The sequence below is a fragment of the Lycium barbarum genome, chromosome 10 (assembly GCF_019175385.1).
Source record: "Lycium barbarum isolate Lr01 chromosome 10, ASM1917538v2, whole genome shotgun sequence".
NCBI classification, from domain to species: domain Eukaryota; kingdom Viridiplantae; phylum Streptophyta; class Magnoliopsida; order Solanales; family Solanaceae; genus Lycium; species Lycium barbarum.
This window is the reverse complement of record NC_083346.1, coordinates 120,307,084-120,451,262: the sequence shown is the minus strand read 5'-3', so window position 1 is coordinate 120,451,262 and position 144,179 is coordinate 120,307,084. Positions and strand designations below refer to the sequence as shown.

Sequence of the window (144,179 nt, the reverse complement as noted above, 5' to 3'; positions counted from 1 at the left end):
TTTAATTCCTTTTAATCACTTTGTCGCAATTTTATAACTTGACTGACTTTTTATTTAAATAAAAATGATTTTACTTTTAATACATGATAATTTAAAGAATTTGTACATTGTCAACTTACTTAAATATTAACAGTAATTAATCATGAATAAAAAATTATTTATGATAAGAGTTCTATTATTGACCTATTAGTTCGCCAACAGCTCAGTGATATAACTAAGAATTAAATATGAGATTTTAAGCAAGAGCCTGATTTTTTATACAGGAATATTACCGTAGAGTATCCTGCTTGTTTGAATTAATTAGTAAAAAGAAATTGTAATTCACATTCATCGTTTGAGAAGGGAAGTGTTAGGATTTCTTCTGAATTTTCTATATTATTTTGATTCTATCATAATTGTGTTACACTTTGAAAAGATTTTTCTTGGTGGAAAAAGACTCCACCGTGTATATCTTCTTTTAAAAAAAAAAATTACATATGAGGTAGGGGAAAGGAAAATGGAGGAGTAGATACAATATGGGGATTCGAACCTTCACCAATAAAGTGAAAATTCAGGTAGCCAACCAATTGAACTACTAGGTCTCTACATTCTAAAATATTTATTTTTTTCCTGGAAGAGAAGTTTTGTACTTCTACAAAAAGATTATCCTTTCTTCTCATATCAATATATTATGCCTCTTTTAGTATAGTTTGATTTTCCCCACATAGTGGGATTATACTGGGCTTGTTGTTGTTGTAGTATAGTTTGATTTTGTTTCTAATTCATTGTCCAAAGTTTGAAATTATTAGCTTCTGCATAATATCTGAATATTTCGATGTCAACAAGTGGTATCAAAGTCAATGGTTTAGAGAGGTTCAAGACGGTTTCAAATCATGCTACAACCAGTTTCACGATATGAATATTTTATTCGGAGTACTACACATGGAGATGAATTTTCAGCCATATTTTCAATACTCCTGTTGCTACATCTTTAACCCATAAAAAAAATTAACCTCGTTTTTAACCAGGACAAGTAGCAATGATCAAGATTATGTTAAAAAGGAGGGTCAAAATTATTTTGCAAGAATTTTCAGGCGAAGGAGAAAGTTGTTAGGATTTGTCCTGAATTTAATGCATTATTTGAATTCTACCATAATTGTATTTTACTTCGAAAATATTTTCTTGGTGAAAAAGGACTCTACCATATCTTTCATTTTCTTGAAAGAGAAGTTTTGGACTCATACAAATAGAATATCTTTTCTTCTCATATAGAAATACAATAGATAGTGTATTCATTAAAAAGTGTCTTGTTTATGGAAAATTATTTTCTCAATAAAATCTTATGCTTTATATTAGGTTTTATATGTAGATCAATTGATCAAATCATATCAATATATTATGCTCTTTTAGTATAGTTCTTTTTTGTTTTTGATTTATCATCAAATGTTTGCAATTATTAAATTCCGCATAACACTTGATTATTTCGATTCCAACAGAAAGGAAGGAAAAATAAATAAAACCACGCTGTTTGACTGTTGATCAAAATCCATTCGTGTGAATAGATAGATGCCATTTAATTTCTTTTATCTAGAAATCTTCAAATACTCTAGAGATGATACATTTTTTAGGATGTCAAGCGGCCAAATATGTGTTTTTTCCTAAAATAAATTGGCATGTGTATGGGTTTTTACCCATATACATACATATTATCCATATACATACATACATACATACATACATATATATATATATATGGATAATGAATGTACTAAAAATTGTTTTTCTCTTGCTTTAAATGTTCAACTGTTATGTTGCCTACTAATATTTAACACACCGCTTTTTGTAACATATTCCAACATCACTTTGCTCACTGTTACGTTTGAGAGCTGTACTTAAAATTCTAGAGTTTGCTTCATGATTTAACCACAATCCGTGTTACCGATGTGAATGTAGCGAAAGTAATTATTCTCTATGTTTAAATTTATGCACAATACTTTCGTCGGACTTTTCGTTCGATTGGAGGAAACCTTCGCATGCCTCTATTATCTTTTGGGAGGAGGTCATACAATTGGACATTTTGAAGTAATTATAGATCTTAGAAGGCAATTCTGATTGGTCAATATAAATCGATTTCAACATTATTTTTTAATTATTTATTTATGAGATTAGCTTCTTCCTTTTGATCGAATCTATAACTTTCATGAGCAGATTCATTTTCTATGTTTTCCCTCATCAAACCAGAAGTTACCGCGGAAGTATACATAACACCTTGTTTTAACAAGGATGTTCCTTTATAAATTTAGTAACTCTTTAATGTCCACATTCTACATGGGATGTTTAAACCATAGTAGTATTTTGACAGTACATTATGCTCATTTAATTTTAGATAACAAAATTTAAAGAACTTTTTATTTTCTTAAACTTTGCGTCAAGACAAATTAATAAGACACATAAAATGAAATGGAGGGAATTCGAGTATGAATTTATCTGATTGACTATGTTGATATATTTGTAGACATCAAAATTTTGTGGGACAATCTATACCTCTTATCTCGTCTCTCCAAGACGGTTTTTAAAAAAACACCTATTATCCCATTCAATTAAAAAATTTCCCCAAATTTGTGCAAAAATTTCATTCATCTTTAGTAAATATCGAATGGTAAAAATCTATTTCGTAATGCTAATCTCGTTGTAATGATGTTTTGAATGTCAATTTCGTGGTTCGAAATTCAATTTATGAAAACGAGTTAAATAGCATTAGTGAATATTATAAAAAAAATAAAAAGTGTCTACTTTGTTTCTTTCACCAATTTGGATTAGTCGTTTAGTCTCTCTTTTCTACTTACTTCTTTTTTATGCCAACAACATGGGATCAAACCTTGGTGGGAGCATTGAATGAGATATATTATACCTTGGTTGAACCTCTCATATTGGATGAATTATTTTCGAATATAATATTTTTATTTGTACATTCGACTTGACTAAATAATAAAACAGTTCAATCAAAACTCTATAAAATATGTCACTTAGATCTAAAGATGACAAGTTTTTAAACAAATGAAACTTACTTCGAGCAATTTACAACCCCTAAAATGATGATTCAAACGTTTAGGTATGCTTGATGTATTGAGCCGACGCTATTACACGCAAAAAAGATATTAAGTTCTATATAAAATATTGATATTTTGAATTTTGAAACATGATTAATCTTTGCCTAAAGTATGAAAAAAATGTGATTTTGATAGCTTAAAAAAAAAAAAAAAAAAAAAAAGTAGCCTCTTTCACGCACTGTGCGTGAAACCTACTTTTGTAACTTTTTTTTTGTGTTATTTTGGTTCCTTTTTTTTTTTTTGTGTGTCACTTGAGTCGCGGGCTCAGCATCTTTGTCCTTTTGAACATTGTACAACATATATAATTACTACTACTTCAGACTTTTCTCCATATTTATTTTTCCACCAGCCCTATGTTCATGTGTCGGATTTTCTAGCTAAACTTTAATCACGTAATGAATGGACCCTCTTAAACACGCGTACCTACTCGACATAAATGACCAATGACTATGCAATATTCATGTTATGGGTAAATTTCATTAATGGTCACATAATTACAGATTTTTGTTTTTATTTAAGCAAAGTCACATGACTGTATTTTTTAGATTAAAAAATATAGAATAAAAAATTATCGTTAGGTTTTCTACCAATTGTGACTTTTGTGTTAACATGGATGAACATATTGTGAGTTTTCTGTTAGAAATTGTAGTAACATGGCTTTTGTGTTAGTAGGTGAAAGTTTTGTGTTTTTTCTATTAGAAAACATAACTATGTAACTTTGGTAGGAAAAAAAAAAGTTAAACTTATGTGACCATTTATGAAATTTACCCTTCATGATACCTTACTACAATCAAACCTCTTTATAATAACATTTTTAATAAAATTCAACTTCTTTTCGAATTAATTTTCATGTTATGTTTTATCTCTAGCTCTATAACTTTTTTTTTTTACCTATAACAATAAAATTCATCTTTATAACAACACATTCTTTTTAAAATTACTCCTCTCTAATATGGTATTTTTTATTTTTTCCAACCATAATTAATCTACACATTTTGATCAAATATTTTTAAAACTCGAATACATATGCATAGAATAAGAGCCGTTGTCCTCATTAACAATCATGTGGTACAATTTTCAGAAGCCACATGCTCATGTCACATTTTCAATCACATATATTTAAAGCTTGTATGTGAACACTGCCTACTTGTCCTTTCCAAACAGTATTTATGTTACCACAATATCTTACCAAAATCTACGACTCTGCAACCAAATTCACGATCAATGGCGTATCTCTTACTACGACTTTGATTTGGGAATTATGTAGTGCATTGCAAAATGTTTTTTTAGATAACGTTTTTCGTAAAAAATATTTTACTAGAAAATATTCTACAGTATTTAGTTTGTAAGTGAAAATTATTTTTTTGGAAAAATATATAAAAATTAATAATATTAGCAAATCAAAGCGTGTTTGAAGGAAATTCTGAGTGCCAAACATAAATGAAAGTGTCTAATTAGTGTTGGATGGAGTAACTAACATGGAGTTAAATAAAATAATTTCACGGAATTTCTATCCTTAATTTGTAGATTTTGTATTTTGAGAGTTTTGTTTCCTTTTAAGAAAACATAACATATTAAAACCAGATAACAAAATGACTAAATTCGGATAACAAACGAAAAAATTTGCCCACAACTTTTTGTTTGTGTATGTTGTCTGTTATAATTAAGTATAAGGCTAATAACAATTCATGATTAAATCGTGACATATAAGCCAAAGGCAGGAGATTGATGAAAAGGGACTTAACATGCCAAAACCATGACCATCACGATGATGCAGAAGTATGTGATTGTCTCGTCTAAAATTTTAAGCTGTTAGAGATAGCACACTGTATTTTACTAGATTATATTCTCAACACACTACTTGACGTGCAAATTTTATTCTTTTCACCGGTCAAATACGTGGATATTCTTTTTGATAATGGTGGCGGTGAGACTCGAATTCATGATTTCCGCCTACTCGTCTAAATCTAATTTTTTTAGAAAAAGTATTCTTTTTTTTTTACTTAATTATATTCTCAACAGACTACGCAAATGTCAATTGCAAAATGCTGATATCTTGATGGTCTTAACCATTAGCTTCTGCTCCGTCATCAACACCATCTTTATAGAATTTTTCTTTTCCTATATATAATTTCCCCCCGGTTAAGCAGGTCTAATGTGCCTTTCCCTGGCTTTCTTCTTTGTCATTGCCTATTAACTTAATAATGAACAAGAACAAAACACAAATATTTATTAATTTCAATTTTCCGCAGAGAGAGAAAATTTTACAACAACATCAATTGGTGTAGAAACTTGTAACAAATGTGATTGGCTAGAACAAGAAGAAACTTCTATTAAAAGAGAAAAAGAAAAAGAAAAAAAAGCCAAGATAGTATAATCTATAACTAGTAAGCAGGGCTGGGTTGGTTCGGCTAGTAATTTTTCACATGAAAGATTTGAGATCGATTTTCCTCGGCAACAACCTTCTCAGTCTGAACTCATCGCACGGACTTATCTAATGCAGTTTACATCTCTTGTGTGACTTGGGGGATTGCACTAGGAGCCAGGAGCGCACTCAAAAGTAGTGATTACGGGTCCCTAATTTATCCAAAAAAAAAAGAAGAAGATAGTATGATCTTTTTTTTTTTTTTTTTTTTTTGCGTAAACAATTACTTTTATTATCAGTTCGTAAAACTTGAATTCAATAAGAAGATGTGGACGAAATACCACGATGCCCGAACAAATTTATTAAGTGGACGATTGTACAACAATTATATAATTGTTACAGTATACTTTAGACTTTTCCCCACGTTTCTTTTTCCACAAGCCTATGTTCATGTGTCAGATTTGCAATGCTAAGCTTTCAATCACATAATAAATGGACTCTCTTAAATACGCGTATCTACTCAACTATAAATGACCAACGAGTATAACCAGTATTCATGTTGGCGTATATACTGTAGTCAGACCACTCTAACAGTATTTCATTATAAAAGCTAAGTTTTTTTATTTTTATTTTTTAGATTTACCTCTAGCCCTATAACATTTTTTTACCTATCACAATATAGTCTTTGTAAAATTATCCCTCGAGGGGTGGAGCTAATATCATGACTACGGGTTCCGCCGAACCCACTCACTTCGGCCAAAACTCTTTGTATTTGTACGAAAAATCTATTAAATATATACCCCCTCATATCAATTTATGTGAACCTATTTCCTTTTTAGTCTGCACCAAAATGAATGACTTCTTTCCTAATTTAAAAACAAATTCACTTTATGAAATGATTTACAGTCACACAAATATCCAAGACTTATTTTGAACCATAAGTTTCAAAAGTCTTCACTCTTTCTTAAATGTCGTGTTCAGTCAAATAGGTTCACATAAATTGAAACAGAGGGAGTATAAATTATTACTTCAGAATCCAGTAACTCAAGAATGTGTCAGAATTCGGAATTCATACCTTTAAATCCTAACTCCGCTTCTGTCCCTCTCTAACATATATTTTCTTCTTTTTTGGTAATATTGTAACAACCATTTTTATAGAAATATAATCTTTAAGATTACCATTAGTAAGTCTAGAGATTTTGATTAAATAATTTTTAAAACTTTAATATATCAGAGAATCAAAGACGTGGAGAGGTTTGAAAATATATGATTTTCGGTCTCTTCTTACAATCGAAGAGGTAACAAATCTCAATCCCCTAATGATTCTTTAATTGCTTTGACTTACTCTGTCGCAGATTTGTTTGTATTAGGTTTAATTTTTATATCATCACAATTCATTTTTTAGTTTGGTACAGAATGAAAGACGTGGAGATTGAAAGAGATCTGACTTGGTAGCAAAGAAGAAGAAGAAGAAGAACAACAACAACAACAACATACACAATTAATCTCACAACGTGGGGTCTGAGGAGGGTAAAGTGTACGCAGACCTTACCCCCACTTTAGGTAGGGAAGCTGTTTCCAGAAGACCCTCGGCTCAAGAGAAAGCATAAGAAAGGTCAGATACGGGCAAACACATCAAAGCAGTTATGAAAATGAAAACAGTAAAAGTAAATAAGTCATTATAAACCAACAGATACTCGCAGAAATCAAGAGACAAGAAACTATAGAGCAACATAGCTACTCGTAAGAAAGGATAAACACAACTACTTATTAGTCTTCTACTCTAATATGAGTCTTCCATACCCTTCTATCTAAAGTCATGTGAAACCACGTGCCCAGCATATGCAGCAAGAAGGTGTACACAGCTATAGCAACAATAAGGACAAAAATGTAAATAAATTAGTTTACATTTATTTTTAATATTAGTTTGTCAGGGAATTAATCATAGGATTTCATCTTCAGCATCTCAGAAGGATTCTTTCCTTGTGTGTAAATAGAGCGTAGGGTCTTGTACAAAAGTCAATCATTCATCAGTGAAATTGTTTTTGGGATTTTATGCAAAAATAATTTTGTGATGTTTTAATTAATTGTTCTACTTTATGTTATCTTACTTATCCACATTTAAGACAATGCTTTATGTAATATGTTAGTACTGCTTAATCTGATTATCTCCCCAGAGAACTAATTTGATTAACTTAAGGAAGGAAGACTTTTAAGACAACACTTTATGTAGCATTTAAGAAAGATTTTTTAAATTTGTAGTTTAAAATAAGTCAGTGATATTTGTGTGACTATAAATTATTTTATTAAGGGTAAAAGAGAAAGTTTCAAAATTATTTTTAAGTATGAAAATATATCATTCTTTTTAGACAGGCTAAAAGGAGATTTTATCACATAAATTGAGACAGAGGACATATTAATTAGACACAAGACTGTTTTATCCTACGAGTACTATTTATACTAAAATGATGGTTTAGCTATTAAGGCAGGATAACATATTCACTCTATCTCATCTCACGTGTTATACCTCATTTCAATCGGGTCAAAGCGAAATACAATATATTGGTGATTTTTAATTATTTAACTTAAGAAGTCGCCACCTAATTATTTTAACGGTGAATTAGGTCACCTATTTTATTGAAGTAAATGCCTAAAATAAATTTCAATTTTAAAGGTCTTACTAACCTAATAAATTTTAGGGAAGGGTTCGAAATATCCTAATGGGAAAGTCTTAGGCATCTATTAGAATCTGTTAATTACGATTACCAATCAAACTTAGTTTAATTAATAAAATAAATAGGAAAGTTGAATTTAGAAAACCTTTGTGTTAAAATCACCTCATAGTTAAACCAATCAACTTTTACTAATTAAAATTATTAAGTGATCAAAACAAAATAAGGAAGGCAATAAGTAAATTGGCTAAATAGCTATTGTTATATGAAAAGTATTTCTTTTCTTTTAAAAAAAAAATATTATCCTTTGTGGAAAATTGGTGAGACCTCGTTTGGGAAAATGCCAAGTAAAGATTTGAATTAAGAGAAGGAAGGATTTAGCTTAAACTATTACTAACAAATGGTCTTTTTTTTTAAAAAGCTTCAACTTTGAATTTTAAAGAATCGACTTTCATAATGTACTTCAAACAAAATAAGCAAAGCTTTGAAAACGTCGGGCTGTTAAAAAAGTATATGAATACCGTAAAATTTGTTTCTAAATGTTAAGGCTACCATGAGGTAGAAGTATCTTTTCTAAAGCTGATTTTAGGACTCCTCTAGATAAGTTTAGACTATTTAAAATCCAAGTGTTGACATAAATAACCAGTTTGAAGATCAACTAAAGGCAATCTTAAGTGGTCATAACAAACAAATAGTAAAAAACAAATCAAGAATATAAATTAAGTAAATGAAGACACCAACAATGAAGTGACAGAACAATAATCCATCCCCATCTCTTGGGAACGAAGTTAAACTGCAGCATTTCAGCACTGTTTTATACAGTGTAAAATTAAGCGGGTCTATGAAGGAGGTATGAGGTAGAAAGGAATGCAGATTTCGGGTCTAGCGGCGGTGTCGAATCTCAAGGTGAGACTGCTCAGGCATAGGCGGTGAGAGTTTTACAAAGACTCCATTTCGCTCATGAAGTGAACATGTACAGGAAAAAAAAAATTAGTGAGCGGCTAGCTGTGTCACGAATAATAAATGAAGGCAAGATAAGTATGATGAGTAGTAGAATAAGTGGTGCTCAGTAGTTAGCTCCGGGTACCCGTCATGGTTGTTGACACATAATTTTGTCCCGCCTCTCCTCCAAAATACCTATTTACGCTTCTAATATTTTTGGAAAATTAAAAAATATATATTTATATTTTACTATAATTATTAGCCTCTTATAAATACCGGCGTTTCATTATTCCATCACAGTTACTAGCCATCATCATCATTATTATTATTATTATTATTATTATTATTATTATTCACAATTTTTATCATTTCGGCATTTTACCAGCTTACGCACACGCATCGCATTTATCTTTGCATAATTAAATAATAGTGTTTATTTACTGTGGATTTTCGAAATATTATTGCACGGCTATTACGCCGCCATTTTTTATCTGAGCGCTAATAATTGCATATTTTATATTAAGTATTATTTTAACACAAATTTTTTAAATAGGTCTTCTATTTATATGTAGTAGCCCAATCAACTCATACTATTTTCGGACCAATTCACAAAACCAGTCCACATTTTAATTTACCAGCCCATTTTAATTCAGCCCAACCCATTTTAATGCCCAATCCACATTTCAAATACCAACCCAATATTTCAAAACGGACCAGCCCAACACAAATTATTACCCGACCCGACTAGCCCAAATTTTTTCCTAAAAACTAATCCTCCCCCCCCCCCCCCCTCCCCCCTATTCTCTTTCTCTTTCTCTTTGACCTGCGCCGCTTCCCCCTCCCGTTCCCTTCTCTCTCCTTCTATCCCTCTCTTCTCCTCCACGCCTACGCCTCTGCCACTCCACCATGCCATGTCCCCCCCCCCCCACGCTTCTGCCACCCCCACGCTCCTCTGTCATTCCACCTCCGTCTGCCCCTCCCCCCCCCCCCCCCCCGCTTCTCTCTCTCTCTTTCTTCAACACAAAAACCTAAAAAACCCTATAAATAGTTGTGGAGTGGAATCGAAAAAGGAGGACCTTTTGATTCAGAAAATTCCCCCAAGAACTGAGGTTTTCGAGTCGCAAGAAATCCCCCATAGACGACATTAATTCTTTTAGCCGTATTGTTCGATATCGAGTCAAAATCCACACCATTTTTGTTCTATTTTGCTCTTGGCATCTGTTTGGATTCGAAGGGTGTACAAAGTCGGTTCTTTTTAGTGTCTCGAAGCAGATTTGAAGTGTTCGAGGTTAGATCGAAACCTCCGCCTCACTTCGCTGCACCCGAAGAAGGTAATCCCCTGCCCTTTTTATTTCGCTTGCATTTTTCTTGTGTCTTAGTTTAAATTACATGTCCCTGTATGTTGATATTAATTTTGGCATCAGTTTAAGCGCGGTGTGTGTTATCATAGTTAACCTATGGGGTTAAGCATGTTCCTGTGTTAGAATTGGTTTAATTGGTTTAGAAGTGTGTTTAGTAGTTCCGTATAGTGAGACGGGTATATGTATCCGTCTTGTTTTAGTTTAATTTTAGTTAAATATGTCTGTTGAAATATATTCCAAGTATTAAATCTGTTCTGGGTTTTAGCTACTTAGTTTGTTTGCTTGGTATTGCAGTTGGTAAGAAACTTGTATTCAGTTATTCAGTTCGTTTTGCTTAGTGTGGCTGTTGGTAAGAAATTGTATTTAACCTGTTAGTCTGTTCGCTTAGTATTGTAGTTGGTATGAGATCATGTTTAGTCATTGAGTCTGTCCTGCTTAGTGTTGTGATTAGTATAAAAAAAATTACACTCAAAGTAGCCCAGTTTGTTTGCTCAACCTGAAACTATAATCATAGTTGAAGTAGAAGACCCTTCTGTTTTGCTTAGTATTTGAATTGCCATTCCTGCTTAAGGCAGTTCAATCCAATGAACCTTGATACGATGAGTCGTTTTACGGTTAAGCATGTTATATGTTAATTTAGCTAGTCTTTGCGTTCAAGCATGTTCCTATGTTAAATCGGTCTAAATAAGCAAGTTTAGTAGTTTAATGCAGTGAAATATGCTGGTGTATTAGCCTTAATCCAGTCAATGGTCAAATAGGGACTGGGTTTATTACCTAGACTCTCCATTGTGTTGGACTTCACTTAAATGGCATGAAAACTGTCTAGTTAGTTTTGGTCATGGTTTTCACTTATATTTGACAAAAGAAACTGCCAAGTAGCATTGTATTGAGTTAGTATGCCTCTATCGTGGTCTGTTAATTAACCTTCATGTCTGCCTTCAATAAATTTGAGCCTAATATGGTATGTGTCTGGTCTAGCTCCATAAAGGATGATATGTTAGTATTTGTGTCTGTCTGATGCCTCGGTGGAACTCGAGGCATGAATTAGTGTTAGGTTGTGCTTACTCATATTGGTCTGTATGTCCGTTAAGCTATTCTCACATGTTATAGGACTTTGTAATCATCCTCTAAGTTAAATGCTAGATCCTGTTTAATATGTGGGCTGGCCAAATCATTATATAGTGGTGCTCTCTCTTTTATCTGCTTAATGAAATCAGATCTTCGCTATATGGGACATGATAGTTAGAGCTTCCAAATCATGTGTAGTTAAGTGTTGGGTTGTTATGAATTGTATTTGATTTGAGCTGTGTTGCATATGCACAATTAGTAAGTATCCCTGCCAAACAATCATGTAGTTAATTTAAGAATCATACATGTTAGATTTGTCCATTTATTAACTTGTTCTATGTGTTAGAAGACAACCATGTTAATTGATAGCTTAGGATATATTTATGTGTGTTAATTACTATCTTTGTTTAGTTATGCTTAGTAGTAGTAGTTTTCAAGCATGTTCATATATGTTACTTACTAAGTTCAACCCTTGGCTATTTAAAATTGTGTTGGCATTCTGCTGAAGCTTGTGATCAATAGTTGAAACTTTCGTCGAGATCAGTTAGTGAATGTCTGAAGTTCTGTTATGTGATTGAAATCTGAAGTCCCCTCCTGAAACCTGCTATGGTCAACTTTTTCCCTATAAAGATTAATAGGAACTGAGTTTATTTGGTTGTTCATTTGATATGATTTGATAAATGGCTTCGCTGATATGTATTTTTGAAGAAGAGAAAACTGAGCAAAGTCCACTCTTAAAGGTTGAAGACTATCAGGAATATGTTTGATCACAACCATCCCTAACTCATTCTTTAAACCCATTGTGTTCTATTCCAGTTTAGTTTTGACAAGCATTTGGAAGAACTCAGTTTTAAAACAATGGAGTTAGATTCCTTAGTTGTGGATGCTTACTTAACGTCGCCTGTATGTTCTTCTGGAAAATTAAATCATGAACTTCTGCATGATAGCTTAAGAGATGTTTAGATAAGTTGGTTTTTTTTAGGGTCATTGTGAAACCCTTACCTCTCCCTAACCAACTGAAGAAGATATTCATTTGAAAGTATACCCACCTGAGTCCAAAGCTCCCAAAACCAACTGATATTTGTATGTCATGTTCAGAGTGGATAAGTATCATGAATTGGCAGCACACTTTTTTTACTATGCATGTGCAACATATACAAATTGCCTTATTTGAATTCTTCAAGTGGTCTGATATTACGAGTACGCTTAGTCTGGATCATATTCTGCTATAGCAATAGGATATGAGTTGCTATTTAGTTTTAACATTTCCTTGAAATCGTGAGAATGTCATGCCCGTTACAATCATTTTGGTGCGAGTTTCCAATCAGCTAGGAATGTGTATGTGTGAGATATACATAGATTATACACAGCGTATACACAATCTGTTCTGAATTTGTATTTTTTACATGTTTAATCTTATTCATTGATTAGATACTAATCCATTTCCTTTTATTTTATGCATGACCTTCGCATACGAGTCCGAGGGACTCGTCTTCCGCATTCGATGTTGGGCCAAGGCCCTACGGAGCATCATTTTCCCCCTTTCTATCCAGTTGTGTCCATAATAGAGGAAACAAAATATTGGGCTATTGGCCCAGGCAAATAGCAACAGATTGCAACAGCCCCCCTCAAAATGGGCTGAACTATCCCAGCAACACTATGGCTATCAGTCCGAAAATGGGCTGAGCCCATTTAAATCATCTCTCCCTCTATTTATTTTGTGCGTATTAATTTGTATTATTCAACTAGCTCTTTACTTGTTTTGTTTTATTAGTTTAGGTAAATCCTAATTAATTAGTAGGTTTAGTTTTAGTAATGGATAGTTAGTTTAAGGAAGATTAACAATTAATTCCATAAGCTTTATTCTCTTCTTTTCATATTTTATTTTTATTTATAGTCGATTTGCAAAATAGCATGACTATATATTTCGAGTTAAGAGAATCATATTTTATTATCCTAAGCGTTTCAAAACGTCACTAATACGCAAGTATAAATTCAAGTATATTTTATAGATCACTCTTCAAGTTTGAATCAATCATACATATTTTTAACTAAGCATAATTAATAAGATAATAAAAGGAGAAAGAAAACTCACTTTCTTTTGAATCCTATTTATAAGCCTAGATTTTCCGCATTGCTACATTCATATAACATAATTTATTCAAAGTTCAAAATTGCTAAATCTTTCTCAAAAGTTATTATTTATGGGCAAATTATCATATTTCCTATAAGTCTCATCTTTGAATAGCATTTATTATATTTAAAGTCTAAGTGACATTTATAGGTCATATTTTAAAGTCCTCTTTGTACAAGTTATTACATCTTTCTATAAATCTTCAATTAATGTTATTTTCCTTCAAAAACCTTAATAACATTTACAGCCTATCTTCTTAAGATTTAAGCATTATATTTAATCTAAATTAATTAACTTAAGTTTGGTCGGATAACCGTAGTTAGCGGATTCTAAAGGATGCCTAACCCCTTCCCGTTAGGATAATATAGAGCCCTTACCTAGAATCACATTGGTTAAGCAGATTATTAACGGAGGTTTAGTTTTAACTTTACCTTAGTTAACATCTAGGTGTCCTAATTCACCGTTAAATTAATTAGGTAGCGACTCCTTAAATAAAACAAAATAGGAATCACAAAAATTTTGTACTTCTACTTTAACCCGGTTAAAATGGGGTACGACAATGGTCCCTAGTAGGGTCGTGACATTATGTGATCGACACATTTTATGTACTAATTTATTTGTGTTTTCTTTAAAAATTGTGAATTGTTGAACTTTGTATGTATTATTAACTCTAAGAAGCTTCTATAAATTAATAATAGACTATAACAATCAAAGCAAATTAAAAACATAGTAGTATTAATTTTCTTCAAATTGACGACTTCATCATAAATTAAAAATACAAACTAAATCATGAGTCCAAAACTTAAATGACCCAAAAAACTAAGCAAATGAATCAAAATAACCCCTAATCATCATCAGAATAGAAGTCCTCAATATCGTCCTCAGAACAATATTTTGGGTTTCTTAAGACATATATTCTATCGGTAGATGTTAATTCTCTACCCATTGATGATGTTTGTTCTTCAGCGAACATTAGCATTTAAATCTATAAACTCTTGTTGGCATTCTGCTGTTTTCTTTTCTAATCCTTTGTACGGCAACCTCGCAAGAATGTGGATCAGTTCGAGGCATGTTCATTGAGAATCTTTTTGGGATTTGAGCATTGAGATTTTTCAAGTCACCAATAACACGTTCTGATTTGACATGCCGATATGCCCATTCTCAGCGTAACCCGCAATAATATTCTCGTGGATCTGAATATTTCACATTGCGAAAATCATCATTACGATCTCTATAAGAAGTTGGGGTTTCAAATCATCTATCTTGAATTCATTCATATCAAGATAACGCGATTCACCGAAATAACTACTATGATTTAAGCTTTCATCACCATTGTTATTCGAATCATTTGAAAGGAATACCGACCACTCTACATTTTTACTACTCGACATTGAATATGTTATAGTTTAATAATAAATGAAAAGCTACTTATATAGTTGCAAACTCCCAAGCCTTGGGGTCGTCATTATGACCCTACCTATCTACTTATTATAAAAAATATTAATAGGATCACGGGGAATCCCACTTGGATCTAAATTTTACGTAACCATGTTGACCAAATTCTACCCAGAAGGAACGTATTTTCATACGATTGTTCTCTTCGCGAAAAAGGTTAAGAGCAAAATTGAACTCTTGTGGTGTACCAGGAGGCATTGACGTAGCACAACTTTTTGGATGTTTGAGTCCAAGTGCCCTCAAGTTTTGTTTTAGCATTTCAGCCTCCTTAACACGCCAATTCCACTCAGCTCTCATTGTATTCTTGATTGTATCTGTGGTTCGGCTAATTTGAGTATTTAAAATCATCATGATCCGGTTCCCATGTCCTACTAATTGCTTTTATATGACACACTTATATTGTGCAACATTTAAATAAGAAAAATATGAGTTTTTAGAATGATGTCCTTGATTTGACAAAGCTATGGTCGCTTTTGACCACTTTATATGACACATTTATATTGCACAATATTTTGATGCGCAAAATATGAGTTTTCGGAATGACATCCTTCATTTGACAACAATATGCTCACTTTTGATCGCTTTATATGACACACTTATATTGCGCAACATTTAAATGCATAAAATCTGAGTTTTTAGAATGACATCCGTGATTTGACAACACTATGCTCGCTTTTTATCGCTTTATATGACACACTTATATTGCGCAACATTTTAACCGTAAAATATGGCACACATATATAACGGAACTTTTATATAACTATTTTGGTTCACAACTTTTATATAATTCATTCGGTTAAAAAAATTGACTTTTTAAAAATTCCTAATTCAAAATGCTTCATTTAACAAAAAAATGCATCATTCATTACAAGAAGCCTTCAACCAATCATATGCTTCCGGCTTTCACTGCCTCGATCATCTCCATCTGCGCAAGATTTTTTTTTTTCCTTATGCTCTATTGCAGCCATCCACATCAATTTGTTTAGTGTGCTGTTTTTAAAAGCCGTTTGTAAATTTGCCTTTATGTGCCTTAAAAAAAGTGATGGTAAGCAAAGGGAGGTTGCCACCCCGCCAAATTAAGCATATTGTTCAATATGTCGTGATGTCGATCAAATAGCACGCATATGGTCATAAGATCCTTAATAACATATCGCCTCAAATCCTTAATAACATAATGCCTCAAATGTTTCAGAAATATCCCCCATATCTCGTTGCTCTTGTTAGCGGCAATGGCGAAAGCAAAAGGGAATATCGATCCATTGGCATCCATTCCTACTGCAATCAGTAGCTTGACGTCGTATATCCACTACACATGCGTGCCATCTATGGATATGACAGGACGGCAATGAGCAAAACCATCAATGCATGGTTTGAATGTCCAAAACATAAAATTGAAAATTACTGGCCACACAAGGTTGGGTGTGTGTCGAGCTTCCACTCTACAAGAGTACCAGGATTGAATTTTTGTATAGCTGCGATATACACCGGCAACTGCTGGAAAGAGCCTTCCTATGTACCATAAATCATCTCAAAAGCGCGCATACGCCTGAGATATCTCTTTCTCTTGTTTATCGTTTACGATATACTCTATTAATGTTTCTAATGCAATCTTTGATGGGGATCCTGGACAAGTTTAAACAAACAACATCTAACAATAATAATTTAATTTATGTCAAAATTGTAATGAACTTTGTCAAATAGGTTACCTTGGGTTTTGGCAACGTCAACACGTAACACTTGACCTATCATATTTGTATCTAAATTAAAATGATTTGCTCGATTCTCTTCCTTATCACAAGCGTGACGTGGGTGGAATTTTGTGATTATCCACATACTATAATGAGTAACAATATCCCGGAGCATCCATTGACAACCTTGATACTATCGTCTGCAAACCAGTCTCCTATCTTTTGGGTTGAATCATCAACCCTAAACTCCCTCATTTCCTTGAAGCTATAAATTTTGACGGCCCTTTGCAATGCCTTTTTGGATTCGAACATCATGCCTTTTTCAAGGTGAACTTCGTCATTTACAAGATCGGCCTGTTTTTTCCGCAATTTTTGGCGAATTGGATCATCTTCTCTGGTGAAGATAAAGGCATCCACAGGACCTTAAAGATTGTCAAGATATGGAATCACGTTAGACCACCACTGAATTTGGCTTTCTGCCACCGGTATGTGCTGGAGAATTGGGCTTCATGCCAGCGGGTCTTGCTGGTGTGGCCGACTTTGCATCATTTCTACTAACTGTTTTTTCTACCTATGAGTATAAACATCAACCTTATTTTCTGATATGTCTATGTCATCATCATCGGATACATCTGCATTCGGTATATCATCGCTATCACTCGATGATGTTTCTATATGATTTGGATAGTCATCACCATCTAGTAAAGGCCTCTTCCTACACGAAAAATAGGTAACATATTTTAAATACCAATATCAAAAAATATATGGATTATTTAATATCAAGGTGATGAACCTATTGATAATGATCAATATTGTCAGGGTCTGAATAAAGATCAACTGCACCGAAATTAACGTTTGATACTACTGGCGAGTTTTGTGAATAATTTTTATTACAGAGGCAGTTCAAGTATTGTAAATACTAAACATCAAAACACTTATATTATTTAATTAATAAAAAATATATCTACCGATAATAATCAGCTATACCGAACTGAGAGGATTGCCCAATATTACTCATCTCAGGTGTATAACCCCTAAAATGATACAAAAAAAAAAAATACTATTACCATACATATAATAAAATAAACATGTGCTACTACACAACATAATAATTAAAAAATAGATATTTACCAATTTCACCATAATTTTGATTAAATTGTTGACTTAGAGTTTCCAGTTACACTTGACCACTCAAAATGTCTCTATAAGAACTTAAGTCCGTATAAGTATTACCATGAGTAGGCTGGATTTGAGGGACTTCCTGCGAGTCCTGGCCAAGACTTCACTATGATTGTGAGGTATCTTTTCACATACATTTCAAGAACATTGAGAGTGATTAAACCCCTATATTTTTTTGGCGCCCACGAATATTTCCTCAAAGACTCATTATCAATGATAGCCCACTCCCCATAAAGCACTAAACCTTGAGGTGCAATGGATATTGGATATCTGCCTATTATAGATAATCCATACTCACGATTACTTTTCATTCTTTTGTGCATGGCATAGAGTAATGTTTCGTGATACAAGGTAGTTGGAAACTTAACATGGTATTGTCGTTTAATAATATAACGAACAATATTATTATCATGAAGAATTTCTCCATCCCAAAATAAAGAAACCTTAACCGTTGAAGGAGGAAAGGTCATTTTCTTTTTATGAACTTTGGAGTTGGGTTTTTTTTTCCTTCAAGAACTTGAAAAAAAATGACTTAAACTTTGGAGTCTTTACCTTATCCAGAATTCATATTAAATAGAAAAAATGTGAGCTAAAAATGAACATCTAAAAAACGTGGGCTGCTAAATAATTAACTCCTATTGCGCAGAAATTTCCTGCACAAAAGGTAGTATTGTAACTTTTTTTTAAAGGTATTTTGGTTCACTTGCTTAGTTTTTGGGTCAATTAAGTTGCGGACTCACCTAAAAAGGAACTTTTTGGGATGAAGAGACAATAACCACAACATCATGTTTCACAAATAAAAATGAAATTGTATTAAGTCTAATAACTTATATAAGCTAATAATTGAAATTGTAATCTGAGAACTGAATTTGAAGCGGGGCTGAGGTGCTATTTTAGCATAATACTAATAACTTTTTTTTGTGTAAAAGTAAATTGTCACACAATGCCTATGTACGTAGGATTTGTTAAATAAGCATGAAGGGTTGTGGCCTATCTCCCCGACAAACAATTGGCATATGTGATGGCATAAAGACTTGAGTAAAGTGACATATAAGTCATGCAGAGCAATAAACAACACATTTAGTAACTCTCTCCGGATAAAAAAAAAAATCACTTAACCTTTTTTTTTTATCAAAAAGAGTGTCCACTTATCAAATCAAGAAAATTTACCCTTATTTTTTCAAAATTGCTCCTATTAAGTGTTATATGATCAAATCCCAATGCCGATTTAATTAGGAGTAGTTTAGTCAAATTACTTATTTTTGTTTAGGATTTACTCCCTCGGGATAAAAAAAAAAAGAGTTCACTTAGCCATTTGCACACCCCTTAAGAAAATACTAACTCCTAGATAAAAATAGGTAATTCGACTAAACTATCCCTAATTAAATAGGCATTGGGATCGGGTCATATAATACTTAATAGGGACAAATACGAAAAAATAAGGTTAATTCTTTCTTCATTTGCTAAGTGGACTCTTTTTTTTATCTAAGAAAAAAAGGCTAAGTGAACTCTTTTTTTAATTCGGAGAGAATAGTATTTTCTTAAAGGGTATGCAAATGGCTAAGGAGAAACTTTTTTTTATTTTTTATCCTGAGGAGAGTATTAAAGTAGTATTAAAGATTGTACGGAGTAAGACCACGGTTGACTGAGCACTAAATCACGGGAATTCTTGTTTAGGCACTGCATCGATCACAGAGTACATAGAATTTACGGAAAAGGGCTAAAATTGCTCCTGAACTTTGAAAAATAGTTCATTCATACCCTTCGTTATACTTTAGGGCCAATTATACCCTTACAGTTATACTATGGGGTCAATTATACCCTTATGTCTAACTGCTTCCACGTGACATCATCTCAGCCCTTCAAAATTATTTTACCCTCAAATATTTTTTTACCCACTAAAATAACTCAAAACGACCCGATTGTTTTTCCAGCAAAAATAATACGGATAATTTTTCCATAAAAAAAATATAAAAATAATTTCATATTATTTTTGCTGGAAAAAAAATTCGGGTCGTTTTGAGTTATTTTAGTGGGTAAAAAAATATTTGAGGGTAAAATAATTTTGAAGGGCTGAGATGATGTCACGTGGCAGCAGTTAGACATAAGGGTATAATTGACCCCATAGTATAACTGTAAGGGTATGATTGACCCTAAAGTATAACGAAGGGTATGAATGAACTATTTTTCAAAGTTCAGGGGTAATTTTGGCCCTTTTCCGTAGAATTTATTAGGTTTCACTTTGAGAAAATATGCACAAAATCCACTTCTTCTGAGTCAATTCCTCAAATGGTTATTGAACTTGTAGAGAAATCTCACAAAAGTAACTTTTGAATTTTCTTGGACAACAAGGTCATCAAACTATGCCATTATTTCCAATAAAGTAAACCATTCCATTTTTTAGAAATAAGACCCTTAACCTATTTTTTAAATTAACAAATTCATTTGAATATTTCTACTTTATTTTTATAATATGAAAAATATTAATTCGAACAAAAGTTTCAGAATATTGTAAAATTGTGTCTAAGTACCAAATAAATGGATACCGTTGTATGATAGTAGAATTGAGCACGGTACTTACCTATAGATTTTTTTAACTGACTGTAAATAATTTTCCTTGATATATAAAATTTAAATTATCAAAAATAATATTTATTATTTTTATATTCTTTGAGATGAACTTCTAATATTGTAAATTTATTTAAGTTTTATAAATAAGTGGATTACAATTAATACAAAATGCTTTATACGGCTAATTGTAATCTGAACAAAAAATGTTTTATTATTTTGATTGTAATATATTAAGCTTTAGAAAGCATATATAAATGTTTTTATTTTTACAAAGTAGTTATCCAACAAAAAAAAATACCTTGAGAAAATTTATCCAAATATTCTCCCAATAAAGCAAGTTTATACTAATTCTTACAAACTAATAATAATAACACGCATCATGCATCTACATAACGTCTCATGGATCTCAATTGTGTCCAAGCATTTCCATTCAGTAAAATGTTTAACTTTTGAATTTAAGCAATATAAAAAAAAATAGTTCTACATAAGTTGATATAACAAAGAAAGCCTTATAACATACTTAAATGGTTATATTGTTTTGTTCTTTATAGCTTGAAATATTACGTTGAACATTTCTATTTTATTATTAAAGTATGAAAAATGTTAATTTGAACAAGAATTTTAGAGTATTGAAAAACTGTGCCTAGGTAATAGATTTTATAATTTATATATGGGTTAAGGGGTCTTATGTCTAAAAATGGAATGGTTTACTTTATTGTAAACAATGACATAGTTTAATGACTTTATTGTCCAAAAAAATTTAAAAGTTACTTTTATGGGATTTCTCTACAAGTTCAATGACCATTTGAGGAATTGACTCCGCTTCTTCCTATACTTTTAACACAAAGGTCTGCAATTGGTAGAGAGTAGACAACCAAAACATGCTAAATCTAGGTCTGAAGTCTGATCAAGTCTAAATATAACCCCTGATCAAGTCTGAATATAACCCCACTTACCAATCACTAAATAAATAAATATTGATATTTAATCAAAGGAAGAAGATATATGATCTTTATTTATTTATTAATGTTAGGACTCTTTAATGTATTTATTGTTGGGAAATTTGGGAGAGCAAGAAAACCCAAACAACGCTCAAAACTCATTAGAAGAGAAATGGAGGAAAGATGATTTTCCATTTCAATTTGAGTTGAACAAAATGGCTAGCATACGTGGGTATTTATAGGTGAACTATACCATGTATCTAGCTAATGTGTACATGTGTTATACCTCTCGTTTCCATCGCAAGAAAGTCCTTGGCTTATGGGTGACTTATACCCTTAGTACAGAGATCGGTGCCCGAGTTTTCGTGATATTAAGTGTCCTACCTCGTGTGAACCAAAGTATAAATATATGTTCTTTGCAATACAATAGGATTAGAAGCTAAACGAATCGAATTGACGCGAGTTGGAGTGACTCAGGGAACTGGTAGGAAACCAGTACCCTTTGACAGACCGTCGAAGTGTAGACGGGGCGTCACTAAACCCCGTGAACATGCCATTATCTCTGAATCTCCAGGTGGCTGATTGACGGTGCAAGTCGACGGTTGTCGATGTGTCGACAGGTCGTCGACTCGCTCGTCAAACCGCACCACTGGAACCTTTTGTTTCCACTTTTACATAAATGCCCCTCACGTTTTATTTCTCATTTTATCATCCTCCAAACCAGAGAAAACCCTAATATACCTCCTCTCAGCATTTCCTATCAAATAGAGTAAGTTCGACCAAGATCCGAGCCCCGTGAACCCGAGCTAGTGAAGAAGAAAGTTGTTCCTAGGGTTTCATTGAAGTTATAGAGCTTGGAAGTTTAAGTGGAAGTTGATTCTTGTCTTTTCAAGGTATGTATATCATTCTTATCTTCATTATTGAGTTGATTACTGATAACGTCCAAATACACTCCTCAAAGAGAAAGTGTACACGGTCGTATGCAATATATTTACCCAACTATGAGTCGGGGTCGATCCCACAGGGAACAATATGCTAGGCGATTAAGAAAGTAAGGAACTTTCACCAACTAAGCTAAAGCCAAACGATGGATAATATTTTGGGTTTTTGAGAAAATTATGACTAATGCGGAAATGTAAAATTACCTAGAAAGCGAGTAAAATGATCAATGGCCACAAGCATGGATAATAGGAGATTACACTCAAGTAACGATCCAATGTATTTCACGATTTTACAACTAAGAACGGGTTTATGTCAATAGATAATGATTTCTAAAATCTCATTGAAAGTCTTCCAACCAAATCAATGAATTTCACTCTAAGCTTTTCCAAGCCTTAGAGTGTGATATTAGGCACAATCAATTTAACCTCAAGTAACTATCCTCTTCCGAGCTCAAGTTATTAGATGAGTTTAATGACCCAAATTCTTGTTAATTAATCTTTCCCAACCTAGATTTCCTTTCCCAAGCTCAATCTAAGTAAATGGATGAGTCCTAGGGTTAGCTAATCCCTTTGGAACATTCAAGAACGAGATTAATTAAATCAATAAAGACCCACTTCAATAGCAATAAGAATCATTCAATACATAAGCAAAACAAGAGTTTCAATCCAAACTTTAATCAAGAATATTTTCATAAACAAGATTCAAGTCTAGAAATGAAATACTACACACTAAAATATTCAATACAAAACAAGGAATTGAAGAAAGGTTTAAGAATTATCTCATTAAGGTGCTCCAATCTTCTCCTCCAATGGTGTAGGTGAAAACCCTAGCCTCCAAAACTTGCAAAATGACCAAAGATATCTGATGTTTTGCCCTAATTTTCTATTTATATGAACTGGAATGGAAGAAATCGTCAAATCTCAAGTTCTGGTCGAAAATTGCCGAAAATCCTTCAACGCGATCGCGCCATGTGTCTGCGCGATCGCGTGGATGACGTCAGCTCCACTTGGTTCCTTCAGCGCGATCGCGTGCAACTTCAGTGCGAACGCGTGGATTTAATATCGCGCGTGTGCGCGATCGCGTGGACTATCAGCGCGAACGCGTATAGTTAATAGCGCGCGTAGGCGCGATCGCGTGGGATACCTATCCCACGCGATCGCGCAGAGTATTTTTCCACGAATTTTTCCAGAACTTCCAGTTAATTCCAGTTTTGCAACTTTTTTGCTTGTTTTCCACACTTAGGCTCTAGGGACCTCGTATTACCTGAAACATGACAAAAACTACATAAAATGACATAGACTTGCTTAAAAACAAGTAAAACTTATAGTTAAAAAGCATCGATTGTAGTGTAAAATCACGCCACATCACCCGCATCTTGTCTTCCACTGAGGTTATTCCCACCTTGTCTCGGATGACTTCATTCCTAATCCTATCACTCCTAGTGTGCCCACACATCCACCGCAGCATTCTCATTTCCGTCACTTTCATCTTCTGAACATGAGATTTCTTGACTGGCCAACACTCCGCCCCATACAACATAGCTGGTCTAACCACCACTTTGTAGAACTTGCCTTTGAGTTTCGGTGGCACCTTCTTGTCACACAACACTCCGGAGGCAAGCCTCCATTTCATCCATCCCGCACCAATACGATGTGTGACGTCATCATCAATCTCCCCATTTCCTTGTATAATAGACCCAAGATACTTGAAACTATCTTTCTTCTGTATGACCTGGGTGCCAAGCTTCACTTCCACGTCAGCCTCATGTACTATATCACTGAACTTGCACTCCAAGTACTCTGTCTTGTTCCTACTCAACTTGAACCCTTTGGACTCCAGAGTTTGTCTCCAAACCTCCAACTTAGCGTTAACCCCGCTGCGAGACTCGTCAATCAGGACTATGTCATCCGCAAATAACATACACCATGGCACCTCACCTTGAATCTGCCGCGTCAATCCATCGATCACCAAGGAGAATAAAAATGGGCTAAGAGCTGATCCCTGATGCAGCCCCATCACCACTGGGAAGTACTCTGAGTCTCCTCCCAAAGTCCTTACCTTGGTTTTGGCCCCATCATACATGTCCTTAATCGCCCTAATGTACGCCACAGGTACACCTTTAGCCTCCAAGCATCTCCATAGCACCTCTCTCGGCACTTTGTCGTATGCCTTTTCTAGGTCGATGAATACCATGTGCAAGTCCCTCTTCCTCTCCCTATATTGTTCCACCAGTCTTCGTACAAGATGAATAGCTTCTATAGTAGAGCGCCCCGGCATGAATCCGAACTGGTTCTCTGAGATAGACACGCCTCTCCTCACCCTCATCTCCACCACCCTTTCCCACACTTTCATAGTGTGGCTTAGCAGCTTGATCCCTCTGTAATTGTTGCAACTTTGAATGTCGCCCTTGTTCTTGTACAATGGAATCATTGTACTGCATCGCCACTCTTCGGGCATCTTAGTCGTCTTAAAGATGACATTAAAGAGGTATTTTTAAGAATAAGTTGAACAAAAAATTAGGAGAAAAAGGCAAAAAAAAAAAAAAAACCACAAAAAAAAGATATATACAATTTTAGGCCATAGAGAGGTGCCACATCACATTGTTTATGCCTAACTTTATATTATATATAGATTTTTGATCAATTTCTTGACTCGATTTGATGACCGTGGCAGATCTAGAATTTCCTTGAGGGATTCGAAATATAAAAATATAGTTATGAGATTTGAACTTGAAACCTTAACGTGAATTTTCAACCCCCTAAACCACTAAAGCAACCTTTCCTCTTGTGTTCAAGATATTCTAAATCTGTATACATACATAAAAAATAAAAATACATTATATATACTACATAGTTTTTTGCCGAGGGTGTCGGGCCGAACATCTTCGGTGGGCCCTAGATTCGCCCCTGTTTGATGATCACAAAAATGCCAGATGTTACCAGATTGACGCGGAGCAACATGTGCGCTTGAGGACGAAAAAACATAGGTGAGGAGGATATATAAGAGATAAACCACCCTTACTGTTGGCTCGAAAAAGAGCTTGCCACGAGGTACAATCCTTCACAAAGATAGAAGATGAATCAAAGTTATATAACAGCACAATCTGTTATCTTTACATAACTTTTTTGAAAGAAATTAAATTATGACGAAAGCTGAGGAACATGAAATATATAGTTCAAGTGTAGCGGATCAAATGCAAAAGGTATTTGAGAATAATGATGTATGTTAGCAATGTTAAGTAATGTGTCGTCTCCTATCAAAGCATGATTAAAATCAAAGTAAGGAGTTCCTCATATAAAATAACATCCATATTGAGTCATATGAGCGAGGACGCAGGGAAATCAAAATACCAAGTAGCATCGCTTGGTTCGCCAACAAACAATGTATAAAAGATTTGGGAAGATCATTAGCAACAACAGAATGACTGAAACGATTGCGACATTGTAGAGCATTATGACCACGAGATGCACAAATTTGACAATTATCAACTCTCTTGTAACCATAGAGAGTAGGAGTCATATTCCTATCCTCCATGTATTTATCTTTTGCTTATTAATGTACAGGTTGAAGTCTGCATAACCCCATCAAAATGGTGGCCTTTAAGTTTAAGAAAACAGAAATTATCCCATTGGATTATAAAGATGTACTAATAGAGTGTGACTTATAGACCATAAAGGAAGCACCACTAATATGAAAGCCAAATATCATGCGAAGTAGGCAAAGGTGGACATCAACAAGCACTTCACGAGACAATGTAGCAAAAATCCAAGAACAGACACTGATCAATGTGATAAATGTTAGAAAACGTAAACCTGTTCACATTATTTAACTTGTTCACATGTTATTTAATTTGGTGCATGAACTCGTAGATTAATGTATTAGGAGATACTCCCTCCGTTCACTTCTACTTGTTCACTATATTAAAAATATTTTCACTTTTTACTTGTCCATTTTATAGCATACCAAGAAAAGACAATTTTTTTTGAGCTTAATGCATATGCAGCCCCCTAAACTTGTAGCCACCCCACCCCCTCTTTTTTTTTCTTTTTTCATTTTGATACCTCAACTAAGTGTTGTTCTTATTGAACCCCTGAACTCGTTCTTATGTGTCTATCAAATCCTCTAAATCTGATTTTTATTAGAAGCAAAAAATAAATTGTGGTCATGAAGGTAAACTAATATTTGAGACGTGTGGTAAGCTATTCTTTAGATCATGGATGTGTCGATTTCTGCTGGTTCTGCTCTTTCACTGCCAGCTTAGTTAAGAGCTTGCTCTTTTTTTCCCTCTCAATTTCTGCTAATCTTAGCTAAAAAATGGTATAATCAAATTAGTATATATATACATATATATATATATATATTAGCATGTTGCTACATTGAAGATAGAATACTATGTAAGTCAGATTGTGTTTGATAGACACACTTGAGGACGAGTTCAGGGGTTCAATAGAAACAGCATTTAGTTGAGGTGCCAAAATGGAAAAAAGAGACAAGTTTAGAGGGCTACATATGCATTAAGCCTTTTTTCTTCTTGGTTTACGCTTAGCATTAATTACTCAATTCTAAATCATTCTCCAAGTCCAATGAGACTATACATCAATTAATATGAGTATTATGGTAAAATATATAATTCATTTCTTAAAGCTTAAGGAGAGTGCAAATTCAAAAGTGAACAAGTAAAAGTGAACGGAGGGAGTACATGAATAGGTGGAAAATTCTAGATTAGTCTAGTGAGTTCATTCATGTACCTTAGAGATTAAGTCAATGCATGCACATTGGGAAATGAGAATTCTAGACTTAAATAAAAATGCATGCTGTCACGACCCAAATTGATGAGTTGGACGAGTGCCTGACCTCTAATGACCAAGCACCCCTATACTCGTACCTGGAGCTCACCGAAGGATAGGCTGGCCTATACACTAACCGAATTATACTGACTTATACAAAAACAACACCATGAGATATGCATCAAGAACCATCAACTATCAGTGTATGCATATATATATATATATATATATATATATATATATATATATTGAAAATAACAACACAAGCCGACTAGGCTGCCACATATGTTGTACAACAAAAGAATGAGAGCCAACAAGGCTACATCACGTGCCAGCTACATACAACTGTCTACAGACCTTTAATGGAATAGAAAACTATAGAAAGGACGGGACAGGTCCTCGCCATACCCATATATGCATATACATCTCAAAATGACATACCAAATTAGACTGCAGCTCCGGATCAAGTGGAGCGCACCGATTATTGCTAAGTGGAAGTCCTATTGAGCTGGAGAGCTTGTCTGTTTACCTGAACCTGCAGGCATGAACGTAGCCCCCCGAGCAATAGGGGAGTCAGTACGGATAATGTACCGAGTATGTAAGGCATAAGAGCAACACACATATACGATCATGAAAGACATCCGAAACTTGAAAGCGAATCTCAATAACTGAATGCATTTGTAGCTGAACATCTGTACAACTCTGTGTAACATGAAAGTGTCTCAAAGGGCGTATGCTATGCACAGGTCATAATATATCTATTAGTGCTGAGGAACGTACAACCCGATCCATATATATATGTTAGTGTTGAGGAACGACCCAATCCATTAATCATATCCCATCAGCCTCTCTGCGGCCATCATCATCATCATTGTGCACCAGCTGATCAGGTGGCAATGTATATATAACGCCTATCCCTTTTTTCATACCCCATATACATATAATATACGCGTATATGACGCCATCTGATCATGGGTAAATATATATATATAATGAATGCAATGCATAAGTAAAATGAGTAAATAGAACCGTCGGAGTGACATAAGGTCGTAATACCTCCAATAGACATCTTTGAACTAACATCATCACCCTACGAGATCTCAAGACCCAAGGCAGAAGAAACAATCATAAAAAGAGGTATAGGAATATCAAAGATTAAGGTACTCCTAATGCTTCTAAGAATAGAGTAATATGGAAGCTCGTTCATTCCTTCGTTCATATTATAAGGATCATGCCAAAATGAAAGAAGGGACAACCTTAACATACCTTGGAGCGTATTTAATCGTCCAACGTCTACTTCTCGAACTTGTAAGTCTACAATCAAGATAACATAGGCTACAATTAGCCCCTTACAACACTTACTATTCAATTCAAGTACGAAAGGAGTTAAACGAATTTCGGACATCTCCTTCGTAAACTTACTAATCCCTCAATTTCCAACTCAACTCAAACAACAACACCACCAACACCAACAATATCAATATCTACATATCAAAATATAACCAATTCCATCTCAAAACAGCCCCTAGATTCAACTTAACTCAATTAACTTATCGCTTCCATAACTATACTTTGTTCACTTTAAAAATTACTAAAACTCTTGGTAATTGATGAGTCGTGAAATTACGCGATATTCGATGCTAATTCCTTAAGTTTTTGTGACTCTTTAAGCACTTTTGTTGTTACATTTTATGTTTTATGTTATTTTGTAGGAAAAGATACCCGGAGAGCATAAAAGAGCAAAATGGATCAAAATGGAACAAAATAGAGCAAAACAAGCCAAGTAGCTGAAATGAGTGATCGGAAGAAACCAAGTGAAAAGAAAGTCAAAAAAGAGGCCAAACTGGACAGTTTTGCAAAAACGGGACAGATTTGCAAAACTGTCAAAAGTGGACAGTTTTGCAAAAACGGGCAGAATTGCAAAAACAGAAATATGGGGGCAGATTTTGACATTCTTTTAAACTTGGAAGAATTAGAGGAGCTACAAAAGAGAGGCTTAGGGAAAAACATATACATCTTTGGTCATTTTGCAAGTTTTGGAGGCTAGGGTTTTCACCTACACCATTGGAGGAGAAGATTGGAGCACTTTAATGAGATAATTCTTAAACCTTTCTTCAATTCCTTGTTTTGTATTGAATATTTTAGTGTGTAGTATTTCATTTCTAGACTTGAATCTTGTTTATGAAAATATTCTTGATTAAAGTTTGGATTGAAACTCTTGTTTTGCTTATGTATTGAATGATTCTTATTGCTATTGAAGTGGGTCTTTGTTGATTTAATTAATCTCGTTCTTGAATGTTCCAAAGGGATTAGCTAACCCTAGGACTCACCCATTTACTTAGATTGAGCTTGGGAAAGGAAATCTAAGTTGGGAAAGATTAATTAACAAGAATTTGGGTCATTAAACTCATCTAATAACTTGAGCTTGGAAGAGGATAGTTACTTGAGGTTAAATTGATTGTGCCTAATATCACACTCTAAGGCTTGGAAAAGCTTAGAGTGAAATTCATTGATTTGGTTGGAAGACTTTCAATGAGATTTTAGAAATCATTATCTATTGACATAAACCCGTTCTTAGTTGTAAAATCGTGAAATACATTGGATCGTTACTTGAGTGTAATCTCCTATTATCCATGCTTGTGGCCATTGATCATTTTACTCGCTTTCTAGGTAATTTTACATTTCCGCATTAGTCATAATTTTCTCAAAAACCCAAAATATTATCCATCGTTTGGCTTTAGCTTAGTTGGTGAAAGTTCCTTACTTTCTTAATCGCCTAGCATATTGTTCCCTGTGGGATCGACCCCGGCTCATAGTTGGGTAAATATATTGCATACGACCGTGTACACTTTCTCTTTGAGGAGTGTATTTGGACGTTATCAAAAATGGCGCCGTTGCCGGGGAACAATTGGTGTATTTTGGTTAATCTAGGAAATAAGCTAACTTGCTTTGAACCGAACCCGTAAATATTTGTGTAGTTGTTTTCTGTGTTTTATTTTTATTTAAAAAATAAAAATAAAAAAAAAAAATGGCATCTTGGAATGAAAATGGGTTTGATGGTTGTAATCCATATTTTGATGACCCATGTCCATATTGTGGAGGACCCCACTTTTGGCAAGATTGTGAATATGCTCCCGGGAGAGAGATGTGTGCACCATCTCAATCCTATGATGAGAGTGTTTGTAATATATGTGGTGGTCAAGGTGGACATTGGGGTGATTGTCCCAATTATTTTGCTTCCCCTTCCCCAAGTTGTTCTAACGAAAATGCTAGTTGTGCTTTTGAGTTTGACAGGGACAACAACATGACAAATGAAGGACAAAGTGCCGGATATGAAGGCATCATGGCAATGCTCCAAACATACTTAGATCGAGAAGCTAAAATGGAGAAAGAGCGAAAGCTCCTCCAACAATCCATTTTAGAAAATGGAGAAGCCATGAAAAGAATGAATGATTCATTTGAGGATGTCAGTTCCTCAATTGTCATGGAAATGTCGACTCCTCAAAATGAAATAGTTGAAGAAGAGATTTCAAGTTTACAAGATGAACCCGAAAATTCTTGTGACCACGACGAAAGTTGTGAAATTGAAGAAATGGTTCAACTTGAAGAAGAAGAAGAAGAGCATAATCTTGAAGAAGAAATCTCCAATTCTCAAAAAAAAGAAGTTGAGGAAATTTTGAAAAGCATAATGGGGAGGAATGAACAATATGGGCAAGTCTTGATCAAATTGTGGGAAGAAGTTCAACATGGAGATGATGAAACTGTCCAAAAGGTATATCTCACCATGGATGAATTTTTACAGGAGTTGGACGACTCTCACAATGAAGAAAATCTTGACAAAATGGAAATTTTGAGCCAAGATTGGCTAATGAACCAAGCTCAACAACTTGAAGCCTATGGAAATCACCGTGAAGGCATTTCATGGATGATGGAAGAATTTATAAAAATACATGTTGAGCAAAGTCAAGAAGTGGAGCTGCTTGAAATTACTATCCAAAAATTGGAGGCCGAATTGAATGCAAAGATTGAGGCATGTGATGCTCAATATCAAAGGGCCATGGATTGTAGTTTTGAGTTAGTTTCCAATGAAGAAGAGGTCAAGATTGATTTTCATGAGCTCATGGTAAATTGCCAACCGACCAATCCAAAAATAATGCAAGATGCCAATATTGAAGAAATGATACTAGAGTTGCATAAAAAAGTTCATGAAATGGTTTTTGAAGACTCTAGTTCATTTTTTGGTGAGGATGTCAAAACTCATGCAAATTTGAAATTTGAGCGCGCTGGATCACATTCTAACCATTTTTCAACATTGTGGTTGGTTGATGATATGGAAGTTGAACTAACCGAGCCAATGGAGAATTTTGGAGATGAAGAAGAAAGCGTTTTCATTTTAAAGTTTGCTATGCCAAGAAGACAAAATGGCATGCCTCACTTAAGGGCCAAGAAGTGCAAAATGCGATACCCGAAAGTTGGCCTCGTTTTTCTGCCACCGCCCCATGAGCGTCATCATGATCTTGATTCAAAGTTGGGGCGCAAATTCATATGCTCTAAATGTCGAGAAAAGCGGTAAAGTTGGTATCCGTCGTGCCGCGACGTTAACTTAAGCGCTTGGTGGGAGGCAACCCATCGTTTTTAAAAAATTTAATCATTTTTTTTTAATTTGATTTTTTTTTTTAGAATTGTTTAGTTTATGATTTGTGACTAATCTGCAAAATTTCACAATTTTTGGAATTGTTTTGAGCAGGTTGGGTTTTCAGAACAGCCACAAATCAGTAGCTGCTGGTTTCTGTAATTTGTTAGACTGGTTTCTGTGCTTATTTTCTGAATCTGGAAAAATAGGGGCAAATTTTACTCTTCGCGATCGTGACCAGAACCCACGCGATCGCGTAAAAAAAAAAGATAAAAAAAAGAGTAAATTACTCTGCGCGAACGCGCCACATGGCCACGCGATCGCGCAGAGGCGCGTTTTTAAGTTAATAAACAGACCTGGGGGTTAAAATCCCCCATTTTCCTCCCATATTCCTCCCATTTCCCTAATTCTCTCTCAAACACAATTTTAATTTTTTTTGGAAAAATTCTTCAACTTGCAACCACAAGGTATGTGATTCCTTCATTGTCTTGTTCATAGGGTTGTTTTTATCATCATTCCATGTTAGAAATTGTGAAAGATTTTTTTTTCTTTTACTTGTTTAACCATGAATATATGATGAAATTGTTGAATTTGTTGTTATATAAATTGTTGTTTGTTGTTGAGTGATGTGAGTTGAGTGTTGGGTGCTGATATAAGAAAAAAAAATGGGGCAAAATACGTGCTTAGAATCATTGAATTGAAGCCCCCAAAAAAAATGATGCCCATAACCTGTTTGTGAAAATGTTTCTGAGAATCTGAAATGACTCAGCGCGATCGCGCTTATAATAGACGCGATCGCGCTGAATAATGGCTAAAAATTACGCGATCGCGTAGTGTTGAACCGCGATCGCGGTTAAGAACATTCTCAAAATGACGCGATCGCGACTTTGTCACGCGATCGCGCTGAAGGGAAATTCCCCGTGCGCAAACAGAGTGCTCGCACAAGAGCTGCTCAAAACTTGGGTGGCTAATTTCCTTAACTCAACTCCTCATTATACATCATTGTAGGTATTCATATGCATTGTGTTTGTTTTGTAGGTACTTAACTCTAAAAAAAATGGCTTCATCATCCAGTGCTGCCCAAGTACCCTTGATTGAATATTATGACACCACCACCTTCCAGTCAGCAAAATGTTCGAAGCTATATGATAGACTGCTGGGAAAGAGCTTCATTGAAGAGAGGGGCTTTGTAACAGAAAGTTTGGAAGAAAAGATGCCCGAGTTCTATGGAAGGTTGGTAACAAGCGGCTGGATACGCTTTGCAGATGAACCAATCAGGGCAAATCATACCCTGGTGCGGGAATTCTACGCAAATGCTGCAGAGGCAGACATTACACATAGGGCAATTGTCAAAGTCAGAGGTGTGGATGTCCTGTGCAATGCCTCAAGAATCAATGCCTATTATAATCTGCAGGATGGTGACAACAGCGAGATGGCACAGATGTACGAAAACCTGCGGCAACAATGGTTTGTGACCCACCTTCACGGTGGGGAACAACCAAAGTGGCTAAACACAATGCAGAAAAGGATTGACTCTGCAGAGTTCACCGCTGAAGCCAAAACTTGGCTTGATATTGTCACATCCAGGGTGCTGCCTTCAAAACATGATTCAGAGGTGCCACTTGAGAGGGCTAAAGTAATTTGTGCTGTGATGGAAGGATTGCCTGTTGACGTGGGGAGGCTCATTATGCAGGAAATCCGGGAGGTGGTGCTTGAACGGACCAAGAGCTTATTCTTCCCATCATTGATCACTTACTTGTGCTCCACTGATGGAGTGCCCACAAGACCAGGCGACAGAGAAAAAGGGCCTGCTGGACCGATTTATCCGTTGAAAAAAAGAGGGCCTGGTAATGTACAGAAGAAAAGGAAGATTGATATAGCAACATCATCATTTCAGCAGTTCACATCTACTGCATCAGATTCGATTGGTGGGGCATCTGCACCCCCCCCCCCCCATGGCTATACCAATCTTGCCACCACTGCAAGAAGCCGCCAGGCCTTTCCAATATATCTCCACCCAGGTCCATGGGGTGGACAATAGGCTTCAGCAGCTAGTGGCTAGTCTCCCTTCGGGCCCACATGGAGAAGGCACATCTACGGCTCCCTCTGTTCCTATTGGTCTAACATTAGCAGGTGTGGTGGAGGACATGAAGCATATTAAAGAAAAGCAGGGAAAAATAGAGAGGAGGCAGAAAAAGGCAAGAGAGCACGCCAAGAAGCAAAGCAAATTTCTGAACAAAATGATGAGCATTCTGAGGAGTGTATGCGGAGCACAACATGAAGAGGAGGAAAATGAGGACGATTTTGTCCTGCCAGAGCCCAGCAGCTCCAGTTCAGAGGGTGAGCAGAGATGACCATTAGCACGCAGTGCTAGGAGGTATGAAAAAAAATAATAATAATAATAAAAAAAAATTAAAAAAAAAGTTTTTCTGTGTTGATGTACTGCAGTGAGGACACTACAAGTTTTTTAGTTAGGGGTAGGAACCTCCTCGGCTTTTCTTTGCCAGAGTTCTTTTCCTGAGGGGGGTTTTATTTTGTTGAAACTGGCATGTTTAGGATGTTACTTAGGTTGAATAGAGTAATTTTGTTTTATTTGGTACTACTTGGTAACTAATGGCATGTATTATGTTTTGTTGAAATTTTTAGACCCCTCGAAATTTTGAAAAATGCATACTTAGAACAGTTATTGTCTGACATGATTGATTCTTTATATGACATTATGATTGTTGGGGTGTTGTGTGTGATGAATTACTACTTAGGAGGTCACAAGTGTAAAAATTATTTTCCTTATGCCGATGTGTGTGTGAGTTGTTAGTTTGATTCTGTTTATGCATGTATAATCTAGAACTTGCCCGGTTGGTCTTGTATGAAATCCGAAAGTTAGTTTGGTTGTGAGATGATCTTAGGCTTTCTTTGTTGAAATAGTCACTTTGCCTAAATAAGCCTTACCAAAAGTGTTAAATACCCTTAGTTTCCCTTTTGAGCCTTTTTGACCTTTTTCTTGGCTAGCCAATTATGAAACCTTACCCTTTGTGAAATTAATCCATCTTCGCACCCGTTCCCTCCTTGAGGCTACTAGTTAGATGAGGCAAAATGCCTAAGTTGGGGGGTGAACTAAATGTGGAGTACATGTTAAAAACATAAGTTAGGGGTGGTGGAGTTTGCTAGTGGAGATTCGATGTGGTAGTTGCGTATATATATATTATATATATATATATATATATATATATATATATATATATATATAAAAAAAAAAAAACAGAAAATTGTTGTAAAAAAAAAAAAAATATTTGTAAGTTGGTTAGGAGTAAAACCACATCGAGGTTGAAAACTGAAAGAAAATAAAGGGGTGAAAAGAAAAGAGGCGAATTAAGGTGATAAGATGTTGTAGTGTTCAAGGAGGGTGAGTCACTAATATCCAAAAAGTATCCGACCCGTCCCTAAACCTACATTACAAGCCGAAACAAGTCCTAATGTGATCACAACCGAACGAGCCTAGGATGAGAACATAGAAAATAAGGGCAAGCCTATGGTATTTGCATGTGTAGATATGAATTTCTTTGTGAGTGTGAGTGTTTTTCTCTTCTCTTTCATCTTCGTCCCATTCTTGTCGTATATATGTGTGTTGGGACATTTTTTGGTCTATGTGAGGGCATAAGGATGAAAATTGAACAAAATAAAGTGACACCCTAAAGTAGCGTTTGTGTGCACCATAATATGTTCGATAATATGATGTCATTCATTGAAGCTTCATGGTTAGTCGTAGTGTTCTTGAGTTGTGTATGTTGCTTTAAAACAGAAATTGGAGTGGTCCTTGGAAGAAAAACATGCATGCCGGTAGTTCAAAGTCAAAACCAATGTAGACATTGTTATTCTATAATATCTAGGTGTTAGATTGAGTCATGATTTTGTATGGCTTGCTTGAGGACAAGCAAATACTTTAAGTTGGGGGTGTTGATGTGGCATGATTTTACACTACAATCGATGCTTTTTAACTATAAGTTTTACTTGTTTTTAAGCAAGTCTATGTCATTTTACGTAGTTTTTGTCATGTTTCAGGTAATACGAGGTCCCTAGAGCCTAAGTGTGGAAAACAAGCAAAAAAGTTGCAAAACTGGAATTAACTGGAAGTTCTGAAAAAATTCGTGGAAAAATACTCTGCGCGATCGCGCAGGTATCCCACGCGATCGCGCCTACGCGCGCTATTAACTATACGCGTTCGCGCTGCTAGTCCACGCGATCGTGCACACGCGCGATATTAAATCCACACGTTCGCGCTAAAGTTGCACGCGATCGCGCTGAAGGAACCAAGTGGAGCTGACGTCATCCACGCGATCGCGCAGACACATGGCGCGATCGCGTTGAAGGATTTTCGGCAATTTTCGACCAGAACTTGAGATTTGACGATTTCTTCCATTCCAGTTCATATAAATAGAAAATTAGGGCAAAACATCAGATATCTTTGGTCATTTTGCAAGTTTTGGAGGCTAGGGTTTTCACCTACACCATTGGAGGAGAAGATTGGAGCACTTTAATGAGATAATTCTTAAACCTTTCTTCAATTCCTTGTTTTGTATTGAATATTTTAGTGTGTAGTATTTCATTTCTAGACTTGAATCTTGTTTATGAAAATATTCTTGATTAAAGTTTGGATTGAAACTCTTGTTTTGCTTATGTATTGAATGATTCTTATTGCTATTGAAGTGGGTCTTTGTTGATTTAATTAATCTCGTTCTTGAATGTTCCAAAGGGATTAGCTAACCCTAGGACTCACCCATTTACTTAGATTGAGCTTGGGAAAGGAAATCTAGGTTGGGAAAGATTAATTAACAAGAATTTGGGTCATTAAACTCATCTAATAACTTGAGCTCGGAAGAGGATAGTTACTTGAGGTTAAATTGATTGTGCCTAATATCACACTCTAAGGCTTGGAAAAGCTTAGAGTGAAATTCATTGATTTGGTTGGAAGACTTTCAATAAGATTTTAGAAATCATTATCTATTGACATAAACCCGTTCTTAGTTGTAAAATCGTGAAATACATTGGATCGTTACTTGAGTGTAATCTCCTATTATCCATGCTTGTGGCCATTGATCATTTTACTCGCTTTCTAGGTAATTTTACATTTCCGCATTAGTCATAATTTTCTCAAAAACCCAAAATATTATCCATCGTTTGGCTTTAGCTTAGTTGGTGAAAGTTCCTTACTTTCTTAATCGCCTAGCATATTGTTCCCTGTGGGATCGACCCCGACTCATAGTTGGGTAAATATATTGCATACGACCGTGTACACTTTCTCTTTGAGGAGTGTATTTGGACGTTATCAGCGGGAAGCGAGGCTGAGATGGTTTGGGCATGTGATGCGGAGAGCTGAAAATGCCCCAGTGCGGAGGTGCGAGAGGTTGGCCAGCGACGGTTTCAGAAGAGGTAGAGGTACGCCGAAGAAGTATTGGGGGGAAGTGATTAGACAGGACATGGCGCATTTCCTGCTTACGGAGGACATGACCTTAGATAGAAGGGTATGGAGGAATCATATTAGGGTAGAATGATAATAGGTAGTCGCGTTTATCCTCCCTTAAGAGTAGTTATGTTGTTCTATAGTTTCTTGTATCTTGATTTCTGCGAGTATCTGTTGGTTTCGAATGATTTATTTACTTCCATTGTTTCATTTTCATAGTTATCTATAGCAGTTGATACTCCTTTTACCATGACTTTCTTGTTTTGTTATTTCTTGTTTTCATATTGTTTTCGATATGCTTGATCATATCTAACCTTTTGTCTTTTCCTCTCTTGAGCCAAGGGTCTTTCGGAAACAGCCGCCCTACCTTTCAAGGTGGGGGTTAGGTCTGCGTACACTCTACCCTCCCCAGACCCCACATAGTGGGATTATACAGGGTTTGTTGTTGTTGTTATTCTTAAAAATATATAAATGGCTAAATAAATATTTAATTAATGAGGAAGACCTTTTAAAGGTGACAAGTGACAGTATACTTCAGGAAGTAATTTGCAATAATGATCTCATTAATTACTTAAATAACTGAAGTGATGTTTAGAAAATGCAAGAAGAAAAGATTTTAGTCCTCTTCATTCTCGTCCCCCAAATTGTAATGGCAGAAAGCTATTATTTATATCATGATATACTTTTCAAAACATATCTCATACATCCAATGACTTGATGAAGCAATTGCTTTAGGGGGATAAGGCGTTATCAACCCAAGATCATGCTTATGGCAGTGGAAAAAGACAAGGTGAGATCTAACGAATTTCATTCAGCTTCCTATGCATTTGGGTTGTCTCTTTCATTTTCATGTGCTTGCCAATTGCCACTCATATCTATCGATTCTTTTAGCTAACTGATTTTGTTGTTTAAGCTTCATTATTTACATTGTTATTCTAGACTCTATTGAAAAGATTCGCTACAATTCAACTCACCAACGGGTAGCTCTCTATTGTAGACAAAAGAATACGTATTTCGTGAAGGTCGTAGACAATTGAGAGGCCGGAAGAATTAGGGATATAATAATAGCGCGCAAATATTTAATCGTTTTTTATGCCACTCAACCAAAAGCATGTTATGAACTGGCGAAAATCTATCTATAAAAAAAATTAGGCATTGAGAAAGCGATGTGGCACCTACCTTTGACTAAGGATCCTATTTATCTTTATTTTTTTTCATTGTTTTGGCTTTTTCCTTTTTTGTTTTATTAGTCTCTAAATATTTTTATTAATACTTTCTCCTTTCCCAATAATTAAGGTGATTTATTTGTATTGAATCTATATATAATATAAAATTAGGCATAGAATTTATAATTAATGCTTTTCAAGTTTTCATATTCCTAACCCCCAAAATTTAATTTAAAAGTTTAAGATACCTTATGGTATTTCTCCATCTACTCCTATATAAATTCATATTTTTTGTTTCATGAGACTCTACCCAAAATTATCCTCAATTTTCACTGCAGTATTATATTCATGTTTTTCTTACTTAAGAAGAAGAACGCTTTTGAATGGTGATAGGCTTGTGGGAGTGGATATCAACAAGAGCTTCCTAAATTATGTATTAATTCCATATTTTTCCCTTCTATCTTTTAATGATTAAGGTCTTAGTAATGATGTGTATATTGTCTTATTATTTTTTTCTCTATTTTCTTTCCCATGTACCTCTATGATGTCTCTTAAGTTTAGGTTTTATATGAATTTTCGTCTGATGATAAAAAAGGAGTAGAATTGCATAACATAGCCATTGATTATATTGTTTCAGCTGTGGCGCAGCGGTGTGCAATAAATCGAGTTGCATGTTCTTTTGTTTGATTGAATTTACAGTTAAGGGGTACATTGTTATTGTATTTGGATGGAGATGAGAGTTGTGGAAATCACATGCAATATATGCACATACATTATAGTTTTTAGTCTCTTTCTGTGTGTTTAATTTGTTTTAAAATCATTGTAAGTTGCAAGAATAAATATTGTGTTCTTCTTCTAAAGAAGATGATCACATGTGAATTCCTAACGGATTTTTTTCTCCGTGGAGTCAATTGTAAGTCTGAGTATTTATGAAAAAAACCGAGTAAGTAATCTTTTGTATCTTTTATTTTATATTCTTTTTTATGAAACTCTCAAAAAATAATTAAAAACGCTGACTTAGATACACATTTATTAAATATATATTAGATAAAAAGAATATTATATATATATATATATATATATATATATATATATATATATATATATATATATATATATATATATATATATATTTAAGGACACAAATGCACTTCAAACTTCAGCATTTTAAGAAAGAAAAAGATAATTAATTAGGAATACATATCAACTTTATAAACATGTTCCATTTATAAAAGTCTGGCCATCCGTAATATTTCGTAGACAACATATGACATGTAATATTTTGTAAATTATTTGTGTGTTTTATACGACCGTGCAAAGCGCGAACAATTTCTCTAGTATAAAATAAAGCTAGAAATTTAAAAGGTATTTATAGTATAGTACCACAAAGATGTCCATATCTGTGGTCACGCCAAGGCCTAAAGATTTTTGAGGAAATTAAAATAATCATTGACTTGAGTCAATTGATTACCATTGAAGGCCAAAACAAGGCCACGTATCAGATAATATTTTCAATTAATGATCTTATTCCTCTTATAAATAAATCCAAAAGAAGCAAGAATTTTAGAGGAGACCAAAGAAAGAAAGCCAAGCTAAAGAGGTAATTTTCTGCATTTTCTCGTTTTAAGCTAAACACTAAAAATTAATTATTTATCCGAAATTAAGTCATATTATAGGGGTGTTATAATTAACCCATAATTTTTTTTTAGTCTTAGGATTCTTACTTGATGTTAGTTTTTTTTCATCCGCTTTGAGGTTTAACTAATTTGGATTAGTGTTTGAAAGCCCCACTTTGGAGTGTTAAGTGCTCTCTACCAAAAGTAACTTCATTCGCACTTCGCAGGTTCACTCTGATACCTCTAGTTAATGATAGAGGAATACTTATCACTCCACCACAACTTTAATAATTACATATGATTAGTTGTGATTTCTTTAGAAAATAGTGTACCATATTACAATTTTAAATATTTTAATGCAATACCATTTAATGATAATAGCCATCTGTGAATTTGGAAGTAAAAACAATTCTGATACAATGTCATTTTAAACTTGATATTTGTTACTTATTGGAATTACAGACGCAGAAATTAAGTAATCAAAGAGGGATGGAGTACTCTGCTATCTTTGTGAAGGATTATACCCTAGTAGATGACCAAAGTCCACTGCTTCATCAAGCTACAAAAGATGAGGTCACTTTCTCTCAATCACCACTTTCATTTTTCTGTTTTTTTTTTTGGTTTTTTGTATTTAGACAAAATGGAACAAAGTATATTAAGAATTTGATTAGAAATCGAAGAAGAAGAGTTCTAGAACCTATATCCTAGTGTGTCATCCTAATAGATATTAAGTACTAGATATGATAACATCTTACAATGTTCTACTGATTACGTTAGTCATAGTATTTTTTTTAACATCTTAAGTTTGTCGTTTGTCTGTCAAATGAACCGGCTCAAAAGAAAGAACAAGAGAAAACTGCCGAAAGGAAACGCCAACTTTTGCTGCCCTCAAACTACTTCGTTTAGGAAATTTTCAGTCTTCATAATTATGTTTTGTATGGTCAATATTTAGTAGTAACAATTTATGTGAGAAAAAGGGAAATACAAAAAATAGAAAACTTAATGATTTTGTTCTACTAATTACAGGTAGGAAAGGCGATGAAAAGAGATCATTTAATCGAGATAAATGAAACAAATGATCAAGATCAATTAGGGTTACACGCAAATACCAAACCTTGTACCATATTTAAAGTAAATGTGGGGCTACGGAAATCAAATCCAGATGCTTATACGCCAATGTTGATCTCCATTGGTCCTTACCATTATAAGAATCCAGAACTTGGTTCGATGGAGAAGTACAAATTGTTGTACCGACGACGGTTTTTGCAGCGGAAAGCGGGGCTTGACGAGGAAAGTTGCATTAGTGAAATTGAGAAAATGAAGTATGAAGTACTAAATTGTTATGACAATATAGAGGACCTGGACATTGATATTATTAGCAAATTTTCAGAAATAATTTTTCTAGATGGATGTTTCGTGGTTGAGTTTATTCGAGAGTATCGTGGAATGATTCCTGAAGGAGAAGACCGAATTATAAACAACAATTATATGATAAACCTTGCATGTCGAGACTTGTTGTTACTAGAAAACCAACTTCCTTTCTTTGTTCTCACCAAGCTTCATTACATGACAAAGGAAGTTGATGAAATGCCATTCGCAAAACTGGTGAAGGACACCTTTTCTAAATTACCAGAGATGGACCCTGCATCCTATTTTGCATACTATCTAGAAAGTCATGCGGAAAACATCACACATTTGCTTGAAGTAGTACACATGAATCCTCACCCTTCATATTGGTATCCTCACCCCTTTAAAAAGTGTGGTAATAAGAACACCCAAACATGGCAAGCCAACATGCCGAATGCAACAGAGCTTTGTGAAGCAGGGGTTAGATTTTCAAAAGTTGGAAATATTTATAGTGACCTTGGAGATAGCACAACTTTATTTGATATTAAATTTAAGAATGGACATATGAAAATTCCTTGTTTTGAAGTTGATGATTACACGGAGATCCCCTTTAGTTATAGTGACCTTGGAGATAGCACAGCTTTATTTGATATTAAATTTGAGAATGGACAGATGAAAATTCCTTGTTTTGAAGTCAATGATTACACGGAGACCCTCTTCAGAAATCTCGTCGCTTATGAGCAGCAGTCATGTGACGTACATCCTAAATGTTTCAGTGATTTTGCAGCATTCATGGATTATCTTATTGACTCAGACAAAGATGTGAGTTTGCTTCGCCGAAAAGGAATCATCAGCAACCAACTAGGAGAGGACAATGAAGTAGCTAACATCTTCAATAAAATTGGACAAGGGATCATCTTCTCAACGGACTTCTATTACAAAGACCTATGTAGAGCAGCAATTCAACATTCTGAAAAACCATGGAACCGAATAATGGCAAATTTGAGAAGCAATTATTTTCACAGTCCTTGGGCGGGAGCTTCAACTGTGGCAGCCATCATACTCCTCTTACTCACAGCTACGCAAACAGTTTTATCTTTCATAAGTCTTTTTAAGTAATCGTTTTAATTGTATCCCATATTTTATTTGCTTTACTAATCCTGCTACTCTGGCTCTCGTCACTACTCCATTCATGTATATAAATTGTGTTTTGATGGGATTAATATTGTGTCCAAGTTCTATTAGTGGATTATAGACTCGAGAATTGAAGGCATAAATTGTGCTCCATCTTTAATTAGTCAGAAGTTTTTACTTTTAGATGGTGATATCCCATACTAATGGAGGGAAACTAAGTTATTTAGTTCAAAATACTGGGAATGATAACCTATTGGAAGTAAGCTTACTGTGCGTGCTCCCGATGTTTCATTTTATTTGTATTTTCAGTAAGTTTTTTCAACTATTGTCCTGTTAAAATTCAACACAAACTTTTTAAAAAATAATTGAATAAGTTCAATAATTCAATAAGCTCTACACTATGAAAAGTACCGTTGCTTTGTATGGTTAAAGAAATTGTCGGAACAGAAATTTTTTGAAGTTATGTGAAATGTAATATATCATTATTAGTGGAAGAATATGTTAGCAGTGTACGATATTTGGATCCTTTCTTTTCTGATTCTTACCTATAACTCAGAATGCGAAACTTTTTAGTATTGTATAAAATATTTATAATTTATCTTATTATTTATATTGCAAGCACTTAATTATAGATTAATATTGTTATGTACAATAAGATAAAATTATAGTATTGTGGATTTGATAAGAGACGTGATGAAAATACTTTTTAAAATATAAAATTGCATGATTGTGTTTTCTGCCTTCAATTGTTGCCTAGATGTGTTTGGCAGCAATACCAAAATTAATACTCCCTCTATTTTGACTTGTATGGCATTCTTTCTATTATGAATGTGTTAATTTATTTATTTATTTTTGCTATTTTATGCAATTTTCATAAGTTATAAAAATCAAAAGTTTATTAAATTATTTAAAACCTAAACTCTGACAATTGTTAATCATTGATATTTACAACTTCAGTCTCGTGTTTTCGTAAGATATATGAGTAAGTATTATTCATATCCATTTTTCTGATTTAATTACAATTTAGTGCTGCTAACCCAAAGGAATTTTATTGGAAGAAATAATTCAATTAGTATTGTCGGCTGAAACAAAAAAGGCACATCAGGTTATTCCTAACTACAAAATCAGTTTAAAAGGTAGTGATTGGTCAGTGTGCAGTAGAAGAGAATGGCATTACGTGGGGCACAAAATTTGTGGGGAAGGGTGTGCTGACGAATATGACATAAGCAAAGGGCCTTTTACTCAAGCCACTCAAAAATGTAAACTTAAGCTACAGTAAGATTCCTTTAGACCCAATCAAATTGCTCTGTTTAGGCCGAAATGACGGAAATACCCAAAAAGCCAAGGAGGCATGTCGACGATCCCATGCCCAAACCCACTCTTTTATAATAGTATCCTCACCCCTTTATCCCACCCACCACGGCAGGCCAACATGCCGAATGCAACAGAGCTTTGCGAAGTGGGGGTTAGATTTTCAAAAGTTGGAAATACTTAAAGTGACCTTAGTGATAGCATAGCTTTATTTGATATTAAATTTGAGAATGGACAGATGAAAACTCCTTGTTTCGAAGTCGATGATTACACGGAGACCTTTTTGAAAAATCTCATAGCTTATGAGCAACAGTCATATAACGTACGTCCTAAATGTTTCAGTGATTTTGCAGTATTCATGGGTTATCTTATCGACTCAGACAAAGATGTGAATTTGCTTGGCCAAAAAGGAATCATCAGCCACCAACTAGGAGAGTACAGGGAAGTAGCTAACATCTTCAATAGAATTGGACAAGGGATCATCATCTCAACAGACTTCTATTGCAAAGACGAATGTAGAAAAACAATTCAGCATTTTGAAAAACCATGGAACCGAATGAAGGCAGAATTGAGGCGCAAATATTTTGCCACAGCCTTCGTTATACTCTTACTCACAGTTGCGCAGACAGTTATATCTTTCATAAGCCTTTTTAAGTAATCGTTTTAATTGTATCCCTTATTTTATTTGCTTTGCTAATCCTTACTACTCTGGTTCTGGTCACTACTCCATTCATGTCTATAATTTGAGTTTCGATGGGATTCATATTGTGTCCAAGTTGTATTAATGGATTATAGACGCGAGAATTGAAGGCATAGATTGTGCTCCATCTTTAATTAGTCAGAAGTTTTTACTTTTAGATGGTGATATCCCATACTAATGGAGGGAAAATAAGTTATTTAGTTCAAAATACTGGGAATGATAAGCTATTGGAAGTAAGCTTTATACAATCAAAAGGGCTGAGAATTGAACATCGACCTGAACGGCTTTTGGTGAAAAATATCTTCAGCTTTAAGAGGTCAAGTTCTCTTCTTTGATTCTGTTTGAGTTGCTTTCATATGCTTACATGATTTTTATTGGGTATTGAAGATTTATATACCGATAAGAAATACACCCCCTCCCCCCCCCCCCCCCCCCCCCCAACCCCAACGTTTAGAAGAAAAAAAAAATCAAGCAAGAAAACAGCCACATTTCATTCCAAAGTAGTTAGGATCAACTACATCGCCTGAGTCGACATTTTCACTAAAGTTGAAATATAAAGAAACACACACGAAGTAGCCAATGGGATTCAACATACAATATATACATCAACAAAAAAGTTGCTTATCTATACAGTGTAACCTTCCAGTGGTGTGAGTTGACGCCCCTTGGATAAGGGTGGCTCCACAAATTTATATCCATGCCGCTCTATTTGAGTTCATTTCAATCCAATACTCAATAATTCGTTTTTTACAGCAAATTAGATAAACAATGCAAGAAGCTGCAAAAGGATAACATTACAAAACTAAAGGATGATTCAGAAGTTATATTTGTTACTCGAATTTACACGCGGAAAGGTGAAACGTGACCTTAAGCTTCTAAGTGCATTATCTGGTACAGATTTTGCCTGATAAGAGATGAGGTAAGGCTGTTATTTCCTGGTACTTTATGCTCAGATATTCAGTTTCCGAAAATGGGTCAGAAATATTCTTCGCATCGGCCTGATCATTGTAAGTACTGCCAGCTTATTATGCATTTACACTAAAATTGTGTGTACTTACACTAGCCAATAATCCAAACTGAGCACCAAGCATTCTCTATCAACAAGCTGGCTCCTGTTTCAACTGGATTCCGCTTCTGCAGCCAAACATCATGGGCTGGGAAAACATAGGGATGCGTCAGCATAATGAAATTTTGAAGGATCTTGTTTGAGTAACATACATGAACACAAAGCATATTTAAGACGTTTCATTATAAAAGCAAAAAAAAAAAAAAAAAAATTGATAACCGAGAATTCTGTCTGAAGCCGACCCTTTTGGGTTGCAACCTTTGAAACTCGGGAATGATGGGTCTCCCCCACTACCGCTGTCCACTTAAATATTAGAGTTAGTTTGCTACTTTGCTAGGAACAAGGCTCGAACCTGTGAACTAAGAGTCTAAGACACAAGTTCCCCAACGACCCAACCTTTGCCAATTGAGCTAACCCCGGCGGGGCTTCTTCATTATATTTATGACGGGTAATTCTAGTGTTATGATGGAAGTTTTAGAAGAACCGATTCTTTAACGCTGTGGATCAACCCTAGTGATGTGGCATAAGAATCGAACGTTCTGCCTAAAAGAGGGTACAAAAAGCAAGATTACCTGAGATGAACTAGGCGAAAGACTACTAGCAAGTTCCTCATTTAAGAAAACTGGAAGTGGTGGCATTTGGCTCATAATCCCTGGCATATTTTTCATGCTGAAATGGCATAAACAATAATATTATTATCTGAATTGCAGGACAACTAAAATTCACAATTCAGCATGCTGGTAAATGAAAAGGATAGTAGAATTACTTATTTAAAACGGCAGTTAAGTTGTTCTTTGTCTGGAAAAAAAGATCAACATTGTCCTGCAACTGCTCATGTAAACATTGACATCAGCTATCAGAATATATGCAAAACAGAAAATTGTAAGATGAGGTACATTCACCAGTCGCCTTCCTAAAGGCATAACAGGAAACAGAAATAAAAAAGGCTTTAATCCATGAAGATGTAAAAAATGATTCCATCTTTATTTTTACTTTTTTCCGGGGTTATATACACCTCTTTCAGTTACCACATTAATTTTCCTACTTAGTTCTACCATGTCAGTGGTAAATAACAAGTATCACCTTTCTATTTGAACTCGAACTAAAAGGACTGTCAGATCTGACGCAGAAAAGGCCTACAGATGATAATTTCACCGATCTTAGTTATGACCGGTGTTACACGCACTCTCAAGTTCTGGTAATTACCATTGCTGTCGAAGGATCAGACTCGTAAAAAAGTTAATGTGGACAAAAGTTGGATATAGTTACAAGGAATCAGTTAATAAATGTGTCCCTGGGTGTGTGTTTCTATGCATAAACAAGAGCAATTCAGAATTATCTTTATTTCATTGTAGAAGAGTGGTTTAAAAGTACTTATAATTAGTGTTTTATTGTTTGATAATTAGCACCCATTTGAGGTGCTTTTTTTAATAAGGTAGTAAGAGCCGTTTGAGGTGCTAAATCGGAGGTACAAAACTTACAAAGTTTACACTTCCTTGAGTGTTCAGAAAATCCATATAGGTTTCCAGGTCATTTAAGGTCTCTCAAACAACTAGACTTTTAAGGTCTGTAGCTATAGTATGTCCTCCAAAGCACCTCCTATTCCTTTCCTTCACGAGTTGATTATTTCTCTATCTACATAAGTGCTTCAACAAGAGTTTGCATCTTTTTTTTTCCTTCCCTTTTTTTTTCCCTCCCTCCAATTATCTCATAAGTTTCATTCTATAAATAAGAGGTTGAGATTAATACCTTGAATGTTGAGAGGTTAGCTGAAATTTTGTTAAGGGCCTGATTATTTTCTTCCAATAGACGCCTTGTTCCAAGTAGTGCTGCTAAGCAACCAAAAAATCAGTTAGACAATCAGAGGCCATCCTGCATGAAATAATGCAAGATGCAAAACAAAAACAACATAAAGAATTACAAAATGGTTCGGTTATTTCAGCAAGAGTTTTACCAGATTATGCTAAATGAGATATTTTCGTGTTTGCATGCGAAAATTGGCCAAGCAATATGCTGGTAACTTGGGAAAAAACTTAAAGCATTGCACCACTCAACATCTTTTCCTACAAGGTACCCTTGGTATTACTTGATTCCCTTTCCCTATTTAAAGTTAAATAACTAATTAAATAAATCGCTCTCAGATTTTATCAGACTCTAAAAAAAGCTTAATAAAATGATATTTATATACTTCCATTATAGCGGATTGCTGTTCATCTGATACCAGAATGAATAACACACACTTCTAACCAGAAACATTATCTAGTTGCATTACGAATTATTAGGTAAGCAATTATCTGTTACAAGATAACTGAAGAAACATCATTTAAGTCAATTTCAGTAAACAGCTATTTATTTTGAGAGATCATATTACAACTTTGTTTCCTGGCAAAAAGGATAATGAAGAAGAATAGGCTCCTATTGATAAACAGGTGACTAACCTCCTGAAGGCATAGCAGCACCATGGCCATGATGATTCATGGAGAGAGAATATGGAGCCAAGTTCATAAGTGAAGCAGATGCACTACTCTTTGAGGCCATTTCTGCTGATTTATCCTGAAAGAGCATGAAAATCTAATGTTTTTCTTTCTCAAAAATGTGACAAAATATGCATAAGGAAAGAAGCATGTAGATAGAACATACCAATAGACATTAAAGAGATCATTAGTAATTAATGTCATGGCACACTGAAACTAGGGGAGAACACGTGAATTTTCCTAAAGTAGTTGCTACAGGTAGAATTAATTAGTCCATTAGTGATCTGAAATGTGGCCAATCAGAAGTTTTCCCTAGTAGATGCAAAACTAATCAGCACATTCTACTAGATGTAGACAATCCTATTGCCACTTCCCATTAATAACACAAAGGTCATGTCTTAGTAAAGAGAAGAAATGACAAAATCCACCCGCCCCTACCCTCATACCCATTAGCACCAGCAGAGTTTCTCTCTGTAATAGCAGGAATTTAAAACTCCCAAAAGACCCGGCAAGACAGGTAAGAACTTTTTTTATAGGCAAGACAGGAAGAACTTTCCTTGGTCTAGCAACAGTAGTATGATTATAATACTTAAAAAGTTCTTTTAAGTTATATGATATGTTTCTCTAATGTTGAGTCACACCCTTGAAATACGGGGAGGAGGTCGTTTCTTTTACAAAATTGATTGAGTTAGATAAAATAACTCAACAAGAACATTTAACATTTGATAAAACACATATCTAGTGGGTTTCATTTTAGAAAAAAATTCATTCATTATAAACCAGTACCGAGTGGGTAAATAAAATGTACCGTTGCAAAAACTCACTCCACATTAATCTCGAAAGTGGCTAGAAAACCTATAGGAATATCTAATTCATGTGCATTTAACACATTACACCAACAGGCCAAAAGAGTACAAGCATTTGTATCTAAGTTTCTCTACTGATTCAGCTTTGTCTTCAAATGCCTCTGGTTTCTCTACTTTATCAACCGAAAAAGGGCAAGCTGATATGTTAGTAATTGATAATACGGAAAAGGGCCAAAATTACCCTTGAACTTTGGGAAATAGTTCATCCATACCCTTCGTTATACTTTAGGATCAATTATACCCTTACCGTTATACTATGGGGTCAATTATACCCTTATGTCTAACAGCTGCCACGTGGCATCATCCCAGCCCTTCCAAATTATTTTCCCCTCAAATAATTTTTTACCCACTAAAATAACCCAACCCGACCCGAATTTTTTTTTTCCAGCCAAGGGGTAATGGGTTGGGTCCGTATCACTTTGGCTGGAAAAAAAAATCGGGTCGGGTCAGGTTGGGTTATTTTAGTGGGTAAAAAATTATTTGAGGAGAAAATAATTTGGAAGGGCTGGGATGATGCCACGTGGTTAGACATAAGGGTATAATTGACCCCATAGTATAACGGTAAGGGTACAATTGGCTCTAAAGTATAACAAAGGGTATGGATGAACTATTTCCCAAAGTTCAAGGGTAATTTTGGCCCTTTTCCGTTGATAATATATGCTCCTGCTTTGTTTACTCTCTTCCTTTCCTGGATAGATTAAGAAAGCCTCCTTCAGTCTAAGGCACCCAATGTCGCTATTTTTTTAACTATCACCCAATCAGTCCATAAATGTTCAGAAACAAACTCCATAGCTGCCTAGCCACTACACAGTGTAGCAACAGATGGCTTGCATCTTCACCATAAATCTCATACTTATAAGTTATAACACCTACAACACATTAAAATCTCCTCTTCTGCAGAGTTGATTGTGTCAAATAAGCATCAAACATGACAATCCAACAAAACTCAACCACCCTAAGATGTGCTTTATCCTCCAGATAATCATCCAAGGCAAATTAATCGAGAAGATGTTTGACGAAGAGAAAAACTTATAAGAAAGAACTTCCCATCCTTTTGGTGTCTCCACCTCAGAGTAACCGTCCCTTCTAGTAAAACATTTGTGCCTTCCAGTTTCCGGGAAGTTGGGCCATCTTCAAACTAAATCAGACGTACTATAAAACGGGTTATTGAAACAAATCTGTTTCCTCCCCCAGCTTCCTCACATTCTTCCATCATATAACTCCATGTGAATATTACTGGTTATTGCATCAAGGATCAGGTTTGCATATTTAATAGGGATCACCTGTTTCTAAAGGATTTTGGAATCTGGCAATATCCCCACAACCAGTAATATAGCAAACTCTTGTTTCGCATTAAACTCCCCTCTTTCTTTATCTTTGTTACTTTGCTCCATTTTGCTGCATGAAAAGTATTGTCCTCTTTATCTCCTTCACATAAACATTCTCTCCTAATCTTATCAAACTCTATCTCTCTCTGCGTTAGCTGGAAATAAAGATGTCACGTTTACATTTGACAGCATGCACATTTCTCTAAACTAACCTGACTAAAAAACTGCAAACATCAAAGTTACAAAAAAAAAAGTTTCTAAAAAACTCCGAGATTCAAGAAATTGGAGAAATAAATAACTGACTATGTACTCATATAAGCAAAGCAAAGTAATTCGTAATACCATACAAGAAAAAGGGAGGGGAGGAAAAGGAGGAAGTAAAGTATATGATGGCACACCTTCCTATCTTTCACTTTCTTCCCCAAACTATAGTCTTCCTGTTTCCTTCGCTTTCTCTGACAAACAATCACTAAAGATGTAAGCAAGTCTTTCTCAACAAGCATCAACTACGACAAAAAAAGTTTCAGACAGATGAAAGGAGAAGAATTCATCATAAATAGCTTCTACAAAAGAGATGAAAGATAAATGCTGTCAAGCAATTGAGAGATATTAAACAGCTTCGGGAGCTCACCGTGATCCACCTACATCTCAGTGCAACATCACGTACATTTTTATCGCGCAGCATGGCTGCAATCTTAACATATTTCATTATACGGGGTTCATTAGCATACCTACAAACGAAACATTGAAGGTTAAATACATACGTAAGAATATATATTTTTGTAACAAACATGGATAGACACAAACATATCTCAACATCTACAGTCATACTTCTCTATAACAATATTTCACTATAACAGCCGTGTTTTTTGTGGAACCGATCTTTCATCTTATGTTATGTTATGTTATAGTATATGTTCTCTATAACAACATTTCACTATAGCACCTGGAAAATATTGGAACAAACGAAGTTGTTACAGAGAGCTTTATTCATTCAGAGACCCGAAATAAACTACCTACTTGATAAGTCCTTCATCGAGTTTGTACTGTTCCTCGACTGTCCATTCAACTGCGAGGCCTGTATCATGCTTGAGCCCTGGCACTGTATCTATAAGAAAGGAACCTGAACAACTTCCATACTGACTAGTTCTTGGACAATGGCTATTGCTACTAGTGTTATTGTTGTTTATCATTGTTGGATTCCCCGAAAACAACATCCCTCCTCCTCCTACACCGCTATTATTTACATCGAAATTCATTCCAAGTTGACTATAGTAATCACTCATCAACATCATCTGGGGTGATGAGCTACCAATTGCCCCTAAAGCTTGCTGGTGAAACCCTGTATTAGACTCTGCAGCCATTACATCAGTAAAAAGCATTTAACTTTTTTCAAGTATTTCCAAGAAAACTCACTGAACTCCTTAATCCACCCAAAGCTACACAACAATAGGGGAAGAAAATAGCAAAACTACAATCAAAGCTTCAAAACCCCAAATAAAAACCCAAACTTTTTCTGGGATTCTTACAATACACTCAATTATACAGAACCAAAATAATTCACTAAACTCAAAAATCCACCCATAACAACAGAAAAAAGGAAAACTACAACCAAAACTTCAAAAACCCAAACTTTATCAGGGGTTCTTGAAATACACAAAATTATACAAAACCAAGACAACTCACTAAACTCCTAAATCCACCCATAAGCTTCAAGAACCCAAATAAAAACTCAAACTTTATCTGGGGTTCTTACAATACACAAAATTATACACAACCAAGAAAATTCACTAAACTCCTGAACTTAGAAAAAAGCAAAACAAGAACCAGAGCTTCAAAAACCCAAATAAAAACCCAAACTTTATCTGGGGTTCATTTCTTTGCCAGTAGACTAAAAGGGGTTGTTGTAAAATAAACAAAACATTATACAGTACCAAGAAAATACATTTTCACCAAGATTCCTTGACCAAAGTGCAAATACCCTTCAAACTTAGGAACCAACTTGGGAATTTATACCTTTGTTGAATAAATTACATTGCTTCACAAGTTATACTTAGATATTTGTTGAAGAATAAAAGGCTAACATCAAAGAATCAAGAAAATAGTAGTATAGTGTATGTCATTAGTGGAGGTACAGAGAGTAAGAACTGACAACACAGAAAGGAAAAAGGGGAAATCTTGTTGAATTTTTTTTTCTTTATCTAGACTAGCTTTTTCTTTTATGCCAAAACAAAAAAAAAAAAAAAAAATGAGGATTTTGGACCAATGGTTTTAGTTATATTAAAGTTGAGACCTAGGACTTGATGTTTCTACTATGAAAACAGTAAAACTTTAGGCCTAGTAGTGAGATATTTTTGTCTGGTGGTCCTCTTTGGGAATAATTATTTAATAAATGATGTTTTTTTATTTTGTTGCAATTTATGAATCTTTTAGATTATGATTTAATTTTTTTTTGATCGATTAAAGTGTTCGTGAGAAAAAAATTAGATTACGATCTAAAACTTTGTAGAAATTAGACGAATGTTTTGTCAATACCAAGGATTATATTTGTATTGTTTTAAAAGAACTAGACGATGAGCTAAAAATGGGATATTTACGTAAACTAGTCGTACCAAATCAAGACAACGATATATGTATTTGCATATACATTTTATTCTCACATAATCATATATTAATTAATAATTTATAATTCTACTTTATTAAATAATTTAATCATGGTTAGTTACGATGCTTTACCAACAAAAATTGTTCTCCAACATGAGAGTTAAATTCTCAAAAGGTTTTTTATTTAAATATTTTTTTTAATGTAAGTATAATTAAGAAATAGGTTAGAATATAAAAGTACATCTAAAAATATGAAAACTCAAGAGAAAGGAACTTATGATCATTTACATAATTATCTTAGTATAATGAAATATGCGAGGTAATAACGTAAGTCATTGATTTTTATTTTTTTTAATTGCAAAATAACATGCAAGTTAGAGTAAAATAGTTATGAAAAATTGTTCCTAAATATCTAAGAGATATAAAGGGCCCGTTTTTTGCTACATAAGCTAAGAGCCTATTTAGATAGGCTTAAAAAAAAACAGCTTATAAGCTGGAAACGGCTTATAAGCTGCTTTAGATAAGCTAAGCTAAGCGGGCTCAATTAATTTTTTGGGCTTATTTTTAGCACAAAATGGTTTTAAGCTGACTAGTCAAACACTCAAAAAAACTGAAAACACCTTATAAGTAACTTATAAGCCAATCCAAACGGGCTCTAAGGTTGGTTACTTGTTTTTTTGTTGTTGTCATAAACGCATTAGTTATGCATTATTTGATCACTTAGGTTGTCCTAAAAGATAACACCTGCATAACTTAGGCAAAATAAGAATAAGAATAAAATACCAATCTTTATATTACAATCTCTTCATTATAATTTTTGCATTATCAATTCCTGCCATACTTGCTTCTAAGCCAAGCAACTTCACAACCATTCTTCGTCAAACATCAATTTATCTCTTAAAAAGTTACCTTACTTCACCATTATTATTTATATATAAATAAAATCTTCAAAGCTTTTGAAATTTTGCTATATAAAATCTTCAAAGCTTTTGAAATTTTGCTTTTGTTTCCTTTTCTTTTAAAATATCCACCACCTAGAAACTAAGCAGAGGGTTGTCGACATAAACCTCGGCTGCTTACTAGTGTTACTAGACCACTTTCAATCACAAAAGGCTTTAATAAGATTATTTCACTCTTAATCAGAAAATTTAGATTCAAGCTTTAAAATGAAAATATTGCGGTAGAGAACATTTTCTTTTTTAATACTTCCTCAGTCTAAAAAAATTGTCTTAATTTGACTTGACACGAACTTTAAAAAATAAAAGAAGACTTTTAAAATGTGTAGTCTAAAACAAGTCTTAAATATTTGTGTGGCTGTAGATCATCTCATAAAATTAAATTATTTCTAAATATAGAAATGTGTTAATCCTTTTGAGATAAACTAATAAAGAGAGAAAAAACAATTTTTTTTAGACGGAGAGAATAGATGTTATGCTATAAATTCGAATTAATCAGCATCCAAACGAATACCAAACATCGAATGGAAAAAATGAAAATAATACTTAGGCCCCGTTTGTCCATAGATACCAAAAAAAAAATCACTTTTTTTTGAGATTTTGGAGTTGGAGTTGGATTTAGAGTTGTGTTTGGCCATAATTTTTGAAATTATAATATTTGGTGAAATGTAATTGTAAAAAAAGTGAAAAAAGTGATTTTTTTTAAAATAAGTTTTGTGAGTTTTTTGTATTTCGAAATACAATTTCAAGTTGTATTCAAAATTTTTATAGTCAAACGCTTATTCCGGAAAAACATAAAAAAAAAATTAGAATAAAATGAATAAGTTTTATGGCCAAACGGGGCTTAGACTTGTGGGGTTCGAACTTTGAGGTCTTGTTTCTACTGTGTCTAGCTGGCTCTCCACCAATAGGATAAAAGAATAAGATGAGCAATGGGAAGCGTGCAAGAAAATAAAATAATTGGAGGATACTTTTTTGGTTTTGTTCTATTGTGGGCAGATCTTAAATTGCAGCACCAGAAAGTGCGAGTCCCAATAAGCAGCTGATGCAATCAATAATTGTTGACAATTCTCTCAACCTTTTCCTCTCTGTCACTTTACCCCATTTTCATTTTGCTCTTGTTTTATATTAATTATAGGAATAATAAATAGTACTCCTCCATCGCGATTGAAAGAAGGCATTTGGCCATGAAAATCAAATCAAATGCTTTTCACTTTATTTAGAATTTTGAAATTGGAGTGAAGATGAAGTTATGTATGGTTTTAGATTTTGTAAAGAATATTTGATTGTTTAAATGTGTTGAACGTGAAAAAAGTGAAAATAAGGTTTTAAGTGTTTTTCAAATTTCGAATTTTCATAGCCAAACGTTGATTTTTAAATAAAGTGAAATAATTTTTAGGAAAAAAATGAAAAATTCTCATGGCCAAACAGGTAATAAGTATCTTAGTTTGTGAACTTAAATCAAAGGGAAAATGGTCCAAAATGCCCCTCTACTTTGGGGAAAGGGCTACAATATCCCCCATTACAAATTTGGATAACAAATACCCCTCATGTCATTAAAGTTTTCAAATATACTCATGTCTTAACAGAAATCCCTAAAATAACCCAATTTTTTAAACCCGATCCAACTAAATAAAAAACGTATATGGGTTATCTGCTCCTGTGCCTAGTGGCTCCAGATGTAGGACTCGGGAACAAGTTAGTCGCATATGGATTTTTTATGTAGTTGGATCGGGTTTAAATGGAGCGGGTCTAAAAACAAAATCGAGTTATTTTAGGGGATTTCCGTTAAGATAGGGGTATTTTTTTATCCAAATTTGTAACCGATGATATTTTTTGTCCTTTTTCGAAAGTAGAGAGACATTTTTTACCGTTTTCCCTAAATTAAAGATGTGTATAGTCTTTTAAATCTTGTGGCCTTAAACTTGCAATGCAGATTATGAGATTTAACAAAACTTACTAAATATAGAAAGAGACACTCTTTTTGAGACATATCAAAAGGAAAGTAAGATACTCCCTCCGTCCCATATTAGTTTTCCAAATTACTATAAATATCCATCCCAAAATACTTGTCCATTTACAAAATCAAGAAAAATTTGATTAGGTTTTTCCTACTTTGCCCTTAACATTAATTATTATTTAAGCAGTCAATATTGATTAGAGTGTCATTAATTGGAGAGAGATAAGGGTAATATAGTAAAAATGTAATTTTATTTATGATTTCTTAAAGGGCGTATAAAAAGAAAGTGGACAACTAATATGGGACGGAGAGAGTAGTACTAATTTTGTACTCCAATCGGTTCACTTTACTTATCGTCCTTACTAAAAATAAAGAGTCTAAAATAATTATCATTTTAGAAAATTAAGATATAATTAACTATTAATTTTTACCTTTACCCTTACTCAATGAATGTGGAAAGAGAATAATATGGTGAAAAAGAGCAGTATTAAATTGAGATCAAAGAATAAATAACGATAACTAAAAGGAATCATTTTAGTTAATTCTTATTAAGAGGCATGCAAAAGAAGCATGACAAGTAAAAAAGAATCGGAGGGAGTTACACTAGAAGGAAAGTGTGAAAACACTATAAATCTTCTAAAATGAGGCGGAGGGAGAGGGGAATAAAAAATAAAAATAAAATAGACAGGAAAGAGTAGCACTATAGAGTAATAGAACTAACATGTTCATGAGGAAACTGACATAGATGAGCACTTAGATTCTTTAGACTAGTGAAATGATATAATGTTAGGTTATATCCCCAATGAATCGCTTGAAAATGTGGTGAAATAATTGGAATCCTTTCATTCTTAATTAGATATATTGAGTTTTAAGGATATGAATTAGAATTATTTTTTGAGTGCTTTATTCTCTTAGTCGGCTCACTCAGCATGAATCTCATTTAAATGGACAAGTTGACTTAAAAAAAAAAGGATAGTTGAATAAAAATAATATTTCAAATATAAAGTTTAATTTTTTATATTTAACATAAGTTGGACCACTCTTATAGTACAAAAAACTTATTAAAGTTATTATTTTTAGTTACTTACTTTTGCAATAGTGCTACTGTGCCAAGAACTTTAGACCCCGTTTGGATTGGCTTATAAGTTGCTTATAAGCTGTTTTCAGTTTTTTTGAGTGTTTGGCTGGCCAGCTTAAAGTCTTTTATAAGCTGAAAACAACTTATAAGTAAAAAAAAAAAAGTTAGACTACCCAACTTATTTTTTTTAGCTTATAAGTTGTTTGCAGCTTATAGGCATAAGTCCATCCAAACAGGCTCTTAGTAGAGTAACTTATCTAGTGTGAATATCGTTTTCATTTAACTGAGGTCTGAATCATTCATTTCTCTGGACAAGTAAATATCGTGGTGCACTAGATTTTATTCGTTTTCATTTAACTGAGGTTTGAATCATTTAAATTTTAACTTGTTAAGTGCATTTTTTTTTACAATTATTTAATAGTTTTAAATAGGTCGGAATTATTCAATCTTGTACAAAATATTAAATCATTACGGTGTTCACTTAAAAATTTATGTAAATATAATATTTTATCACTATTCTATTTATTATTACTATCACTTACTAGCACCACTACTAACCACCTTTACCACTAGTCTCCACTGCACAACCACCTTAGTAAATTACTAGCACCACCATTAACCAACAACAACACTAGTCACTACTAGTATGATACACCTTCTTTCGTAGTCTCCACAATACAATTATACTTCCATTTCATGCCACCGCCACTTTATCACCTCCACAAATCCATCACCAATTCACACCACCATTGGCGGCCACTACTACATAACCAAATTATTAGCCTCCTCCACCAATTATGAGCCATCTTATAAGCATCATCGTCAATTCTACATTTATTATTTAAAATAGAAATAATTTTATATATTCAAATATCGAAGAAACAATCTTCATTGGTTAGTGTTTAGATTTAGGTATAAATAACTGATATATATATATATATATATTACATCTTATTCTTAATTTGAAAAAAAATATATATATATATTACATCTTATTCTTAATTTGAAAAAATGAGATCAACTAAAAAAAAATTGTTGTTATAAAATGAAATAAATAAAAAGTAGGAGGGATATACAAAGAGTTTAAAAGATTAATCGTACTTCTTGATATTTGTAAAATGATGTGAGGAAGTCTCCTGCTTATAGGAGTAATGACAGGGAAGCCTGTGTTGAGCACGGGTTCAATACAACTCACATATTTGACCTCATGTGAATAAGATAAATTTATGTATGATATAGTTTAGATAGAAACAACATGACTTTATAGTAACTTTGAAAATATGGTCATATTAAAATAAGATGGAAATAGATACAAAGCAAAAGGAAACAAAAGTAACTTAATGTAGTGATAGCTGATTCAACTATTAAAGGTGACACATTTTTGTGCATGCTTAACTCCCGTTACAATAAATAAGAAACAACAATTGATTTTGAAGATTTTTTTTTCCGACCTTTTTCATTCTCCTAAGCATCCTTATTGTTGTTTTGACAAAAATAAATTAGCATACACATGTTTTCGTGAAGATGCATTTCTTTCCAATCTCCCAACATCCAACCTTCAAATAAAAAAAATTGCTAATGTGGCATGGCAACTCTGAGATATTTCACCTCGTGCAAACAACATTTTGATTCATAATATAGGTGTAAGAACACTCACTGTTAGAAGCATTAGCGTACGCAAGATTTTTCGTAAGCGGTGTCGTCATTTAAAGAAGATACAACAAAAATATTAATATCACATTTGTAGATAAGAGATAGCTCTGACTCGTTGGTTAAGTTCTGTTTTAAGCTACAAGAGGTCGTGGATTCGATACTACATAACCACAAGTTTTAGCCACATATGTCATATTTGCCAAATTGATGAAGCGGTGCTGTTTGACACCCCTCGGGTCAACGTGGGTCCGCCCCTGTTATAAGAAAGGACTTTTAAACCAGACCTTTATACGAAAAGTGTAAGTTGTGTCCATACATGGTTGGATCAAACACATAATATTATAAGGAGAAAATATTTTTACTAGTAGAAATATTTTAGAACTTGAATTAAACTACTCAAATCCTTATATTAGTAAATAAAGTTTCTTACAACAAGATCCAAAGTAACATATATTGAAAAATGACTAGTATCTTATTAACCTGAATTAACCTCAATATGAGTAATAGCAATGCTATCATATACTTGTTGTGAACTTAAAACATCACATCTATAATTTAGTTCCTCTATATTTAAGTAATAATCTCAAAAGAATGATTCTAATGATAACTAATGACATAACCAGATCAGTATAGTTAAAATGTCGAATTATAGGATAATAACATGGAGTTTCAGGATAACAACATAGAGTTTTTGCTTGTGGAATTTGACTCTAAGATAGTGATAAAGATATGTCTGGAATATGTTGTATTTACCTTTGGCCCCCAAACCATTTAATTCCCTTAGGAGGCAGCGCACCTCTATCTGCTCTGATCACAGCCTGAGTAGGGCCAGTGTTGGGTAGCAAGCCTGCGTTGATAACATTTTGAGAAGGGCCAGCAGGGGCGACTTGCCTGAAAAACTAGTAGGGCGCCCTAATGCCATGTGTGGAGGTATCTCAAGGGCAGTAATCTCAAAGTAGCGGTATGCATCCACAGAATGCTGATCAGGAGGGACCGCCAAGGGAAGCACATCATGATATTACACCGATCTATTGGCCCTAATGGGAGATCATGCCGGTCCATGGTTGTTCTTGTTGACCCAAGTATGTATTAGGGTTAAAAAAATCCTTCCATTGTAAATACAAAAAAAATCACTGTTTGTCCATCCTCTCTATTCTCTACATATCTCTAACAATGCTCTCTGAACTTCTAAAACATTCTGTCCCATTAGGAAACATTGATATGCTCAAATTACATCTAAAGACGTAAAGCGATCACAGTCAAATATAGTAACTCAATAAGATTGGGGTCGAATCCCACAGGGAGTATAGTATGAAAAGGTTTCTTTTGTAGTGTGTTACTCGACTCTAGTTGTAATCATATCCCGGTAAGTTGTAAAAGAGTTTATATTTCAAATTGCTACTTTGATTTGAGATTACTTGAATTGGATAAAAGAATCAAGATTGTTTCCCCGTTGATAAAATGTAATGCTATATATGTTAATATGATATATTCCTAATGGATCGTTGTATTGTCACGTCCCAAAACCCATCATAGGAGTAACAGGCATCCGATGCTATGAACAACACGAGAAGCACCTTATGAAATCAATAAACGTCTAATCTTTTTCGATGATCTTTCAACAATTATATCAATACGTTATAAAAAGCTAACTAAATCGTGATCACCATCAAATAATAAAATCAGCAGAATTTTGTCATAAATGTAGCGTTATAAAATGTACCAACACCCAAAGAGTCAATCAATGACTTCAACAACTATCCACAGAATGAACGTCTATCTATGGAGCCTCTAAGCTGATAAATAGAACATAATCTAACTTCGTGACATAGCCCGGAAACTAAAACAATACTAAGATAGGATGGTGCCCCACGAACAAGCATGTGGGCTCACCAAATAGTCTAGAAAGTAGGAAGCTCTCCTAATCAGCGTGAGTATCACGAACTTGCTCTTCAACGTTACCTAACACACCATAAAAAATAACAATGGTATGCCTGAGTACTGGGTACTCAGTGAGTGTCTCCGGAACAATAGTTAATATAACCAAAATAATATAATGAGGATCAGTAAAATAGTGTCAATAACAGTCTTTTGAGATTCAGAGATAGAATAAATCATCAACTTAGTAACACCATTAATGAAAACCATTATAGGAGAAATAAATCAATTTCAACTCATTCTGTTGTTTATCACCTTTAAATCTTTCAATCCTGAACTCAAGATCATCAACAAACCATTCACAGGCAACTAAAGTATAACACATGCCAATATAGGCCCAAATCAATATAATGAAAAAGACGGCCATTTAAGGTTCCCTAAACTGCATAGAAGCACCACATCGAGGTTTGTCACCCTCGACGACTATCCTTCTTCCCGAATAGCTAGGTAAAATCACATCGGGGTTATGAACCCTCAATGGCCACTTTTGCTCCTGAATTGCTGGGCATGAACCACACCGGGACTATTAACTCTCGATGGCCACTCTTCCTCCCGACTAGCTAAGCAAACCCTACTAGGATCCATAGTGACTACCCTTCCTCCCGAGTAGCTAGTGTCGCACCCCATTTTAACCGGGAAGTTAAATTTAAGAGTATGACATATTGGTGATTCCTATTTATTTTTTATTTAAGGAGTCGCCACCTAATTAATTTAACGGTGAATTAGGACACCAAGATGTTAACTAAGGTAAAGTTAAAACTAAACCTCAATTAATAGTCTGCTTAACCAGTGTGATTCTAGGTAAGGGCTCTATATTATCCTAAAGGGAAGGGGTTAGGCATCCTTTAGAATCCGTTAACTTACGGTTATCCGACCAAACTTAGGTTAATTAATTAAGATGGAATTTCATATAAAAGAGGACTTTGAATGCCATTTTAAATAAACTCGTAAATATTACTAAGGCTTTAAATCAAATGCTATTTAGAAATAAAACTTATAAAAGATAGTTTGCATAAAAGAGGATTTTAGATGCAATTTAAATAAAGCTTAAAATGTTGCTAAGACTTTATATGAAAGTAATAATGATGTCGTTTGATATAATACTTGTAGAAAATATGATGTATTGCATAAAAGAAGATTTTAAAGGCTATTTAAAATAAAACTTGGACATGCTAAAACCTTGAATGAAAATGTAATAATGTTCTTGAAAATAAGACTTGCAAAAATATAACAACTCGCTATAGCAAAATGTGAACTTTAGACAAAATTTTCTATTATATCAATATGGTGATGTAAAATACCTAAACTTATTTTCTTTAAAATGTGATGGATAGGGTATGAGTTTCGTTCTTTTATATTAACTATACTTGGCTAAAAGAAGTATATTATTAGATAAACTTTGAAAAATTATTCATAGAATGTATTTGAACTTATATTTGCATATTAGTGATGTTTTGGAACTTCTGGGATAGTGAGCATGAAATATGATTCTTTTAACTCAATATATAAGGTCATGCTATTTTGCAAATCAATTATGCTAAATAAAATAAACATTATAAATTTTAATGTAAAAAATAATAGAGAGTGAAACGTATGGCATCAATTATCAGTTCAACTACCCATTACTAAACTAAACCCCACTAGTTTGCTAAGGTTCATCTAATTTAAGAAAATAAAGCAACATAAAGGGTTAGTTGCATAATACAAGTTAAATGCACAAAATAAATAAAAAGGGGTAAATAAAAATTGAATGGGCCAGCCCCTTTGGGAACTGCTGGACCTATTTGCTGTTGGGCTTCGGCCCAGCAACATTAATATATTGCTGCGGGTTGAGGATGAATCGAGAGGAGAATTTCGTTGGGCTTTGGCCCAATACCGAATGCGGGAGAAGAACAAGTCCCTCGGACTCGTATGCGATGGTCATGCATAAAAAAAGAAAAGGATTAGTATCTACTCAATGACAATGAATGAAATTAAACATGTAAGAAAGAAATAAATTCGAGACAGATCCAAGATTATGCATACTGTGTATATTTAAGAGGAAAATGAAATATTTAAGAGGAAAATGAAATAGAGATGGAAAGAAAAGGGAAGGCCTTAAACCAATTCAAACACCAAAAATCAGACAGATCGTTTAGAACCAACTCAGCCTGGCATATTCGATTACATGGAAGGGAGTTTTTAATGATGCTTGTAAGAAAAGCGTAAAGAAAAGGGTCAACCATTCAACAAAAAGATAAAGAAGGGACAAGCCCACATGCAGTTTTAGAAATGTGCAAACCAAAACCAAACATACCAAAGCAAAACCAAACATATCAAAGCAAACACAAAGCACAGTTTCATGAGTAACCAGTGGGAATGCCCAGATACCTTAACATCTTTCAAACAGGTAGTCAAATGAACATGCATATCCGACATTCCCATTCTAATGTATTAACTAGATGCAGCAACTTCACCATTCATATAGGTTTAAATGAATATATCCTGAGGATGTATGCTCATATGCTTCATATAATGCCCATAAGTAAGCTTAAACAGATTCAACTCAAACAGGGAGTGACCTCATATCATACAATTAGCATGTTTTATCAATAGGGAACCTCAAAATACACTTTCATAAAATGTTGTTCGCCCTTATTAACATGTTCTAAAATCTAAAAAGATGGAAACTAACAGCAAATTAAACTGGAAACTACCCTTTTTATTTTAAAGAAAACATGCTACTGACATGAGGTGCAAATTCGACTTGTTTTGAAGGAAAGAAAAAATAAGCACAGAGCCTGTCCTTAATTCAAAAGATTTAAAATAAATTCTATACTCAAAAGAGAATAAACCAAATAAGTAGTTGTTGCACTCATAAAGCAGTTTTAGAAGGCAAAAAGGCATGTTTTCATCACTACCTATTTTCAATCCAATATACGAATTCAGGCAGCGTAGTACTTTGAATACACTGAGCTACTTTGGGCTCTTCCAAATAAATATTCAACCTCACGGCCACATTTCTTATCAACTATCTCGGGTAAACACACACATGGGCAGCTTTATTTCTTAATCAACAGGCAAATACAAGACAAAGAAACATACATTCGTCTAATCCTAATATTTGATGTTCAATCCAAATGCATATTAACATCTGCCTTTGTCCAAAAAAAGCTGACATTTGATCTTACTAAAACATGCTTTACACAATTTAACAGAGTACCTTACACATATGTGAACGACCTACAAACACATAAAGAGTATAAACCAGCTTGAAACGCATAAGGAAAGGTTTATTAAATCACCATCAATGCTAGTTGGAGTTGTTTTCATGGCACATTTTGAGATAGTTCAAATTAGGCAAGTTTTCATTAGTTAACAATCAAGATTGGTCAAGGTGACTCAACAATCATCTATGATTCAAAACCAGGCAGACTCGTACTGACACTGTCCCATATCAACCAACAAACATTCATGATTTAGGCCTTTTACTACTGATGTGAGATTCCTATTAACAGCTAATCACATTTAATCTGAACAACAATAGTAATGTAAGCTCAAAAAACCAGACCAGAGGTTCATAAGGCATCAATCCCATTCAGATAAGGGAAACAATAATGACAAATGAGGTTAACATCATATCATAAAGCTTATGCTCAGTGCTGACCATATCCAAGCTTAAAGCAGATGACTATACCAATATGGGGCTAGCGAAATTGTAAAGTGCTAGTTCAATACTAATCATGTTCAACTCACGACAGTCGATTTATGACAATATGAACCAGTATGAACCTCAAACCAATCTTTTGACATCGATCATTAACAAACAGTCATGGCAAGGTAAGCTAGAGGGAATTTCAGCTAACCAAACCAGCAACTATCATCTAGCGTTAATCGAATTCGATTTAAACATGCAGTAAGGATGTGGTAAACTAACCTAAGTCTCGAACTATTATTCGACATTAATTCTAGAAACTTAGACAAACAACCATGACTTTATAGACCAAATAAATCTTAAACTAATCAGCTAACATCAATCATATCAATTTAAACAAAATAGCTACGACATTGTCGACTAAAAGGGACTTCAATTAACCAACATCAAATTTAATAACACCAATTATTCAGCGTCTTGGTATGGTTAATCCGAATTTAAAACATGTATAAACACTGCTTAATTACCAGCAAAACTCTTCAATTGCACTAATATAGCAGACTGCATACATTAATGAAATCATTACTAAATCAATTCACACGAAAATTCATAAACGAACTAAGCTACCAGGATGAAAATAAACTAAGATGAGGAACAAATTACCTTCTTCGGGTGCAGCGAAGTGAGGCGAGGGTTTCAATATCTACCTCGAACACTTTGGAATTCGAACTTGCGTATGCTCGGATTAAAAGCGACCCAGAGGCAAGTAAAAAAAAATAGAAAATTGATTTAATGTTCTTGGTTCGACGTTTAGAATTTTTCTTATGACTACTGAAAACTTGATATATATATATATATATTTGGAGAATTTTGGGGTTTCAAGATCTTTAATTTTTAGGGGGTTTCTATGGCTAAAAGAAAACGGATTCTTGGAGGAATTTTATGAAACGAACAAAGATCCTCTGTTCTTGAGGGATTTCACCCATCAAAAATCCTCCCCTAAACTAGACGATTCCATCCCATTTTATAGGGCTTTTTGAATCCAAAAAAACTATGATAAAAGGAATGGAGGGAGAAGAGAAGCGTATGAGAGAGGGAGCGGGGGACAGGGATGAGTGGGTGACAGAGAACGTGGGGAGCAGAGGTGAGTGGGAGAGAGCGTGAGGAGAGAGGGAAGGCGGCGGGTGAAGAGAAAGGGAGAAAAAGAGGGATTAGGGTAAAGGGAGGAAGAGAGAGTGAAGGGAAAGAGAAAGGAGAAAAAAAAATGAGGGGGCGGCTGAGGTTTTTTTAGGTTAGAAATGATTGGGCCGAACCGGGTCGGGTAAATAGTGGGCTGGATCGGGTATTGTGGTGTGGGCTGGTTGTGTAATTATTTGGGCTGGGGTAAATTAAAATGTGGGCTGGAATAAAAATGTGGACTGGTCTGAAAATTGTATTAATTGATTGGGCTACTACATTTAAATAAAAGACCTATTTAGATAACTTGTGTTAAAATATTACTTAATATGCAATTATTAGTGCTCAGATAAAAAATGGCGTTGCAATGGCCGTGCAATAATATTTTGAAAATCCACAGTAAAATAAATACTATTATTTAATTATGCAAAGAAAAATGCGATGCGTGTGCGTAAGCTGGTACAATGTCGAAAAATGTAAAAAATTGTGAATTATAATAATAGTAATAAATAATAATAATAATAATAATAATAATAATAATAATAATAATAATAATTGATAGAATAATGCAATGGCGGCATAATATTTTATTTTTTTTTCAAAATATTAGAAGCGCAAATAGATATTTCGGAGGAGAGACGGGACAAAATTGGGTGTCAACAGCTAGGACAAACACAAACCATAAAAACCATGGCATGTTAGCTGAATCACAAATTATGGCATGAAAGCCGAATCTCAAATCATGGCATGGAAGCCGAATCACAAGTCATAGCATGATAGTCGAATTGTTCATTACGGATTATGTTCATCTTCTCGTTAGTTGGGGTATATCAGGCCATTAATCAGTTTAGAAATCCAATTCAAGTCATTAATCAAACTTCAATTCAATGAGACCCGTTCGTAGGGCAAAACACTTCAAATATACAAACCTTCAAAAATAAGTTCAAAGCATCCCCTTATAGAGGTAAATCATGTTCAAAGTTCAAAGCTTTATAATTCAATTCAATCATCCTTCGGTAGGGGAAATCACGTATACATAAATATAATATACACATAAGGTTTTATGCAGGCTTGTCCCTCACGCGCACAAAACATTGCCAAAGAAACTGTTTTCAAGGTTGAAAAATGTGTGTGAAAAGAGACATACTTCAAAAGAAGATTTTTAAAAGAGACATACCTCAAATCCCACTAAAATGATACCAATAGAATTTCCAAGGTTCAACAATCACTCTACAATAGGTTTAGATGAAAAAAGATTAGAACTTTAATCGATTCTAGGGATTTCTACCCTTATTAAAAAAAAATGGGGCTTTTCCAGCCTTAAAACTTGTTCTTGAATCCTTATGTGAATCATTAGTGAATTCTAATATTGAGGTATGCTCTACACTAGTCCAAATCTCATTAATAATCCTAGAAAAATCAGAAATCTTACTTTTTAGACAAAATTCCATACAGCCCCTTCTTCTCCTTTCTTGGGTTTTCAAGAATCTAGGATTTTGAAAGATGAACTAGTGTTAATTTAATGTTAGAATGATGAAGTAATGATGGGAATTGATGAAGGACTTACCTTAGATGTTTTGGGGAAGTTTTAGGGTTGTTTCCTTTCAAAAAGTCGGCCAAAACGAAGTGGAAAACTTATAAAATTAGGAACCAGAAAAATAATGGGTCGCTGCACCCTTGCTTCACGGACCCATCGCGGATGAGACCGCCTGCAGCACCCCTGCAATGCAATGGTGTCGTACAAGGCCAAAATTTTCGCCCTTGCAACATGACTGCCAACCTTTGCTTAGTAAACCGATCATAAATTTTTGTACATAGCTCTGTTTAAGTTGGGAGACCTACAATTGGAAATTTATTTCAAAGACCTACAACTTTTATGTTTTGAGTTTTCTCAAATTCTCACACCAACTATCCGAAAAGTGCGCATAAGTGAAGACTACCTCAGACTTAGATGAATTTGAGAGCTCTTATAAACTTCACTATTTGATTGGACTTCAAAACACTATTTTCCATCCAAACTCATCCCGAAAGGACTTCATATGACTAAATCTCATCTTAATACTTATTTATTCACATTCACACCTAACCAATATTTATAGGGTGTTACATGTATAATATGCACTTAAATCTCTAAATGACTTTCTAATATTTCTAATAGTTAGAAAGCATTTCCTCTTTCGAATATTTCCAAATTGTAAAAGAGTTGAAGCGAAGAACGATTAATTTATGCCAGTTAAACTTCCCTTATTCCTAAGGGAGATTATTAAACGAGGGTTAACGCCCCGAGGTCTTACTATTTACTTCTACCAAACCACAACTCACTTTGCCAAGTAGAGAAAATGTTTATGGCATAGGTTAGTGTTTGCAACCACCAACGAATATTAAAAAGTAAGAAATAAATATAAACCAACGATTGCATTTGTCATTCCCATAAATATGGTATGTATTGTCATTCATAAATAAAGCACTTACTGTGTTTTATATGTGATAGTATTATATTTATTTTCTTATATTATTTTTTTGTTGGATTCATAGGTATATGTCACATTAACCAAAGTAAGGTTGAAATTACTAATATACCCGAAGTCCAATTTAGTAAATTTGAAGTTGAACAATTGTGATAGTATATCAATCTTTGATGCTTGAATTGGGGGATTATGTGGACTTAAAAGGTAAAAGTGGAAGAAAGAGAATATTAATTTGAATGAATACGTCATTGCACATGTATCAAAAATTTCTAGTGGATAAGGTCGAAGTGTCGGTGGTTCGGGGGATAGGAGTTCGGGGTGTCAGGGTTCGAGGGTTCGGAGTTCAAGGGTCGAGGTTGGGACCAGTCAATATTAAATGACTTATATCTGGATTTGGTGAGAGACATCCCATCAATCCTTCTCCTTCGTCCCACTATATCTCAAAAATACTTTAAAATCTTTCTTCCAATTAGTTTTTTATAACCAAATTAGGTCTAAGTTTATTGGGAAAGAGTATCTGAACTTTTATCAAAAGTATAGGCATACAAAGGGTACAATCCTCATCCAGTTGTGGTTATCTTTATTACTTCCTCTGTCCTAATTTATATGACACTCTTTACTTTTTAGTCAGTCCAAAAAAGAATGAGATACCTTATTTGGTAATAATTTAACTTTAAACTTTACATTTTACGCTTAACGAGATGATTTATAACCACACAAATATCTTTGGATTGTTTTAGCCACAAAATTCAAAAATCTTCCTTTATTTCTTAAAATCGCTGTCAGTCAAACTATATCACATAAATTAAGACGGAGTTAGTATTTTGTTTTTAACGAGTAGACCTAAAAGCAATTAGTAACAAGGTTATAGCCCATTCATTACTATTCGCACAAATATTCTGGGCTATCTTGAAATAAGTATGAATTAGCGTTTGTTCTTTGGTATGTAGTACTCCTATTCGTGTTCTCTCTTATTATTCTTTTGGAAGTCCTTAACTTGTAGCTAACTAACTACTCCATCCGGTCTAAAATAATTGTCCATTTGAGCTTTTTAAAGTAGTTGTCCATTTATAAGAACAAGAAAGAATTAACCAGTTTTTGCACAAAATAGATAGATCTAGTGTCATTGCTACTCTTTAGACCCTCGTAAGAAAAATCTCACAATTTTGGCCTCTATCAAGAAAAGTTCCTGGCGACCACCAAAGTTAAACTCCTAGAGCTCGCCAGATCTTTCTAATAGAAAGATCTGGCAATCGCCAAACACTTTCTTATAGGTGGGGCGCAAATTTGTAAGACTTTTCTTACAGGGGTCAAATTTGTGACGAGACGTCAAAAGTGTCTAATTTCCGTAAATCACCTAAGAATCAATGTATTTTTTCCCCAATTTTCCTTACCATAACCCAAATCACAATGGCATTTTTTTTTTTGAAGTGCCAATCCGCACCTTCTGTTATTATGCTTGCTTTGTGCAACTAAATTCTTGAAAGTATTATAGATGCAGTGCTAGATATAATTAAGGAATTACACCTTCTGTTGTTATGCATCGGCCTTGTGCAAGTTCATCCAAGAAAAAAAAGCTCCTAAGTTCTTAAAGATTTTCCATAAAGATATAAGATCTCGTTTGCTTAAAATTAATTATCTCTTGCAATTTAAAATTCCTTTAAGTTTTCTATAAATGATATATCTTCTACTCCTTTTTTAATTAGATCTCCTAGGTTATAGTTAATGATCTATTGCAATTTATCAGATACTCAAAACCTCTCGTGTATTTTATGTCACGCCCCAAACAATGGTTTGGCGCAACACGGCACTCAGGCCTTGCTTGCACGTGTCCGAGCGAACCTCATGGCTTGCTTGTCAACATGGACATCAAACCACATAATCTATATGACGCAATTTAAATGAATCATGAAAACGTGATTACGGAATAAAGTCTTGAAGTAATCTCATAGCATGAAAAACATAATAGTCTGCAAACATAAAAGCATAATTGACTCCGTGAACTAACATCTGTCTATGAAACCTCTAAAACATGTCTGAATACTAACTACCAGGATATGGCCCTGGACTACCATAAACTGAAAACTAGTGCAGACTCCATGTTGAACCCCGAGAGAAGTGGGGCTCACTAGTAAGTTGATAACTGAGGTGATCCTACTGCGCAGATGTATGCTCCTGAAAATCGATATCTGCAACGTGAAGTGCAGGCCCCCGGGCAAAAAGGGACGTTAGTACATGGGGAATAGTACTAGTATGTAAAACCTGCTGAAATGAAGAACATGGCACAATACAGGTATAGGACATGAACTGAAACTGAATATAACCTGAACATGAGCATGAAGCGTGAGTAAAGTCTGAAAACAGTAAATCAATGAAAATATATGTATATATAACTGCTTGTAACGTAAGGAGTGCTATAGTATAACCGACAACATGATCTGGTACTTGCGTCCTACCAGCGAAACATTCACACCCTGCCAGGGATATGAGATTTAAATAATAATAATAATAATAATAATAATAATAATAATAAGCATGTAAGGATCTAAACTGCATAATAAAGGTGTTGCCTCCTTGCTGACAACCCTTATCCTACGGTGGCTATGTAGTTTCAGGCTTTACTGAGCCTTCTCGGTTAACTAAGCAAATCCCAAAACATGTGAATTATCACGATAGCTTGTGAGATCATGGTTTCATAAGATACTTGTCATAGTCTTGCAAACATGTTCTTACTTCATGAATAATAATAATAATAATAATAATAATAATAATAATAATAATAATAATAATAATAATAATAATAATAATAATAATAATCATAAATACATATAGTTATTTTGAAAACATGCTTGTGTCTTGCTAATAAAACCATAAAGTTTAATAAAAACATAATGGGAATGCATGAGGATGAATTTATGATTCACGAATTAAGCTTGGGTTCCTAATAACCGTAATAGAAGATTAGGAATACAATAATGGATACAGGTACACAATTCATGCTCATAATTACATAACTATGGGCTACCAATATGTTGGATTTAATGCCCTAGGATTTGAACTTCATAGAATATAAGAAAATAGAAATAAAAGAAACGAGGCATGGGGAAGAACGTAGAGATTCCCACATGTAGATAGAAGTTTTACATACCTTGGTAAAGTTCCAAACTTGTAACAATTCCCTAGGATTTAGACCTTGAGCCTTGAGTTTGGGTTTTTCTTGGAACCCCTAGATTAGGAACAACGATTTCTTTCTTAGATTATTAGAGTACATGTTAGAATTGATTTGGAATGATTAGAAAGGGATTACCTTGGTGTTCTTGATGATGGAGGAGAGGAACAGGTCATTCTAGGGTTTAAGGACTTGTAAAAATAAGAACTAGAACTGAAGAGAAATTTTCGATTCCCACATTCTCCATCTGGTTTTCTAAGTCTAGAATCATGGTCAAAGCTTAAGTTTAAGGTACGGGGTGTTACAATATCTCCCCCTTGGGATCATTCGTCCTTGAATAATGGGTAGTGGTTAAGATTGAGACTGGATATGGCTTAAGTACATGAACGTGAAGGAAACATGACAGGAAACATAGGACATGAATAGCGTGATTACATGGAAACATGAATACTGAAGAATGAGACGTGAAACATGAGAGCTGGATACATGACATGAGTGTGAAACATGAGACATAACATGGACTATGGAAGTTTACCTTGAGCATTCTCTGCTTGCTTTTCAAACAAAAATGGGTATCTGGCTTTCATATCCTCTTCTGCTTCCCATGTAGCCTCTTCAACTTTCTGACTCATCCACATTACTTTCACTGAGGCTACTTCCTTAGTTCTCAACTTTGCGAACCTAACGATTAAGAATGGCTACGGGGATATCCTCATAGGTCAAACCCTCCTAAACTATTATAGTATCAGCAGGAACAACCAGCGACAGGTCTCCTACACACTTCCTCAATATGGACACATGAAAAACGGGATGTACGGCACCCAACTCTTGTGGCAACTTAAGTTCATAAGCTACAAGACCGACTTTTCGCAGAATTTTGTAAGGTCCAATATATCTGGGACTGAGTTTTCCTTTCTTGCCAAATCTCATAACACCCTTCATGGGTGAGACTTTAAGGAACACCCAATCATTAATTGAAAATTCTAAGTCCCTTCGCCTCACATCTATGTAAGACTTCTGGAGACCCTGGGCCATTTTCAAACGCTTCTGTATTAACTTGACTTTCTCCATAACCTGATAAACCAAATCTGGTCCTAACAACTCTATTTCTCTAACTTCAAACCAACCAATTGGTGATCTACACTTCGCCCATACAGAGCTTTAAACGGTGTCATCCCAATGCTAGCATAATAACTGTTATTATAAGAAAACACAATGAGAGATAAGTGATCAACCCAATTACCCTTGAAATCTAGGACACATGCTCTCAACATGTCCTCAAGGGTCTGAATAATGCGCTCTGCCTGGCCATCTATCTGCGGATAAAAAGTTGTGCTGAGGTTCACCTTGGTACCCAATCCTTTCTGAAAGGATTTTCAGAAGTTCGTTGTGAACTGAGCACCACGATCTGAAATAATAGATGTTGGGGTCCCATGCAATCTAACAATTTCATTAACATATAACTTGGCGTAATCCTCTGATAAATCTGTGGTCTTGACTGGCAGAAAGTGCGCCGACTTAGTAAGCTGGTCAACGATCACCCAAATAGACTCATGTCTCCTAGCTGAACGAGGTAGACCTGATACCGATTCCATATTGATCATTTCCTATTTCCAGATAGGAATATCAATATTCTTAGCCAAGCCACCATGCCACTGGTGTTCGGCTTTCACTTGCTGACAATTCGAACACTTGGCTACAAAATCTGCCGCATTATTCTTCATATCGTTCCACCAATAAATCTCCTTAAGATCATGATACATCTTAGTGGAACCTGGGTGAATGGAATACCTAGATTAGTGAGCTTCTGACATGATTCACTCTCTGAGCTCATCTACATCTGGAACACATAATCTGCTTCGGTACCTCAAGGTACCATCATCTTCCCGTTGTTCAAAAGTCATCATCTTATGCTTGTGAATCCCCTCTTTCAGCTGCAACAAGTAGGGACCATTCAATTGTTTCTCCTTGACTTCAACGACTAAAGAGAAAAGAGCTCTATTCTGAACAACCACACCACTATCCTTGGAGTCCAAAAGTTGAACTTCAAGACCGGCTAAACGGTGAACTTTCTTGGTCATAACTCTCTTATCTGCGTCAACGTAGGATAAACTTCCCATGGAACGCCGACTAAGGGCATCGACTACAACATTTGCTTTCCTTGGATGATAGAGAATATCCACATCATAATCCTTAAGCAATTCGAGCCATCTCCTCTGCCTAAGATTCGGCTCCCTTTGCTTGAAGATATACCGCAGGCTTTTATGATCTGTGAAAATATCAACATTCACTCCATACAAATAATGACGCCATAGCTTAAGTGCAAAAACTACAGCTGCCAACTCTAGGTCATGAGTCGGATAATTCTTTTCGTGAACCTTCCGCTGATGAGATGCATAAGCTAAAACCTTATCATGCTGCATTAAGACACATCCGAGACCAACTCCTGAAGCATCATAATAAACCACGAACCCCTCGGTTCCCTCTGGTAGAGTCAAAATTGGCGCAGAAGTTAATCTCGTTTTCAATTTCTCAAAACTGCGTTCACAGGCATCTGACCACTGAAATTTAACTTCTTTTTTCATAAACATGGTAAATGGTGCTGAAATAGACGAAAACCCCTCTACGAAACATCAGTAATAGTCTGCTAGACCTGAGAAACTGCGAATATCTGAAACTGATGTGGGTCTGGGCCAATTCTTAACAGCCTCAATCTTCTGAGAGTCAACTTGAACACCCTTACCAGAAATCACATAACCTAAGAAGGCTACTAACTTGAGCTAGAACTTACACTTAGAGAATTTTGCATATAACCTACGGCCCTTGAGAATCTGAAGAACTATACGAAGATGTTCTGCGTGCCCGGCCTTACTACGGAAGTAAATGAGGATATCATCTATGAAAACAATGACAGAGGTCGAGATATGGCTTGAAGATTCTATTCATGAGGTCCATGAAAGCTGTTAGGGCATTGGTCAAACCGAAGGACATGACACAGAATTCGAAATGAACGTATCTGGTTCTAAAGTTTGTATTAGGAATATCTTGTCCCTTAACCTTAAGCTGATGGTAACTTGATCGGAGATCTATCTTGGAGTAACATTGGGCACCCTGAAGCTGATCAAATAATTCATCTATTCGTGGAAAAGGGTATTTGTTCTTGACCGTGACTTTATTGAGCTGGCGATAGTCAATGCACATACGCAAAGAACCATCTTTCTTGCGAACAAAAGGACTGGAGCACCCCATGGAGAGACACTGGGTCGAATAAAACCCTTGTCTAGAAAATCTTTGAGTTGAGCCTTAAGCTCTCGTAATTCAGCTGGAGTCATCCTATAAGGTGGAATAGATATAGGTTTAGTACCTGGGAGTAGGTCAATTGCGAAATCAATTTCCGTATTAGGAGGAATTTCGGGAAGGTCCTTGGGAAAGACTTCAGGAAACTCGTTAACAACAGAGACTGACTGAAGAGTTGGGGTCTGGAAAGCTGAATCCCTAACCCGAACGAGATGATAGATATAACTCTTAGACACCATTTTTCTTGCATTGAGGTAAGAAATAAACCTACCCTTAGGACTTACTAAATCACCCTTCCACTCTAAGACTGGCTCATTAGGAAATTTGAAATTTGGTTCTACAATCAACTGACGCATAACATGAATATAACCAATCCATGCCCATGATTACATCAAAATCTACCATTTCTAACTCACATAGGTTAGTTGGAATAACATAGTGATAGACTCTAACTGGACAACCCCTATAGACACGTCGGGCTATGACTGACTCACCAACTGGAGTAGACACTTCAAAAGGTTCTTTTAGCTTTTCAGGTTCAATACTAAATTTCTTAACAACATACGGGGTGACATAGGATAGGGCGGATCCAGGTTCTATGAGAGCATAAACATCGAAACTGAAAACGGTGAGTATGCCTGTGACAACATCAGTACTGGCATTGATATCCTGATGCCTAGTCAAAGCATACAACGATTTGGGCTACCGCTTGTGTTTCCGGATCTAGCTGGTGCACGTCCTGCTTGAGTCTGGTTATTATGAGGAACTGGCGAATTTACTGACTGAGTCTGGTTACCTCTTGTACCCTGTCTAACTGAATTTCGCTGAAGATGGCTCGTCTGGCCATACCCATAACAAACATTCGATCCAGAGTGGCACTCCCCAGGGTGCCTCTTCCCACACTTAGCACAAATCGGATTGGTGAAGTTACTCTGAGTGACACTGGCCTGAGACTGGCAGCCTGATGACCTGAAATTCTGCTGATGGTTATCTTTCCTAAACTTGGAAATTGGAGCACTTACTGTGGACAGAGCAGGTTCGGCTGACCTGTTCTTAAAGAACTTTCTATTTTCATTACCGCTGAACTGTCCGGAAGACTTGGCCCTCTTGTTGAACTCCTTGTCTTTCTTTTTCTGCAAGGCTTCCTCCTCCTTTAGCCTTGTCTCATCCCCTTGTACGAAAGAAACCATCTTGGAGATAGTCATCCCCTCATTCTGTGCGGCAATATTGGACTCATCATACAAATGGGAATCAAGACCCCCAACAAACCTCCTCACTCTTGCCCTCATGTTCGGTGCCATATTTGGAGCATGCTGACAAATTCTAAATAGTAGTTCTGAACTGACATGCCATTCTGCTTAAGCTTCAAGAATTGCTCAGCCTTAGCTTCCCTGACCTTTATTGGCATGAAGTGGTCCAGAAATTCACTTAAAAATTCATCCCATGTAGCATCAGGTGCATCCTCACCTCGGAACAATTTCCAAAATTCATACCAAGTGTTAGCAATGCGCTGCAGCTGATGAGCTCCAAAAGTAGTTGCTTCGATTTTCGTAATTGTCATAATCCTGAAGATTTTCTGAAGAGCATCAATGTAGTCCTGAGGGTCCTCATCTTTCTTTGTCCCCATGAAGACTGGGGATTCATCCTGAGAAAGTCCTTAGTCTTAGAAGACTCTTTATTACTTCCTAAACTTGACCTAGATTCCTGACGTTGGGCCTGAGCTGCTACCAGTTGTGTGAGCATGTTGATAGCATTCCTAACATCCCCATCTGAATAACTAGGAGGTGTAACTGTAAGAGCGGTTGGGGTTGCTGTCTGATTCGGAACGGTCTCTTCGCGAGCTGCTTCTGCGGTAGCCCCCTGGCTGGTGGTTATGGCCTTTCTGGTGTATTTTCTTTTTGCAGGCATTTCTCTGAAAATACGTACACACACGAATTAGAAAGGCACCCTGAAAGTACTGCTCTAACTACACGATCTAGAATATGAAAGAAGTGAGACAATCCTAAATGTCTTGGTGGTCAATTGTTTATAAGTATGGGGCCCTCACACATATAAAAGTGACCCCACTGAACACAGTTTCATAGACTCCCTAAAGACACCTGAACCTAGGGCTCTGATACCAAGCTTTGTCACGCCCCAAACCATGGCATGGGCGCAACACGACACTCGGGCCTTGCTAGCACGTGTCCGAGCGAACCTCATGACTTGCTTGTCAACATGGGCATCAAAACAACATAATCTATATGATACAATTTAAATGAATCATGAAAACGTAATTACGGAATAAAGTCTTGAAGTAATCTCATAACATGAAAAACATAGTAGTTTGCAAACATAAAAGCACAACTAACTCCGTGAACTAACATCTGTCTATGAAACCTCTAAAACATGCCTGAATACTAACTACCAGGACATGGCCCTAGACTACCATAAACTGAATACTAGTGCAGACTCCATGTTGAATCCTAAGAAAAGTGGGGCTCACTAACAAGTTGATAACTGAGGTGATCCTACTGCGTAGTGTATGCTCCTGAAAACCAGTATCTGCACCGTGAAGTGCAGGCCCCCGAGCAAAAAGGGATATTAGTACATGGGGAATAGTACTAGTATGTAAAACCTGCTGAAATGAAGAACATGACACAATACAGGTATAGGACATGAACTGAAACTGAATATAACCTGAACATGAGCATAAAGTGTGAGTAAAGTCTGAAAACAGTAAATCAATGAAAATACATGTATATATAACTGCTTGTAACGTAGAGAGTGCTATAGTATAACCGACAACATGATCTGGTACTTGCGTCCTACCAGCGGAACACTCACACCTTGCCAGGGATATGGGATTTAAATAATAATAATAAGCATGTAAGGATCCAAACTGCATAATGAACGTGTTTCCTCCTTGCTGACAACCCTTATCCTACGGTGGCTACGTAGTTTCAGGCTTTACTGAGCCTTCTCGGTTAACTAAGCAAATCCCAAAACATGTGAATTATCATGATAGCTTGTGAGATCATGGTTTCATGGGATACTTGTCATAGTCTTGCAAACATGTTCTTACTTCATGAATAATAATCATAAATACATATAGTTATCTTGAAAACATACTTGTGACTTGCTAATAAAACCATAAAGTTTAATAAAAACATAGTGGGAATGCATGAGGATGAATTCATGATTCACAGATTAAGCTTGGGTTCCTAATAACCGTAATGGAAGATTAGGAATACAATAATGGATATAGATACACAATTCATGATCATAATTACATAACTACGGGCTACCAATATGTTGGATTTAATGCCCTAGGATTTGAACTTCATAGAATATAAGAAAATAGAAATAAAAAAAACGAGGCATGGGGAAGAACGTAGAGATTTCCACATGTAGATAGAAGTTCTACAAACCTTGGTAAAGTTCCAAACTTGAAATAATTTCCTAGGGTTTAGACCTTGAGCCTTGAGTTTGGGTTTTTCTTGAAAACCCTAGATTAGGAACAACGATTTCTTGCTTAGATTATTTAGAGTACATGTTAGAATTGATTTGGAATGATTAGAAAAGGCTTACCTTGGTGTTCTTGATGATGGAGGAGAGGAATAGGTCGTTCTAGGGTTTAAGGACTTGTAAAAATAAGAAGTGGAACTGAAATCAGGTATTTATAGTTTTTGGTGCGACGGGTGAAATGCAGACCAAAATACGATCTGTATTCTAGATTACGGTCCGTAAACCTGGACCGTATTTAAGCATATTCCAAAACAGAAACATTGTAACACCTCCTTCCCAAATACGACCACCAAATACGGTCCGTATTTCAAAATACGGTCCGTATTTAACAATATTTATTTTCCAAGCCAAATTCCAGAATGCACAGTGATTTAAATGCCGAATTATGATTTGAAACACGGGTCGTATACTGAAATACGGTTCGTCTTCTGGGGCGTAAATCCCCATGTGACAACTGAAGAGAAATTTCCAATTCCCACATTCTCCATCTGATTTTCTAAGTTTAGAATCATGGTCAAAACTTAAGTTAAAGGTACAGGGTGTTACATTTTATGAATGACTTTTTCCTTGTACTAAGATCTCCTTCTTTAAACGTGTAGGAAAACTTGCAAAATGATCGACCATGACCCGTGAAGTTGAGACACAATTTTAGAACTGTAAAGATGAAATTAGTGATTTTTCTGGTATAGTGATGGTTCCCAGTATACATGCTCGGATTATTATATTTCATCACGTGTAAATATATATATGAAAGTAGTTGCTCAAAGTTCTGTTCAGGTATCCCTCTATCAAAGTCACACCCTGTTTAATAACATGCCACACCTTATAATAACTGATACAACCCCAGGTTTTCTTCTCACTTCTGTTATAATAAACTTATGTACTTTAACCTCATAACATCGTCTTATAAACTGTCAACGATCTTATCTCGCACAATCTTTGAAGTTATATGTTTTTAATCTCTTTTACTGTTGTCGAATGAGCAAATGTGAGTTTTCTCAAACTTTGATACTTTGAAGAGTGGGATTCTTTAATTCTGGAAGAACGAACAATCTGCTTACATTTTTTGTATGTGCATACTAGTGTATATCTTGTTGGTTTGATCTATCAACTTTGAACTCAAAATGTGCGCGATTGCTATGGTTTGGAAACATTTAGCCGTGCACTTCTTGTCCTGAAAAACTGACCCAACTTTTATGTTATTCAAATGCATCTTCTTTTAATATTGGATGAGGTCATGACTCTTTTACTTTCTTCATTGAAGGGTTTTTTTTTTTTTTTTGGAGCAGGTGGTGTCTCGGGGGGTTTAGGAACCACTAAACCCTTGGTCTGTGTTTTCAATATCCTCTTGCTAGTGTATGTCCATTTTTTCTATTGCTAATTGTTGCACCCTCAGTGGTATTGGTTCTAACAAGTAACGTCAGAACTTCAGACATATCATCATTGTCTATTTGCATTATCATTTGCCCTTCATATTGCTTAGTGTTATAAAAAGGCCAAGCTGATCTATGCATGAATTACTCTTAGACTGAAGAGATCTTCTGTAATATCAATAATGAAACGACTACTTTTGTAATGTGAATCACTTTTTAACAAATGTATGCAGTTTTTAGGTCTTCAAATTTTGTTATAGGCACTTCTTTGTTTGTTCGTAGATATATATCAAACCATATGATTGCCTCAAACCTTTCTTCATCCAAATTTACGGTTTTGTAAATCTTTTTTCTGAAATTTTCAAATGAATTGCCTTCATTGAGCAGAACAAGACTAGTGTCATGATCTATGTGCCTATTATTTGGTGTCCATTCTCCATTAAAAGCAATAGTAATACATATTTTATCCATCCTGCATTGCCAATAGTTCTGGTATACCAATATATTGCAGGAAAAAGAGCTGGACCTTTCCTTCAAATAAAAGGCTAAGTCCAGAATGTTTTACTGGGACTCCAACACAAATAATTGTTGTTATGTGTTTTTCTTTTTTAACAGTGTTTTCTTCATTAACTGTAAAGAATCAGGAAAAACTACTAGTTCTTCATTGAATAAAAGACCATGTTACGGGAAAAAGTGACATATTATTGATTCTGTGAGTTTTTTTTTTTTTTCTGAAATTCATTGTAACTGAAAACGAGAAAAATTGTTAGACTTTTCCTTCAATAAAGGGCTAAGTTCTAGGATTTTTTCTGGTACTTTAGTTTTGCTATTTTTTTTTTTTTGTTGAGATTTTTAATGTTTTTCTCAATTTATATAAAGGATTAGGAAAAAATTACTGGTTCTTCGTTGAATAAAAAGGTCCTATCATTGATTTTATGAGTCTTTTTTTTTTTAAATAATTCATTATAACTGAAAACGACAATTCATGGAAAAAAGTATTGGACTTTTCCCTCAATAAAAAATACTGAAAATGTTTTCCTTCTTATGAGAGAAAAATACACATATAAATTAAGTTGTTATTTAATTTTTAATATTAATATTTTGTATTTTATTTGCAGGAAATACCATAAATTAATAAAGAAACTCAAGAGATCAAAATGACGAAGAAATAAAAGTAGAAGAAAGACATTTGTTTTTGGCTCGTGTTTACTAATTGAAAATGCCCACAACTTGCCAAAGTTGAAAGTTCATATTAAAATAATTTTAAAAAGGAAAAGAAAAGAGAGAAATGATGGGCTAAAGAAAGAGAAATGTCAGGCAGGATATTCAATTTGCAAATTGCAAAATAACGTGATTTCATTGGCTGCTTAGGCGGTGTTCCTTCTTATAAATAGAGGCATAATTTTCATTTCAAAAAAGGTGGAGAGGAGGGAAACACCAATCCACGGGGAACAACATTTGAAGGAGAAGCTACAAATATAATTCTTCCCATTCTTTAGCTTCTTCTTCTACAATTTATTCAATCGTTTAATATTAGAAAATTATTCTAGTTCCTATTTTTAATTAAATAGCGAAATTATTCTTTTTGAATATTTCTTCTATTTTCTTATTAATGGATAAGAATATTTCCATAGATTGTATTGACTCTAATATGAAGTAACTTTCTTTTGTGTTGGGAGAATGGCGGATCTTGATGTTTCTATATAATAGTAGATATTATTCCTCAATTTCACATCTTGAGCCGAAGCTTTTTTAACTTTTATGTGCTTTACAGTTAAATGTTATTTTATTTGTTAACGTTTATTTAATTTATACTACCAATTAAATTGTTACTAATTCTGTAATCGAGAGAAACGGAAGAAGTAACATAGTTAATTGTCTTATTGATAGATGATAACATTTATTTAGTGACATCTATCTCTTTTATGTCATAATTATTTTTACACTTATATGTAATCGAGAGAGGCGGATAGTGTATTAATTAGTTATAGCAAGTAAGGTAATCGAAAGGGACTTACTATATATAAAGAGCATGTTTCAGTTCAAGTATATATTTCTGGTACTTTAATATTACTATTTTGATAATTAATTTGTATAACCGAGAGGAGTGCAATTAATCCTTCAACTTAAGTAATAATATATAAATGTAATCGTGAGAGGCATTTATACATTTATGAGAAATAGAAACTGAAGATTAGAGCATTTACTTTATAATAGAAATATCAAGTGAAGTTGGGATCCCAACACCTTTTATTATATTTGTGAAAAAAAAATATCTCCATTGCTCTATTGCGTATTTTTAGTTAATTAACTCACAACTCAACTCTTTCTGATTTTCTCAAATAGTAACTAAAACAAGAAACGTCTGTAGAATAGATAAACCAATCTCTGTGAGTTCGACATCTTTCTATACTATTATTTGACGGAGTACGAGTTAAAATTTTATATACGCCAGACACTTGTCACCTTCATACCGAACACAACTTTAGACTATATACAGTTATATAAAAATTTATGATATGTATACATCTTTGTGCGGTATATAATTACTGAATAGTTTGAACCTAAAGTTTTTGATATAGGAAGTATAAGTACATATGATAAAATTTCTAAAATCTCAACCATTATTAAATTTCGAACCCATAAATTTCAAAAAGTGTATTGCGTTTTGGTGGTAACAACCTCTGCTGAATCCATCAATAAAATTCAAATTTTGAATTAGTATCTATATATATGTGTATGTCTATATATATCCATTGGTTTAAATCTTGAATCTATTTGTATGAACAGATTTCTACTATATTAGAAGAGTTGGTTGGATCGTTGTCTACTCACTCTTCTAATATAGTTAAAATAATTAAAAAAAAATTAAGATGGTGCCCACTCTTCTACAATAGTAAAAATTAAAAAAAAAACGACATTTAAATAATGATAATAAGTTCAGAAGATAGTAAAGGTACGCTTAGAGAAAATTTAAAGAAGAGAAATTCATTAAAAAAAAATAACGATTTAAATTGAACACAAAAACCGCTAAAGAAGTCATAAAACCAAAAGATTTAAACTTATACCTTTTGGTATAAGTTTAGACACATACGTCTCACACAAATAATGAGGAATAACATTAAGAAGACAAAATATAAACGGTCAAGAAATGTATACACATATTTTCTTAAAATGATGAAGTTGGTCTATACTTAAAAATTTAAGGAAAGCACACATGAAAGCGCTTTCCAATGTTGTTGAGTAGAAAGAGTTGATGGCATAAAACTCGATCGGAGAAGGTGTATTTCAAATCTTTCAATTGGAGAACCAAACCAGGAAAGTCATATATGGGAGAAGCGGACTAAGTAAAATAATTTATTAATATTTTCAATTAATTGAATTATAATACTTTCTATAATAAAAATTCCATAATTATATTACTAAAAGGTACTCTTTTTGGCTAATTCATGTGACATAGTTTGATTAGGCATGAACTTTAAAAAAAAAAGGAAAATCTTTGAAACTTGTGGTTTAAAACAAGTCATAGATATTTGTGTAGATTTAAATCATTTCATTAAAAGTAAAATGAGAAATTTCAAATTAAATGATTTCTAAACATAAAAATATATCATTCTTTTTAAAATAAAGTAAAAAAAAATGTGTTACTATTTTTTGTGTTGAGCCCGTATTAGCACGGGCTTTCATCATCTAGTGCTATATAACATATAAGCTGGTCAGAAGTCTTACATTTACTTTAGGAGGTCAACAGTTTTTCCTGAGCTTTTTGTCATTTAGTACATGGAGTCCCAGTATTTTTTCCTGACATATTTTTTCCGGATAAGGTAACAAATTAAACCAGAGGATGGATTTAGAATAAAATGTAATTTGATTTAATAAATTTCAATGTTTTTTTAAGAATAAAACGTACTTTGTAATAAAAAATAATGAAAATATTTAGGATATTATTATCTATAACGTGAGTGATTTAACACGTGATCATAAGAGATCACATTCTTATACACATTATCTCTCTTTTCCTATAAAATATCCCTATGTTTCAATTTGTTTGAATCTATTTCCTTTTTAGTCCGTGTCAAAATAAATGACCTCTTTCCTAATTTGGAAAAAAATTCACTTTATGAATGATTTACAATCACGCAAATTTTCAAGGCTTATTTTGAACCACAAGTTTCAAAAGTCTTCCCTCTTTTTTAAATATCGTGCCCAGTCAAATGGGTTCATGTAAATTGAAACGGAGGGAGTAGATGTTAGTAGTACCATATGATCTTGAACAACATTTTCATCCTAATTTATCATTACTAAGGATTCTTACCATAACAAATATGATCTTAATTGATATTTCAATAAATTTGGAAGTATTAACTAAATAAATTGGCTTTAATTAAAGAAATTATGTAAACAATAAAGGGAGATCACATCTACACCGTAAGATATCTAACCCAAGGTTGTAAGACAACAATGTACACATTATCTGTTTCTACTTAGAAAATGTAGGTTAGTAGTAGCCATATGATCATACGCAATATTAGAGTCATTGTATATATAGTAGATAATCTAAGCCCGTGTTCACACGGCCCAATATGATTATAGATTATAAACTTGGTTTAGATCGATTGTACATCGGACACTTGTAACTTTGACCACTACATTCATCATAATAAGAAAATAAAATAAAATGAAGGAAAGCGAGAAAAATTAATAACTTGGTTTGATTCCATATATGAAATATCAAACCAAATGACTATGTACAAGTAATAATTTACAAATTACTTTTAAAATTTTTAATATACTTTTAATGTACAGAGTTGCCTTTGTTAGGGAGTGTTTTATCCCAATGAGGAATTTCCAGCACGAATCGTGATTTAAGATCCGTTTGGCCATGAGAATTTTTCATTTTTTTCCGGATTTTTTTCCATTTTATTTCAAAATCAGCGTTCGATCATGAAAATAATTGTATTTGAAATTCGGAAAATACCTAATATCATGTTTTCACTATTTTTTCCCCTAGTTTTAGTACATTCAAACAACCAAATATTCTTTGCAAAAACTATAACCAAACACAACTCCAACTTCAAATTCCAAATAAAGTGAAAAATATTTGATTTTCATGGCCAAACTCCTATTTTGTCGGGCTCCTTTACCCAGACATCGGGAGGAAAACAAAAATAAATAAATAAAAAAAAATTCACAAGAATATTCATTTTTTGCTTGGTTAAACGGTCATTTCCCTCAAATCTTCCTCTCCATTTTCCTATAAACCCCCCGAAAAAAAAAAAAAAAGCCCTTGATCCCTCTCACATTTCATTTCCTCTCTGAGTATTTTTGTCGAACACCTTGCGAGCACTGCGCTGCATGTTATTCTCTTCGTTAAATCAACCATTCGCTTAGTTCCTTTCACTCTTCGGTTCACAGGTACACCTTTTTACTCTCTTTATATCGCAAAATATTTTCCTCCATACCAAACACACCCTTAATCCGTAGTGTTTGTTAGGAAGTACTACCATGCCCTACCAAATGAGAAGGATGTGTATGATTTTGGAAATCCCCCTTAATTGCCAGTGTTGGAAAAAATAAGCTCGAAAGAAACTGAATGGACATGGAGGACTCCAATTAGTTCAAGTTGAGGTGTAGTTGATTGATTGATTGATGAGCTCTGGTAACAAAAGCCTCAATTAGGTTTTTTTCATCCCCGCATAAAGAATTAACCTCGCTTACTTAGTACATAAAGAACAGAAACAGCTATGCATTCATCATATGGCCATAGGTTTTGGGTATAGGTACTATAAATCTAGTTGTTGGACTCGAAATGGGTGTTGGTGACTGAGCATTTATACGTAATCTAGCAACACATAAAACACTATGGAAGTGGTGGGGGGTTGGGGGTGGCGAGTGGGTAAGGGGGAGACAATGATCTTGGAATGTCACTTATGTAACTTGTTTTTCCCTACTTCTATTTGGGAAGTCATTTTTGTGATTTTTAAGGAACTTGTTTTCCTTAAAAATGGGAAAATTGAAAACGCTTTTTGGAAAATATTTTCCTCCATACCAAACACGCCCTTAATCCATTGTGTTTGTTAGGAAGTACTAGCATGCCCTACCAAATGAGAAGGATGTGTATGATTTTGGATACCCACCTTATTTGGCAGTGTTGGGAAAAATAAGCTCGAAAGAAACTGAATGGACATGTAGGGCTCCAATTAGTTAGAGTTGAGGCGTAGTTGATTGATTGATTGATGAGCTCTGGTAACAAAAGCCTCAATTAGGTTCTTTTAATCCCCACATAAAGAATTAAGCTCGCTTACTTAGTACATAAAGAATAGAAACAACTATGCATCCGTCATATGGCCATAGGTTTTGGTATAGTGACTACAGCCATGGGACTCGAAATGGGTGTTGGTAGAAATTGGATAAAGCCCTTTAATTCGTAGTGTTTCTAAGAGTCCTGGCAATTGGCATGCCTTACCAAATGAGAAGGATGTGTATGATTTTGGAAACCCCTTTCATTGCCTTAAAGTTTAATTTAAATTGCCAGTGTTAGAGAGAAATAGGAGTAAGCTTAAGTGGAACTGAATGGACATGTAGGACGCTAACTAGTTCGAGATGAGGCATAGTTGATTGATAAAATCCTGTGCCTCATTTGGATATAATATACCATTCTAAAAAAAAACTCCCGCGCTTCATTTAGGTTTTCTCGTCCCCACATAAAGAAATAAGCTCACTTAGTACTGAAATCATAACATTCTGTTACTGGATTTCAGTGGTGCTCTAAATGCAGCTCAGGTTGTTATCTCGCTGCTTTATTGTCACGCCCCGAACCATGGCCTGAGCGAAACACGACACTCGGTGCCTTACTGCATGTGACCGAGCGAACCACATGGCTTGCTCAATCATCATGAGGCATAACATGAGCAGAATATAATGTGAATGCATGATGAGCCTTTATAAAACGTAGTAAGTCATAATACTTAATAAAAATACTTGTTTAAGCATGAGTGCGGAAATAACATGAATGAGCCAAAATGGCTATACGACTCCGAATGTCTGATATAACATAAATGACTTGTCTAGTCTATGAAACCTCTATCATGAGTCTGACTGGAAAACATACTTGCTGGAACAAGGCCCCCAGCATACCTTAGATGCATAATTAATCATAAAACAAAAGTTGACTAAACCTCGAATGAGATGGGGCTCACCAATAAGCTGATACGAATGCTGTCTTACTGAGCAGATGTGTCATCCTGTATATCAGTACCTGCATCGTGAAATACAGGCCCCCGAGCAATAAAAGGGGACGTCAGCACATTGAATGTACTGGTATGTAAGGCAACTGAATGAAATAACATGGGACATAAAGTAATAAAGATAAGAACTGAACTTGAAACTGAAACCTGGTTATGAGCATGAACATGAATACATATATAATATAAAGCATGAGTATAACATGGTAGGTAGGGAGAGCATTTCATAACCTACGATATAATATCACCACGTGGGTACGTGGAGTCTGGTACCTGGCCGGATCAGTAGAGCCCCCATACCTTGCCAGGGTATGAGGTGGTGTCGTGCTTGATGGATCCATTTAGTGTAAAATTAAGGAATCGTCCTAACTGGGCGGAACGATCTTTGTCTTACGGTGGCTACATAGTTTCGGGCTATCTGAGCCTTCTCGGTAATTCGTGCAACTCCCAAAAACATGAACATGATATAGCTGGCTAAGAAGCCCATGATTTTCGTGAATTAACTTGTAAATGACTTGTAATCATGATTTCACGAAATAACTTGTAAATGACTTGTAATCATGATTTCACGAAATAACTTGTAAACGTGGTTTCATGAAATAATTTGTATTTAGCATGTATGTATCTTGAATCATGGCATGAAGGTAATTATATAATACAATTGCATGAACACTTGTAGACATGTAGGATATTCATGAAATAAGCATTTTTATTTAAAAACATGCATGCAAGAACCCATGGAATATAAGATATGGGTTTTCATGGATTACGGACTGATTCTCAATAATCTTATTAAGAACACAATGATAGAATAATAGCAATTCATACAAAATCTATTCATGGACATGGACCTAGGGTTGTCATGAACATGGTGTAGAAACCCTAGTTTTAGTAGAGAATCATAATTTATGGATTATGAGGCGTGGGGAAGAACAATGATGTTCCCACACGTAGATAGTAACTCTACATACCTGGTAATGCTCCAAAACTTGAATTAAAGAGTTGAACTTTGAAGAAGATTTCCAAAATTTTGAATCTCGAACCTTGAGATGGATTTTCTTGAAAACCCTAGTTTAGGAATGATGATTTCTTGTTTAGATTATTAGAGTATATGTTAGATTCAGTTGGAATAATTAGAGCAGACTTACCTTGGTGTTCTTGATGATGGAGGAGGGTAGGAGGTCGTTCTAGGGCTTGAGGAATGAAAAATAATGATTTGAACTGATATGGACGAATATATACTGTTCTGGAAAATTGAACTTTACGTCCAGCAAAATACTGGCCGTATTTTGAAAGACGGCCGTATTTTGAAATACGGTCCGTATTCCGTATGGACTGCACTGCATCTCTTCAGTAAAATGACCATAACTCTTTGCACAGATGTCCGTTTGGCCTCCATAATATACCGTTGGAAAGGTATTTCAAAGCTCTACAACTTTCATCAAGGAAGTTTTCCCAAATTCCAAATACGTTTTGAAATACGGGCCATATTTTGAAATACGGTCCGTATTTAACGATGTAACCTCTAAGTGTCAAATTCCAGAATGCTCAGAAATCTTTGGTACCAGTTTACGACTTGAAATACGGGCCATATACTGAAATACGGTCACTGTTCATGGGCGTAAACCACCATCTTACAACTGAAGAGGAAATTTCCAATTCTCACATTCTTTATCTGGTTTTCTAAGTCTAGGATCATGGTCAAAGCTTAGGTTAAAGGTACGGGGTGTTACATTTATGTTACATCTCCAAGCTGTTGCCCTAAAGGTTATCTCTCTGCTTATGTGACAGGAGTAATTTATAATACCAATTTCATATGCACATAATATAAAAATAAACTGAATAGAGTAGAAGGAAAATAGAGGACGCATGTAGCCAAACCCAAACTAATTTGTAGTCGAGGAATAAAATATTTTGTATTAGCCTCTCAACCTGTCAAGGTAGGGGTAAGGTCTGCGTACATTCTACCCTCCCCAGACCCCACTTTGTGAAAATACACTGGGTAAGTGGGTATGTTGTTGAATAAAATATTTCGTATGGAACTGTATAATTAAATTCACAGCATTTTTCAAATTGATAGAGTGGAAAACAGGGATTGAAGAATTAAATATAAGACGTGGAGCTTTATTTTGTATTTCATTTGCTTAGTACTGTTAACTTCAATGTTGTTTATCTGGACTTATAACGGTTCCCTAACCATTTTTTTTTAAAAATATTTTACATGCTTTATGTTGCATCTCTAAGCCAAATGCCTTTATGGTTTTCAAAGCTCTACGTAGTACGTATGCTATCAATGAAAGTGACACTGAGTAATTTATACTCCAATTGTTTAGTTGTGGAACAAAATGGGCCCAAATAGTGCATCTGTGGGTATGGCCTAGTGGTCAATGAAGTGAGTGCAAACCTTGAAGACCATGGTTCAAGTCTCATCAAAGACAAAAACACTCCTAATTTCTCTCATTTGCTTATGTTTCAGCGGGCAGAGTTACCCAGTACTTGTGTTGGTGGGATCATTTACGTGGTAGAGTAGTCGAAGGGGAGTCTTGGCGTAACAGGTAAAGTTTTTGTCATGTGACCAGGAGGTCACGGGTTCGAGCAGTGGAAAGAACCTCTTGCAGAAATGCAGGGTGGCCCTTCCCCGGACACCGCGCACAGCGGGAGCTTAATGCACCAGGATGCCCTTTAATAGTCAAAGTGCGTGCAAGCTAACCTGAACACCATCATTATAAAAAAGGAGGTCCAAATAGAAGGAATTGATATAGAGAACTCGTATAGTTAACCTCTACTAGTTCAAATTTGAGGCGCAATTAATTGATTTATTCATATGGATATAATATAAAGATAACATCGGATATAGAACATTATAATTGCATAAAGTGAGTTCGAGAGAGAGAAAAATGAGGGTCAATTTGGCCAATTTTATGCGTGAGCCACATCTAATGTCTCTTTGAAAATATGTTTTTAGAGACTTGGAAACCTCGTGGAAATTAGAAGTTGCATACTATTGCATTTCAAAGTGTTTTGTGAAATCATATGAGTTAGTCTAACCCTAGGGAGCTGAAAGTAACCACGCTGCAGCAGAGGGAGTGTCTTCTTAAGTGGTTATGTATTTCCTTTGCAGTGTCTTCTTAAGTGGATATGTATTTCCTTTGTCATTGCAGTCCATTATGATAGAAGACCTTAATCTTTTCCTGTAACTACTCTCTCTCCCTCTCTTAAATTTGAAAGACAAACATTTTTTTTAATACTGAAAAACTACAAGTACATAAATTTGAAATAAAACATGACACGCCAACCAAATAAATGAAAGCAAAATAATTATGTCAAAGAAGCAGTAATAGAGGATCACACTTTTTATTTCTTCAAGTAATTTTTGCAGTGAAATGGCATCCCCAGCTTGGCTGCCCCAGGAAATGCAGTCCTCAAGTTCACAGACATCTGTTATGAGTTCAGCAACTGGAGAACCAACTACAAGCTCTTCAACTCCAAATGCAGATTCAACTCAGGAAGCTGCCCAAGGAAAATTTATCCCCCCTCCTGGATATAATGCTGGTCGGGCTTCTTTCTCTTATATGAATGCTAGTGTACCTTCTGGAAGCTCTCAACAGTCGTCTTCTAGTCCTGTTAGTCAATCTTTACATTTGGGTTTTGGAAGATATAGTGGTTCATCCGGAGACACTTTTGAATGACTTGGCTTTTTGTTGCAGGTCATTTCATCAACTTCTGCAGGTTCTTCAGCATCACCCCAACCGCCCATTCCTGGCCAGTCTGCAAATGTTGGCTCTTCATTTTCATACAACATTTCACAAACTGATAACAATTTCTCCAGTGGCCCACAGTTCTCGTCTAGCACCTTGAGGGTTAGTTTCTGCTTATTGATGACAGTAATATTACATCATACATTGTTTGTTGAACATCCTCTTTGTTATACCGCTCGCATATGGCCAAGTTGGCCTTGTTATTATCAATGAAATCTCTTACTTGATTAAAAAAAAAAGTAATATTACATCATACATTTGGCTCATATGTATTATCAGATTGTGTTACGTGTAGTCAGTGGATACTTTTGGGAATATTCCACATCTAGATGTCATACAAAGACTACTGTTTTCTATTGCGTGGCCATGCCAAATAGTGGCCAGTTTGTGTAACATGTGGTATATTAGCCCAGGTAAATGTCCAATGGAAAAATTAACATTGGATCTGCTCGTGAAAGCCTGCAGCTGAATCTTTGACCTTGTAAGCCTGCAATTATCCGAGTTAGAGTAAGTGAAGTTAGCTGGAAATCATAGGATTTAGGATTGTAGAGGAGCATGCTGTGCATTTTAGGATGCGTGCTTTAAGTCCATACAGGAGAACCATATATTGGAAGGTATGTTAAGGGCTGCAAAACAGTGGCAAATACTGGAGAGGAGTTTTTTTTTTTTTTTTTTTTTTTTTTTTAAGGAAATGAATAACTGACAAGTTTTAGGAATTGCTTCTAGATACCCTTCGCATTGTACCTGGGGTTTCATTTGGTTAGAATTGCATCCTCCAATTCAGGAAGAGGATAACTGCTGTCTATTATCAAATATCAAATTACATAGAAATTCATAAGGACAGTTAAAGATTGCTAATCTACAAAAAGATAGTTTTTTTTTTTTTTTTTTTTGAAATTACAAAAAGGTAGTTATCGGTGTTGCACTTTATTTTGTGCATCGCTTAAGAAGACGAGATTTAACAAATCCACAATGCTTGAAGTCGTTGTTTGCTTTATGCTTTTACCGTTCTGGTACCATATTTTAGAGTTATATTTCAGTGATTTCTCCATGTGTGATTTAGCTTTTAAAGCAGTTGGCTGCTCTGTTCAATCACCTCTATGTTGCTTTTTTCTTTTCTTTTTCGGAATGTCCTTTGTGTAGTGTTCTTTAGCGGGCTGCTTTGAATTATCTGTTACTCTTTGCTCTCCTCATCCGCTGCTGTTGGCAAGTGTGTGGGTTGCACTGTTGTATTTGGGATATTGCATTATTGAAGTCCGAGTCATCTTTTGCGGCACTTGACCTTCCCATTAATGATGAAAATTGTATTCATGGATTTTCCTAGGATTGTCCCATGTGTCTTTTAGAGAGTGCTACTATCTTTTTCATAATTTTCCTTTTGCTGGCGTTGGCGCGTCTGACAAGACCTATCTGTTTGTGGCAGCCTGTTGCTCCTGATCATGCTGGGGATGTAAAGAATGCATCTCCTGCAGCATCATTACAGCCTCCTCTTCCTCTGGCGTCCACAAGGTTGAGCTCATTCATACCTGGAAATGCAGCACCTGCAGCCCCTCGGTTAAGTGGTTCAAACATATCTTTCAATGGCAGTCCTCAGATGGTGCGGACAGATCAAACAATGAAACCAGTATGTGTTACTAAGCGCTGTGTCTCTTGAAGCATAAAGCCTGACGCTTGTCTGTTAAAGACTGGTCTAATATATATATATATAAACTGAATGCAGAGCATTTTCTATTGTGAGAAATTGAAACAATTGATCATGATTTCACTACTGATTGGTCTTATTCTAGTTGCAGAATAGAAGGGTTGACGTTGCACAGGAAATGGGAGCAATGACTTCTGCAACTTTTATCATGCAGTCTGTTACACAGGCCGGTCATATGAGTTCTGGTTCTTCGGCAACTGCATTTCCAACCCCTCATATGGGCTCTCCAAATGTAAGAATGCCCCACACACCTCAATATCAGGTTCCAGCAGGAGTGCCTAGAAGTCCTGTTACGCCTGGTCCTCCTGGTCTTGGTCTAGCTATGCCTTCATCTTCCAATGTGACTGCTACAGCCTCACCCGGAGGTCCTTCTCTACCCTTAAGGCCCAATGTGCCTCCTGGTCATGTTCTGGCCAATCCATCTGTTCAGCAACATACATATTCTCCCTATCTTTCTCCGACTCCTATGGCTCCATCTCACCAGGGACCTTGGTTGCAGCCTCCACCTGTCACTTCCATGCTAAGACCACCATTTCCATCATATCCTGCAGGTTTTGCTGTTCCCTTTCCTTTGTCAGCTACTGGTGCGCCACTCTCTTCAGTGACATCGCCTGACACTCGGCCTCCTGGTGTTGCCCCAGTGGCAGCTCCACCTGGAGTGCCGATTACTGCTAGTCAGTCAAACCATGCTTCAGGGTTGCAGCCAGAGTTACCTCCTGGAGTTGGTATGCATATAGTCCCTGCTAAGAGGAATCTTTTCTTTCATGATATCCTTGCCATTTATCCATTGTTTATTTCACAGCACATGGCATTGTGTTTCCTTTTTCCCCTTTTCAGACAGTGGTAAGCATGTAAATGATGCTAACACAAAAGAAGGAGCTTCAACCAGTGAACAACTGGAGACCTGGACTGCTCACCGGACTGAAACAGGAGCTATATACTACTATAATTCTTTGACAGGAGAATCTACTTATGAGAAACCTGCTGGCTTCAGGGGAGAGGTAGGATATCATTTCTATGTCTTTGAGCGTTAAGCATGTGCATAATGAATAGGTGTCTTCTTCATTTGAAAATGGGTAATGGCAATCTAGTACTAATTTCTCACAAGATAATTAGGTCAGGGCTCTGCCTAAATGCTTTCACCAGCACGCAGTTCTCCGTTTATTTATTTTTAATCAAAGAGCTATATCTTCTTTGTCTCATGAGAACGCTAATTTCTTCCATTAGAGTTTCCATTTTTATGAAACCCAGGTGATAAAGAAGCTAGAGGTTTTTTCTCCCTTTCCACTTCTCATGGTAGCATCAATCTTTCTTCTTCTGATTCTCTTTCTGATAAATGTATCTTCTTCAGAAAATTTTGTACATGGATTTTACTCTTGACAATCTTTACTTGCAAATCTTTCTTCCCTTCTGAATTATTCGAAGGTTTTTTTGAATACCCTTATACAAGAAGTATAACAAAAAGTAGAGAAATCTCACAAAAAGATATGGTTCTCTATGAAAGACGCCCAATCTTCTATGCTTATAGGAATTTCATGGGTGTTTTTGAATACCCGTATACAAGAAGTATAACAAAAAGTAGAGCAACCTCAGAAAAAGATATGGTTCTCTACGAAAGACGCTCAATCTTCTATGCTTATAGAAATTTCATGGGTACACCAAAAAACAATAACGGAAAAGAGGCTAATCCCCAGACGTACAAAGTCTTTTTCTATTCCTTAAAAAGCTTTCCTAGTTCTCTCTCTATAGAAAGTCCACATAAGTGCGAGTGGATCGACATTCCATGCCTTGCGTCTTCTTTTCCGTCTTTTGAAACTCCAGCTAAACATTGCTTCTTTAACTGTGTCTGGCATCACCTATTGAAGGCCAGACTATCCCAGTACTTCCCACCACAAGTGAGATGCAATCTGACAATGTGAGAGGCGAGGAGGTGATCCAAATCTTCTCCCGATCTTTTACACAGGAAGGACCAACTAACTCATGTAATTCTCCTCTACCTGAAAGTCTCAGCCGTTAGAACCAGGCCCCTCACTGCTAGCCAGGTTAAGAAACACATTTTCCTTGGTAACCTACTAATCCATACTAAGAGATAAGGAAAGTTTGCCTCCTCCCTACACAGTAGCTTTTCATAGTAAACTTTACAGAGAATATGCCATTATCGCCCTCCGTCACCTCCAAACATCAACGCTAAACTGTGAAATATTTTGTTTGTGGAGCAACACGATCAAACTCTGCAACTCTGTGATTTGCTAGTCTTGCATTTTCCAAAGCCTCAAACCCCAATGAACTTCTCCATCCACAGTTTATTGCCTTCTTTGGTGATGACTATCGTGGTCTAGAATAAGCAAGAGTTTGGAACTTTCGTTGAGATGATAACTTTTTGGCTTGGTTATGGTTAACTTGGCTACAGGGTGGTGCTAGAAATTTTAATTGCATTATCTATTTTTTTTTTTAATTTTTAAACTGATTTTAATTGCATTATCTATATTAACATTGCTAGTGAAATTTAACTACATAATCTGGCTGTGACGTAGTTTGGCACTATTTTCCCTCTATCCATTAAAGCTTATTTCTCACGCACTTTACTTATCCATGCATGTCAATTATTTTTCATAGCACATGACAACAGTGTTTTTCCCCTTCTGGTGCAGCCTGGCAAAGTAGCTGCGCAGCCAACTCCGGTTTCATGGTAAATTTCAATAGTATTATAAGTTCTTTACTTGTACTATTGTATTTTGTGCTTCTAAATAAATTCATTGTATTGTATTAAATGAAGTAACATGGTCTGTGAGGATTCATATAGTATAGCCGATCCCAACTTGTTTGGGACTGACGGTAGTTGTTTATTCATGTGAATGTACCTTCTTATTTATGGCTTATTCTACATGGTCCGACTGCTTAAGTAAATATTTGCATACATGTGATGTTCTTCAAGCGCACAAGCAAAAATGGTGGTCTATTGGAACGATGCATATTAAGAATATATTATTATGCAGAAAATCTGGAAGGAGAGAAACTCTAGGTGTTTTGAAAATGTAGAAAATAGTATGCAGAAAATCAAGCTGAATTGTATTATGTTATTATGTTTCTGTTGTAATCAGGTCTATTCCAATGATACAGTCTCCATCATCGGTGTATTAGATTCAATGTAGGCGTAGGATCTCAGAAAGTAGGAATACCTTTGTAAATATGGTTCAGTACAACCTATGTACTGTTTTGATCAGGATTAAATATAGATACAGTTAACAATTTTAAAAAAAAATGCATATCAAGAATATAAATATTTTACAAGAACTTTATATGCTAAGTGGGAGTTCAGTAACTTGTCCCTTTTGTATTTATTTATGTTGGTGAACACGTTTGAGCTTGGTCAAATTATACTGGATCTGTAGCCTATAGGAAAAGACTACCCCTCAAATGTAAATGAATGATAATGGATAATATGGAGACAGGAATCTTTTTGTGAGCTCAATATACCGTTGGTGTTCCGGTGAAAAATCTGCTATTTCTTTCGTTCTTAGATTTTTAGGGTTCATGATTTTGAGCGTCTGCTCATGATGCTTCTCCTTTGTTTCTTTCCATTGTATTATGCTTCAATTTAGGTGTGCTCACAGTTTGCATCTTTTTCTGGTCTGAAATTTCTGTCCAATCATTGTATGCTTCACATTCCTTCCTTAAGCTTTCTAAGTTTTCTTCAGTTGAAGTATTAGCTGCGATAAGTTATATCGATCTTCTTTCGCGTAGAGACTGCGTTTTTGCAACTGTAATCTTGCACATACACCGCACCGTCTTAGTGCAGGAACACATTATTAAAGCTTCTTAATTACCTATTTAGTCCTATGTGAACAACTGAACATATGTAATGTTCTATTTAATACTTTGAGGAGGGTTGTGTGCCATACATAAAGTATGAATTCTAGCTTTGCAAAGAACATTTTAATTTGAAATCCAATGGAGAAAAATTTAAATAATGGACCACCAACCTGGATACGACCAGGCAAAGAAAAATAGAGAATGTTCAGCAAAAAGGCAATTTTATCAAAATCAAAGTATGTTCTACAAAAAGGTTAAATTACAAGCGTCAAATAAGATCAGTATAACTAATTATAGCTAACTTTTATCCTTGTTAATTAAAACAGTGTTAAACTTCATAGTTCAGCAAGATCCTAGAGCAAGTCTTAAGCAAGTGTACCTTTTGAACTGAGATTTGGCTTTTATTTTTTCTTTTCTTCGATTGATGCCAGTAAATAGCACATACATCAAACTTCATTCCTTGCCTTGGTAATTACCTGAACAACAATATGCAAGAGAAATATCCCCTTATAATTGAATATAGAGTTGGCTTCTTCATCTACTGAATACTGGTACGGGTTAGAATGATGGATTGCATCAAGTTGAATTCTCTCGGAGTTTCTGTCACTGCCAAGAAAATTTGGTTGAATGTATAAGCCTAGGTTGTCTTGTGAAGGGGCTCTATTGTAGAAAAATTTGGACTGGCCATCATTAAGTAGTATACTTCTCTTTGGTCTTTCATGCCTGTCTGGTGTCAGAATACTACCCAATTCTTCTTGTCAGAGTAGCAGTTGTTCCTTAGGAGTTTCACCGCTCATGTTTCATTGTGTAAATCTATTGCATGATGAGTTTATTGCTTGATCTTCCAGGTCTTCTTTCTTTCGTTTTTTAAATCAGGTGTCTTTTTCCTTTGGTTTTATCAGTTTGTGTTGGATGGAAGTTTCTTTTCGTAAAAATGTTGATTGATCTGTGTTGGTTCTTATTCGCAAGTATCTTTAATGGTGATACAAGTTTTACCAGCTCAATTAACCATTCCAACTTGTTCACTTACAATCAGGGAAAAGTTGGCTGGTACAGATTGGGCATTGGTTGCTACTAATGATGGACAAAAATACTACTATAACACAAAAACAAAGGTATGATCAATCAGCTTATTCTTTTTCCTATAAATATTCTTCTGTTTTATTAGAGGTTTGCACTCATTCATTTGTTTCATTCGGCATGCATTTTCTGGTATGCTGTTTGTATACAGGAGATTTTTCTATTATTAATAAAATTGTTTTCTTTATCAAAAAAACAAAAAACAAATACATAGGTAATGAATGATAAAAGTGAGTTGTACATTCTAGCACTGATTACTTGGTGAATTAGTTCAAAGATTGTAAATTTAGCTGTTACTTTTTTCTAATGTCCTTTCTCCTTGGATGCCTTCTTACCCAGTTAAGCAGCTGGCAAATTCCTAATGAGGTGACTGAGTTGAAAAAGAAGCATGATGCTGATGCTTTGCAGGCTCAATCCACGTCAACGCCGAATGAAAATGAGTCAACTGAAAAAGTATCTGCTCCTATTAGTTTGAGCATTCCTGCTGTTAGTACTGGTGGTCGTGATGCGACTACTTTAAGACCTTCAATAGTTCCAGGATCTTCTGCACTGGATCTTGTAAAAAAGAAGTTAATGGATTCTGGTGCTCTGCCTGCCGTTTCTTCACCAGCCCCAGCCTCGTCAGGAGTAATATCATCCGAAGTAAATGGGTCAAAAGTACTTGAATCTACAACCACAGGTCCACAAAAAGAAAACAGCAAAGAGAAGTCAAAAGAAGCTAATGACAATGGCAATATGTCCGAGTCCTCTTCAGATTCAGAGGATGATGAGAGTGTACCAACCAAAGAGGACTGTATCATCCAATTCAAGGTCTCTTTTCTGTTCTCGCTTTTGGAGATTTTGCTACCTCATAAGCAAGTCTAGTTTTCTGTTTTTCATGAAAGTTTTCTGTTTTTCATGATTTTATTTCCTACATAAGTTTTATGCTTATACAGGTACATTCATCTGTTTACTTTGGTCCTGTTTATATTTGTAGTTTATTTTGACTTTTTGCCCAAACAATTTATTTTGATATTTGCATGTTCTACAGCAAAGTAAGACGTGGCCCATGCCTTTTCACCTACATCTCAGTGCTAACATTAAAAACCTTTGTCTTCAATGTTCCTTGAGCTCATGATTTGCTGTGGTGTGGATTGTGGAAGCGATTAAGTCTAAACCTCCTTTTAGATATAGCTTAGTTTCTTGAATTATTAGTGTTAACCCCACCACGAATTACTAAAGCCTCTCTTGATGAACTTAAGAGTCCAAGGTTTATAATTTCCGTTTACTCCCTTTTTTTTTTGTAAAGACTCCACAAAAGTTTTGCACATGACCTTTTCTGGAAATCTAAGATACATTTACAGGGGTCCATATTGCACTTCCACTGCTTATTTATTTCCTGTGTACAGTTCTCTTTTCAATGGTTCTCTTTTTGTGTTTGTTACTTTTTGTGTTTCAATCAATTTGTAGGATTATATGTGGTGTGGTGAATGTTATGCTAACTTTCTCTCTGATGTGGTCCACTCTTTATTTTGTCCTTATCCTCTCATTTAGACTCAGTGCAGTTTGATTCATGAGCTTTCTTTGTAGCAAAAGCTTGTTACGTAATAGCTGTGTAACATTTCTGGCTTCCTTAATGAACTGCTTCTGTTTCTTTATCTGTGAAAAAGCAATTTGAATGCTCACCATGTGTGAAGACACGTTTCCAACAGGAGAGACTGATAATTGATAAGATGGGAGTGCTGGACTGTACCTAATGATAGATTGGTTATTGAGAAATCTAAATTTTAAACCTAGCTCTACTTTTAAAATGGAGATTTCACTGGGAGGAGAATAGATCTATGGAGTGTAAATTTGGTGTCCGTTGACTAGCTGCAGCATATGAGTCTTAGTGCCTTCCCCCGCCCCGTGCATGACGGGAGGTTAATGCACCGGACTTCCCCTTTTTAGACCTTAAATTTGGGCTGCAATGTGGTGGTGCAGTGTGAGAAACATCTGGGAAGTTACAGAAATAAATCTGTCATCTAGACAAACTTCTAGTTAGGACCTCCTCAGAGTTATATCAACCTGAAATTTATTTTACTACTTACAGTTCGCCAGAGTAGGTTTTTTTATCGATTAAAAAAGCATATGGGGCTCGTCTAACTAATTAAATTACACTCTGAACCACCTCGAGATCTCACTGACTTACTGATGCGCTTTGATAATTTTCTTCGCATTAACTCTCTGTTTCTTTGGATACTTTCATCTTACACTTTTGTTAGCTTATGCATGGACCTATCTGTGGAAAAAAACTGTCATGTCTTGTAAAAACTGGTATTCCTCTTTAGAACAGATCGAGAATAAAATCAGCAGTAGCTCCAGATGAATGGTTAAGCTGGATTCATTAATGGCGATGATGTTAGAACTAGAAATTTACATTTGAATGGTATGCTCTATTCATAAGTTCATTCTTTTATGTGTGTTGTAACTCTTCTACGCTGAGGTTATGCAACCAAAATAGGGGACTCATATCCTGCAATATTACCACAGGATCCCCCGCATGTCGGATTTGCTTGCTTGCTCTATAACATCTTTATGGATTGAGCTATATTTGGGGTATTTAGACCTGTTATCTATTTTGATGCTACAGTCCTTCATAATATGATTGCTCTTGCTTTTCATCTTAGCTATCTGCCATAGATGCAGATACATTCAAGCCTCCTACTATTACAGCTTGCTTTTGGAATGATTCAACTTGTCCTCTTCCTAGTTTTGGACTGCAGACGAAAATTTTAATTACTAACTGTGCAACTTCATTTATCTTTTTGGTTATTAGTCATAGGTTGAGATTTAACTGTCATGAAATTTTTATCTGCGCCTACTTTTGTTGTCAAATCGAGTTCCAAGCTAATGGACATGGGAAGACAATAAGTTGTCCAGGCTAAGGAATAGACAAACTTTCAGTATTTAATTTGAATGATTATGCTTGATGACTTATCTGTTGTTTCTGACTGGAAAGAAATGGCCCGGACCCATATTTAAAAAAAATAAAATTAGAGAGATGAAAGGAATGAAATGGAGGTATTTAGACACAAAACCATTTAGCATCTTTTATATCTCGCCCTTCCTCTGCAAGCCGTTCCATCCAAACTTACACTTAGTGAATTCGAAAGAGGTAGTTGATCATTTCAACCATCTAGGTCCTCTTAAGTTGTTCTCGACCTTTATCAGAAAGGTTGAACCTACCATCTGCTGCAGTTATTACCTGTGTTTGATATCAAGCCAAAACCTTAAAATCTTGGGCCCAAAGTGAATGTGAGTGCTAAGCTTATGCTCTATACATTAAAATTCATTACAACTTCGGAAAATTTGAGGTCCCTTGCCCAATAACCAGTGGTTCATTTATTGTTGTTCAGTTAGCTTCTTTGCTGTAAGTACCCTAACAATGGTGTTTTGGCATACCATCATTTTGTCCCTTGCTTTCAGTTGAATCTTTGCTTGGTGTGTCACCTTTTTAGTCTAAATGTATGCATGCATGTGAAATTTCCAGGAGATGCTGAAGGAACGTGGAATAGCACCATTCTCAAAGTGGGAGAAGGAATTACCAAAAATAGTGTTTGATCCGCGCTTTAAGGTTCGTTGAAACTAAAGACTTTATGTGGGACTTAGTGGCCTTTTCTTCACCTCCTAAAAGACAGGTTTATCTCTATAAATCGTACATCTCCTAGACTGCATGAGCTTATTTTTGTGAATTTAATTGTCTGTAGTTTGCTGCGTCTGCCAACTGTGTAGCCTTTTTAGCAATGTATGAGTTCCATCCTCAAGGAATGCAGTGCTTTTTTGGGTTGTATGTGGTAACTGTAATGGGAATTCAATGCTTAGGTACTAGGTGGTTCACTTTGGTTTATTATCCATTTAACTAGAGGTCTCTTTTTTTCTGTCAAAAGCTATTGGTCATTCAAAGTGGACAGAATTCGAAAGATACAAACCAAATTTAAAAGTGAGATTAGAAGAGTTCGATATGTGGAGAGGACAGGAAAAGAAGTAGATGAGATCTGTTGCTTTAAAAGGGGTATGCTCATGTAGTTTCAAAAAAAAAAAAAAAAGAGTATGCTCATGTGAACAAAGTGCATCTCAGTTGCAAATAGTATACAAATAGCCTTATTGTCAAAACTTGTAGTTGTAGCCTTGTAAATGCCTCCATTTCAAACTGATGACATAGAGACTTTTGGATTTTCAAAGTGATAATTACTGCATCTTCTTTATTTTTGTTGCAAAGGAAAGATGTTCATAAGATAGACTTTTACTGCTCCAAAACGTGAAACCCACCTTTTCCTTCTTTAGAGAAGCTTTTTCTCATGCATTGTTTGCCTTATTAGAGAAGTGCATCCTTTCCCTTGTAACACGGAAGACACCATCAGTTTTCAATTTGCCGTAGATTATTTTTTCCAAAAGGTTTTTCTGGAGTCAAACAAGGTGACATTGTGTTCTTTCCCCTTGATTGATATGGGCTGATGAGGTTACCAACCATACCTTCAACTAATAGAGGACAACCCAACATTGGATAAACCAAGAACCTGATGCATCTGGCTTTGACACGATGATACCATGTTAAGAAAATGGACATTGGGCCTAACCAAAAATCAAAAGCTAGCTCATAAGGTGAGGGTTGTCAGATACCACATAGGGAGACCACAACCATACCCCCAACCAATGTGGGACATTCTAACGGAAACTACATTAATTAACATCGATTATCTGCTAGCTATTAACTTTCTGATATCACTTCACGTGTTGTGAGAGTAACTACCTGTTTTTTTTTTTTTTTGGATAAAGGTAACAGTTATATTAATATCAACAGGTATGCTACACCAAAAACTCTGTAGTCCCCCTCAAAAGTAGTTCACTTACTATATGGAACCCTATATGTTTAGATGCTTACAAACTGCCTAGAACATCAAAAATATCTTCAGTTTGTGCTAATAATTCCTTTTTACACCAAAATAATAAAGACCTAAACAATTCCTTTTAAAATTCTGAATATTGCATTCCTTGCCCTCAAAACATCTCTGGTTCCTTTCTGCCCAGACAGACCCCCAATTACAAGCTGGGACAGTAACTAGATGGTCTATTCATGATATATTATTTTAATATCTAGTCCTCTTCCAGGTTCGGAGCGCTACCATATGATCATGCATGCGCATATCATGTTATCAGCTGTTTTTTTCCATCTCTCATTTGTGGTGCTTTCTTCATTACCTTCCTAAATAGTGGCTCTCCCTGTCCAGGCTATTCCAAGCTACAGTGCTAGAAAAACTCTGTTTGAGCATTATGTCAAGACACGTGCGGATGAAGAAAGAAAGGAGAAACGGGCAGCGCAGAAAGCTGCGGTGGAGGGTTTCAAGCAATTACTGGAAGAAGCAAAGGAGGTCTATCTTGTTACTTAGCTCTCTTTAATTCTTTCCAGTGTAATCTCACTATATTGTTCCACTAGTTCTTCCGTCACTGTGGAATGTCTAATCTCTACTTGGCATGATTAAAACTTAATTTGCTTAAGGTAGTTGTCCAAGTTCTACTTGGCAAGATTAAAAGTGTAATAGTTTAAGGTTTAAATGGGGGAATTTGTGATGGAGCCAGTGTATTGTGAAAGCATTATAAACAGTTTGGTGTAATGTAATATATGATAGAGCTTTCCTTGGGAAGTAAGTATTCACTTAAGGGAGAATGGAGTAAATTGTTCCCAACTGATGTTGAACTTTTTATTTGAAAATGAAAACTTTACCGGCTTACACTGCTTGCTGAACTTATGTCCAGGATATCAACGCGGATACTGATTATCAATCATTCAAAAAGAAATGGGGTCATGATCCACGATTCGAGTCCTTAGATCGAAAGGAGAGGGAAGTGCTGCTGAATGAGAGGTATTGGTCAACTGGTCCAATCTAATGTCACTTATTTATTTCCTAATATTTTTCTCATCTTAGCCTTAATAGGTCTGTGTTGCAACTATGCTCAGTCGCTGGAGGACTAATCACTGTAGTTAACATTCTCTGATCTTATTCTTTTGCTGGCCTGGATTTGTTCTTTTTCGTTTTGGTTCGTGGCAATTCTAGGATGATTTGATGTATCATTCTCTGATCTTATTCTTTTACTGGCCTGGATTTGTTCTTTTTCCTTTTGATTCGTGGCAATCCCAGGGTGATTTTATGTATTCCCATTTCTTTTTCTAATGATCCAGTTGTTTAGGCAAGATTGTACTTACTGTGTAGGGTGCTTCAGCTTAGGAAAGCAGCTCAAGAAAAAGCTCATGCTGTACGTGCTGCTGCTGTATCTCAGTTCAAGTCGATGCTTCGAGAACAAGGAGATATTACTCTAAATACGCGGTGGTCAAAGGTAGGTTTATGTGTTGAGCTGTTATGATAAGAAAATATCAATATAACTAGTTTCCTTGGAGATATTTTTACTTGCTTGCAAATTGATTGCTTAGTCTGCATTGGCATGCTTTAAAAGCTATAATATTTATTGCTTTATTCTATTTAGAGTAGTATGTGGCACCTGCAACATTTAGTTTTCTCGATTTCTGTTACATTTTAACTTCCTTTTAATTTCCTCAACAGACCTCCCTTCATGTTCTTAATACGGTGGATCATTCTTCAAAACTCATGCCATGTTGAGCTCCAATTGGTCTCAAGGTCTAAAATGTCATCAAATTTCAATAATTCCTTAACTTTGTGAAGTAAAACAAGAAGCCGTCATTTTAAATCAAATGGCACAGGTTTATTTTGGGCAGTGCCAAAATAATAGTTGACTTTCCTAAGACAGGGAGCCCGTAACAAGAAGCTCGTCCTTTTAAATCAAATGGCATAAACATGTTGGGCAGTGCCAAAATAATAAGTTTAGTGGATTGCACTTCTCACTTACCAACATACTTTATTGTGTTTTGATGTTTTTTATATTTTAAGCTCCAATTGAATATACTAGCCCAAATCAAAGTTTTTTCCTTAGAAGGTAAACAAAGGTAGCATCAACTTGAAAGAAAGGGCGTAATGGAATAATAGAATTAAAAATCTTGCTATCTGGAACTAAAATAGTAGTCAAATATTGAATTGTATCCATTTGAATTAGATGATGAATGTCATGTCTGCAAATCAACAAGATAGAAATGATTTGTTCTTTTGTACATTGTTTTATTTTCTCAATCGGTCCTGTATCGTCTCTCCTTAAAACCAATGGAAGTTGTGCTTCCAAAATTCAAATGGTAATATGGATCTTGCAGTTGTCCATTTCTTAAAATGCTCATGAAGGACAAATATGCTTGCCCTTGTTTTAGTCTTGTGTTGATGAATATTCTATTTCAAGTTTACTTTAAGCTTTTCTTTTCCCTTTCCTGGGGTAGATGCAATTCTCTTTTTCTCCCTCCCTAAGTTGCAACTTTCTGCTGATATTAGGTGAAGGATGGCTTAAGAAATGATCCTCGTTATAAGTCTGTTAAGCATGAAGACAGAGAGGCTTTATTCAATGAGTATATATCGGAACTGAAGGCTGCTGAACAGGAAGTTGCACGAATTGCAAAAGCAAAACATGATGAAGAGGTGAGAATACTCTTCTTTTCCAATTTCGCCAAAATCCAAATGTATTATCTTGATATCTCATTTTGGGTTTGTCAACTCCACCCCCACCCCCCCAACCCCCCCTTCCCCCTCTCTCTCTATGTGGTACCTCTTAACTTTCTTTCTGATATTGGGTTTTTAAATTTTTTCCTATTTACCCGTACCTAGTTATACCATAAATCTTAATGTGGCGCTCAAATGTACAGATAACACCTAAGATTTGACTCCAGCTAATTCCTTTTCACCTCTCTCTCTCTCTCTCTCTCCCCCTCTCTCTCTCTCTCTCTCTTATTTATTTAGCACGTAACTAGTTATACTGTAAAGCTTAATTGGCACTCAACATGTGCAGATGACACATAAATGTGACTCTTAACATGTGGCTAATTCCTTGTCACCCCCTCCTCTCTCCCTCTCTCCACACGCACATATTATATATAGGGGTTGGAACTTTTAATGGCCTTTTGTTGAGCGGACTAACACTTAAACCCCTATATTCTTAATTCTCTCTCTCTCTCTCTCTCTCTCGCTCTCTCTCTTTTGTTATTTCGCATGAATCCAAATGCACCAAGTTCCTGAAGAAATTTCTGGAATCCAATCTGAACCTTCATTGGAAGAAAATGGATCTTGTGCCTAACTAAAACCCGAAAGCTAGTTCATGGGGTGAAGATTGCTACGAACCATATAAGAAGACAACTCATACCCTCAACCAACATGAGACTCTTAACACCTCTTAACATGTTGCATAGGTCACCTCTTTCGGTAGTATAATTGTATTTATTGGTCTTTATTAAATGGTTGTCTCTTGTCTCTGCCAATTCGAGCTGCTGTGTTTGTGCCTTAGGGCTCTCTCTGATTCTCTCTGTTATGTTGATTCTGTTAGAAAACTAAAAATTGATTCTTTGTGATTTTAATTAATTTTACTTATATGCATTTATATGTGTGTGTATTGGACGGTCTGAAGTTTTGGCAAATTTAGAATGTGTACACGAGGTTCTGTTTGATTCCATATTTGGTATGATTTTCTGCTTGACGCTTTCAGGATAAATTGAAAGAAAGAGAACGGGCTTTGCGAAAACGTAAAGAAAGAGAAGAACAAGAAGTGGAGAGGGTGCGGTTGAAAGCTCGTAGAAAGGAAGCTGTCGAATCTTATCAAGCCCTGCTGGTTGAAGTAATTAAGGATCCTCAGGTATTGTCTTGTAAAGACCCCAAAACTGTTACAAGGAAATATGTTAGAACATTTGTCATGTATCATATCCCCATTACTTGATTAGACAGTTTGTCTGGATAGTTCGAAAACCTTGAAACAAAACTTCTGCTTCATCTTAATAAGCTTGTAGATGGTTTACCTTCCTTCATCTTAATTCAGAAACAAAATTTGAAAGAACTTTTTTGGCTGCAAAGCTCCATCCATCTTTACACAAGGTGTTTGCCTTCATTTAACTCTGTTAGTAAATAGCATTGCTCCTTGGTGCTCATCAGTTTATGTGATTTAAAAATTCTTGGGTTTTGGCTTTACTTTTACTGATGAAGTACGGAAGAATTTTGTTTATGTGGTGAACGAACGTCATTCCATTTTATTCTTTAGATGTCTATTTCAAATTGTTAAAACATCCTTCTACCTTGCACGCAAGGCATCTTGGACAGAGTCAAAACCTAAATTAGAGAAGGATCCCCAAGGACGTGCAGCTAATCCTCATTTGGATCAGTCTGAGTTGGAAAAGCTCTTTCGGGAACATGTGAAAATATTGTATGAGGTAAGATGACTACTGATGTTCTTTTTTAAGTTATGCCATCCTTCTTATCTGGTTTTCATGGGGAAGATGATACTTACAAGAGTTGCTAATATTATCTAATCAGAGTTGCTTGCATGAGGTTGCGCAATTTCATAGAATTTTGTTTTGTTTTTACCCGTATCTCATAGGGTCAAGAAGCTCTTTTTGTTCATAAGCTAGCACAAAAGCATGTTGATCAGAATGACTAAGTTTAATGACTCGTATTATAAGATTCTCTCACCCTGTGGTCGACATTCCGTTCGCCTTAGTCATAGGTGCTCGTTCTATTTTTATTTGAATGGGGCGGGGCTCCCAAGGTACATATTGCTGGCCCTTCTGGTGTCTCGGTGATACAAACAAAGAAAAGACGATGGTTGAGCATGAGGCTTTCATAATGGAGGTCTCAGGTTCGAAACCCCCTGCCTACGACAACAGGGGATTTGCCTTCTGGGTCTAGCTTGTCTCACCGGGCTTGCCTAGTGCGGGTTATCTCTCCTGTGTGGTTTGTGAGCTATTGCACAGGAGTTGGGTTTACCCTGTGCGCACCCGAAGGGTAGCAGTTGGGGGTTCCCGTGTCATTAAAAATTAAAAAAAAAAAAAAGACGATGGTTTTTAACATACCCTTGAAAAAAAGCCAAGTCTTACCAAAGGCGGAAATAGAATAGAATAATCTAACATTATTTTTCCTTCCCATTGATTCCCCCGTAATCAAGCTGCACTCCTAACAAGTGGCTGAGAGTTAGCAACCACAGATCTGTTGAATGAAGGTTAGCTTGCTTACTCTCAGACACTAGTGAGGCGGAAATCCCTCGACTTCGCTTATGCTCGATGGACGGGGGAATTGCGTGAATGATGAGAAGACCGGCCTAACCTATAAGGCAAGGCTCTTCACTTAGGCTTGTCTGCTCTCTTTTTTTTTTTTTTTCCTTCGTTTTTCCCAAATCTAATTTGATTTTGACTGCAATAAATATGTCATATTGCTGTTAAAGTACCTAAAACCTACTAAAGAGACAAGTGTCATGTAGCTCCCTTTAATGCTTTACTAGCAGTTTTCATCATTCAAACTGACGCGTGTACGTTTGTTTGGTTTGGCCCCTCTTGCAGTTTATCTGTTTCATTGTTTATCAAGAATATGGTAATTCATCTTTATTCTCATATTATATATTTGGTTTTCTAGCGGTGTGCACAAGAGTTCAAAACTTTATTAGCCGAGGTTATAACTGTTGAAGCTTGTTCACGAGAGACAGAAGATGGTAAAACAGTTGCAAATTCTTGGTCAACAGCCAAACAACTACTCAAAGCCGATCCCAGATATTCAAGAATGGCAAGAAAAGATAGGGAATCCTTGTGGCGTCGATATGTTGAAGATATTCAACGGAGGCAAAAGTCAACGCTTGACGAAGGAGATAAGGCAAGAAGTAAAGGATCTTCAGATTCAAGGAGGAGATAAAGCAAGAAGCAGGAGCCATAGTAATCCTCAACTATTTCTACCTTTCTTGGCCTTTTGGCTAAGATCAATCGTAGTAATCCTCAAGCATTTAGCTTGACCTCCGGAAGCTGAGAAAAGTAGATTTCTTGTGACGCTGTCTTTTAAGAGACTAGGAAGCAGAGTACTTTCTGCCAGTTCCTTGGCGGATCATATTCAATTTAAAGCCAGTATTCAGAACTTTGTCAAATCTGATCATTCCTTGTAATCTTTTCATACTTGGGTGATCATGTTGTAGATTTGATTTCTTCTAATTCTATGTATGTTAGAATTTAAGATCACAGCCATTTCTCTTTCGTAGTATTGCCTGACAAGAAATGGAATACAAGCTCGAATCGATCTATTTTCTGTTTGCTTTTTAATGTTGAGAGTAGTGTACTTTTCAAATTGAAGCGATGGCTGAAACAAGGCTTCTTTTCGTACTGTCTTACCGAAAGAAGAGAAAAAATATTTAGTTAGAAGGATCTCACTATTATTAGAAAAGTGTAAATGCAAGAATTTCCCGTATCCCCAAAACTGCAAATTATTTACATTAGGTCTAGTAAATACACTTACGTTTAGACGCATTGTTTTTTTTTATTATTATTAAATGGTCCTCTTACAAAAATTGGAAGTACTATCTGCAAGCAGCACTTGGTTATAGTCTACCTTGACACAACCATTAGTTGTTGATTTTACGATTTTTAACTCATGGCCGGTAAAACGCATGCAACTTTACCGTTTCTTCAAGTCAAATCACACTACTAGAACGCTGCATTTCTCTCATAGTGGCTCTCCTAAATTAGTTAGGCATAATTGAGCCAAGTTGAAAAACTAGTTGTTTATTACAGAAGTGGATCCAAGATATAAACGCCAGTTTTTGACAAAATTGAAGTTAAGTAAAAAAGAAAGTTTAACTTTATGTAAACTAAGCAGTATTCAAAAACTAATGATTTGTGAAAAAAATCTCCGCTAGAAGGCTGAATATTGAGACAACTCAAACAAAAATAAGACACTATTGCCAATGATCTTTTTGAGTCAACGCGAAAAGAAAAATAATATAACTCAATAATACTACAACCTGACTTAGGCAGTTGATGTGCCAACAGTTGCTCCTATTCTGCTGAAAGTTGCTGACAAGAGGTGTATTCTAAGAGTTCTGTGCCATCAACTCAATGTACAATATGCATAGAGCCAATGTACATATGATGCAACGAGTAGGCTAAGAATAGTAAACACTAGTCTTCTTGAAACAAAAGATTACATCACACTACTGATTGTCTGGATAGTAGACTGTATTACAAAAAAAATCGAAAACTCTTCGTGCCATTAATTCTATCTAGAACATGACCTAGGGCCAATGTACATAAGCCGCCACAACTTAGCTAACAATAGCAAACGCGAGTCTGCCCTGCTGCGTTGTTGGAATAAAATCATCACATTGGCACATCATCTGGTTTATTATCTGGATCTTCTTCTTTCTCAGGATCTTCCTCTTCTTCTTCCTCTTTCTTTTCTTCTTCTTCCTCGTCCTCTTCTGGAGGATCACCCGGCAGAGGAGGAGGCAAGGGAGTTTTCATGGGACTGAATTGGGGAAAGATATCTGGTCTTCGTCCGGGCTTGGGCCTTTCCCATTCCTGCCAATAAACATGTTTCATCAAAATGCCTAACAGCTTTGATGACAATTTTTTTATGACATTATTCTAGAAAGCAAAATGCAGTATCGGTCAAATTCTACGCTTTCTACACAGTATCATGATGCAAAAAGGTATTAATGAGGACATCGAGATTATGAGAAAGACACGTCCAAGGGCTTTTAGAAGCTACTAAAAAATAACTCTAAATGAAGGGGGATCAAAATTGTGTTGCATCTTTCTCTCTCTGTTACCAGAGTACTAACCATATGTCCATATCAGGTTTAGCTACTCGGAAGAGACGATACACCTCTTCATAGGAGTATGAGTAACTTTGATCAATGCATGCATATCTCCTCATAAAATGGCTATGGAGGTTTAGCAAAAATGCATGAATCAATGGAGAGATGTCATTGTACCCACTTAATTGCGCCAAGAAAATTGGGGTGGGTTTTTTTTTTTTTTTTTTTTGTGTGTGTGTGTGTGGGGCGGGGGGGGGGGGGGGGGGGGGGCTGCACTCTGCATGTTGTTGCAATATCCGTGTGTGTGTGTGAGAGAGAGAGAGATATGTCGCCTGCAAGCATGGGAAGGGCTGCACAAAGGCCAGTGGTTGACAAATTGAGCATCAATTGAATAAGCTACGGAAGCAGATAAGGAAAATTTGCAACACATACATCTACTACTCTCCCCTTCCCGCAACCCTTGCCTGACGGGCTAGTGGCTACCCTGCCCTCCTACCTGTCTTATCTTTTATATTTTATTTGTTATTGTCCTTCTCTTGGTAGCACTCTGTGGTCTACGAGGGAAATTTGAAGGAGATATAATAGATCGTTGGCTAAACAAAGACAATGGGGGGCCCTTTTTGAGAGGGAAGGACCGAAAGATGGAGGGTAGAGGTAACCTCTCCCCAACTTTACTCATTGGAGATTGGATATCATTCCACATACTGGAACTTGGTTATGTAGGCCAAAAACTTTTCTCCAGGTTGTTTCGACTAGGCCGAATAATGGATTAATAGCATGCCTGAGCATAAGATCCTCTCCTCTTGAAAACTGACCAATCAAACAAAGGGGCTAACTTTTATTACGAGGATAGCGAGTTTGGGTTGGCGTGAATTTTACTAAATTTGGGGTACAATTTTGGAAATTCTATTCTCTTTTTTACAATATAAAATCGAAATTGATACTTGATAATTTTGAGAGTAAATGCGCAATTTAATTCATCCAAACAGCAACAATCATTCACACCTAAATTACCAATAACTGTATCTAAATTAAACCTACTATCTTTATCTCCTAAACATAGGTTTTACCTTTATCACAAATCATCTTGCACTTTGAAGTAATTGCTATTTTCTCATAGGATTTGCTAGTTTGAGTTGACTAGCACAATTTTATTCATTCGACTAGCACCAATCACTCACACATAAATAACCAAAAATCATATCTACATTAAACAAGTTATCTTTTTAACTTAGCTTAATACACAGACAACCCCTTAAACTTGTCAATAAATTTCATTTAGACACTCGAACTACGGATTGTTCGAATTGAGCACCTAAACACACATGACAAAGTGTTCCCATTAGAAACTTTGGGTTCAAATTTTGAAAAAACTTTTGCGCCTGTTAGGTAGGTAAGTTAACCACATAAAACATGTCATCTCGACATATTTTGAGTGGTTAACTTATCTATTGACATTCATATATAGTCATCCAAACAAAAACAAGCACTCACATTTAAATAACCACCATATCTACATTAAACTAGTTATCTTTTTAACTTGAGATAATGGTTAAGAACACACCTACACTATCACCTTTTCGCGATTTCAAACCCCAAGTATCATCTGTTCCCTTTTCCCTTTTCCTACCTGAACTATCACCATATATGTATTAAAACACACCTCGAAGTTGATTAGGTCAACTCCTTTTCTTATCCGAACTATCACCTTTTCGCGATTTCAAACCCCAAGTATCATTTGTTCCCTTTTCCTACCTGAACTATCATCATCTATGTATTAAAACACATCTCGAAGCTGATCAGGTCAACTCCTTTTCTTATCTGAACCATCATCTAGGCGTGTTTTAATACACAGAGAGCTCAGGTAGGAAAAAAGAACAACTGATTGTGAAACTCACGAAAAGCGATAGTTCAGTGTTTTTGACCATTATCTCTTTTTAACTTCTACATAATAGGTTTCACTCTTAGCACATACTAAGCTGCAGTTCATCATAGCTGATAGAACAACATAGCTGCAATTAAAGTTAAATAACCAGAACGAATGAGTTTTCGAAGCTAAACAGAAACAATCATTCACACTTAAATGGAATAACCAATTACTTTTATCACAAAGCAACTTGCACTTTCTGAGAAATAACTATTTTCTGATAGAATTTGTCATTTTGAGTGGATTAGCACAACTTAATTCATCCAAATTGCACCAATCACTCACACATAAATAACTAAAAATCCTATCTACATTAAACAAGTTATCCTTTTAACTTCTATTTAGGGGGTTCAAAAATATGAAGAAGTAACCATACGAAGAAGCCAAGGGGGTTCAATACCTACCATATATACGTAAAAATAATAATTTTAACCTTCAATATGCACTGTAATTTTCTGCCGAGGGAGTTCATCCGAACTCCCTCGGTTACACTTGGCTCCACCCCTGGCTATAAGCTGCAGTTTAAAATAGCTGCTTAATTATGCAACAAAACGCCCAGCTACTTCATCTAACAGCTGAAACTATCACTTTTTCGCGAGTTTCACAACCTAACTAATTCGTTGTCCCCTTTATCTTCCTAAACTAATAGTTCCGGTGTGTTTTACCAATCTAAAGGTAATTATAGCTGTTATTATGGCACAAAAAGCACTGCTACTTCATCTATCAGCTGAAACTATCACTTTTTCGCGAGTTTCACACCTTAACTAATTCGTTGTCCCCTTTAGCTTACTAAGCTGATAGTTCCGGTGTGTTTTACCAATCTAAAGGTAATTATAGCTGTTATTATGGCACAAAAAGCACTGCTACTTCATCTAACAGCTGAAACTATCACTTTTTCGCGAGTTTCACACCTTAACTATTCGTTGTTCCCTTTATCTTCCTAAACTGGTAGTTCCCGTGTGTTTTACCAATCTAAAGGTAATTATAGCTGTTATTATGGCACAAAAAGCACTGCTACTTCATCTAACAGCTGAAACTATCACTTTTTCACGAGTTTCACACCTTAACTAATTCGTTGTTCCCTTTAGCTTCCTAAACTAATAGTTCCGGTGTGTTTTACCAATCTAAAGGTAATTATAGCTGTTATTATGGCACAAAAAGCACTGCTACTTCACAAAACAGCTGATATTTAAAGTTAAAAAAAAAAAAGGAGATTTTGCGAAGCTTACGATAGGAAAATCGAGAGGAGAACGTCGAGTCATCTTCTCTTCATCCGGCGCCATACGAACGATTTGCGAACTACTCCGGCGAGATAACGGTAACCATAACGGCTTCATAAAAGCAACGGTTTGAAACCGGTAAGTGTATGAAGGTGACGGTGAACCGGAGGAGCGGTTTAACGTCGCCGCCGTACGTGGCGGCGGAGAAAATAACGCCGGCACGATTGACGACGCCATTTTTGGAGGTGAGTTGCGGCTCAGAGGGGGAAGTTCTCGTTTGTTCGGATAGTTTTGGATATTGGTAGGTGGAAATGTATTGGGCTTTGTGAGGCTTTGAATTCATTTAAAATTAGGCCCATCCAAGCTTTATATATTGGAAAATTTACTTGTTATAGCTACTTCTAAGACCTATTTATGAATAGAAATTATCTTTTATTTTATTTATTGTTCATAACTAAAATATTTTCTTAAATTACACATCATAATTAGTGTCCTGTATTTCACAAGTTTCTCTTTTAAATTGGTTTTCTCTCACCTCTCAAATCTATTTCTCCCTCACCCTTCTCTTTCTCTCTCTCCGTTCCCTCTCTTACCCCCAGATCTGTGGGATCTACTTCCCTTGCCTGGACCCTCCAAATGCCGCCATCGATCTGTGAGATCTTTGTTCTTCAATTATGTTTGTAGCAATCTTTGCAATGTCATCTTCCCACCCCGTCTTTATTTCTTGATTCTCAGTCAAGGAAGTGCTGATAACAACACATTCTCCTATAGTTAGCGAGTGGACAATACGAAAGAAGAATTTGTTTGCAAATAGTTAATCTAGATAGAGGAATATGTAATTCATTCTCTAAAAAAACGTTACTTGAAGTGCCAGGTAGCTTCAAATCAGCATCAATTCTCGATTTAGTTATGGAGGCAACTCTTCACTGTTGATGTTGCTATAAATCAGATTCCTTTGAGACCCTCTAAGTTTCTCTGATTTACAAATCTCTGAAGAAAAGGAGTGACGTTTTGGTTTGTTCTTTACTTTTCCGACACTGCCACTTCTTCTCCGCGGCGGCAGCGGTGGTTCACCAGTGGTTCAACGCATACTCCACCTCCGATGAGAGTTGTGGAGCTTCATGCTCACCAAGTGTTTGATAAAACGTTTCAGTATATTTCAGTGTACTGTTTCAGTATATTTCGTTGTATTTCAATGTATTTCTAATTTATGGAACAATTTTCTGATATATTTCATTGTATTCCATTGTATATACGCATACTACAATTTTATATTTCTTAAACAATCAACCATATTTCATTGTATTCCAGTGTATATTTTTCTGTATTTGGAAGTATTTCTAAAAGTTTGGGAATGGAGTAATTTGGAGAGAGAAACGTGGGTTGTTATGGAACTTCAACAGTTATGCGTGATACATGGTTGATTTTTGACTTACCATTTAAAATGAAAGAAGAGAATATGTTCCATAAATACAACCTATTTTGACTCTGCCAGATTTTGTATTTCAGTGTATTTCAAAAATGCGAACTCAGCCGGATTTTGTATTTCCCTGTATTTCAAAAACGTGAAATACAACAAAAACTAGCTACAATTTGTAAATATAGAAAAAATAGCTATAAATTGTTAGAAGCTGTTAAAAGGTAGCTGTTTATGTAAGTTTCCCTTATATATATACACGGGAATTTTGCAGGATTATCCTTCGCTAAGGGTGGTCTTTAATTTTTGTCCCTAAAAAATGGTGGTCTTTAATTTTTATCCTTTGCCTAATAACATGAGGTTTAGGGTTCGAATCCGATTATGTTAAAAAATAAAATTTGCAAGACAGAATTTTGTAGCAAAGTTAGACCTATTCGGGCTAAGGTTAGGCCTGCGGGCAGAGTTTTGCATTCAAAATTCTGTCTGCTGCCATGCGAAATTCCTTCCCTTTTTTTTTTTTACTGAGTTGGGGTTCGAACCTGGAACTTTAGGGTATTAGGCGAAGGACAAAATTAAAGACCACTAATTGGAGGGGCAAAAATTAAAGATCGGTGCTTTTGAAGGGAAATCCGCACAAAAAAATGTATATATGGAGCAAATTTTCATAAATAGCGCTATTTATGCCCCTAGTAACAAATTATGGCGATAAATATTAAGTTTCAAAATATAGCAGTATCTCTCTCTTTCTGTCTTAATTTATGTGATATTTTTCATTTTTCGAGAGTAAATTTAACTAAACTTTGTGGCTAAATTTGGATTAGAATAACTCAATACTTTAATATTAAAATTTATATATTTGAAAAGTATAATAAGTTGCAACTTTTATCATATCAATTTGGTGAAACAAATACATCTTAAAATGTTGATCAAAATTCATGTTGTTTGAATCTTGCAAAGCGAAAAACATCACATAAATTGAGCAGAGAAAGTGACAAATTATGACAATGTTATTAAGTTTAAAAAAATATAGCTAACATTTTTTTTTAAGTACACCACCCACCCCATCCCAACCCACTCTTCACCCCCACTCCACGCATCACACACACTAGCCATCTCTGCCTTCACAGCCACCGCCCCATCGCCTACTACTCCCCCCCCCCAACCCACTCACTCTCCACCAACTACCTACCACCCACCCCACACCATTCCACCACTACTAACAGTCTCTACCATCACCAACTGCTGCCATCGTGCAAGTCACCGCAACACCGACCACCTCCACCATCACAACTATCACCACCACCACTACAAAAGCATCTCCAATATCATTAGCGAACATAAATGTTTCATTTTTTTAATCAAATAATAATTTTATTTTATTATATTAGCATTTAATTACTTTTTATTTGAATTATATATTTACAATCTTAAATAAATATATTATGTACATTCAGATGTTAAAAAAAACAATCTTAATTATTCAGTTTTCAAATCTATAGACAACAACTTAATTATTCAGGTTCAGACGTCAATTATTTTATAAAAACAAATGAGGCCTTAATGTCTTATTTTATGAGTAAGCTAAGCATTTTGTGTACTATATTAGCAAGATGAGCATTTTGTGTACGTGGCAGCAGAGAAGTAACGCCAGCACGATTGACGGTAACGCTATTGGAGTTGCAGCAGAGCGACTTTCTTCCTTGTTTAGCTACTTTGGGATGGTGGAAACGTATTGGGCTTTTTAGAATTCATTTAACATTAGGCCTATGGAAAGCTTATATAGGCGAGGGGACAAGTTGCACGATTCTCCTTATTCGGGATGGTCTTTAATTTTTACTCTTCGCCAAAATTTTTTGATTTTGGGTTCGAACCTCCATTCAATTAAAAGTTAAAAAAATTAAAAGTAGAGTTTGAATTCGCAAAGCAAAGTTTGAAATTAGACCTTAAGGCATAAGCCAAATGTTTGTTAAGACAATGTTTTACCTTCAAGCATAAGGCCTGAAGGCAAAACTCTACCTTAAGGTAGAAGTTTGCATTAAAGGATTTTTTTTTTTTTACTCACTTGAAATTTTATAAAACTCTGCGTTAAGGCCTAATTTTAGCCCGAACAGGCTTTACTTTGCTACGAAACTCTGCCTTGTAATATTTTTTTCAACTTAGCCGGAATTCGAACCCCAAACCTCATGATATTAAACAAATGACAAAAATTAAAGACCAATGCATTTGAAGGACAATCCACACAAAAAAAAAATGTAGGTGAGGGCTCAATTGCACTTCTGTCCCTATTTTGTGATGTTCTTTAATTTTTACTCCTCATGTCAAATTATTTTTTTAAGGGACATAAGTTTATATTTTTGCATTATATATCTTCAAAATTATGTCTTGTGTCTTTAGAAGTTATGTCCCGTCACTCATAAGTTCGATTTTGAAGTGCGATGACGCTCCATTTGGAGGAAAACTGTGCATTTTCTTCGACGTACACATGCTTTTTTTTTTTCACTCGCTAGTTAAGTTTTAACCAGGATTTTATTAAAAGCTTAGCCAGAAATTAAATAAGGGTGATCCCTCTTTTTTTTTTTTCGTTTTCTTCTCGCTTTTTCTACAGCTTCCCATTTCTATTCTTCTACGTCGTCTTCTTTTAATATCCATAATCAATGATGATTTCCATCCCACAATCAAGCATGGTTTGTAAATCATATAACTGTGGTAACCTTATTCTTGCATCAGTGTCATTTGAATTCCACACTCAAAAGACATTGAATTTTGAAATTTGAACGGTAAAATTCAAACGTAAAAGGCTACAATTTCATGAACGTACAGATTGTTTTAGTCAACAAATGTAAGACAACTGTATCTAATTATTCATTATTATTGTTATTTCTTTCTAGCTCTCCATATTAGTTCTTCAATAACCTAAAGTTGGAACCACAACCATTAAATTTTAATGCAAGCCTAAAGTTTGAATTACATAGTTTGGACTTCAAAATATATTGTCCATTTAAATTGAAAACTGACTTAATGACACTAAAGTTGAAAATCCTAAAATTTTGAATAAAAGTTGGACATCCGAAGATGTATTAGACATGTCTCTGCAAGTATTTGAAATATTTGAGAACATGTTTGAAACTTTTGGGGAGATGTTTAAACATCATCTAGGATATTTTAACCTTGAAATTGAAATTGTATTTTTATCCATTTACTAGTAAATATTCCAAACGTTTATTATAATTACATCGTTCCACCACTTATTAGTCATTTGTTATGTTAAATTTGTACTAATGTTTTATATTTAATGATAATATAATTTTAAAAAAGGTTCAAATATAACATACTTTCTACATAAAATGGACCAAAGACACATATTTTAACTAATTAAAGATTAAAATTTAATCAGATGTCACTGTAACCAACAAATTTCCGCGTCTTTAGAAAAATAAATAATTAAGACAGAAAAATGGAGTAACAAAATGTAGTATTTGATTTCAAGAATGTTGAGTGTTACAATCTCTATATAATCCTCTGATTCTCCAACAATGACGTAAACTATGTTGAAACTTGAATATGATTTAGATTCAAGGGCTTCAGCAGCTTGATCTTGAATCTTCGTATTTGAATTTAGATTTGGTATTTGCCACGAACAAGTAATTTGATCTTGAACGCCTTGATATTTGCCTTCGTTCTTAATCTTGAACTTGAACTTGAGCTTGAGCTTGAACTTGATGGCTTGGATGCTTGAACTTGTAGCTTGTAGAGAAATATGTAGACTTTGATCCACGAGCTCTCTTCTTGCTTCTTGTTTTTAATTCCTCTCCTCTTTTTTTTTTTTTTTTTTTTTTTTTTATGGGTTGTGAGGATCCCTATTTATAGTTTTTAGGGAGGTGTAGCCTTGTCATTTGATTGGTCAGAGCATATCATCCGTACACTTGACATGATTTCATTGACCCATTAATTTGACTTGGATTGCCACCTCATTTGACATGTGGGGCGGGCTTGCATTTCAAGATGGGCTTGGACTTTGGGCTATTAAAGTGGACTCATCATTTGGAGCCCAATCAAATGGACTAGCCCAATATCTTTAAGATTAGATGATTAATCCAACCATATTAGCAACATTATTTGAACTACTTTCTTAAATTTAATATAGTCCAAATTAATATACTGATTAAAATCCAATAAAATTTTAAATGACTACAGTCACACTCAAAATTAAAATCTATCAATAATCAAAGAACTAAAAGTGAAAACTATATGAGAGTTGATCCTAATACTGGTGGGGAAAAAAATTCCTAACACTGTACTCGTCTAACTTATGTTTTTTCTTAAAATAAACAGCAGCACCACCCAATAAACTTTTACTTTTGCTGCATTTTTCCATTTAAACTCTATATTCAAATACTTTCGAACTTATTTTTTCATGGTTATTTTCTTTCGTGTTTTCTTGTTTCTTCATTCCTCTTCTATTTTTTTAATTGACATTAGTTGAATCAATTTAGCCATACTTGACATTAGTTGAATCAATTTAGCCATACTTGACATTAGTTGAATCAATTTAGCCATACTTTATTTGTGTATAAATATATGTACAATAGTTCCGGATGACAAAAAATGTATTCCCTAAACAAACTTGAAACAAACACCAACTTAATTATTTCTTCTTCCGTTTCTTGTTCCATTTTTTGAAAAAAAAAAAAAATTCACTGACAAACGCATTTATAATATCTCAAGTATAGCTCATATTTTCATTTCACTTCTACTTAAATCTTTTTCTTGTCTATTCTTAAATGTCACAAGTTGTGTGAAAATGACTTTCTTTTTATTTATGACTTTGTTTAGTGAGTTGATTAAGATTCTTTGTTAAACATCAATCAAATCATTAGCTCAATGGTTGATTGTAGAGATGACCAAGAATTCAATCAATATAGAAATATAGAAAGGTGCTTGTTATTTTTTAATATAACTAATGATATGAGGAAAGCTTACCATTTTATCAATATATTTTAAACCACTTGTTAGTTCGAAACTCAACAAAGAATTAATTAGTATACTATCTCTAAATTTGAAGGATGGAGGAAGGTAATATTTCACATGTGTGATCTCACATCTTTATGTGTAAAAAAAAACACATCTTTATCATATTTTTTTCCATTCATTTGTAACACTCAATATCAAATTTAATGAATTGACTATGATATTTTTTTCTTTTTCTTTTTATACAAATAATTGTTCATTACATCTAATAATCTTCTCGTAATTACAATAATCTAAAAGACATCAATACATACTGCTTTAGACATTTGCACTACTATTAAATAATTAACAATTATAGAGCACTACATTTAAAAAGCTAGTTTTCAAAAGATTCCCAAGACTCCATTTGATTTGTTTTCCCTCTATATTACTTTGACACATTCTATATTCCTTTGTTTCCTTCTCTAACTTCAAACGGTTCATGAATCACAAAGTTTAATTTGAAACAAAGAGATCATGTCAATTTTTCTTTTGTTTTTTACACGGTGTTTAGCATTTGTATTGAGGTCCCAACAAATTTGAATTTATATTTATAAGAACCATGAAAAGAAAAAATGCCCCTTATCAAAATATTTTCATACTCCGAATTCAAACCTAAAATTCAGAAAAATCATATGAGTTAAGTATAGATTTAATAGCCCAACAGACATCTACTTGTTCCGTTTTGTCATCCCAAGCCCTTTAACTGCACGAGTTTTCTAAGTAAACACCTTTACTTATTCGAACTCTCTATTTTAAACACCTAGTTCAAAGATATTTATCAAGCTATTAATTACACCTTACCTTTTTCTTTCTAGAAAAGGAAAAAAGAAATAATTACACAAAACTTCCTTTTCAATTTTGAGATATAAAGCAGAAGAATTAAACTAAATATATGATTAAACTTCAACTTTTTCTTTCTAGAAAGTAAAAAAAATGATTACATAGGACCGCCACCTTTTCAAAAGTGACGAGAAAAAGTCACTATAACATTAAATTAAAAGATTATAAATAGAAACAAATGCGTCAGATCTCAGCCGTTGGATGAGTGCTAGATTAGTGATTAACGGATAAGATTAGCAGAACTCCCCATTGCTTCGATTTTGAGAGAAAATGACAAAAGTGGACTCTTATGTTTGGTGATTGTAGGTTCAAAGAATCCCACACAACAATTTTGGTACTTTTAAGTTTGTCAAAGATTATCATTTTTATTCTTCTTCAAATATTAGCGAACTCTATCCGTCAGATTTAACGAGGATAGTAGTAAAAAAGGAAATTAGCAGAAATTATGCGGGCTACTGCACGGGAGTCGAATTTACCCTGTGCGCACCCAAAAGATAGTGGCTACAGGTTTCCTTGTCATAAAAAAATTAGCAAAAACTCACATTTAGAGGTACAATTATTATGCTTTTAGTTAATTTTGATTTATTTCCATAGTCTGGTGCATCTTTTTGAGATTCAATTTCTACTATTTTCTCATTTCGTTTTGGTATCTAGTATAACCTTTTGTGTATTAAATCTCCCTTTTTTCTCCTAGAGAAAATTAGTTAAAATGAGTCTTTACAAAATGAATAAAGGTATATGACCCTCTATATACATGGACGATTCTGAAATAACACAAAGACGATCTATTATATTTCATAGAGAGTCATTTAATCAATTCACCATTTAAAATATATATATTATTAAGGACCCGTTTGGCTATGAGAATTTTTCACTTTTTTTTTAAAAAATTATTTCACTTTATTTGAAAATCAACGTTTGACCGTGAAAATTCCTATTGTACCTAAAACCTTATATTCACTTTTTTCTCTTTCAATACATTCAAACAACCAAATACTTTTTGCAAAAAAAATATAACTAAACACAACTCTATCTTCATCTGTAACTTCAAAATTCCAAATAAAACGAGAAATATTTGATTTTCATAGCCAAACGCCTACTAAGTATTCACTGTAAACTTGTGACAAATTTAAAAATTGTACGTACATACTAGTATTATGAATTATCTACCCTCAAACACAAAAAGGACCATTTTTGTCATTTAGTCCTAATTTTGAAAACGCCATTTCTCCTTCTTCCTTACCTTCTTTTTACTTCTGCATTTCGCCGTTGTTTTAAAATTTGTCTTTATAATAAACAACAACCATCCCAAAATCATGTTTACTTTTCTTTTTTTATTTTTTTTACCCCATTTAAATTAAGTTAAAAAGAAGCCAAAGCCATTATTGTTAACTATACTTCATATTTTTTTCCTTTTTAATCCCCAAATTCACAGCCTATATGCATTATAAGTCCAATAATTTTTGGAATCATATGCATTGTAATGTATTTTGTGTAATGCATTTTACTTAGAACTAAACTGACTTTAATTCTTAACAGGAAGGATTGGAAAACAAAGGGTTTATTGATTTTGTGTAATGTGATGCGAATTAATAAGTGATTTATAGCATAATTAGGGTTTTATTGATGCCTGATTTTGGAATTTCTCGATGACAACAACCAAACGTGCTTATAAGCTACGTATCCTTTTTTTTTTTTTTTGGTTTTGAAATTGTCAGTTTATTTGATTAATTTTGTTATTTGGTTATTTGCTTAATTTTGTTACTTGATTATATATTGTCAGTTTATTTGATTAGTTTTGCAATTTGGTTGTTTACTGTCAGTTTATTTGATTAATTTTGTTATTTGGTTGTAAATTGTCAGTTTATTTGCTTAATTTTGTTACTTGATTATATATTGTCAGCTTATTTGATTAGTTTTGCAATTTGGTTGTTTACTGTCAGTTTATTTGATTAATTTTGTTATTTGGTTGTAAATTGTCAGTTTATTTGCTTAATTTTGTTACTTGATTATATATTGTCAGCTTATTTGCTTAATTTTGTTACTTGATTATATATTGTCAGCTTATTTGATTAGTTTTGCAATTTGGTTGTTTACTGTCAGTTTATTTGATTAATTTTGTTATTTGGTTGTAAATTGTCAGTTTATTTGCTTAATTTTGTTATTTGGCTGTAACTTGTCAGTTTATTTGCTTAATTTTGTTAATTTGTTAATTTTATTATTCTCGTAGTTTCTTGTCCTTAGATTTCTGCTACTAGCTGTTATTTCTTGTGCTTTGGTTATCGCTGTATTTTGCTCTGAATGCTATATTGTGTTTTCTCTAATATTTGCTGTCTTTTTTGCTATGCCTTTTTTTACAACTGCCTTGTTATGTGTCACTTGAGCTGAGGATCTATCGGAAATAGCCTCCATACCTTGTGAAGGTAGGGGTAAGGTCTACGTACACTCTACCTTCCCCAGACCCAACCTGGTGGGATTATCCTGTATATGTTGAGACTTTAGAGTTAATGTTGGATTTGATAATTTGCTAACTTTGTAAGTGTTTCTTTTGCAAGGCTCTATATAGGGTAAGTACTTATTTGCTTCTCTCTTTGAGCCGGGGTCTATCGGAAACAAGCTAATACATTGGGTGTTTTGTCGTTGTTGTTGTTGGTTTGGACTTAAATTGTCAGTTTATTTGCTTAATTTTGTTATTTGGGTTGCAATTGGTCATAGAGGAAACAATTTCTTTACGAAAATTGAAAAATCTAAATCAATTTGCAATAAGGAGGATGTTAAACTTTGAGCGGATGGATATAGACAATTGATATAGTTGGAGACTAATAGTTTTGACTAGGTTCTTAATGATTTTTTTTTCCTGGCAAAAAGGGGGAGAGAAATGAACAGTAGATTAGAGAACTTGAGTTATATTTTGGAGACCTTGACAATGCTTTGTTATAGAGGAATTTGTAGCACATTCTTTAAGCGTGAACTGCTTAAAGATTGGGAGAAAATCATCCAGGGTTCTTGTAACCGGGGGAGAAGATCACAAGGTTAATCTCTGGTCCATTGGCAAGCCCGATGCCATATTGGTTAGTATTTTCTCCTTGCTTGTCTTTTCGCTATACTATCATTTCCTTTTTATTTATATATGTAAATTGAGATCAAAGTGTGTTTTGCCGATAACCAAAAGTGAAGGTATATGAGCACAAAGGGTGAATACCTAGTCACTAAGTTTAATTTATACTTCGAAGCAGCAAAACCTGTTATGTTTTAGTCCTTTTTGGGATGGCCACAAGCCCACAATGGAACATTCTCCCTGATCAAGGCTGTTGTTTGGGCCTAACCTTAAAGTTATCATTTTCTCTGTTTGCAGAGATGCAATTTTAGCGGCAATATCCTTTGTTTTTACTGATGGTCTTGTATCTGTATTCTTGTGTAGAGTTTGTCAGGTCATTCAAGCGGAATTGATTCAGTTAGCTTTGATTCTTCAGAAGTTCTGGTAGCTGCAGGAGCAGCAAGTGGTACTATCAAGCTTTGGGATCTAGAAGAGGCCAAGAGTAGGCTTGTTATAACTTTACTCTTTGTGATGAAAAATCATTGTTTGTTTATTGTGAAATTTATAAATTCTCCCTTTTTCGGTTTATCTATCTCAGTTGTTCGGACTCTCACGGGACATAGATCCAATTGTATATCATTGGACTTCCATCCCTTTGGTGAGTTCTTTGCATCTGGGTCTCTGGACACAAATCTAAAGATATGGGATATTAGACGCAAAGGGTGCATTCACACATACAAAGGTCACAATAGAGGTGTCAATGCCATCAGGTTCACGCCAGATGGCCGCTGGGTTGTATCTGGTGGAGAAGACGGTAGCGTAAAGGTCGGACTTTTTCCTTTTATTTTTTTCCTCGTTCAGTAATATATTTGGGACCTAACACATTGAAGTGCCTTCTTATGGTTGGGTGAGCCATATCAGACTGGACTTGCTAATATTTGGGATGATGTCTAAACCACATTGCTCAAAAAAGAAAAGAAAAAAGCACAGATGATTATTGACATACACCAACTTAATGAAACATTCACTTAGGTTGATAACCTTAAACTTTCTGCATCTTACCGAAGCTACTTTGTTTCAGATCTACTTTGTTATAGATTAGTCCATTGCTAGCTTAAACATGGTCACGAGATGGTGGAAGGACGGATATTTTAATCTTGGCACTTAACACATTTTTATGACAATGATGAAAACCACTATCATTATAATCAATTGTGTCGTCACATAAAGTGACAGTGATGTAAAGCTAATCTTTTAAGTAGTTTCTTTTCTCAACGTCCCTCTTTCTAGGATATTATTTGTTTGCTTGATATCAAGTAGCTGTATCAGCCTGTAAGCTCTTGACAGCGGAGAACTTAAGGAAGAAGAAGATTACTTGTGTTAGTTGGTGTTTCACGTGCAAAGAATCAGGGGAAGACGTAGATCACCTACTTTTACATTGCCGTGTAGCATCTTCACTATGGGGGAAGTTGATGAGATGGTTTGGTTTCGAGTGGGTAATGCTGAGAACTGTGAAAGAAACCATGTTTAGCTGGGCTCGTAGAAGGCGGAGGAGGAGATGCAGGGCATGTGAAGTTGCCCCTTTAGCATTGATGTGGACCATATGGAGTGAGAGGAACAAGAGAGCTTTTGATGGAATAGAGAAAGATATCGTACACTTGAGAAATAGCCTCTTTTCCTTTATTTCTTTTTGGTGCACCCATGAGGTTACTTGTTGTATAGATGATTGGGCGACTTTCGTAGAAAATCATGTATTCTTGTAGGATTTTCTACTTTTTCGTATACTTCTTGTATACGGGATAGTTAATGCCCTTATTGTTAATAATATTCTTACTTCATAAAAAAAATAAGTCTAATTATCCTGATAATAGATTCAGTTTTGTGGCAGATATGGGATTTGACTGCAGGAAAGCTTTTACATGATCTCAAATCTCATGAAGGAAAAATTCAGTGCATAGACTTTCATCCTCATGAGTTTTTACTGGCAACAGGTTAGATACAGCTTTGACATAGTGCTACATTGTTCTTCAGCGAAGGTCATATTTCTTGTTGTGTTGTAATTCTTCCTGTAACTTTTGTTGTATTCTTGAAATGAGTTTGCTGATGTATTTTATGGTCCATGTAGAATTTGAATCTTGTGGCAACCTAAAACTTTCTCATGGTGATATTCTTAGTAAAGATAACCAAACATTTTGGATCAAGAAAATGACAATTGAGAAGAATATTCTCATTTATCTGGACTTATGATCATATTTGATAAGTTTTGCGTACTGATTCTTCACATTCCAAGTAACTTTATCTACAAAACAAAACGTTCCAAATAACTTTATCTGCCGTGATCAGTATCAATCTTTTTCATATTTTCTGTTCTTTCAATATTTAATATCTCCAGTATAACCGCTTTTCCCTCCAATCAGATCTGTGATTTCCAGCTTGGGGCATTATCTATAGAACTACTTGGTCTACTTATATAAGATTTTTTTTTTTTTTTTTTTTTTTATGTAAGTGCTTAAATAAAATGTAAATAGAAGTACATTGTCTCATTGTGGTGGGAGTTGATACCTTGCAAAAAGTTTTTCATATAATTGTCGCATGTCCCATGAGACAATAGTCTCTTGTTTCCTCATAGTTGAGTTTTCCTTCTCTAACCAAAATAAACGAAATCGTAGTATCCGCGTCCTTTTCCCAGTATGGAAACTAGTAATTAGTTTTAAGTGAGCTTTGAGGTTTCCTGCTGTGTTTCTCGAGAAGATATGCCAGGGACCCATTTTAAAAGTGACATCTCTGTTTTTGTGTTGAGTTATTGGAAATTAAGTTTTAGTTTTCTTTTTCGTGATTAATTTTTTTGATAAGGTAAGTATTTTATTAACAAATGGGGTGTCCCAGTATACTAGCCTTATACCAAAAGAAGAGAATCTACGCCAAAATATGATTCTCAACAAAAGAGATCCAATCCTCTATACAAATAGGGACCTCATAAGTACACCAAAAGGAAACTAGAAATAACACACGACTTTGCAACTTTACAAAATCTTGCTCCACCCCTTCAAATGCCCTTCTATTTCTCTCTTTCCAAATGACCCACATGCTTGCTAAAGGGGTGACACTCCATGCCCTTGATCTTCTCTACCCTCTTCATTGATTCCAACTATGCATAGCCTCTTTCGCTGTGCCCGGCATCACCCATTGCGTCCTAAACAACTTTAGGGCCTCTCTCCACAACCGACTAGCCACCTTGCAATGCAATAAGGTGAGAAAGAGGGAGGGGGAACCAAAACAGGAGAACACTATATTTATGTTTTGAGAAACTATAAGGGGATAACTTATTGAAGCCTCCATCTTCAGTTGCTGGCTAGTAGTGCTGATAACCCAACCGAATCCAGGGCAGAGTGGGGTCGGTGGGTGTGAGCATCGAAGAAAGGGCTCAATTAATTATAAAGAGGGTCACCTTAAGAGTTGGGCTGTATTGTCTCTTATCGCCAAAACCTTCAGATGCCTAACTATTTGTTCTTGGTTTTTGCCTTACCAGGTTCTGCTGACAAAACAGTTAAATTCTGGGACCTTGAAACTTTTGAACTCATAGGTTCTGCTGGACCTGAGGTTTGTTGTAGTCATCTTCGTTTAGTTCTTTTCTTCGATCTCCCTTTTCTCATTACAGTACAACTGCTGAGTGTTTCTCATGTATATTGGCAACTGTACGAATTGTCAGATATTAAAAAACCTGTTTTTATCTCAAAATGTAGACAACAGGAGTGCGTTGCATGGCCTTTAATACTGATGGAAGAACCCTTCTTTGTGGTTTACATGAGAATTTGAAGGTAGACATTTATTTGCTGTTCGTTGAGAAATAGTTGTTTAATATATTGTGGCACTTTGTCCATCTCCTAAAGTAAGTAGTCCTTCTTTGTAGGTTTTCTCGTGGGAACCAATTAGATATCATGATACAGTAGATGTTGGATGGTCTACATTGTCCGATCTTAGTATTCATGAAGGAAAACTTCTTGGATGTTCATATAATCGAAGTTGTGTTGGCGTGTGGGTTGTCGATATTTCGGTAATTGTCACCTTTTCCCATTGAAGTTGTATTTGATGTTCTGCTTCCTCTGAGATATGTCTCACTTTATCATGCTTGTCTCTTGCAGTGTCTTGAACCATACACAATGGATAGTACTGCACGATTAAATGGTCACTCCGTAGTGAAATCCAATTTGAGAGTGAATCTATCCACTCCGGCTGAGGATGCTACAGATGCAAGTTCTGGGAGACTGTTAACTTCACAAAATTCTGATGCTGTGAAAGAGTCTAAGTCTTTTAGAAGACTTTCTTTGTCACACAACATGGATCTTCAGAGGGATTCTGCTACTCTTACTAGTATGCTACTCTTCCCTTTTTATATCTTTGCCTTGCCTTAAGCCCTTAACATTATTAGCTTGGCACCTTATTTTAAGTTTTTACTCTGGTTCTCTAAATCCCAGTTTACTACTTATTTTCTAGCTCCTAGCCTTTGATCATCTTCTTTTATCTAAGTTTGGCTGCCAGAATATTTTTTGATTTTCTCATTTATCTTCTGAATGAAGCTATTACAGATACTCCTGGAAGCACACAAAAAATAAATCTCAGTACTGGTCCAAAAGCACCTCCAATCAGCTCAAAAGCAGTTCATAATACAACTGGTGTAAAGAGGAATTCAGCAAAAACCCAGTCAACAGAAAATGCTTCTGTTGTCAATAAGTCAGAGATAGTACCTGTTCTTGTCCCAAGAAATAATGAAAGAATGGAGCTGGCATCTGAATGCAGGAAAGGAGGAGTTGTAGGAAGGGAAATGCCACAAAGATTGCAACCAAAAGTATCTGATTGGAAGTCTTCTACTCCCAACGAAGACCTTGGGAGGTCAACTGCTGCACCACAGTCTGAAGTTGAAGTACCTAAAGCTTTTGAAAGTAGTAGTGCTGGAGATAGGAACATTTTTCCTTCTGTTAATTGCTCAACATTTGGAACTGCTGCAACTGATAGAAATGTGAATGATGACAAGAATTTAGTTTCCACAAAACTTGAAATAAATACAGCACCTGAGTCACTTTCCAGACACCAAATTGAAGATTGTGCGTATTCACTTGCATCCTTTCTATTTCTTTATATTGTCTTAACCTTGCTATGTTTTCGTGCGCTGTGGATTCTTTTTAGATGTTAGGTATAGTATACCATTCGGTATCAATTATGTATGTGTCCTCTATTTAGATCTAGAAGTTTAGCACCATTCTTTTGTGGGAAGTACTAAGTTGCATAGATATACTTCTTACTGGATGCTATATTTTATTTATAAAAAGAAAAGCCTGGTGTTTCTCCTCCCATTTTAGTCTCAGTGGTATTTGAAGTGATAGTGTACCAGTAAGTTTCATTTGCTTATGGAACTGAAGGAATGGTATAATGGACGTAGAGGAAACTTTTAATCTTTAACTTGTGGTTATGTATGGATATATCTACTGATGTATGTGATGTGTGTGTGTCTTGCTTTTCATGTAATATTTTTGTTGTCTTGATTTTATTCGTACTTTTATACTTAAGTTTTGAGAAAGTACTAAATTAATTATGTTCTTTGCCAATCATTTCAATAAAAGACGGTTCTTTGTTTGGGTTTCATATTTGCTCACTGGTTCAGCTGACCATCACCGTAATTGCTGTGGTAGGGAATAACTTATTTATATCCTTTGCTTTATTCATTTCTGTAATTTCCCCCCATAAATTATCACTTTCTTCTACTCAGTACAATTTCTTAAAAGCTGTTTTCATAGTTCTGTGTTTACCATTAACTGTATCTTCTCTTTCCTGTTCTTTAGAATAATATGAACTAACTACATTGTTAAAACTTATCCTTTGTTCCAGATGAAGCCCGTGGAAATATTCTTAATAGGAAACCATATTCCATGCGAGGTCAACAAAGAGGTAAAAATCTCTTTACTGCTATTGGTGTACTTCTAAATTACGGTCGTCTCACTGCATTGAATTTGGAAAATTAGGAAGGGCACGATCTACTGTTGCAAACTGGGAAAAGAGAGACAAAGTTCTTAATAGTGACGATCTTTCTTCCTGCATTGTTGGGGTGGTACCTGCTCCAGATGTGGTTCCCACCAATATGGTACGAGTCAAATCTGAGTTTCTTCTTTATTTTTAGTCCAAATGTTTTTTCATGTTGAGATTTTCCCCTTTAATAATAGTAACCGTTTATTGCTAATCTTGGTGATGATTATATAAATAATATGGAAGCATTTCAGTATTTTCAATGTGTGATTTACTTCCACAGACTTTTAGCAAGTTATGGATTTTTTTTCAAGTTAAATTAGCTCCTTTACAAACATGGAAAAGGATAGTGCAGGAACAGGGGGGTATGGGGTTTCAGTTGACAGTTAGGGGTACACTTAATTCAAGCTGAGTCAAACATCTACCAGGCTTGGTATTATTCTTGACTCAACATAAAACCTGAAGGTTCTCAGTGATAAAGTCACAAAAATAAACGAGGCTGCAAAATAACCAATCTAGCTTTCAATCAGAAATCCGATTTCTAATTTGTCGAACTCAAAGAGCGAAAAGTTAAAGCTGATGACATATTCATTCAAACAGGAATCATAAGGGCGGTGGGGCAGCTAGCACGCCGCTATTGAGAGAAATAGTAACTAAATTCATCACCGGAGCTTCCTTTTCCTAGGCTTTGTTTGATTTCTATCATCATTTTGGTTGGTAGCTCAACTGCTGAAATTTTTCCTAATTATTAGACTAGAATATTGGACATGAACTGCATATCATTCAGTATTTTAGTAGTTGAGGAGACTTCATAGATAGACATGCACTTCTATGGCTATATAGCCAATGCATTAGGACACATGATAGCTAGAACATAGAATTGTTAATGCCTAAAAATGTTTTCCGCATAATGCTCATGATTTAATTGTTTCATCCATGAATATCATAGGATAAAAGTCATTTGGTGAAAGTAATATAATTTGTCTTTCCTGACACAGAATTTAACTCATCGTAATTCAAAAATCGTACATGAAAAGAGAGAAGACCCAGTTTCAGCTGTAAGTGAGGTGGTTCCTGCTTCCGATGAGGATATGATTGCTGACTTGATGGAACAGCACAACCAATTTGTTGGCTCGATGCAATCTCGTCTGTCTAAATTACAGGTAGCATATTTGGAAAACTCGCTAGTGGTTATTTGATGCTCTGATTTGTGTATTTACAAAGCTTTTTCAGTCCCTTGCAACTAATTTATTTGTTTAAGTCCCTTGTAACCGATATGCATTATCATGAGATGATGACCTACTTGGAATGTTTAGCCTTCTCATTTGCAGGGTTTCTTGCTAATCGATAAGACATGCAGATGGAGGGGAGAGAAATTCATTCAGTTGATCTGTACCATGTTATATTGCTCTTTAAGAGTTCGCTTAATCAGATATTGTTTTGATCTTTTGTAGGTTGTCTACCAGTACTGGCGAAGACATGATATTAAAGGGGCAGTAAGTGTAATGGAGAAGATGGCAGATCATGCTGTAAGTCTTTTTTGTTTTTGTGCCCTATTTTTAATCTTGATACTTAGCTTTTTAACACCGTAGGGTTTCCATTTGCCGGCTTATACAGGTGCTTGCTGAGTTAGTGAGCTTCTTGGCAGAGAAAAATGACATTATCACATTAGATATTTGCACATGCCTTCTACCACTTCTCACAGGGCTGCTTGAGAGCAAGTTGGATAGGTAGGAATGGAGCTTTGTTTTCCTTTTCTTCGCTAACATTGTTCAAAAGTTTCCATGACTGACATGTTTGTTTCTTGGTGGACTTCCTTTAGACATCAAGATATATCATTGAATATGCTGCTCAAGCTTGTTAAAGTATTTGGTTCACTGATTTATACTTCGTTGTCTACGCCAACATCGGTTGGTGTTGATATTGAGGCAGAGCAAAGGTATTATTACATATTATCTTATACTTAATGTTCTTTTTATTTCTAGTTTGAACGGTTTTATTGCTTATTGACAAACAAAGGATGGAGCGCTGCAATCTCTGCTTTATTGAGCTTGAAAAAGTCAAGAGTTGGCTGCCTGGTCTGTCTAGGTATTTGAAAGCATCTTAAATGACCATCTGTGTGTCCGCGGAGAGTTCATATTGCTAACATTTCTCCATTTCTACATCTCTTATTTTCGTTCAGAAGAGGAGGATCAATCGCCAAATTTGCTCAGGAGCTGAATTTAGCACTTCAAGAAGTTTCATGAGTTTATTGTTATTGCATGGAATATCGGTATAATATTATTGGAAAGTAACGATGATGTTGCTGAACTTGAGCGACTTTTGTAGATCTGTAGATGTCTGCACTGCATGCTTTTGTACCTTGCAGAGCTATGTACATTCCTGCTAAGATGCAACACTGAGTACTAACTTTACATTTACACTTATTATCGCTAGTTAAGAACGACATGGTCAGTGAGGATTCATATAGTTGACCTCAACTTGTTTGAGACTGAGGCATAGTTGTTGTATTGATAGTTAAGGACAACATGCTGTAAGTTGCTGCTGGTCTCAATGTTGCTGCTAATGAACCTGCTCTGTTGGAGAAGGATCCATCTCCCCTAACCAAATACATATCATTCTTTGTAATTGTAGGTTTCTTGTGTGAAATCATGTATCAATTGTGGTAATTATAATATTATGCAAGGGTGTCTAAACTATAGCCGACTCAACTAGTTTGAGATTGAGGCAGTGTTGATTGATATATCTATCTGAACCTTGTCGTATCTTGACCTTTCTTGTATCTCTTCTTATGTACTCCTCGTTTCATTGTGTCTTAGTTTGATTGAGCACAAAGTTTAAATAGTAAGGGAGATTTTTAGATGTTGTGGTCTTGAGCTAAAGATGTGTATAACAATACCAAATTGTTTTTTGAATATTTTGGTCTTAAGCATGACAGATGGAATAGTGGAAAGAAAAGTGACAATTCTTTTTCATCAGGACTAAAAAGAAAAATAACACTCAAATTGAAAACAATGGAAGTAGCTTTATGACCAGATTAAACTGCGCCAACCAAACTCAAACTATTCATAAACTACTTCTGTTTTTTCTTTCTTATTCTGGTTTTGTGCAATTCATTGACATTATTTCCATTTTTTACATTCAAACATTACTTATTTTAAATTCATCTATCAGTTATTAAAAAATTACACTCCTTGAATATTCATGGCTGTTAAAAAGAATTTGCTGTCTGGCTCGATATGTAACTCAAAGAAATAAGAGATAACTTAGCTTCAAAGTATGTTACAGGTGCATTGCTTTGAAAAATCACATCGATAATGATAAATTCTAATGGTTGCAACTTTACCTTACACAACAAATTTTATAAGCATCACGTAAAACCTTTCTCTGCTTCTATTTTTTCCCCTACTGCAATCCATCCACCCCAACATCTAAAAGTTCTTAAAATAGAAAACTAAAATAGTCAGTCTGAACACCTGTAAACTAATCTTATGGTATTAGCATTTGCAAACACATTGAATCTTGATTCAATGGCTTATGACAATACTTTACACAAGATGGATTGCAGAATCATCTACTGAAATACAGGTGAAACTCGAGAAAAATACGGACCAAATATATCCATTAAGAGGATGTGAAACTGAAGTTGAGAACTAAAATCAGAAAGCATTAGGTAGAGAAAACTCATACATAACATCTTATTAATGATGTTTGATTCTTTGTACAAATGACAAGTTCATTTTTGTACTTAATAACAAATTGAGAGGAAGACACTGAGAAATCTGGTGCCAACCATTATCTGAATCCTTCAAGCAATAGGCTTCAATACATACATCTTGCATGCATGAGAGTTCACTGTAGCTGTCAAATTCCCTACAAATTTTGTCTCCAATGTCTTGTGCTGCAAGCAAAATTATTTTCATAATGAGTAAAAGGACTAACAATCAATAAGAGCCCGTTTGGATTGACTTATAAGTTGTTTTCAGCTTTTTTGAGTGTTTGGCTGACCAACTTAAAGTCATTTTGTGCTTAAAATAAGTTCAAAACAAAAATTGGGCCCATTTGACTTAACTTATCTAAAACAACTTATAAGCCAAAAAAAATAAGTTAGACTACCCAACTTATTTTTTTTAGCTTATAAGGTGTTTGCAGCTTATAAGCATAAGTCCATCCAAACAGACTCTAAGTGAATGATGGTAAGGATTTCATTCTCCAATAACTTCCCAAAATGGTGGATGATAGACTACTATTGATCTGAATATAACGTAGACTTCTTTATGAATCTGGCTAGTATTTTAGAGGTATGTCTCATTCACGAGTATGTTCGAGTGGTATAATGTTTTCTAGTGCATTTTAAAGGATCACTATGAAGTACATATATATCCATGTCATATGTACCCTTTGGACATTGGTGAGTTTCTAATCTAGGCAGAAAAAGTTTTTCGTTGTATAGTAGATCAAGTATAAAAGTTTAACAAGAAAGCATCAATTTATAGTAAGTCCTGAAGGTTTTATTCTTGATTAAGTTTTAGAGGAACTTGTCTGATTGATTTGTGTGATAATTCTTGTTGAAGTAACAGAAGTCCTTAACTTTCTGATTAACTGGAAATCATTCTTCCAGGAAATCTTTTTGATAACCGAGAAATCTCTGAGGGCCTTGATGCACGCCTAACCCGCACATCAATTTTGTGCTCTTACTACTAGACCAAAGGCCTAGGGCTCATTCTTCCAGAAATCTACCAAAAGACAGATAAGGAAATGTAACATAAGACATACCTCCCAAAGGTCTCTTGCCATTACAACACTGTTAGGAGGGATTCCAATGTCATCCCAGTTTGCTGTTATTTCATTTCTCTGAGGACCACGGTTGAGAAGCACCAAAGCTACTCTATACCCTGACAGAGGCCCTGCCCAGATCTGGTCGTAATAGAAAGTGAAAGGTTATCGTCTGCAATCTGCATTACGGGCAGGGAAAAAAAGTTCTACTTTGTATAGATTTTTGTTACCTCAAGATCGCCTTCCATTCTAACCTTTTTGCCCTGGACGCCTAATTCATCTGCTCAAAGCAATGAATGAGTGCTAATACTTTTGAAAACAACAGAAAGGATATGCCTCTCATCTTGGTAATCGCTTATAAATTATAGTAGTACAAATGACTAGTTGCAGTCAATATATTATGCAGTTTAGTACCTTGGTCAACAGCAATGACCTCTTTGTTGGTAAGTATTTCCATAGTATCCTTTGTCATACTTCTCACATCACAACCGATGATAAGGGGAGCCTAGACTTAGCAAGAAGCTCAAAATGGATCATACATTCTGTCCCCAACGAGAACGATAGCACGAAAAGAAGCAGAAATATTTACAGAAAGATACTGATGTACCTTAGAAATAGCCCAAATACTAAAGTGGACAATGTATTCATCCTTTGTCATCCCTCCATTTCCCACCTCAAGCATGTCAGGATCTGTTTTAGCAACAATTGTAAGTATGGAGACATAATATAATTAACTAAAATTGTGTTCTCTTTAATAGCTATAAACTTTTAGGTCAGATGGTCACGCACTTTAACATGATATCAAACTAGGCGAAAAACTCATATGATAAAATCTCATAGCCACCAAAAAAAACTAAAAGAATATTTCCACATATTTGGCCTATGAAAATTAATCAGGCCCACATGTGAGAGGGCTTGTTGAGAAAGAATAGTATTAAGTAATTAAAAGTCTACTCTCTCTAATAGCAAAGTTTTTCTATGGAGATGATGACACTCTTCAACAGTAACGATATCGAGTTTTAAGGAAATAAGAAGCATCTAAATACTAACCATTCCAACCACCAGGCCTTGCATAGTCTGCATAAACTTCGTTCTGGTCTGCTCTAGACACCATGCTGTCGAAGAAGGAAAGATGATGTCAAGATCAACTCTCATGAAATCTATCAATTTAAAGACCTATTTAACTATTACCTTTCCCATGTATCAGTGATATCATTTGTAGTTCTCCAGCTGTTACCTAATTTGCCACCCCAGAGTGCCGGATGCATGTCGCCCCTATTTGAAATAGATAGGTACATAGAGTCATTACAATAATGTCAAAATTAGAGAAGGAAACCACACAAGGGCTTATTAGGGAAGAAGTTGTCACCATTCACAAAGATTAAAGAAGATAGGCCTTCCAGCATTCATTAGAGCTCTTGTCATTACAGGGTATCTACAGAAGAAAGGATCCCCATCAAGAAAAAAAAGTGTGATAGACAACTAGTGGAATTGTAACAGATGATTTCTTGAGTTGAACAGAAAACAAAACTTTACCGCACGGTTGGCTTTGTTCCATCGTGGTTGCAATTATCATACTTCAAATAATCAATACCCTGAATGAAAAAATCGTTATTTACAACTATGTTCGAATTGTTTTATGGTTAATTGTTGAGATGGATCAGGATACTTGTACTTACCCATGCTGCAAAAGTTTTCGCATCTTGTTCCTCATGACCGAGTGAACCAGGCATTTTCTTGCTGCAAGTGTAATACCTGCAGAAACCTTCATTGGTGAATTTCGAGATCAAAGATATCTTTTCAAAATGAATTTCATGTGCAAGTTCAAGTTACCCTGCATCTGAGTAGATTCCTAGCTTAAGACCTTTACTATGAACATAGTCAGCTAGAGCTTTCATTCCAGAAGGGAATGTGGAATTTTTAGCTGCAAAATTTCCCTGGAATTTGGATTTCATTAGCAAATAGAATTACTAGTAAGGAATATAGTACTACCTAAAATAAGGTAAAGCAGAACTGGACAAAATTTTCAGTTAAGATAAGAAGTACCTGATCATCGCGTTGAGGTTCAGCCCAGCAATCATCTAAAAAGAAAAGTGTTCATATACATGGTTTTAGTAGCTGTCAGTTTCTGTAATGCTGATAACTAAGGAAAGATAGCTGCAAACAGCAGAATCAAATGCAGGTGGATCTACCAAATGCAGGTGGATCTACCATATAGAAGATCTAAAACAAAAATTTAAAAGTCGCGTGTATGTTAAGAGATTCAACCAAAAATTCTATGTAGACCTTTAGTCAAACATACCGATGTTGACATACTTATATCCAAGCTTATTGAGACCAGTTGAAACCAGGGCATCAGCTGTTATCAACCAAAAGAAAGTTAAATATTATAGCTGCATATGAATCTGATTAAGTAAAACAGACAACAAAAAATATACTTAGTTCAGTATATTTAAAACTTACCAGTTTCTCTTATGACTTTCTCATCAATGTTGCAGGCAAAATGATTCCAACTACTCCACCTGAAACAAAATTTTGCTATTGTTAGTTAAAATTGCCGAAGTCTAAACAGATTAATAGACCGTGCTTAACTGATTGCAAACAAAAAGTTAAGATCCATGATTTTAAATTAGTGAGTGCGGAGTATCATGCACTTTTTGAGAGCTTGGCTAAACACAATTGATGCTATATTATTGACATAAGTGTTCTTCAAATTGATTAGCCAAACACATACTGCTACTCTTCAAAAGTACTCTTTTCAGAAAAACACTTAACAAAAACCATTTTTCAAAATAAGCAGATTTTAAAAACTTGGTTGAACAGGCTAATAACTTTGTATGCATCTTTATTTATATTTGTAGTATCACAACTCTTTTGTGATAATATGTACAAATACGCACACATAATTCTAGTTAATCTGCACAAATCAATTAGAGCTAAATCCATCACAATAAAGAATAAACACAAGACAGATCTAGGATTTTCTGCAAGTGTATGCAGAGTACCACTGCGCCCACTATGGGTTCAATTCAACTAATCCAACATTTTAGACACGGATAAAAAAGTACTAAAATTTTAAACTCATAACTTCAAAGGTGTAATAGATTCAATATAAATCCATCAAATTTAAATCTTAGATCCGCCTCTGAACAAACTGAAAGCAGTACATGCCACATCATCATACTACTATCTCAACATGAAGACACGCAGTTAAAGATGAAAATCAAAGAGTAAAACATAAAAAAAAAAAAAAATTACTAATGGAAGTTCTTGATTAGTAGTGATATTACTGGAGAAGTTTTGACTTACCCCATTGGAGGAGTCAAACCAAGTCCATTACTGAGCAAACTGCGTCGTGTTTCAACTGACTTTTCTTTCTCCTTTTGTTCCAGCCAGTGGCAGTAACCACCACACACGAAGGATATCAGCAACCATAATGCAAGTAGTAACTTTGTCCCTATTCTTATCTCCATTAGTCCACAAAACTGAACTTCACTATACTATACTATATTTTCTACTGTTATAAGTAAGTTACTATTCTTGGAGACTCTCTTTAGTAGTACTAGATTTATATTAGTGTTTTAGTATATTACTGGTCATATATAGGAGCTGTGATGTGAAGTACTGATTAACGTTATCCGTTGAAGGAGGACAATGATTGACAAGATTAACTTTCTGGAAGTTTAGTAAGTTACTGTACTACTCACGTAATAAGTACTACCTCTGATTGGATGGATTTTCACGTGTATTTGGACATAAACAAATGTGATAAGTACTGTACTAGAAAAAGTTGAAAATAGGTAATGGAAAGTTAAAAGTTATATTTGGATATGTATTTAATTTGAAAATATAAAGAAGTTGTGAGTGAGAAAAAATTCACTTGAAAAATTTGTCAAAATTATTTTTCAAACTTGGAACTCATCTACAATAGAATTTAAAAATTATTTCGATATATAACCAATCATTATTTATAAAAAAAAAAAAAAAAAAGAGAGAGGAAATTTATTTGTCCGAAGGGGTCCTTATTTTGATTGATTTAAGTCTGAATTTAATTAGTCACAAAGTTTAAGAAAATAAAATGAGTTTAACGGTCTTAAATTAATGTACAATAAATTAAAGAGTGAATTTTATTTAAGACCATTAAACTCATTTTATTTTCTAATAGCCTAAGATATGGAGTTCCTCGAAAAGCTTTACAAGTACTCGTATCCCTCAATTTATGTGCTTTGGAGGAAATTATTAAGTGAAATTGTCAATAAAATAGATGAATGAGACAATAATAAGAATTATATATATTTTTTGTATATAATTCTAAAAATAAAAAAAATCTTTATTTAAAAACAAAGGATTCTCACCGGAAAATATTGGAAGGGGTTACCGTTCCAATTCAATATGTGAGGGGGACAACCTTTCCCAACTCTTAAATGTTAGGGGGTAAAGTGAAATTCGCTCTAAATTAAAATATTTTTTAAATCTTATGATCTAAAATAAGTTATACTTAAGAGTATTACCAAATATATAAAGAGCCATGATGCAACTAGAAATTGGTCCCTATACTTATCCCCATCATTTTAATTGGTCCACAAGCTGCACTACTTCACTATGCTATTTTTCTACTGCTAAGTAGTAGTATTATTATTGGTGACTCGTAGTACTATATTTTTTATTATGGGTTCTTGCTTCTTACAGTGTTAGTCTACCTGTCAGAGTATTTGCTTTTGGACTGTAGTAATTTTATTTTACTGCTTTTAAATAATTTTATTTTACTGTTAATAATTAGTTATTTAAAAATATACTCTGTAAAAATATTTTAGGCTAGCTTAGTTAGTAAAGATATACTCTGCAGAGATATTCTAGGTTAATTTGTGATTTTTTTTTTTCTATAAATACAAAGCTAAACATAGCTTGACTGTATTGCAGTATATTTTTCTGTATTATTTCGTACGTTTGTTTGTTAAAAAACCAACACTACCAGTTATATAAGAGTTGTTGACTGCCGACTAACGTTATCCATTGAAGGAGACAATGATTGACAAAATTAATGTTCTGGAGCACTCCTGTCTTTATGCCTAAAAATATTGCTTTTAATGAGTGGGACTTCGGTTTTGGCCTGTCATGGAGTTTTTCAAGGGAAAAAGAAAGACTGAGGACCACGAGGGAGAGACAAGTCGAGTTGGGCGTTTAAATCTTGAATCCATTGTAAAATAACTCTTTCTTGAAGAAATTTTTTACTTTGCGGTTGTGTCTCACTCATAGTAAAATTTTTGTTTCTTGAATGATAAAATGATCATTTCTTAGACAAAGCCTCTTGAATGATTAAATGATTATTTCCCAATCAATTTACTATTGTAAAAGCATGAATTCCTAAAATGGGAGGTTGATGGATTGAAAATTACCTTCAAATTTCATCAAATAAATAATTCTATATTGCAGAACTTGTAGAGTATTACTATTAATGATTTGCCAAATAATGGGACCTTGAGGTCAATTAAAATGTAAACTCAAAAGAAACTTGTATTCACATGTCTCTATTGAACCTTGCATTCCCGTCTTATTAATGATATATTTAATGCTATAAATAAATAATCTATCTTTGTAATTAAACATAACAAATTTGGATGAAGACATTGAGAAGTCTAGTGCTAAGCACCCTCTGATCATCAGGCAGCAATAGGCTTCAATATATACATCTTGTATGCATGGGACTTCACCATTGCTGTCAAATTACCTACAAATCTTGTCTCCAATGTCTTGCGCTGCATCTCAAAATTACATAATCCATGTTAATTTGTAAACAAAAATATGCCATAAGAATACCATAGTATGTAAATAGCTAGCAATGAAGCGAGTAATGGTAGTAAAGAATATTTTGTAACTTCCCTACATGATGAATGATGACTATTTTGTGGGCATATCCAACGGGAATCTGGATTAGTCGAGCCAGAGTACTTCGAATATAAGATAGTCAGTGAGTGAATAGTGGTAAAGATTTTCTTGCAACTTCCCTAGATGATGAATGATAGACTACTTAGTGGGCATATCTAGCATGAATTTAAATTAGCCGAGCCAAAGGGCATGATATGACATGGTAAGTGAGTAAATAGTGGTTCCGTAACTTCCGATCCCTATATGATGAATGATAGGCTACTTAGTGGGCATACCAAGTGCGAATCTAAATTAGTCGAACCAGAGGTTCTCAAATATAAGATTGTCAATGAGAGAGTAGTGGTAAAGTTTTTTTTTGTAACTTCACTATGAGCCCGTTTGGATTGGCTTATAAGTTAGCTTATAAGCTGTTTTCAACTTTTTTGAGTGTTTGGCTGGTCAGCTTAAAGTCATTTTGTGCTTAAAATAAGCTCAAAAAAATAATTGGGCCCATTTGACTTAGCTTATCTAAAGCAGCTTATAAGCTGAAAACAGCTTATAAGCCAAAAAAAATAAGTTAGACTATCCCAACTTATTTTTTTTAGCTTATAAGCTGCAAACAGCTTATAGGCATAAGCCCATCTAAACAGGCTCTATATATGATAGAACAATAGACTGCTTAGCGGGCATATCTAGCGCAAATCTGAATTAGTCAAGTCAGAGGACTTTGGATATCAGATTGTAAAAAAACAAAAAAAAAAAGGAATGATAGACTACTTTATATGCATGTTATATACCCCTTCGGACATTGGTGAGTCCAAAGTAGAGGCAACATTTGAAGTATCTGAGTAACATAGCTTCATCAAATATAAATAAAAGTTTAACAAGAGAGTGTTAACTTATAGCAAGTTTTGAAGGTCTAACTATATTTGACAGAGTTCTAAAAAGGAATTTGTCTGATTTGATGTGCCTTATAAACTAGTTCTTGTTCAAATAACAAAAGTTCTGCCTTTGTGATAAACTGGAAATTGTACATACCTCCCAAAGGTCTCTTGCCTCAACAAGAATGTTAGGAGGGATGCCAATGTCTTCCCAGAAAGCTGTTACTTCTATTTTCTGATAGCCTCGGTTGAGAAGTACCAGAGCTACTCTATCGCCTGATAACGGGCCTGCCCAGACCTGTTCATAATCAAACATGAAAAAAATCACCTTTTCTGCATTATGGACAGCGAAAACAAATTCTACTAATACGTATAGAGATTCTACCTCGAGATCGCCTTGCATTCTAACCTTTTTGGCCTGGACACCTAATTCATCTGTTTAAAACTATGAAATGAGTGTTGGTAACCAGGTACAAATGGTAGGAGTAACTTATTACGCGGTTTAGTACCTTGGTTGACAGCAATGACCTCCTTGTTGGCGAGTATTTCCATGGTATCGTTTGATAAAATTGTCACATCGCAACCGATGATAAGGGGAGCCTAGAATCAGGAAGAAGATCAAAATGGATCGTACGTTTTGCCCCCAACGAGCACAATAACACTAACAGAAGCAGAAATATTTACAGAAAGATACTGATGTACCTTCGAAATCGCCCAGAGACTAAAGTGGACAATGGATTCATCCTTTGTCATCCCTCCATTTCCCACTTCAAGCATATCAGGATCTGTTCAGAAACAATTGTAAGGATCACAACATATAATCGATGGGTTCAACAGAACATAACCTTTTTTTTTCATATGTGAAAACTCACTGAGATTTCATCAACAAATGCTAAAATTTAATCCATAATAGTAAAATGTGCATCATGTTTTTAGAAAAAACTAAAAAGCATCATGTTAATACTAACCGTTCCAACCGCCAGGCTTTGCAAAGTCTGCATAAACTTCATTCTGGTCTGCTCTAGAAATCATGCTGTCAAAAAAAAGAAAATACGAAGATGATTTTCTAATTTTCAAGATCAATGATACATGAAATCTATCAATTTTAAGTCACAAAACCCTTATGGCCGCGCCTCAACATATGACTATCAATGAGTAAAATAAACGTAATAGCTAAATGGTAAAAGCATTACCTTTCCCATGTAGGCTGAATATCAATCGTGTTTCTCCAGCTGTTACCTACATTGCCACCCCACAATGCCGGATGCAAATCACCCCTATTTACAATAAATAGGTACACAGAGGGTCATCACAATAATGTCAAAATGAGGGAAACAAGAAGAAAGTATCACTAGTGTAGGCCTTATTAGGGAAAAAAGTTTTTGTCACCATTCACAAAGACTAAAGAAGATAGGCCTTCCAGCATTCATTAGAGCTTTTGTCATAACAGGATATCTGCAACAGCCAAAAAAAAATAAAAAAAAATCACACACACGATAGAAAGACGATTTGTCACACATGATTTCGTCAGTTCAACAGAATAACCAAATATTTACCGCACAGTTGGCTTCGTTCCATCGTGGTTGCAGTTATCATACTTCAAATAATCGATGCCCTGAATGAAACGTCGTTTTTCACAACTACGGTTTGAATTGTTTTACAGTTAAAAATTATCAGGCTTGATCATGAAACTTTTTTTCTTACCCATGAGGCGAATGTTTTAGCATCTTGTTCCTCATGACCAAGTGAACCAGGCATTTTTCTGCTACAAGTATAATACCTGCAGAATAAAAATAAAACAAATATCTTAAATGATATCTTATATGATCAAGAATATTTTTTTTAAATGAATTCATGTTCAAGTTACCCTGCATCTGAGTAGATTCCTAGTTTAAGACCTTTACTGTGAACATAATCAGCTAAAGCTTTCATTCCAGAAGGAAATGTAGAATTTTTAGCTGCAAAATTTCCCTGGAATTTGGATTTCATATGAATAGATCAAAATTAGTAAGGCTTAGTACATAAAATAAGGTGAATTTAGAGCTAAAAAATAAGGTGAATTTAGAGCTAAACGCAGTTGAAAAAAGTACCTGATCATCACGTTGAGGTTCAGCCCAGCAATCATCTAAAAAGTCACACATAATTTTAGTAAGCTATCTGCTTCTGCAATGTTGATAACTAAGTCGAGGGGTGCTGGTGTACATCACAATATAGAAGATCTAAAGCAAAGAGTTAAAATTTGTGTATAGTCAAACTTCTCTATAAAGGCGTTGTTTATCTGGATGTTTTCTGGCTTCTATAGCAAAATGTTATTGTAAAGAACATATATTAATATAACATGAAAATCGGGTCTAAAGAAAACTTGATCGTTATAGTGAAATATTATTATTTAATATGATTGTTATAGAAAGTTCTATTAGATTAATCGACCTTTAGTCAAAGGCGTACCTATATTGACATACTTATATCCCAGCTTATCAAGACCAGTTGAAACAATGGCATCAGCTGTCAATAAAAACAAATTCTTGTTGTTACATCAGGGACTAAATTACAGTGATGCAGACAAAGAAGGTAAAATAAACCACATTGTGTAGTATTTAAAATTACTTACCAGTTTCTCTTATCATTTTTTCATCAATGTTGCAGCCAAAATGATTCCAACTACTCCACCTAAAATATAATTTTGCAATTGTTAGTTAAAAAAGGTCAATGAACATAGAGATTAATCTACTGTGCTTAACTGGTTGCGAGAAAAATTCAAGATCCATGATTTTAAGTGGATGTAGAGTGTTATATTCTTATATATCCACTATTCTTTGTGACAATATGTACTTGGATTAACCTATATACACTAACCATATAATGCATTTTTATGTTTGGCCTTATTTTTCAAGTAATTAACCTATTCAACTGATTATGTACAGTTAATATCGGTATTAATATCGGTATGTAGAAGTTAAACTCGTACAATCAAAGCATAATACACACGCAAACATTATTCTATACTTTTTAATACTACACGTAAATAAGTTGTACCTTTTCCCCTTTTCTGGTTGATGGTTACCGATTAATTAGAGTTAAATCCATTCATTAGAATAAAGAACAAATACATAGACAGATTTTGAATTTTCTACGAAAATATATGTAAGAGGGCCATTGCATGATTTGCATCCACTACTATCTTGTAACATTGGCAACATATTTAGTAGACATAGTTCGCTATAAAAATATAGGTAGAGTACCATTGCATCCACTACTATCTTGTAGCATTCGCAATATATTTAGTATACATAGTTCTAACTGAAAATAGTGAATGCAATAACATCATACTAATTTCAAACCATTAAGATGGAAAAAAGAGAGTAAAAGATTAGAAAAAAATGGGAAAAATAAAACTGACTATACTAATGAAAGTTTTTTTAATATTATTGTAGATAACAAATAGAATTAATTTACCCCATGGGAGGAGTTGAGCCAAGTCCATTAGATAGCAAATTACGTCGTTTGTCAAGTGAACTAATGATCATTTGCTCTTCCTGCTGCCACCGTAATCCCGCCATCGGCCGGTAGCCATAACCACCGCACACGGTGGAGATCAATAGCCATAATGAAAGTAGTAACTTTGTCCTTAATTTTATGTCCATCACTTTACTATTTCCACAAAAACAAATTATTTTCTACTTTTACTACTATGTATTATGTTAGTGTACATATATACATGTTATATACAAGATGTTTGAGTGATGACTAGTGTTATCCATTTGAAGGAGATAATGATTGACAAGATTAATGTTATTATTA

General features: G+C 35.0%; 7 protein-coding genes across 14 annotated transcripts; 3 read left to right on the top strand and 4 right to left on the bottom strand.

Annotated features, from left to right (window-relative positions):
- The first annotated feature begins 39,897 nt into the window (after positions 1-39,897).
- LOC132615765 (UPF0481 protein At3g47200-like) lies at positions 39,898-42,637 on the top strand. The gene is made up of 3 exons (XM_060330359.1): positions 39,898-40,051; positions 40,530-40,640; positions 41,094-42,637. Exons 2-3 carry the CDS (start codon positions 40,557-40,559, stop codon positions 42,531-42,533), a joined length of 1,524 nt encoding a protein of 507 aa, XP_060186342.1. The 5' UTR covers positions 39,898-40,051; positions 40,530-40,556; the 3' UTR covers positions 42,534-42,637.
- A 2,482-nt stretch (positions 42,638-45,119) lies between these two features.
- On the bottom strand, positions 45,120-52,520 carry LOC132614029 (uncharacterized). Of its 3 annotated transcripts, XM_060328374.1 has the most exons (9): positions 52,310-52,520; positions 51,314-51,647; positions 50,925-51,024; positions 50,692-50,748; positions 48,064-48,178; positions 47,375-47,457; positions 46,392-46,453; positions 46,198-46,294; positions 45,120-45,713 (listed from the first exon to the last, which is right to left on the bottom strand). In XM_060328374.1, the coding sequence occupies exons 2-9, from the start codon at positions 51,586-51,588 to the stop codon at positions 45,657-45,659; spliced, it is 846 nt and encodes a 281-aa protein (XP_060184357.1). In that variant the 5' UTR covers positions 51,589-51,647; positions 52,310-52,520; the 3' UTR covers positions 45,120-45,656. The 3 variants fall into 3 exon arrangements, with proteins under 3 accessions (XP_060184357.1, XP_060184355.1, XP_060184356.1); XM_060328372.1 differs by having other exon boundaries at positions 51,314-52,519; XM_060328373.1 differs by having other exon boundaries at positions 47,375-47,454; positions 51,314-52,516.
- Positions 52,521-84,362: 31,842 nt separating this feature from the next.
- Positions 84,363-107,873, top strand: LOC132613476 (pre-mRNA-processing protein 40C). 5 transcript variants are annotated; one of them, XM_060327495.1, is made up of 18 exons: positions 84,368-84,521; positions 88,827-88,905; positions 89,730-89,973; positions 90,058-90,210; positions 91,532-91,732; positions 91,896-92,535; positions 92,648-92,811; positions 94,462-94,499; positions 96,660-96,738; positions 97,043-97,513; positions 100,215-100,298; positions 101,953-102,093; positions 102,479-102,585; positions 102,934-103,057; positions 104,113-104,256; positions 105,314-105,460; positions 105,906-106,028; positions 107,224-107,873. In XM_060327495.1, the coding sequence occupies exons 3-18, from the start codon at positions 89,734-89,736 to the stop codon at positions 107,494-107,496; spliced, it is 3,129 nt and encodes a 1,042-aa protein (XP_060183478.1). In that variant the 5' UTR covers positions 84,368-84,521; positions 88,827-88,905; positions 89,730-89,733; the 3' UTR covers positions 107,497-107,873. The 5 variants fall into 5 exon arrangements, with proteins under 5 accessions (XP_060183481.1, XP_060183477.1, XP_060183478.1 ...); XM_060327498.1 differs by lacking the exon at positions 88,827-88,905 and having other exon boundaries at positions 84,363-84,521; positions 91,902-92,535; XM_060327494.1 differs by lacking the exon at positions 88,827-88,905 and having other exon boundaries at positions 84,363-84,521.
- Positions 107,874-108,657: 784 nt separating this feature from the next.
- Positions 108,658-112,870, bottom strand: LOC132614122 (uncharacterized). Its single transcript, XM_060328488.1, has 2 exons — positions 112,544-112,870; positions 108,658-109,148 (listed from the first exon to the last, which is right to left on the bottom strand). The coding sequence occupies exons 1-2, from the start codon at positions 112,769-112,771 to the stop codon at positions 108,948-108,950; spliced, it is 429 nt and encodes a 142-aa protein (XP_060184471.1). The 5' UTR covers positions 112,772-112,870; the 3' UTR covers positions 108,658-108,947.
- Positions 112,871-121,023: 8,153 nt separating this feature from the next.
- On the top strand, positions 121,024-131,621 carry LOC132613553 (katanin p80 WD40 repeat-containing subunit B1 homolog KTN80.4-like). Of its 2 annotated transcripts, none has more exons than XM_060327621.1 (18): positions 121,024-121,481; positions 122,742-122,872; positions 123,223-123,340; positions 123,437-123,663; positions 124,727-124,829; positions 126,368-126,438; positions 126,582-126,656; positions 126,749-126,892; positions 126,981-127,209; positions 127,425-127,940; positions 128,722-128,781; positions 128,856-128,974; positions 129,855-130,019; positions 130,311-130,385; positions 130,474-130,586; positions 130,679-130,795; positions 130,876-130,944; positions 131,039-131,621. In XM_060327621.1, the coding sequence occupies exons 1-18, from the start codon at positions 121,451-121,453 to the stop codon at positions 131,100-131,102; spliced, it is 2,427 nt and encodes an 808-aa protein (XP_060183604.1). In that variant the 5' UTR covers positions 121,024-121,450; the 3' UTR covers positions 131,103-131,621. The 2 variants fall into 2 exon arrangements, with proteins under 2 accessions (XP_060183604.1, XP_060183603.1); XM_060327620.1 differs by having other exon boundaries at positions 121,025-121,481; positions 127,416-127,940.
- Positions 131,622-132,502: 881 nt separating this feature from the next.
- On the bottom strand, positions 132,503-137,290 carry LOC132614071 (alpha-galactosidase 1-like). Its single transcript, XM_060328430.1, has 15 exons — positions 136,942-137,290; positions 136,096-136,154; positions 135,935-135,991; positions 135,679-135,713; positions 135,466-135,569; positions 135,312-135,387; positions 135,169-135,227; positions 135,002-135,067; positions 134,824-134,907; positions 134,683-134,747; positions 134,240-134,322; positions 134,047-134,137; positions 133,863-133,912; positions 133,633-133,773; positions 132,503-132,757 (listed from the first exon to the last, which is right to left on the bottom strand). The coding sequence occupies exons 1-15, from the start codon at positions 137,103-137,105 to the stop codon at positions 132,665-132,667; spliced, it is 1,227 nt and encodes a 408-aa protein (XP_060184413.1). The 5' UTR covers positions 137,106-137,290; the 3' UTR covers positions 132,503-132,664.
- A 1,830-nt stretch (positions 137,291-139,120) lies between these two features.
- On the bottom strand, positions 139,121-142,761 carry LOC132614072 (alpha-galactosidase 1-like). Its single transcript, XM_060328431.1, has 12 exons — positions 142,469-142,761; positions 142,246-142,349; positions 142,083-142,158; positions 141,935-141,993; positions 141,768-141,833; positions 141,572-141,655; positions 141,347-141,411; positions 141,081-141,163; positions 140,888-140,978; positions 140,764-140,813; positions 140,536-140,676; positions 139,121-139,388 (listed from the first exon to the last, which is right to left on the bottom strand). The coding sequence occupies exons 1-12, from the start codon at positions 142,517-142,519 to the stop codon at positions 139,293-139,295; spliced, it is 966 nt and encodes a 321-aa protein (XP_060184414.1). The 5' UTR covers positions 142,520-142,761; the 3' UTR covers positions 139,121-139,292.
- Positions 142,762-144,179: the final 1,418 nt, after the last annotated feature.

Coding starts and splice junctions, on each gene's coding strand:
- LOC132613553 (XM_060327620.1), top strand. CDS start 121,451: ATGACAACAACCAAACGTGCTTATAAGCTAC. Junction 123,664..124,726: donor GAGAAGACGGTAGCGTAAAG/GTCGGACTTTTT, acceptor GTTTTGTGGCAG/ATATGGGATTTGACTGCAGG. Junction 130,945..131,038: donor TGGCTGCCTGGTCTGTCTAG/GTATTTGAAAGC, acceptor ATTTTCGTTCAG/AAGAGGAGGATCAATCGCCA.
- LOC132614071 (XM_060328430.1), bottom strand. CDS start 137,105: ATGGAGATAAGAATAGGGACAAAGTTACTACTTGCATTATGGTTGCTG. Junction 135,068..135,168: donor GGAACAAAGCCAACCGTGCG/GTAAAGTTTTGT, acceptor TTTCTTCTGTAG/ATACCCTGTAATGACAAGAG. Junction 132,758..133,632: donor TGGCAAGAGACCTTTGGGAG/GTATGTCTTATG, acceptor TTTTGCTTGCAG/CACAAGACATTGGAGACAAA.
- LOC132613476 (XM_060327494.1), top strand. CDS start 89,734: ATGGCATCCCCAGCTTGGCTGCCCCAGGAAATGCAGTCCTCAAGTTCA. Junction 96,739..97,042: donor ACTATAACACAAAAACAAAG/GTATGATCAATC, acceptor CTTCTTACCCAG/TTAAGCAGCTGGCAAATTCC. Junction 97,514..100,214: donor ACTGTATCATCCAATTCAAG/GTCTCTTTTCTG, acceptor TGAAATTTCCAG/GAGATGCTGAAGGAACGTGG.
- LOC132614029 (XM_060328372.1), bottom strand. CDS start 51,675: ATGCTTTTTACTGATGTAATGGCTGCAGAGTCTAATACAGGGTTTCAC. Junction 50,749..50,924: donor TGAGATGTAGGTGGATCACG/GTGAGCTCCCGA, acceptor ATTGTTTGTCAG/AGAAAGCGAAGGAAACAGGA. Junction 48,179..50,691: donor AGAAAGTGAAAGATAGGAAG/GTGTGCCATCAT, acceptor ATGCTCTTTCAG/GATAAATCAGCAGAAATGGC.
- LOC132614122 (XM_060328488.1), bottom strand. CDS start 112,771: ATGGCGTCGTCAATCGTGCCGGCGTTATTTTCTCCGCCGCCACGTACG. Junction 109,149..112,543: donor CTCCTCTCGATTTTCCTATC/GTAAGCTTCGCA, acceptor GTTTATTGGCAG/GAATGGGAAAGGCCCAAGCC.
- LOC132614072 (XM_060328431.1), bottom strand. CDS start 142,519: ATGTGTGACTTTTTAGATGATTGCTGGGCTGAACCTCAACGTGATGAT. Junction 141,164..141,346: donor AAAGCCTGGCGGTTGGAACG/GTTAGTATTAAC, acceptor GTTTCTGAACAG/ATCCTGATATGCTTGAAGTG. Junction 139,389..140,535: donor AGGCAAGAGACCTTTGGGAG/GTATGTACAATT, acceptor TTTGAGATGCAG/CGCAAGACATTGGAGACAAG.
- LOC132615765 (XM_060330359.1), top strand. CDS start 40,557: ATGGAGTACTCTGCTATCTTTGTGAAGGATTATACCCTAGTAGATGAC. Junction 40,641..41,093: donor ATCAAGCTACAAAAGATGAG/GTCACTTTCTCT, acceptor TACTAATTACAG/GTAGGAAAGGCGATGAAAAG.